The sequence below is a fragment of the Oncorhynchus nerka genome, linkage group LG15 (genome assembly GCF_034236695.1).
Source record: "Oncorhynchus nerka isolate Pitt River linkage group LG15, Oner_Uvic_2.0, whole genome shotgun sequence".
NCBI classification, from domain to species: domain Eukaryota; kingdom Metazoa; phylum Chordata; class Actinopteri; order Salmoniformes; family Salmonidae; genus Oncorhynchus; species Oncorhynchus nerka.
The window spans coordinates 39,360,468-39,492,488 of NC_088410.1; the positions used below are offsets into that span (position 1 = coordinate 39,360,468).

The 132,021-nt window shown below is 43.3% G+C and overlaps 2 protein-coding genes across 4 annotated transcripts; one reads left to right on the top strand and one right to left on the bottom strand.

Annotated features, from left to right (window-relative positions):
• Window positions 1–44,272: 44,272 nt before the first annotated feature.
• On the bottom strand, window positions 44,273–45,631 carry LOC115142635 (microtubule-associated proteins 1A/1B light chain 3C-like). The gene is made up of 4 exons (XM_029682235.2): window positions 45,484–45,631; window positions 45,346–45,401; window positions 45,150–45,256; window positions 44,273–44,889 (listed from the first exon to the last, which is right to left on the bottom strand). The coding sequence occupies exons 1-4, from the start codon at window positions 45,542–45,544 to the stop codon at window positions 44,724–44,726; spliced, it is 390 nt and encodes a 129-aa protein (XP_029538095.2). The 5' UTR covers window positions 45,545–45,631; the 3' UTR covers window positions 44,273–44,723.
• A 775-nt stretch (window positions 45,632–46,406) lies between these two features.
• Window positions 46,407–120,547, top strand: LOC115142634 (striatin-like). Of its 3 annotated transcripts, none has more exons than XM_029682232.2 (18): window positions 46,407–46,737; window positions 83,497–83,600; window positions 89,281–89,369; window positions 92,932–93,013; window positions 101,369–101,539; window positions 101,855–101,990; window positions 104,360–104,519; window positions 107,153–107,263; window positions 109,073–109,216; window positions 109,510–109,646; window positions 112,557–112,732; window positions 113,190–113,237; window positions 113,486–113,607; window positions 113,913–114,080; window positions 115,668–115,808; window positions 116,262–116,363; window positions 116,542–116,628; window positions 116,933–120,547. In XM_029682232.2, the coding sequence occupies exons 1-18, from the start codon at window positions 46,516–46,518 to the stop codon at window positions 117,100–117,102; spliced, it is 2,370 nt and encodes a 789-aa protein (XP_029538092.1). In that variant the 5' UTR covers window positions 46,407–46,515; the 3' UTR covers window positions 117,103–120,547. The 3 variants fall into 3 exon arrangements, with proteins under 3 accessions (XP_029538092.1, XP_029538093.1, XP_029538094.1); XM_029682233.2 differs by having other exon boundaries at window positions 89,281–89,357; XM_029682234.2 differs by lacking the exon at window positions 107,153–107,263.
• The last annotated feature ends 11,474 nt before the right edge of the window (window positions 120,548–132,021 follow it).

Consider the following 132,021-nt stretch of genomic DNA (forward strand, 5'->3'; position numbering starts at 1 on the left):
AGATCCCCTGCCGAGGTAGCCTGGGGGGACGCCCAGTTGCCATGTGTTGCCACGAGGAGGCCCGGCAGGAGTCTCAGTGAAGGAGAGGCTGTGTACTGGCAAGGGAAGGCTTACACGCGTAGCTGCTTTCTGGTTCACCACAAGGGCTAGCCAGCGCCAGCGTGCTGTAAGCGAGAGGTTTGCAAGCAGCTGGGAAGTAGGCATGTTCTACTGCACTAGATGCAACACAGCACCCTGTGTGCTACACACACACACAAACTAGCCACCGATATCGAAACGTAGTCCTTGAGGTGCAAGTGCTTTGGTCGTGGGTGCATCCAGGACGTTTTTTTATTTGTTGTTCATATGGAACATGGTGTTGATGATGTTCAGCACAAAGTCCAATTTGTAAGTCGCTCTGGATAAGAGCGTCTGCTAAATGACTTAAATGTAAATGTAAGTCTCCACTCCATATCTCACAATCTCTCTTGATGTCACACAAAAACAAGATTTTTTACATTTTTGGGTACTTCCAGAAGAAGGTGTAGCCCTTTCCTTCCTTCCTGAGCAACCCTTTACCCAGGAGTGTGGTCTTACTGAGAGCAGCAATGTCGGTGTTATATCGCTTCATCTCTGCCGCAATGAGTGCAGTCCTTCGTTTGGGCACGTCCTTATGTTCAATGTTGCAAGTCATAAGGGGACAAATGTAGTTTTATTTCCTTTTTGATTGATGCATGATATCAGGGATGTCCTCATTACAGATGTCTTAAGAGGAGCGGTGCTGGACAAATCATCGGATGATCTTAACCAAGCTCAGAAAGGTTCGCCCAGCACCTTTTTGTTCTAAGAGTGTACGTCGCTCTCTAGCAGAAAAACCAGAGATTCAAATCAAATAATAATATGGAAACAAATAGTAAAACAAAAAATAAACAATGAGCAATGATAGCTTGGTACAGTGCATTCGGAAAGTATTCAGACCGGTTGACTTTTTCCACATTTTGTTACGTTACAGCCTTATTATAAAATATATTAAATCGTTTTCCCCCTCATAAATCTACACACAATACACCATAATGGCAAAGAAAAAACAGGTTTTTAGAAATGTTTGCAAATGTCTAAAAAAAATAAAAATAAAAAATATCACATTTACCGAAGTATTCAGACCCTTTACTCAGTACTTTGTTGATGCACCTTTGGCAGCGAATACAGTCTCGAGTCTTCTTGGGTATGACGCTACAAGCTTGGCATACCTGTATTTGGGGAGTTTCTCCCATTCTTCTCTGCAGATCCTCTCAAGCTCTGTCAGGTTGGATGGGGAGCGTCGCTGCACAGCTATTTTCAGGTCTCTTCAGAGATGTTCGATCGGGTTCAAGTCCGGCCTCTGCCTGGGCCACTCAAGGACATTCAGAGGCTTGGCCCGAAGCCACTCCTGCGTTGTCTTGGCTGTGTGCCTCAGGTTGTTGTGCTGTTGGAAGGTGAACCTTTGCCCCACTCTGAGGTCATGAGCACTCTGGAGCAGGTTTTCATCAAGGATCTCTCTGTACTTTGCTGTGTTCATCTTTCCCTCGATCCCGACTAGTCTCCAAGTCCCTGCCGCTGAAAAACATCCCCACAGCATGAAGCTGCCAACACCATGCTTCACCTTAGGGATGGTTCCAGGTTTCCCCCATACGTGATTCTTGGCATTCAGGCCAAAGAGTTCCATCTTGACTTGATCAGACCAGAGAATCTTCTTTCTCATGGTCAGAGTCCTTTAGGTGCCTCTTGGCAAACTCCAACTGGGCTGTCATGTGCCTTTTGCTGAGGAGTGGCTTCCGTCTGGCGACTCTACCATAAAGGCCTGATTGCTCGAATGCTGCAGTGAAGTTGTCTTTCTGGAAGGTTCTCCCATCTCCACAGAGATACTCTGGAGCTCTGTCAGAGTGACCATTGGGTTCTTGGTCACCTCCTTGACCAAGGCCCTTCTCCCCCGATTGCTCCGTTTGGCAGAGCGGCCAGCTCTTGGAAGAGTCTTGGTGGTTCTAAACTTCTTCCATTTAAGAATGATTGAGGCCACTTCAATATTGCAGAAATTTGTTGGTACCCTTCTCCAGATCTATGCCTTGACACAATCCTGTCTCGGAGCTCTACGGACAATTCCTTCGACCTCATGGCTTGGTTTTTCCTCTGACATGCACCGTCAACTATGGGACCTTATATACACAGGTCTGTGCCTTTCCAAATCATGTCCAATCAATTGAATTTACCACAGGTGGATTCCACTAAAGCTGTAGAAACATCTCAAGGATGGTCAATGGAAACAGGATGCACCTGAACTCAATTTTGAGTCTCATAGCAAAAGGTCTGAGTACTTATGTAAATATGATATTTAAGTTTGATTTGTTATATAAATTTGCAAAAATTTCTGAAAACGTGTTTTCGACTTTGTCATGATGGGGTATTGAGTGTAAATTTTATAGAAAAAAATATATTTAGTCTATTTTAGAATAAGGCTGTAATGTAACAAATTGTGGAAAAGTAATGGGGTCTGAATACTTTCCGAATGCACTGAATACACAAGGAGCTTTTTGGTCCCTGACTTAGCACTCTGGTACCGTTTCTGTGCAGTAGCAGAGAGGACCGTCTATGACTTGGGTGACTGGAGTCTTTGACAATTTTGGGCTTTTCTCTGATACACGTTCTGGATGGCAGGGAGTTCGGCCCCAGTGATGTACAGGGCTATACTCACTACCCTCTGTAGCGCCTTTCGGTCAGATGCAGAGCAGTTGCCATAACAAGTAGGGATGTAGCCAGTCAAGATATTCTCAATGGTGCAGCTGTAGAACCTTTTGAGGATCTGAGGGCTCATGCCAAATGTTTTCAGCCTCCTGAGGGGAAGAGGCATTGGTGTGTTTGGACCATTATAGATCCTTAGTGATCTGGACACCGAGGACCTTGAAGCTCTTGACTTGCTCCACTATAGCCCCATCAATGTGGATGGGGGCATGTTCGTCCCTCCTTTTCCTGTAGTCCACGATCATCTCCTTTGTCTTGCTCACATTGAAGGAGAGGTTGTTGTCCTGGCATTGAGATTCACCTGATTGACAACAAATGGTCCTCTCTAAGCACATCACTCTATAAGTCAGCAGCCCATGCAATCTGCTACTGAAGAAAGAAACATTAGGACTGGTTCAATGAAAACGCCATGTACATCTCCACCCTACATGACAGCATACACCAGGCACAAAAAGCCCCACTGAACAACCCCACTTCCAGGGCCCTCAAAACGCAATGGCAAGTGCAGCGGGGGGAGGCACAGAGTGCTCTAAGACATCTAAAAAATGAGTGGTGGATCACCAATGTACAAGAAATCCAGTCTTGTGCGGACAGATATGACATTCACAACTTTTATGATTCCCTGAAGACCACGCACAGCCCAAGAAGTTGCTTTCTCTGTCCTCTCAGAAGTGCAGATGAATCCACTCTCATAAAAGACTGAACTAAGATAGTCCAGAGGTGGGGTGAACACTTTGAAGCCCTCTTAAACCAGATGAACCCAGTTGACTTCTCAGTCCCGGATGAGCAGCCAACCCTGCCCACCATCCAGAACCTTGATCTCCCACCTACCTCTCCAGAGGTATGCGCCACCATCAGGTCACTGAAGAACAACAAAACTCTTGGACTGGACTCCATCCTTGCTGAGATCCTAAAACAGGGGGGGGGTATCTCTGTACCAGAGCAGTTCACCTGTTCATCTCTGAGATATGGAGACAAGAGAGCATCCGCCATCAATGGAGAGGTGCAAACGTTGTCACTATATACAATAACCAAGGGAACAAATCCATCTGCGGCAACATATCACTCCAGTTGCTGGCAAAGTCCTGCCGAAGGTCATACTCCGCAGACTCATCGTCACCATCCCTGAAGACCTGCTACCAGAGTCCCATTGTAGCTTCAGAAAGAACAGAAGCAAGGTGTATATGATCTTGTGGGAGTATGGGAGTATCACTTTAAATCGAGATCGCTGTACCTGACCATTCTATGTTGTCTCACATTTCTGGCTGGGGTTCAGTCTTGTTAGAATGTTTGTACTGATATATCTGAAGGCCAGACTGATGTACGTATCAAGCGAAGACCCAGAAACCTACCTGGTAATTTCCTTTCATCCAATATGTGTTGTAATGTTCTGCTGGAGCTTATTGATCAACTTGAAATGCACCAGAAAACTCAAGATGGTGTTTACCCACTTTTGGCCCTTTTTTTTCTGGAAGCATTTACAAATTTAGCCTTGACACAGTCATCCAATTCACTATATAGCACATCACAGAATCTGTCATACCAGGAGTCAATACTTCTGGAATAAGGAACTAGATGTGTTATGTTCAACAGATGAGGTTGTCTGAAAAAAAGGTTTCTAAAAATAGGAAATAGAAAAGTTGTAAGGAAGACCTAAGACATTCATTTAAAGCATATCAACATACATTTTATAAAAGATTACGATGTACCATCCGTAGATTGCATGCATTACAACTGGAGCAGCTACAGACCAACAACCCACAATCGTTTCGGGGTGAGATAAACAAGTTGGGCCCCAAAAAGGTCAAGCAAATTCCCGTGGAAATGGTATTGGAAAATGGAGAACTTCGCTATTAAACTGATATTGTTTTTGGGAAATGGGAAAGAGATTTTGCACTTTTATTTTCAGGCATTGACAGCCCGTCTATGTTTGATGATCATTTTTTAAAGAAACTGTCACGGTTTTCATATGGTGAAGGAGAGTCGGACCAAACTGCAGCGTGTCGATTGTGATCCATGTTTATTTAAACAAACGTAAACACGAACACTACAAAACAATAGACGAAAACCGAAAACAGCCTATACTTGTGTCAACTAACACCAACCAAGGACATCAAGACACTCAGGACAATCACCCACGACAAACTCAAAGAATATGGCTGCCTAAATATGGTTCCCAATCAGAGACAACTATAAGCACCTGCATGTGATTGAAAACCACTCCAGACAACCATAGACCTTGCTAGATAACCCCACTAGCTACAATCCCAAATACATACACACCAAAACCCCAAGACAAAACACACCACAATACAAAAACTCCATGCCACACCCTGGCCTGACCCAATACATGAAGAAAAACACAAAATACTTAGACCAGGGCGTGACAGAAACATGTTCTCGTAAAGATGAGTTGGAGGGGGAAAAGCAACGGAAGTCATACTCCCCTAACCAGTATCTGAATGTCAGTCTTACCCTAGAAGAGGTCAGCAAGGATGCTAAACCAAAGAAATCTACAGGAATTAATGATTTATCTAATGAAGTTTTGAAGCCACTTAAATTGTTCCAAATACTATTTGAACTCTTCCAGGCTTGTTTTGATCATCTGTATGGAACATAACCATAAGCAAGCCTATCCCCAAATCCTCCAAAAACGACCCTAAAATCCTATTGAACTATAGAGGGATAAGTCTCACTAGCAATTGTATTCTTACATTCTAAATAACAGGCTCTCCCACTATCTAGAACTGTCTGGTAAGCTTGCTGATGAACAGAATTTGCTTTAGTAAAAGCCAGAGCGTGTATAGACCATATACACTATATAGACAAAAGTATGTGTACACCCCTTCAAATGAGTGGTTTCGGCTATTTCAGACACATCCGTTGCTGACAGGTGTAAAAAATCAAGCACACAGGCATGCAATCTCCATAGACAAACATTGGCAGTAGAATGGCCTTACTGAAGAGCTCAGGGACTTTCAACTTGGCACCGTCATTGGATGCCACCTGTCCAACAAGTCAGTTCGTAAAATTTCTGCCCTGCTAGAGCTGCCCCGGTCAACTGGTGTTAATGTGAAGTGAAAACCTCTAGGAGCAAAAACAGCTCGGCTGCAAAGCCACACAAGCTCACAGAATGGGACAGCCGAGTGCTGAAACGCGTAGCGTGTAAAAATCATCTGTCCTTGGTTGCAACACTCACTACTGAGTTCCAAACTGCATGTCCGAGCAGCCACACACAAGTGGTGTAAAGACTCTGGAGCAGTGGAAGCGCGCTGAATTACATGGACAAATCTGGATTTGGCGGATGCCAGGAGAACGCTACCTGCCCGAATGCATAGCGGAGGAGGAATAATGGTCTGGGGCTTTTTTTCAGGCCCCTTAGTTACAGTGAAGGGAAATCTTAATGCTACAGCATACAATTACATCCTAGACGATTCTATGCTTCCAACTTTGTGGCAACAGTTTGGGGTACGCCCTCTCCTGTGTCAGCATGACAATGCCCCCGTGAACAAAGCGAGGTCCATGCAGAAATAGCTTGTAGAGATCGGTGTGGAAGAACTTAACCGGGTTGCACAGAGCTCTGATCTCAACACCTTTGGGATGAATTGGAGCGCCGGCTGCGAACCAGGCCTAATTCCCCAACTTCAGTGCCCGGCCACAATAATGCTCTTGGGGCTGAATGGAAGAAAGTCCCCGCAGCCATGTTCCAACATCTAGTGGAAAGCCTTCCCAGAAGAGTGGAGGCTGTTATAGCAGAAAAGGGGGGACCAACTCTATATTAATGCCCATGATTTTTGAACGAGATGTTCAATGAGAAGATGTCCACATACTTTTGGTTATGTAGTGTATCATTACGAAATGGGTGATGGACATCCACAAATGAATACAAACCATACGAAACGTATTTCAGATGTACTTACAGAATTGCACGAAATGCTCTGAGACCAGGTTGGTGTGTCACAACAAGGCTATGGAAACAGAGAGTGGAGTGACCCTGGACTTCCGATTGGACGGGAACTCTTCAACATGAAGAGAATGTCTGCTAACATCCCAAAAACAGAGGCCCCATGTTAGGTGGTCAACTGAAACAGCCGCGTTCTCCATCTCAGAATCATCACTTGCCATTGTACCACACTTTAAATGGCTTGGAAGCATATCCTCTCAGAAGACTGCAACATCGACCAGGATATCCAGAATCGGGTCAAACAGACCTCATCCTCCTTTGGACAGCTGAGGTAGAGGGCTTTTAACAACAGCAACCCTGAAGTTGCTGTCCACCAAGGCAGTGTGTGTATCTACACTGCTTTATGGATCTGAAACATGGACAGTCTACAGCTGACACATTAAACAACTGGAGTCCTTTCACATAAAATACCTCCAACGCATTTTGAAAGGGACCTGGCAGGACCGTGTTCCGCACTCCGATATCCTGCAGACAACCAACAGCATGAGCATTGAGGCGTCCATCGCACGCCAGCTTAGATGGCTCGGCCATGCCATCCGGATGGCAGAGAATCAACTGCCACGGAAGATGCTGTATTGACAACTGGGCCGTCGCTCTGCAGATGGGTAGAACAAGTGGCTTACGGACCAACTGAAGACACCACAAAATAAATGTGGGATGAACCCTGCCTCCTTTGAAACTGTTGCTGCGGACCGTTCCACCTGGTGCGGCCTCTGCATCAAGGAGTGCAAAAAAAGACTCATGAACATGCTGCACTGGCCTCAATGGGACAGGCCTTTGTGTGCTCTGTCCGTGGCAGAAGGTGTGCATCCCGCATCGGATTACGCAGTCATCACCTGGCCGTGCTGCTGCTCCAGTTTCAACTGTTCTGCCTGCGGCTATGGAACCCTGACCTGTTCACCGGACGTGCTACCTGTCCCAGACCTGCTGTTTTCAACTCTATAGAGACAGCAGGAGCGGTAGAGATACTCTGAATGATCGACTATGAAAAGCCAACTGACATTTACTCCTGAGGTGCTGACCTGTTGTACCCTCTACAACCACTGTGATTATTATTATTTGACCCTGCTGGTCATCTATGAACATTTGAACATCTTGGCCATGTTCTGTTTTAATCTCCACCCGGCACAGCCAGGAGAGGACTGGCCACACCTCATAGCCTGGTTCCTCTCTAGGTTTCTTCCTAGGTTCTGGCCTTTCTAGGGAGTTTTTCCTAGCCACCGTGCTTCTACACCTGCATTGCTTGCTATTTGGGGGTTTAGGCTGGGTTTCTGTACAGCACTTTGTGACATTAGCTGATGTAAGGTCCTAATCCAGGCACTTGTCATCTCCCGTCTGGATTACTGCAACTCGCTGTTGGCTGGGCTCCCTGCCTGTGCCATTAAACCCCTACAACTCATCCAGAACGCCGCAGCCCGTCTGGTGTTCAACCTTCCCAAGTTCTCTCACGTCACCCCGCTCCTCCGCTCTCTCCACTGGCTTCCAGTTGAAGCTCGCATCCGCTACAAGACCATGGTGCTTGCCTACGGAGCTGTGAGGGGAACGGCACCTCAGTACCTCCAGGCTCTGATCAGGCCCTACACCCAAACAAGGGCACTGCGTTCATCCACCTCTGGCCTGCTCGCCTCCCTACCACTGAGGAAGTACAGTTCCCGCTCAGCCCAGTCAAAACTGTTCGCTGCTCTGGCCCCCCAATGGTGGAACAAACTCCCTCACGACGCCAGGACAGCGGAGTCAATCACCACCTTCCGGAGACACCTGAAACCCCACCTCTTTAAGGAATACCTAGGATAGGATAAAGTAATCCCTCTCACCCCCCACCCCCCTTAAAAGATTTAGATGCACTACTGTTCCACTGGATGTCATAAGGTGAATGCACCAATTTGTAAGTCGCTCTGGATAAGAGCGTCTGCTAAATGACTTAAATGTAAATGTAAATGTAAAAAGGGCTTTATAAATACGTGATTGATTGATTGATTGATCAGCGAACACGCAAACAGTAGAGGAATTCATCATCGAATACGATGAACTACCTTAAGCAAGGAAGTGTGTGTGTGTGTGTGTGTGTGTGTGTGTGTGTGTGTGTGTGTGTGTGTGTGTGTGTGTGTGTGTGTGTGTGTGTGTGTGTGCGTGTGTGTTGATGGGTGTTTACTTTTCATTTAAACCTTGTGTTTGGTGTCTCGACCGGCTGAATAGAGGCAGATATTTCCTGGTTTCTCACACACACAGACACACAAACACACATTCATACACAGAAGCATGTGCACGCAAACTAACACATGCACACACACACACACACACACACTGCAAAGTCTTTGTGAGGAAACAAGTCAGAATTTCACACCCACGGCTCAGACAGCTCGTCAGCCCAAGAACTGTGTCACAGTTCCTCCTCCAGTCCAGACACAGCTAATGGAGGAAAATATGAGCCTGTAGATCACACACACATACACACTCACACTTGCAATTACATTCCCACATGCACACACAGACACAATCCTTCCCCCTACCCACACACAGTTCTACAGTATATAACATATTAATGTGTAGAGTGTCCATATTTTATGTACTGTATGTGTTGTGTTTGTACAGTGTTAGGTCATGTGCTCAGGGTGCACTGTACTGCAAAGGTGTGTGCGTGCGTGCGTGCGTGCGTGTGTGTGTGTGTGTGTGTGTGCGTGCGTGCGTGTGTGTGTGTGTGTGTGTGTGTGCGTGCGTGTGTGTGTACTGTACTATATGGAGATGGGACTGCTCAGCAGACTGAATTGAAATGTGCCGGAGGGGCCTGCAGTGCTGGAGCAGATGGGCGGGCCAGCGTGGTGCACCCGCACGCCGGTGTGTGTTTGTGCATGCGTGTGTGTGTGTGTGTTTCTGTCCCACCTAGCATGCTATGTAAGGCAGCCTGACATGATGAGGTCTCTCTTGTTATCATGCGACAAGCTAGTGTGTGTGTGCGTACGTGTGTGCGTGTGTCATTCTACCCAACAGAGCATGCTCAGCGAGGCAGCCTGACATCATGGGGTCACCAAAAAGGCCTCTGATTTGCCATGTGACCAGCTAGAATTGTGTGTGTGTGTGTGTGTGTGTGTGTGCGTGTGTGTTTCTGTGAGGAATCGTCAGGGAGGGTGCAGAAGTCCACATTTGTTTTTTCAAAGAACTCAGTCTGGCTTTCAACTTACTCTTGAAAGTTGTAATAGTAGAATGCACAAGGCGCAATTTCGAAGTGAGGTAGTGCATCATCAGTTCCTCTTGTCATGTTAGTCATTGCAAACCTTAGAGAAATATTTACAACGTCTCAGAAATGTCCACATCAACTAGCCCATGTCAGCGAACATGTTTTATTTTGTTTTTTTAGTCCATAGAGATTATTGTAATTTTTTAGTCACTCAAATATCACATGAATACACCTTAAACATGGCATAATGAATAGAATTGCAAGAAAATGTGCTTTAAAACTTGCTAAATGTTCTTAGCACCCATGACAAAATGTGTAGATATACAGGAAATAATCTTTAAACCCACAAAATTCTCTCTACCAACAAGAGTTGTGTGAACAGTTTGTGTCATGAACAGTGGTTGTGCCCATAGAAATAGATGTGGCGTGCACAGGTGGGGCATGGAATGTTCCCTAATGCTGGAAGGGGGGACCCAAGTGAAAAAGTTAGGGAACCCCTGGTCTAACTATTTAATAAGTTCTGGGGGTTCTGGGGGAACTTATTTTAATTATGCAATTATCTAATAATGCTTAAACTCAGATTTTTTTCATATTCACATATGTTGTGTTTGAGACTCTATTTTACGCCATCTGAGGTTTTTATGCACGCCAACGGTTGAATACAAGGTGGGTGTCATGTTTTGGCTGATAAATGTACTAAAACTGGAATAGAATTTAAATATCAACTTTCAAATGGTACCAAAAGATGATTGGAATTCCACACATCAGAGAATGTTGACTTGAATGGGAATATCTGTTGTTTTAAATTATGCTGTCAATCCTTCATAGGAAACCTATTGAAATCATAGAAATACAGTCAATAGAATAGAGATGACCATTCAATTTACATTTCAATGGTGTACCAGCTAAATTGAAGTAGTCTGACGAGTTAGGCCCATTCTATGAGTCTCTCCTTCTATGAATGAAATGACACCCACCCTGTATTCAAGAGCATGTTGTCTCAACCAATGGCAGGCACAATACAACAAACCTCAACACAAAAAGTACCTTTGTTATACACACACTCACACACACACACACTCTCTCACACACATTTACAGTAAAGTACACACACGAACGCACACGCATACAGTACACACACACATACTCACATAGTATTACACAGTGCACACACTCACACATGAATGCACACTCACTACTCACACACACATGTATGGTACACACTCGAGTGCGTGCACATTCGTTTCTCACAGATACAGTGCACAGTTACACTTGAATGCACAGATGAATAGTCATACACTCACACGCAGGCACACACACATAAACACAGCCCCCAGACAGCTGCTGTTGATGCTCGCGTGCTTTTTCCTGTGTCCTCCTAACCTCTTCTTCACCCTGTTACAAACTGGGCTGCAAAATAATCCTCCCTCCCCACTCTCCTTCTCCCGCTCTCCTATGGTCCATGGACGGCAAAATCATCCTCTCTCTCTCTCTCTCTCATATATATCCACACAGTGAGGTGGTGGTGAGAGCTTCAGTATGCATGACTACCTGCTCTCGACACCACCGCCCATTCACTTACATGTGCCTCATGAATATTAAATTGGGGAAAACAGAAGTTCAGTATTGCTGATCGGGCCCTTGTGTCCGTCCATGTCACACCATGGCCCGACATAGTCCTATTTTATGAGATCTTTGGTAGCCTCCCACACAGACACCCACACACACATGCAGGAATGCACGCACACAAGCGCACACATACACACCAACCCTCATAGCTGAAACATGGAAAACCCTTAAATCAAAGCATCAGCATCAGGCCCTCTTTACCAAGATAACCTCTTTCCTGGTTAACCCGACGGGCCCTGGTTGAAAGTAGTGCACTATATAGGGAATAGGGTGCCATTTGGGACACACCCATTGGGGTTCTCTGGTTTTCTACTCTGATATTTATCAGACTTTTAAAAACATGGCCAAGTCTATATTCGGGAATCAGCCACTCTCACACCCTATTGGTTTCTCACATGTTTTCCCATCATACAAAGTCACCACCTGTGGTCTATTGGTTGACACACCCAGAGGCTCCACCCTCCTGTAATAGCCTGGTTTTGGCCTAGTATACCAAGGGGACATAACTTCTGTAGGCCATATATTCAAGAGCCAGCATGTTTATGTGAGAAGCTATAGAGGCTGACTATGTATAAAAGAAAATTACAGTATATTGCGTCGCCGTTTTGAATTAAGTGCACTGAATGCATGGTTTGGGTTGGTGTGTCAAATACAATAAAAAGGAAGTGTCGTTTCAAAAAAAAATCAACATCTCTATTTTGGGCAGAGACTTACGAGTTAGTGTCCGTGTATAGTCTCTCTGTAGAGAACATGATGCATATTTTTACTGCACCAGCTCTTGTCGACTGGTCCAAAGACGGATTCAAACAGTCTGTGCAGTGTGTGTGGGGGTGTGTGTGTGACTGTCTTGCGTTTGTGTGAAGGCCAAATCAAACGAAACGCGAGAAAAGTAGACTTGCTTTGTAATTTGAGGTGCATGACGCTTTTGACGCGGTTGACGCTCACGGCTCGTCTGTTTCCTGTCATTCACTACCGTGCATTCTAATTCCAGCGTGTACACGCTCGTTCGTGTTTCGTTTGATTTGGCCTTGAGGCTACATAAACCTGTCAACACAGAAACCCTACAGCTTGGATGGGCCATCTGGGTTGTCAATAGTACCCTTAGCAACAGACCCCACCACCCCCAAAATCCCTCCATCCCCAACATCAACCCATCTTATCCAGAATCCTTCACTGCAATGCACTGGCTCTCTACGGCTGACACCAGGTGACAGGATTACAGAGATTGGACTCAGCAGGTGAAGGTGTGTGTCTGTGTCTGTGTGTGTGTTTGTGTATGTGTGCTGTCCCATTTCTCCAGGATACACACCATGAATGACGGAGTGGGTAAATTGGCCCTAACCACTGATTCAGGATCAGCCACAGATGATCTGATCCTAGATCTGCTGTTATAAGGGCAATCCCTTTCTCCAGCATGAATAACATAGTCAATCCCTATACCAGTCTGCTGTTCCCACATGCTTCAAGAGGGCCACCATTGTTCCTGTTCCCAAGAAAGCTAAGGTAACTGAGCTAAATGACTACCGCCCCGTAGCACTCACTTCCGTCATCATGAAGTGCTTTGAGAGACTAGTCAAGGACCATATCACCTCCACCCTACCTGACACCCTAGACCCACTCCAATTTGCTTACCGCCCAAATAGGTCCACAGACGATGCAATCTCAACCACACTGCACACTGCCCTAACCCACCTGGACAAGAGGAATACCTATGTGAGAATGCTGTTCATCGACTACAGCTCGGCATTCAACACCATAGTACCCTCCAAGCTCGTCATCAAGCTCGAGACCCTGGGTCTCGACCCCGCCCTGTGCAACTGGGTACTGGACTTCCTGACGGGCCGCCCCCAGGTGGTGAGGGTAGGCAACAACATCTCCTCCCCGCTGATCCTCAACACGGGGGCCCCACAAGGGTGCGTTCTGAGCCCTCTCCTGTACTCCCTGTTCACCCACGACTGCGTGGCCATGCACGCCTCCAACTCAATCATCAAGTTTGCGGACGACACAACAGTGGTAGGCTTGATTACCAACAACGACGAGACGGCCTACAGGGAGGAGGTGAGGGCCCTCGGAGTGTGGTGTCAGGAAAATAACCTCACACTCAACATCAACAAAACTAAGGAGATGATTGTGGACTTCAGGAAACAGCAGAGGGAACACCCCCCTATCCACATCGATGGATCAGTAGTGGAGAGGGTAGCAAGTTTTAAGTTCCTCGGCATACACATCACAGACAAACTGAATTGGTCCACTCACACAGACAGCATCGTGAAGAAGGCGCAGCAGCGCCTCTTCAACCTCAGGAGGCTGAAGAAATTCGGCTTGTCACCAAAAGCACTCACAAACTTCTACAGATGCACAATCGAGAGCATCCTGGCGGGCTGTATCACCGCCTGGTACGGCAACTGCTCCGCCCTCAACCGTAAGGCTCTCCAGAGGGTAGTGAGGTCTGCACAACGCATCACCGGGGGCAAACTACCTGCCCTCCAGGACACCTACACCACCCGATGTTACAGGAAGGCCATAAAGATCATCAAGGACATCAACCACCCGAACCACTGCCTGTTCACCCCGCTATCATCCAGAAGGCGAGGTCAGTACAGGTGCATCAAAGCTGGGACCGAGAGACTGAAAAACAGCTTCTATCTCAAGGCCATCAGACTGTTAAACAGCCACCACTAACATTGAGTGGCTGCTGCCAACACACTGTCATTGACACTGACCCAACTCCAGCCACTTTAATAATGGGAATTGATGGGAAATGATGTAAATATATCACTAGCCACTTTAAACAATGCTACCTTATATAATGTTACTTACCCTACATTATTCATCTCATATGCATATGTATATACTGTACTCTAGATCATCGACTGCATTCTTATGTCACTAGCCACTTTAACTATGCCACTTTGTTTACTTTGTCTACATACTCATCTCATATGTATATACTGTACTCGATACCATCTACTGTATGCTGCTCTGTACCATCACTCATTCATATATCCTTATGTACATATTCCTTATCCCCTTACACTGTGTATAAGACAGTAGTTTTGGAATTGTTAGTTAGATTACTTGTTGGTTATCACTGCATTGTCGGAACTAGAAGCACAAGCATTTCGCTACACTCGCATTAACATCTGCTAACCATGTGTATGTGACAAACAACATTTGATTTGATTTGATTTGATTTGAGGAGGGCATACCAGTCATTCAAAACAGACAGGTGATAGCCCGATAAATGTTTGTGCTGGGAGACAGTAATATCCTCTTTATACCCCCCCCCCTCTCTCTCTCTCTTTCATTCCCTCTGTGAGATCTAATAATATTATCCCCTAATCTCTCTCTCTGTCTCTCTCTCTATAACAATATCCTGTCATTGTCCTTTCTCTTTCTTGCACGCTCTCCAATAATACTTCCTAGACTCTTATCTATCTTTACTGTACTTTCTTTCTCCTAAAATGCATTTTGAGGTTGGATAACTCCATATGGACCGTGGCTCTTTCCTTGTCTCACTCCCTTTCCCCAATCCTATCTCTCTTTCCCTAAGTATGTTTTGATGTTTTCCCCTCTTCACCGCTCTCTCTCTCTCTTCCGGTTCGCCCCCTTTCTTCTGTCAGCCCAATGTTTAGATACCTCAGCCCTGTGGTGAAATGCCTCTTCTCCCGCTCTCTCTCTCTCTTCCGGTTCGCCCCCTTTCTTCTGTCAGCCCAATGTTTAGATACCTCAGCCCTGTGGTGAAATGCCTCTTCTCCCTCTCTCTCTCTCTCTTCCGGTTCACCCCCTTTCTTCTGTCAGCCCAATGTTTAGATACCTCAGCCCTGTGGTGAAATGCCTCTTCTCCCGCTCTCTCTCTCTCTTCCGGTTCTCCCCCTTTCTTCTGTCAGCCCAATGTTTAGATACCTCAGCCCTGTGGTGAAATGCCTCTTCTCCCGCTCTCTCTCTCTCTTCCGGTTCGCCCCCTTTCTTCTGTCAGCCCAATGTTTAGATACCTCAGCCCTGTGGTGAAATGCCTCTTCTCCCGCTCTCTCTCTCTCTTCCGGTTCGCCCCCTTTCTTCTGTCAGCCCAATGTTTAGATACCTCAGCCCTGTGGTGAAATGCCTCTTCTCCCGCTCTCCCTTCCCCTCTCCCCATCACAGGGTGGGGTCCAGTCCAGACACACACTTCCACTAGGCAGAGTCATCCCCCAGAGCGCCATGATCTGTAGTGTTGCGTAATGAGTCATCCCCCCCCAATCAGGCCAAGCTGTCCGTCGAGAGTTTTTCCCTTCTCAACCCTCTGATTTATTTGACTGCAGCATTTTGAGATGGGACCAATGGTAACAACATGTAGATGTTTTTGTGTTCAGAACTACTGTTGTAATGTATGTACTGTACCATACTGTCTATTGGGTTTCTTTGGGGATACGTGTGTGATCACTAAATGAAACTAAACCAAAGTTGTTGTTTCTGACATACAACACATGCTGAGCACTGATAGTCACTGAAAGTAAACCTGAGATTGCCACTAGAATTTATACATGTACAGTTTTCACACTCAGACAAAAAAGGTTGACAATGGTATCGAGACGCTGATTAGCTTTCAATGTACACTAGTCACCCCTTTTAGTGTGTCCACTATATCGGTCCCACCAGAAACGAGCCACGGTGTTTAATCACTTCCACCTCTGTGTTTGGGTTCTAGCTGCGACGAGTGTGTGTGTGTTTGTGTGTGTGTATGTGTGTGTGTGTGTAGGTGTGTTAGACCCCAGCCTTGTGAAAAACGTCAGAGGGGCCCGTGAGGCTACACCCCTCAGTGGTTTCTCTGATGTTACTGATACTCCCACTGTCCTTCATACACCACCCCACCACCACCCACCCTTTGAACTCAGAAAAATAGAGAAATATGCACAGGCACATACAAAGACACACACACACACACAACACACACTATCCTGTGGGAACAGCTGTGACCTATCATCTCAACAGGGCCCGGCCCCTTTCTCCATTTCTCCCCCCCCCCCCCTCCCCCGCTTGGAAAACAATACCTTAATGGATCTACCACTCCAAGGCCTCTCAAGTGTTTGGCTGGACTGGTGAGGGTATTCCTGGATGACTGGAATTCATTGTACCCCCCCAACCCCACACCCCAACCCACCTCCCATACTCCATCCCTAACACTAAGGTCCAAGGGGGGATGTGGGGTGTAATGAGGGCAAGGAGGAGGAGGAGGGTGGTGGCATGGCAGAGCGAGAGAGAGAGAGACTCCTGCAGCATAGCACCCGTTTCAAAATAGCTCACAGCAAATGTACCCTCTTTCCAACCTCTCTCCCCCTTTCCCTCCTTTCTTCCCCAAGCAGTAATGGAAACCACTACTTAACCAGAGCTTGGGACAAACTGGGGCGTTATTGTTGATGAGCGGAGCGACTGAACGGAAAAAAAGGACACAAGAGGGGGCCTGTATCATGTCTGCATTTTGAAGGGGGGATGGAGGGAGGGAGGAGGAGGGTGGAGGAGGAGGGTGGAGCGCAGCCAGGACTAGAGGAACGCTAATGATGAAAAGTCCATATGTTCACTGCCCATTGCGGCGCTGGTGAACTGTTGACTCTGTCGGAAAACCAAATAGCAACGCCGGAGAGAAGGTTTCTTTAAGGGAACCTGAGGCATGTGTTGGAGAACTGTGCACCGATTCTTTTTCTACCACTCAAAACCTCAACTTTGATTTAGTGCAGTTTGTTTACTGCTTGTTTACTTGGTAACAAGCACTATCTATTATCGTCACCCAGTATCATCCATCAAAAATGCAAGAAAGAGCATGAAAAGATAAAAACTTAGCGCAATTCAAGAATATTGACAGTAGTTCATCAAACAACAAAAACAGATGGGGAAAACAGAGGGAGAAACCGTGAACGCAAAAAAAGGCAGAAACAGAAATAGACAGAGGAGGAAAAGCTAAGGAGGGAGAGGAGAGCGAAAGAAAAACAAGGGGGTCTCCTGCTCTGCTCCCGGAAAACATGCCACTGTTGATGAGCGGAAAGTAGATGAAAGAGAGAGGGAGAAAGAGAGAGAGAAAGAGAGACAGTATTGTTGACAAGCAGGAGGACGTCTTCCCGAGAAACAACGGCACGTAACTATGTCTGCAAAAGAAAAGAAAACAGCTAGAGACTGACAGACTGAGAGAGAGAAAGAGAGAGTGGGAGGATAGAGATAGAGATAGAGAGTGAGAGAGAGAGTTTTTTTCCCTCCAAAAAGTCCCCAAGCCCCTTGATATCCAAAGAGAGAGAAAGAGAAAAAGAAAGAGGTGGGAGAGAAAGAGAGAGAGAGAGTACTTTCCCTCCAAATAGACCCCAGGCCCTTTGACATCAAGGCCCCAACTCACAACGCTTGCATCGTAAGCGGGGTGGAACGAGAGAAGAGATGAGAAGAGGAGAAGAACAGAGAAGAAGAGAGAATGTAAGCCAGGCCAGAGAACTCCCAGGAGCAGAGAGAGGAAAGAGACATTGGGAGGGGTTCAACAACTCAATGAATTAGCATGTCATCCGCTTTCACTGGGAAAAAGACAGATCAGTGTTTCTAGTGTGCCAGAGTTGACAAGGGAGGAAGGAAAAGAGCTCAGACGAATTGTTTGGACCTGGGTTCAAACACTATTTTCAAATAATTTATTGGTGCTTGATTGGGCTTGACTGGCATATAATGGACCACTAGAATAGCCACAAAACTGCAACCCTCTCTCATCTGGCACTCCAGGCAGGCTAGAGCAAACGCTCAAAGTATTTGAAAGATTCCAAATAGTATTTAAACCCAGGACTGGAAGTGTTACTGCATTCTTGTGTGATGACTACAAAACAAAGTGAGTGAGTGAATAGAAGCGGAGGCCACTCTCCACACCCTATCATGGGCAAAGAATGTCTCGCACCAAGGGACAGTTTCCCTGTTTGAACAAAGCGTTTTATTTGACTGCTGCGATTTGTCAAGTTCAGTTGAATTTGCCGAGCCCTATCTAACAAACTTAAACCCTTATCTGGGTGCGAGCGCGTCAATGTTTGCATTGTTACTGCAAACTCCTCAACAGGTCTTCCCTGAAAAAAAGAGAAAGAAGACAGAATCGTGTAAGGATAAACAAAACCGACGACCTGACGAGCTGTCGACAAGCCTCGAGTATATAAACAGAAACCGTTACATCATCATACTCAGACAAACGTTTTTCAAGGCCTCACGTATTATCAGAGAGCATGAGAACAACTTGTAGCGGAGAGATATTTTTGACACAGCTAGCTCCCAGGGGCCCGGGAGCTGAGGGGGTGAGGGGGGATTGGGCTTTTCTATCTAAATGCACGAGGTGTAGCGTGAGATACGCGCTCGCATTCCAATCAGAACGAGGTCTTGCAAGCCAAGTAGTTGTCCTATCCAGCCGTCCGATTTTAATCTCCACGTCCTTGGCATATTGGCAGCCCACACTACGGGTGAGCGCAGGGTCACACGGCCCGGAACGTCACTCATTTCAAAGGCCATCATCAAGGGGCCCTCCCTCTCCAGCCATCCTCCTCCAACAAGGCCCCCTATTCATCGTCTATGGGCCTGGAGGTGATATGTGCCTTGAATTTCATTGGCAGGGCATTGGTTGTTAAGGCATACTAAGCAACACAGCGATGACATTTATGTTTGTGTTTTCGCACCTGCGGGCTAGTAGAGTTGAGTTGTTATGGAGTGTAAATGTATGTTACAGGTGTAGAAAATATATTGATGTGTATGTCGGATTTGACAGGTGTCAGTTTCCAGAGCGCAGATATACAAACTGAATGCTTATGTGTATGTGTGTGTGTGTGCATTTGAGGGCATAACACATTTCTACCTCCTACAGTGCTTGGCCCGATGCCAGGAGTTCCACTGTTTTTATGGCCATCTGCCAATGTTATCCACTATTATTTTTCACTCACACCTCTAGCGCTCACACCCACATAGTATGCCGTTCAGACACACACGTGCACGCACACACACACACACACACACACACACACACACACACACACACACACACACACACACACACACACACACACACACACACACACACACACACACACACACACACACACACAGGGTGCAGTTAAAGGTCACCATCTGATCCAACAAAGAAAGAAAAGTATGTTGGGAGGAAAAATCGCAATCAGTGTTTCATAACTTTATCAACAAAACCTGGCAATGGTCTAAAGAGTGAAAAAACAAGGTCAGACAAAATAAAACAGAAAGAGGGGGCAAAAAAAAAACGCTGACAGCATAATTGGTGGCCTGAGCTTGGATAATTAAACATGTGAGAACCTCATTGGTCAGAGGACAATTTCTGAGAAAAGGGGGTGGAGCCGGTTATGAGTAACAGGGAGAAGGTCATGTAGCTGAGGCTGGTTGTGTGTGTGTGTGTGTTGAGACAGTTGGTCAGCTGATAAAGCCATGCAGTTAGCAGTAGTTAGCTTTGCTGCACCGTTTTAATTGATTGGATGTGGGGCAATGGCCCTCCTAGCGCTTCTGTTTGCGTCATAGGGCTCAAAGGCCAGGGAAAGTTCCGGAAATCCCACTTGGGTGATGTGGTATGTGTGTGTATTGTGTATTTTGTGTGTGTCTAGTAGCCCGGGTCAGGATGGATCCATTATGGATACTAAGGTTCAGTGACACCAAGGCCGGGTCAAAGGTATTCCCTCCCTTCCGTTGTCACTGCCTCCCTTCCGTTGTCACTGCCTCCGTTCCGTCATCACTGCCTCCCTTCCATCATCACTGCCTCCGTTCCGCTGTCACTGCCTCCCTTCCGCCGTCACTGCCTCCCTTCCGTCGTCACTGCCTCCCTTCCGTTGTCACTGCCTCCCTTCCGTCATCACTGCCTCCCTTCCGTCGTCACTGCCTCTGTTCCGTCGTCACTGCCTCCCTTCCGTTGTCACTGCCTCCCTTCCGCTGTCACTGCCTCCCTTCCGCTGTCACTGCCTCCATTCCGTTGTCACTGCCTCCCTTCCGTTGTCACTGCCTCCGTTCCGTTGTCACTGCCTCCCTTCCGCTGTCACTGCCTCCCTTCCGCTGTCACTGCCTCCCTTCCGCTGTCACTGCCTCCCTTCCGCTGTCACTGCCTCCCTTCCGCTGTCACTGCCTCCCTTCCGCTGTCACTGCCTCCCTTCCGTTGTCACTGCCTCCCTTCCGTTGTCACTGCCTCCCTTCCGCTGTCAGTGCCTCCCTTCCGCTGTCACTGCCTCCCTTCCGCTGTCACTACCTCCCTTCCGCTGTCACTGCCTCCCTTCCGTCGTCACTGCCTCCCTTCCGCTGTCACTGCCTCCCTTCCATCGTCACTGCCTCCCTTCCGCTGTCACTGCCTCCCTTCCGTCGTCACTGCCTTCCTTCCACTGTCACTGCCTCCCTTCCGCTGTCACTGCCTCCCTTCCGCTGTCACTGCCTCCCTTCCGTTGTCACTGCCTCCCTTCCGTTGTCACTGCCTCCCTTCCGTTGTCACTGCCTCCCTTCCGTCGTCTCTGCCCTTCATCTTTCCTGAACTTTATGTGATGTAAACCAAATACCAATGTAAAAAACACTGTCTTTTTACCAAAGCTTTATAGATAGACTAATATGCATTTAAACTTTCAGTTTAGCAAACCAATGGCAGAGGCTGAATTCCACAAATGTTATCAATGTGTTTCTAGTCTTCATGCCCGACTCTCATGTACAGTGGGGCAAAAAAGTATTTAGTCAGCCACCAATTGTGCAAGTTCTCCCACTTAAAAAGATGAGAGAGGTCTGTAATTTTCATCATAGGTACACTTCAACTATGACAGACAAAATGAGAGAAAAAATCCAGAAAATCACATTGTAGGATTTTTTAATGAATTTATTTGCAAATTATGGTGGAAAATAAGTATTTGGTTACCTACAAACAAGCAAGATTTCTGGCTCTCACAGACCTGTAACTTTTAAGAGCCTCTTTAAGAGGCTCCTCTGTCCTCCACTCGTTACCTGTATTAATGGCACCTGTTTGAACTTGTTATCAGTATAAAAGACACCTGCCCACAACCTCAAACAGTCACACTCCAAGCTCAAAGGACACCAGAAACAAAATTGTAGACCTGCACCAGGCTGGGAAGACTGAATCTGCAATAGGTAAGCAGCTTGGTTTGAAGAAATCAACTGTGGGAGCAATTATTAGGAAATGGAAGACATACAAGAACCCTGATAATCTCCCTCGATCTGGGGCTCCACGCAAGATCTCACCCCGTGGGGTCAAAATGATCACAAGAACGGTGAGCAAAAATTCCAGAACCACACGGGGGGATATAGTGAATGACCTGCAGAGAGCTGGGACCAAAGTAACAAAGCCTACCATCAGTAACACACTACGCCACCAGGGACTCAAATCCTGCAGTGCCAGACGTGTCCCCCTGCTTAAGCCAGTACATGTCCAGGCCCGTCTGAAGTCTGCTAGAGAGCATTTGGATGATCCAGAAGACGATTGGGAGAATGTCATATGGTCAGATGAAACCAAAATCTAACTTTTTGGTAAAAACTCAACTCGTCGTGTTTGGAGGACAAAAAATGCTGAGTTGCATCCAAAGAACACCATATCTACTGTGAAGCATGGGGGTGGAAACATCATGCTTTGGGGCTATTCTTCTGCAAAGGGACCAGGACGACTGATCCATGTAAAGGAAAGAATGAATGGGGCCATGTATCGTGAGATTTTTAGTGAAAACCTCCTTCCATCAGCAAGGGCATTGAAGATGAAATGTGGCTGGGTCTTTCAGCATGACAATGATCCCAAACACACCGCCCGAGAAAAAAAATACCAGCAACAGTGTGTGAAAACCTTGTGAAGACTTACAGAAAACGTTTGACCTCTGTCATTGCCAACAAAGGGTATATAACAAAGTATTGAGATAAACCTTTGTTATTGACCAAATACTTATTTTCCACCATAATTTGCAAATAAATTAATTAAAAATCCTACAATGTGATTTTCTGGATTTCTTTTCTAATTTTGTCTGTCATAGTTAAAGTGTACCTATGATGAAAATTACAGGCTTCTTCCATCTTTTTAAGTGGGAGAACTTGCACAATTGGTGGCTGACTAAATGCTTTTTTGCCCCACTGTATGTAGGAAAGGGTTACATTTTTGGCCAAGTCAGTAAGCATGCTTTGCTTCTAAACTATGGTGTAGAGGGGACGATGACAAAGCATTTTCTGGAACCTTCTGGAATTGCAACATCAGGTTGAGTAACTTCTTCTTTTGATTCCTAACAGCGAAATGCAATTGAGTCAGTGTCTCAGGCCTCTAGCAGTTTCACTTGAATTACATCCATGTACACACAACTGTCTACTTGTCACAGAGACTGTGGGCCTATATCAACACAGACACATGGTAGCATTTTAAAAGTTGCAGGCTAATCCGTCAAAAGTCATTGTCATAATTTTTCTAGACAGACGTAACATTCCGTGCACAGTTACAGAAAACCATGTATTCACGAGTGGAGCCTCCTCAGAGAAGGAAGGGGAGGACCATCCTCCTCAGTGAATTTAATAAAAATACAAATTGTGAAACATTAAAAAAGTTTTCCTTTTTAGATAAAAACTTACTAAACATATTCACGTCACCAAAAAATTGATTAAAACACACTGTTTTGCAATGAAGGTCTGCAGTAGCCTCAGCAGCACTCTGTATGGTAGCACCATGGTGTAGTCGGAGGACAGCTAACTTCCGCCCTCCTCTTGGTACATTGACTTCAATACAAAACCTAGGAGGCTCATGGTTGTCACCCCCTTACATAGACTTACACAGTAATTATGACAATTTACGGATGACATCCTCCAACCTATCAGAGCTCTTGCAGCATTAACTGACATGTTGTCCACCCTAGTATCAGATTATTAATCTAGTACTGAACACATAAACTATAGCTAGCTAGCGCTGCAATGGAGGAGAGAGATAGAGAGAGAGAGAGCCCCAGGACATCAGCACAATTAGACCCAACCAAATCATGAGAAAACAAAAAGATAATTACTTGACACATTGGAAAGAATTAACAAAAAAACAGAGCAAACTATAATGCTGTTTGGCCCTACACAGAGAGTACACAGCGGCAGAATACCTGACCACTGTGACTGACCCAAAATTAAGGAAAGCTTTGACTATGTACAGACTCAGTGAGCATAGCCTTGCTATTGAGAAAGGCCGCCGTAGGCAGACATGGCTCTCAAGAGAAGACAGGCTATGTGCTCACTGCCGACAAAATGAGGTGGAAACTGAGCTGCACTTCCTAACCTCCCGCCCAATGTATGACCATATTAGAGAGACATATTTCCCTCAGATTACACAGATCCACAAAGAATTCGAAAACAAATCCAATTTTGATAAACTCCCATATCTACTGGGTGAAATTCCACAGTGTGCCATCACAGCAGCAAGATTTGTGACCTGTTGCCACGAGAAAAGGGCAACCAGTGAAGAACAAACACCATTGTAAATACAACCCATATTTATGCTAATTTATTTTCCCTTGTATACCTTAACCATTTGTACATTGTTAAAACACTGTATTGATATAATATGGCATTTGTAATATCTTTATTGTTTTGAAACTTCTGTATGTGTAATGTTTACTGTTAATTTTGATTGTTTATTCACTTTATATATTATCTACCTCACTTTCTTTGGCAATGTTAACACATGTTTCCCATGCCAATAAAGCCCTTGAATTGAATTGAATTGAATTGAGAGAGAGAGATAGAGAGATAGAGATAGATGGAGCTAGCTGGTTTAGCCTACTCAAACACTCAGATCAAACAGAGAGGGATGCTATGTTAGCTAGCTGGCTATGGCTATCCAACACTGGAACTCTTCCAAGTCAAGTTAAGCTTTTGGTTTTATTAATTTATTGCCACCGGGAACTGCCGGTGTAACTGCTAAACTGCTTGCAGACTGTACACTGTACTGCATGATTGTAGTGGGTTTACTAACATGTTTGTTCTAGTAGCTATGTTGACGATGACGTTGCTAACTTCGATAGCTAATTTGGTGACAACAATGTAGGCTGTGTGTCGTGGTTAGCCGTTATGATATGAAGGTTCAGCTTGGAACGTTTTTTTTTTGCCTGGTCACAGAAAACTGATGTGTTGTGCACTGAAGTCCACAAGCGAAGGGAAAAGGTGAGAGGAGGAGAGCAAGCAAATTCAAGAAGGAACTATACAATAAGCAAAATGTTCATGCTGTTTGTATGTGGCTGCTATATAAGTGAATCAGGGGTGTATTCATTCTGCCGATTCTGTTGAAAAACATTTCTTAAATGGAAGCAAACAGAACGAAACAGGGATAAACATACCTGAATTTGTCCAATAGAAACTCTTGTTTGCAACTGTTGGACTAATGATTACACCCTACATCAGCTAGATGCAGGCAAGAGTGTGCAAGGCGATATTGAATGTGTCACTGTCTGTCACCTTGATTACTTACATTTTTCTCTCGACCTGTGCACCTACGTTGTAAACTTTCATTCATAGGCTAGTTTTAGCAACCTCATGATGAGTATAGGGAAAAAGTGAGTATCATGTAGTAGCATAAACCTATCGATGTTATATTGAGCTGGGTGAAAGGAATATTAATGACAGTCATCCAATATGCTATAATAGAAATAAGGCCATGCTCATAAAAACAATTATTGTCCTCCCTCATCTTAAATGTCACCTACCAGGCTCTGTCACAGCCGGCCGCGACTGGGAGACCCATGGGGCGGCGCACAATTGGCCCAGCATTGTGCAGGTTAGGGGAGGGTTTGGCCGGCAGGGATGTTCTTCTCCCATCGCGCACTAGTGACTCCTGTGGCGGGCCAGGTGCAATGCACGCTGACACGGTTGCCAGGTGTACGGTGTTTCCTTCGACACATTGGTGCGGCTGGCTTCCGGGTTAAGCGGGCATTGTGTCATGAAGCAGTGTGGCTTGGTTGGGTTGTGTTTCAGAGGATGCATGGCTCTCGACCTTCGCCTCTCCCGAGTCCGTAGGGGAGTTGCAGCGATGGGACAAGACTGTAACTACCAATTGGATTCCACGAAAAAGGGGTCAAATATATATCTTTTAAACATATTCAAATATGGCCTATTACGAAATGTTGTCTCAGCAAGAAAAACTCAATGTCCAAATGGATTTGCCTACCTGAAAGAATTTGACCTACAGGTGTGTCTGTGTTGGTTAATATGGTAACACAGCCAAGTGTAATACTTGACAGCGCTAACATTTTGCTCATTGGCTTCAGGGCATGTTAGAGCATGTTAGCTGTTTCAATTTTTTAGGTATAGTTTCACAAGCAGTTCATTTCTCATTTCATCAAAGCAAGGCATCTACTCAAAATAGTAGCCTTTCGGAAAGGCACAAAAAAGATTGTTAGCCAAGGCTACTTTTGCTACAGTTGGTCACTTAGCTAGCTCCAGCATTAGCTTAGCTTGCTCAAGCTCAGCTAGCTCAATCTAGGTTACCTAGATGTAGTGCATTAGCATATGAGAAGCACATGTTCTCGTCGATTCACTAAGCATGGGGACACAAGTGTCTGTTCATACCAGGAAATGTAGGCTAGGCTACACAAGAAAGAAGACAGAGACAAAAAAAAGGGTTTGATCAGTGCCTGTTGTCTGGTAACTCTGGGAGCGATTTCACTCACTCCAAACCCCCGCCTGTCCTTTTGGTGTACTAGCATGTGAATCCTCCTACGCCCTACTCCCCACCCAACGACCTTCATGCACCCACGCACATAACCCAGCCGTTACCTGGCAACCCAGCTCCTGCATGGAACACCTCGTTGCCATGTCAACAGAACGCAATTCACGTGCAAGTGGGGTGTTTTCTGCTCACAGTTATTGTCAAGGGGCGGGAAACAAACCTCCAACTGCAGTTTGATCTCTAGACGTTCTTTCGAGGCTGATGAGGGTCACATGGGGATGTTGTCGACACACCGCCACACCAGAAAATCCCCCAGATGACTCATATTTCCTAGGTCTCAGTGGAACAATCAGGGTTGACAACTAACAATTTGTCTAAGTCCATTTCTGACATTCATTGTCAAGACATTTTGAATTCTTGGTGTCTTACACATTTTGAGGAATAAAAATAACCTCTGCTTCCCTGTAGACATGAACTTGTGTCTCATCTAGTTACCCTTTCACTTCTACCTATATGAAAGGCACTTGTTTCTCAATCCCTGCTGGGAAGAATTTCACTACACTAAAATATGCGCACAGAGCCTCTCGTTCAACGGTTCTCAAAGGGTTGGCGGCTCTCTAACGGTTGTCCTGGCAACCACCCTCCATTGACTCTGTATTGGCATTACTTCCAGGGCACGCCTCAGAACTCTTTCCTACATGCCATATCAGGGGGTAACCTAGCACTCTCACGGTCAAGCTATCAATGTTTATCCCTTCGCTAACTTCCAACAATAGTGTGATGGATGTGCAGGTAAACAAAGTATGCTATACTCCAAAAGTGTGGATTTGAAATCAAACACTGACTAAGAGGGTAGAGTGCAGACGGTCAGCTTTAATGTGATGGTATTTTCATCCATGTCAGGTGAACCGTAAATTACAGCCCTTTTTGTATATAGTATTGAGACAAATTCACTTAGTGCATTTGGAAAGTATTCAGACCCTTGACTTTTTCCACATTTCATTACGTTACAGCCCTATTCTAAAATGTATTAAATAGTTTTTTCCCCTCAAATCTACAAACAATTCTCCATAATGACAAAATAAAATGTTTGAAAACGTATTAAAATTAAAAAACTGAAATATCACATTTACATAAGTATTTGGACCCTTTACTCAGTACTTTGTTGAAGCACCTTTGGCAGCGATGACAGCATTGAGTCTTTTTGGGTATGACACTACAAGCTTTGCACATCTGTATTTGGGGAGTTTCTCCCATTCTTCTCTGCAGATCCTCTCAAGCTATGTCATGTTGGATGGGGAGCTTTGCTGCACATCTATTTTCAGGTCTCTCCAGAGATGTTAGATCGGGTTCAAGTCCAGGCTCTGGCTGGACATTCAGAGACTTGGCCCGAAGCCACTCCTGCATTGTCTTGGCTGTGTGCTTAGGGCTGTTGTGCTGTTGGAAGGTGAACCTTCGCCCCACTCTCTGAGCACTCTGGAGCAAGTTTTCATCAAGGATCTCTCTGAACTTTTCTCCGTTAGTTTTTGCCTCGATCCTGACTAGTCTCCCAGTCCCTGCCGCTGAAAAACATCCTAACAGCATGATGCTGCCACCACCATGCTTCACTGTGGGGATGGTGCCAGGTTTCCTCCAGACGTGACGCTTGGCATTCAGGCCAAAGAGTTCAATCTTGGTTTCATCAGACCAGAGAATATTGTTTCTCATGGTCTAAGAGTCTTTAGGTGTCTTTTGGCAAATTCCAAGTGAGCTGTCATGTGCCTTTTACTGAAGAGTGGTTTCCGTTTGGCCACTCTACCATAAAGGCCTGATTGATAGATTGCTGCGGAGGTGGTTGTCCTCCTGGAAGGTTCTCCTATCTCCACAGAGGAACTCTGGTGCTCTGTCAGAGAGATAATCAGGTTCTTGTTCACCTCCCTAACATAGGCCCTTCTCTTTAAAATGTTTTTAAAAAACTATTTTCGCATTGTCGTTATGGAGTATTGTGTTTAGATTGCTGAGGATTTGTATTTATTTCACACATTTTAGAATAAGGCTGTAACATAACAGAATGTGGAAAAAGTCAAGGGGTCTGAATACTTTCCAATGCACTGTATATGTGTATTACAGTAATAAAAAGTTAAGTATTTGGTCCCATATTTATAGCACGCAATGACTACATCAATCTTGTGACACATTTGTTGGATGCATTTGCTTTTTGTTTTGGCTGTGTTTCAGATGATTTTGTGCCCAATAGTACATTATTTACCATTCATTTCTATGTCATTTTGGAATCACTTCTATTCTAAATAAGAATAGAATATGTTTATAAACACTTCTACGTGAATCTAGATGCTACTATGATTACGGGTAAGCCTGAATGAATAGGGAATAATGACAAAGTTACAGATGCACAAATATCACACCCTCCCCCCTCCAAAAAAAATAGCTAACCACTGTTATTATAATGGTGAGAGCATTCTTGGGAGTATCATATTTGTGTGTCTGTAACTTTCTCACTCATCATTATTCAACGATTCATTCAGGAATTGGTTGTGATGTTCTACGAAATGTCCCAAAGATGAGTCTGTCTTTAATGCCCAAGTGACATTAAAGTGTGTGAGAGCCTACCCAATCTCCACATCCAAAGTCAAGTCACAGAGTTTAACTGGGGATTAACCTTATAACGCTGAGGGATAACGCCATGGGGAAAAAACCCTAAGGAGGTAGCAGCTCGCTGGCGCATACTTTCTTTCCAAAGCTTGTGTTTACACAATCCCGTACCGAACAGGGAGGTACTCACTGACAACTGATATATGACAGCTAGGTTATAAAACAGGCCGAAATGGGGAGGTACTCTCTGAAGTTGTCTGTTCATTTTTGTTTTCTGTTGCTCAACATTTTGAAACATTTTTTTCTGCCCTAATTAATATGAGCCCTTTGCAGTAATCACTTCATCTTTGTACTGAATGTGTTGGACAGCAGTTGTATAACAGCCCACACAAACACAACTATCTGTCTGTTTATGTAGCTTGTAAATCAATGGGGTATGCTATGTAACAATGCTGTAGCCACCCCATGGCAACATCAGCTTGGGACGACCTCACCATGCAACAGACAAACGAGAGAGAGAGAGAGAGAGAGAGACTGAGAGAGAGAGAGACACAGAGAGAGAGAGAGAGAGAGAGAGAGAGAGAGAGACAGAGAGAGAGAGAGAGAGGGGGCAGAAAGGGAAGCTCAAATAAGTCATTACCGAGACCAAAGTGTTGTTAAATTATTGATGTCATTCCGTGATCCTCTTGCCACTAGTCATCTCTCTGGGGTGTTATATCACCCACTACGCTAGGCCGGGGGGTCAAACATCGACGTCAGGCCCGGGATCGGAAAAACAACACATTAATTGATTTGTTAATCAGCTTTGTGTCAATTTAATTCAGGAGGGCTGCGAATTAGCGAAGACAGATTAGCTACGAGGAAGAGAGTGAGGGATGATGCACGGAGGAAAAGAGGGAAAGAGCGTGTCTTGCTTTGAATATTTCGCCCACTCGCGATTTGCTTCTGATCCCCACTTTCCTCGTCCCCTACCCTCCCTCTAATCTCCCCCGCCTCTCCCCCAACCATCACATTGGCAAAACAAACACGGTTACAGTCGGAAGCTTCAAAGCTCTCGCGCCTCAGATAAAGGCATCAAAAGAGAGTTATTTTCTTTTCAGATGTAAATTGGGTTTTCAGGCGGCGGACAGAGGCGCCGCTTCTTTGCGCTTGTGTGCAAAAATAAACATGTTTCCACGGTGTCACAATTATTCATTGGCACACACACTCTCTCTCTACACCAGCTGAAGAGAGGATGTGAGGGGCTTTTTGTTTCCTTATTTGGGGATGGGGTGAGGGGGTGGGGGGTAACTTGACGGACGGGGGTGGATTAGTCAAGCTTTCACAATGGGCTGATAGGATTATGGGGGGTGCGGGGGAAAACAACACTTGTTTGCTGAAGGGGCAGTATCTAGTTCAGCTCATTTGTAATGGGAGTCAGGGGTGTGTGTGTGTGTGTGTGTGTGTGTGTGTGTGTGTGTGTGTGTGTGTGTGTGTGTGTGTGTGTGTGTGTGTGTGTGTGTGTGTGTGTGTGTGCAAATGCAAATGTAAAACCCACGTGCCCCAAAGAAGGTAGCGAGGGTGCAGCCTGTAACCAAAAGACATCCAAAACCATTGATAAAGGCCCTATTTTAGGAACCATCATTGCTAGCATAGCATAGCTGCTTTAAGTCCAGGGTAACCTAGCTTACGCTATTCATTTGTGTGCAAAATAACTCCATTGGATGCTCATGCTAATTGATACAACGATACAACGTCACGTAGTCATGGAGGCTCACAATATATGATAATCAGGATAGTCACACAGAATAGCAATACAGGATAATCTTAGAGAATTGTCAGAATAGTCGCATTGGCTCGTCCTATAGAATAGTCAAAGTAGCCACAAATGTTAGTCAGACATAATAGCGTATAGTCGTGTTGGCTTGCCGCCTGTAATAGTCAGACGGACTCAGGCCACAGCATCTGTCACTGCTCTCCTGTAACATGCTCTCCGCGGCCCTCTCCGATGACAACGTGGCGAGCGCCCGGCAGGGCATGCTCCGATCCGTGTAACCCTGGCCATGTGGAAAGGGATATCGACTCAGTTGCCCTTTCCTTGTCAGGGGTGAGGGAGTTGTCCCCCCAGTCCCTCTTCCAGTTCATTCACCCTCATTGGCAACAGAAACCCTGAAGAGGGTGGACTATTTGACTATTTTTACATTGGGCTCATCTTTTCTTTTGATGGGCAGCTTGGAGCCATTTTCAAAGGGCTGTTTGACAAACAGCAGCAGTGGACTGTGGGATCTAATACCAAGTCATGGAGGCCAGGAACATGGAGCCAGTGAGAAGACACAGCTGTGAGATACTCCATCAAAGGACTACTGTATAGTGTTACTGTTGATGCTCCACCAGTCCAATATCAAAATATGCCAATTCCTCGGTTTCTCAGTATCACGCACGCATACTGGCATGAAAATACACACATACGGTCTACCTCTAGATCGGCTACACCATCTGTGTTTGTGACACAACGAACCAGGCCTCAAATTAGCTTAATCTCACCATGGAGATCAGGATATGGGTTAGTCTCAGGCTAACGCTAATTGTGGTTCGCTACGCAGCTGCGTATACCCCATTCTGGGAGAATAGCCAAGACTGACTGGGACTCTAAGCACAGAAAACAATGAAAGAATGTCACATTTAGCTGAATATGAACGTTTGACTTTTTGACTAAAGCGAGTAAGGCTGAATACCACGGATCAAAATGTGGAGTCAGCGTTCTCAAAGAAGTATGTGGAAATACAGCATCAGGGATATAGCTAAGTTGTTTTGAAAAGGAAAATAATGTTGCCACAAATGTTCACTCAGGAGAATAAAGTTCAAATGCAGCAGTTGTACTGACTCACTCTTGGTCTTTTAGAGGAAGAAACTGCCTAGCAACAATCAATTTTAGTTGTATTTCTCAAAATGATTGCTCTGAATGTAGATAAATTGGTCAAAGTCAAATAGCCTAACTGGTTGAATACAAGGCAAGAATAATTAATGTTTTAAGAATGTTGACCGAATGTTCAAAGAACATTGACCTTTGACCTCTTCTCACTACCTTACTTCTTTGTCCTGTTAGAATGTATTCAATTCAATGCATTGGAACAAAAATGCAACCTATAGCATCGACACCAAATCCACCACTACACCACGCAATTAAAATCCCCATTTGGGTATTGTTGTAATACACAAGTGGACCTTCTTGCTCAATCTTCCATCCTTTTTGGGAGAGAGGTGTGTGTGTGGGTGCTCGTGCATGTGTGTGGGTTTGAAGGGGGTGCAGTAGAGATGAACTCCGTAGAGATGAACTCCCGCAGATGTTTGAGCTCATTCAAGTCAGAGAGAGAGAGAGTGGGTGGTGCCTACACATGCCGAGACCTCAGTCAGCCGAGTCACACAACAAAGACAGGAGAGGAAGAAAAGAGGAAGAAGGAAAAACAGATTTTTTTTCCCCCCCTCACTTCTCTCGCTCTCTCTCTATTGGTGCTGTCGACATCAGACTAGGGAAGGAGGGAGGGAAGGGAGAAGAGGGCAGCGAGTGCAGATTGCATCATAAGAGGGCTCGTCTCTTTCATTTGGAGGTTGCCGGCCCCCAGCCATGTAAACAGGAAACAAAAAAAGGGCTGATGATGAATCTGAGAGGGAGGGAGGGAGGGAGGGAGGGAGGGAGGGAGGGCGGGAGGGAGGGGAGGGAGGGAGGGAGGGAGGGAGGAGGGAGGGAGGGAGGGAGGGAGGTGAAAAAAAGGCGAGTGCCTTTCATCATCTCAGAACTTGGGAGGGAGGGATAGAGGGAAGTGAGGAGAAGGGAGAGACAAAGTAGGTGCGGTTCAGAATGTTTCCAATATCTTCCGTTTCCGAACATGCCCAGAAAACATTGCCTCGGGGCCCCCTTACGAAGTATCCCTGTCCTCCGTAACATGCAACAAAGACTTCAAAGCCTCTGAACATGATATCTACTTTACGAGCTCTGTGTATTTTTAACACGATACTTCTGTATATTTCTTATATACTGCATACATAATGTATCAGAAAGGAGTTTCACCCACCACACAAGTCCTGGGCTTTTTCTGCAACACCTCAAGGCTATGAAATAAGAGATTTGAGATATGAGATAGTAATGAATGTGTTTCGATTTTCAATTTTCCTCAATAGGGGTTTGGTTACATGAGGAAGTAAAGTGCGGTTAACATAGCAACAAGCCCTTAGCTTTGCCTTTCCCCTCCTCAAGGTTGTCTGTAGCGCTCGCATGGGTCTGGAGGATGAAAGCCAGATGGGTTGCATGGCAAGACAGCACAAACAGATTTCCAACCAGGCTAGTTTACATATGGACGTGGACGCCAACACGACTGAACAATGCACTTGATGGTGCTGTAGAGACTACAGGGGTTGCTTAAATAACATCAACATTTGTAGGAAAAATAATCATTTCGGGGCAACTTGTTTTTCCACCTCAGCTTCAGTTGTGAGAGTCTAGTGAAATCGGATATTGTGGAGGTTAACTGTTGTTACAGAGGAAGTGAAATGCTGGAGGAAACTTCTGATTTCCAGAGTGCACTTTTCAGCCTGGAGCAACAGTGCCCCCTGGGGCTGGTGTACAGTACTACCGTCTGACCTGCAAGGGCCTCAAATGAGGTTTGTAAGCAGAAATAATGAATGATACGATGTTGCACCCGAAGAGGAGTATACTTTCGGGAACAATGGCATGTTTGTATAAATGTTTTGCATGTGTATCTGTGTGTGAGCATGAATGCAGAATTGGTGTGTGTGTGTGTGTGTGTGTGTGTGTGTGTGTGTGTGTGTGTGTGTGTGTGTGTGTGTGTGTGTGTGTGTGTGTGTGTGTGTGTGTGTGTGTGTGTGTGTGTGTGTGTGTGTGTGTGTGTGTGTGTGTGTGTGTGCGCGTCAGCCAAGGTTGTATTCATTAGGACACACAATGCAAAAATAATTAACACGAAAAACAAAAATGAGCATTTCTTATTGGACCAATCCAGAAAGTCCCTCCCTGCTTCAGTCAGTTTTCTTCTGACTGGCCCAGGTCTGCTATCAGATATTCTCCTCAAATGACAAGATTGGAATCCTATGAAGGGCACAGCTGTACAGTTTAGCACGCATAGGCATTCTCCACCCATATCATTAATTTATGGTGTCCATACTAAGACAGCCTCAGACTGACTCATGTACTGTTGAGACTGAGACTGACCTTATATGGACACTGTATTCGTGCAAAGAAAATATGAGTGAAGGATGTTGGTAAATGCGATTTTATGTAATTATTAACCCATAATTCCTTGTACTCCTGTATTTAACTCTTGTATTGTTCATGTTTTGTTTTAATTGCGTTGCTGTGTTTTTGCCCCTTGGCTAGGCCGTTATTGTAAATCAGAACTGGTTCTAGGTTTACTGGCCTGTTTAAGGAATGAAAATGCATAGATTAACCCTAAAAAAATCCAATGTGACATACTGTCTATGTAACATTTCATAACATTTTATTAGGAGGGGAGAAAAAATCTGCTTAATTTTCATGGTTTCTAGAGGTTAAAGTATAAATATTTTACCAGGTAAGATGCTAATTATGTTATATATTGACCAGCCTTGGACTAATCCTTCACTGCCACGACAGTCGTCACGGTTACCATGATTTCAGGAGTACCTTGCATAAGATCTGGCTAATTGCACTATTTGCATTTGAGGCACGACTGACATTATCAGTCGAAGACCTCCTTAAAGGAACACGAGCACCATCTACGTGAGGTGTATCTTCATTTACAGTGCCTTCGGAAAGTATTCATACCCCTTGAATTATTCCACATTTTGTTGTATTACAGCCTGAATTCTAAATGTATTAAATTTGTTGTTTTTTCCTCTCACCCATCTACACACAATAAATACCCCAAAATGACAAATTGAAAACATGTTTTTACAAGTTTTTTTGCTGATTTATTGAGAACGAAATACATAAATATCTAATTTACATAAGTATTCACACCCCTGAGTCAATACATGCTAGAATCACCTTTGGCAGTGTTAAATAAGTGAGTCTTTCTGGGTAAGTCTCTAAGAGTTTAGCACGCCTGGATTGTGCAAACAGATTTAAACAGATTTTCCCCCCCTCCTAATAACATGTTATGAAATGTTACATAGACAGTATGTCACATTGGATTTTTTAGGGTTAATCTATGCATTTTCATTCCTTAAACAGGCCAGTAAACCTAGAACCAGTTCTGATTTACAATATCGGCCTAGCCAAGGGGCAAAAACACAGCAACGCAATTAAAACAAAACATGGACAACACAAGAGTTAAATACAGGAGTACAAGGAATTATGGGTTAAGTCAAAACTGCAATTCGGCCACTCAGTGTAGATTTGGCCTTGTGTTTTAGGTTATTGTCCTGCTGAAAGGTGAGTTAATCTCCCAGTGTCTGGTGGAATGCAGACTGAACCAAGTTTTCCTCTTGTATTTTGCCTGTGCTTAGCTCCATTACGTTTATTTTTTTAACCTGAAAAACTCCCCAGCCTTTAACGATTACAAGCATACCCATAACATGTTGCAGTCACCACCACGCTTGAAAATATGGAGAGTGGTACTCATTAATGTGTTGTATTGGATTTGCCCAAAACATAACACTTTGTATTCAGGCCATTTTTTTGCAGTATTACTTTAGTGCCTTGTTGCAAACAGGATGCATGTTTTGGAATACATATACAGTATATATTTTTTTATATATTTTTTATTTTATTTAACCAGGTAGGCTAGTTGAGAACAAGTTCTCATTTGCAACTGCGACCTGGCCGAGATAAAGCAAAGCAGTTCGACACATACAACAACATAGAGTTACACATGGAATAAACAAACATACAGTCAATAATACAGTAGAAAAATCTATATACAGCATGTGCAAATGAGGTAGGATAAAGAGAGGTAAAGGCAATAAATAGGCCATGGTGGCGAAGTAATTACAACATAGCAATTAAACACTGGGGTGGTAGAATGTGCAGAAGATGAATGTGCAAGTAGAGATACTGGGATGCAAAGGAGCAAGATAAATAAATACATACAGTATGGGGATGAGGTAGATTGGATGGGCTATTTACAGTTGAGCTATGTACAGGTGCAGTGATCTGTGAGCTGCTCTGACAGCTGGTGCTTAAAGCTAGGGAGGGAGGTAAGAGTCTCCAGCTTTAGTGATTTTTGCAGTTCGTTCCAGCAGCAGAGAACTGGAAGGAAAGGCGGCCAAAGGAAGAATTGGCTTTGGCGGTGACCAGTGAGATATACCTGCTGGAGAGCATGCTACCGGTGGGTGCTGCTATGGTGACCAGTGAGCTGAGATAAGGCGGGGCAGAGACTTGTAGATGACCTGGAGCCAGTGGGATATTCAATGTCTGCTTTTTTCCCCTCTGTTTTTCCCCATCTACCAATAGGTGCCCTTCTTTGAAAGGCATTGGAAAACCTCCCTGGTCTTTCTGGTTGAATCTGTTTTATATTCACTGCTCAAATGAGGGACCTTACAGATTGTATGTGTGGGGTACAGAGATCATTCAAAAGTGAGTCCATGCAACTTATTATGTGACTTGTTCAGCAGATTCTTACTCCTGAACATATTTAGGCTTGCCATGACAAATGGGTTGAATATTTATTGACCCAAGACATTTCAGCTTTTAATACATTTTTGTAAACATTTAGAAAAACATAATTCTATTTTGACATGAAGGGATATTTTATGTAGGCCAGTGACCCCCAAAAAATCTCTATTTAATCCATTTTAAATTCAAACTGTAACACAACAAAATGTGGAAAAAGTCCAGCGGTGTGAGTACTTTCTGAAGGCTCTGTACTTCCCTCTCCTCTGACACAAACATTGATATACTGTGTGTAAACACTCATGCACACACATGTGCAGGTACACACACACCCCACTTTAACATAGAGTTTACAACCCAGGGGACACACCTGTCACTTCTTTGGTTACAGTACACATCTTTTCATTACTTATCTTTCTTATGTTGATCTTTTGGGATCCACAATTTTTTATTTTTTATTGAACCTTTATTTAACTAGGCAAGTCAGTTAAGATTAAGAACAAATTCTTATTTACAATGACGGCCTAGGAACAGTGGGTTAACTGCATTGTTCAGGGGCAGAACGACAGATGCCTCGCTTTACCGTATTGCTATTCACCAAACATTTAGCCATCCGTCGATGAACCATTTATGGACATATAACGTCTTGTTTAACCTGAGCTCTTATTAAATTTCCATGTATTCCTTTTACGCCTCTCTGGGAATATATGGGCTGTGTCCCAAATCGGCACCCACACAAAAGTAATAGTGCACTATATAGGGAATAGGGTGTGGTTTGGCACACAGGGACAGTTATGAAATATTTATCATGCTCTGAGAAAGATTCACACACAAAAATAGAACAAAAAAATGTAGATCTCCCTCTCTCACTGCCCTTGTCACTTTCCCTTGCTACATTGCTCTCACTCTTTTTTCTCTCCCTCATTCACGATATCTACTTTCCTTTCTCTCTTGCTCTCTCCTCCCATCTCCCGTTTCTCTATCTCTCCCCTTTCTCATTCTCTCCCTCTTTCCTGAAGCCACAGCCACCTCTGATGGGGCCAATAGCATTCTGGGAGAAGTGATGTCACAGCTAGCTGTCTTTAAAAGAGAGAGAGGTTGAAAAATGTATCACTCCAGAACACACCTCCACGTAAGCTTCCAGGCCTTCAGGGTCCTCATCCTTTTTTAAAAGATGGCCGCCCACACACTGGGGATCATTAGGAGTCAAGGGTCAGGTGGTCAGGTTGAGATCACATGGCAGTGTCTGTGGTTGATATGGAAGTCACATATGGATAAAGAGTTTAGTAAAGAATAGCCAAACTGATGCATTTGCATGCAGTGTCTGATGTTTTGGATATAAGAGATAGGTATGGTTAAGAGTAGCTGGATATCTCCAATGAGTTTGGAGAAGAAGACACAAGACAAACTGATACATTACTATGGTATGTTGTGTTTGTTTACTCAGATAATAAGACATGTTACAAGTATGGAGGCAATATTGAAATATTCTGGATTATCGACTCTACAGTATGTAGCTATATGGGACAGACAATGCTTATAGCACAATATACTGTATAGTTTGCTTCCCAAATGGCACCCTATTATCTTTATAGTGCACTACTATTGACCAGAGCTGGTCTAGAGTTGTGCACTATACAGGGGATAGGGTGCCATTTGGGACACACCTATAGCCCAACTGACCTGACCTGTATGATGTCATTGTGCAGTAGTAATTCATTGCTTCCTGGCCAGAGGGCAGATTTGCTTGGTTATGTTGTCATGATCGATCATACTTGGGACTGAAAATCAGAGCCAAGCAAGGAGTCTAGACTCCAGACTGACATCACATGAAGTAATAATGTATGCCTTGAATGCAGCAGAGTCTAGAGTTTCATCTCAAATGGCACCCATTTCCTGATAGAGTGCAATACTTTTGACTAGGGCTCTGGCCAAACGTAGTGCACTGTGTAAGGAACAGAGTACCATTTGAGATGCAGACTAGCAGTCTACTCAGTAGACTGTCTGTGGGAATGTCTGGACTAAAATGGATGTCTACATAGCTTGCCTTTGGCAGGAGCTACAACATAATATTATAGAGAGACACTTATGATGAATGCATTCACTTTAGGACACCCCCCGTGCGTACATTTATGGATAGACCCACAATCTCACGTACACACAATGTATAAATGTCAACAACTACAGGTTAGGAATTCCACTGTGTACCACTGAGAATGACAACCTGCACCTGTTGACATTCAAGTAGAGCAAATCTTCTGATGCAAAAAAAAAACGAAGCGCTTCCAGAAAACATTCTCAAACAAAAAGAAATCATTCCACTGTGTTCAGTTCAAATGTTCACTGTTAGAAAAAGCGGAACATTAATAGTCCTAATAAGTTAATTTAGCGTCATTTAATCTGAATTAGTCTCGGCAAACAAATGTATTAACTAATATATATTTTTCTGGGGTTTGGACAGGTAATTTACACTTCTAGAAAAAGGGTAATAAATATTAACCTCACATTGATTTTGGAACTTTTACTTGGTGTTTTAGTATTAGTGCTCATACTTCATCATTGCCATATGACCCTGTAGTCACTGAGTCAGTCTAGATTAGGCCCCTTTCCCCACTTTGACTATAACAACCACGAAAACTCAATTACGATGATGCATATTCTATTTGGTCTTTGGCTTGATTACATTCATGAAGTGAAGTCAAGGCATTTCATGTTCCTGCCAAAAAGTGGTCTGTTAAGATCATACCTGGACGACACGTCAGGTTTTCCTGAAGCCAGATTATGATCGTAACAGTGTAGTAATTATTGAAGCACTTTGAGACCTTGTGAAACACTTTTTCGTGCATGTCATTATGGCTAATTAAACTAGTATATTAATTAGCTTTGATTATATTCTGTTTGCGGTTTATTAAAAAGTGCCAGGTGAACTGTACATGAGTGATGCTTATTTTTATTTATTATAAAATGACATTGGGGAAATACAAAGAAATGTTCCTGGAGTCCTCTCCCCATGACCACAAATAACTGAAAAAACGGAATAGATTTCACTAGAGCATTCAGTATATGGATCTGGGTATAACCATATTTTTTACACCTACTGTTTCAAGGCTATTTAGATCAGTGGTCAGACAGAAAAGGAGACAAGGAAAACAGGGACTGTTTTGCTACCCCCTATAATCTATAGATGTATGATCTTAATATGAGCCAGTTTGCTACAGCGGGAAGATAATCCCGCAGCAACAGAAAATGTGAATTATTATGTGGATTATAATTAATGGACATTTTTTGTAGGGGTTGATGAATTGTTTATTTTTCAGCAGATCAAGTCTGAAATGTTAAAGTGGAAATAACAAACTAATACACTACAAGTTTGCATTTCCTGCTGTGCAGGAACATTCTGAGCAACAAAAGAGTGATCAAATGAAGATCCTACATATGTAAGTCACATGACACATCACAAATAGAGTTTTCACAACAACAGCCTAAAGAGGGGGAGGCAAAGCCCTGATCACAAAGTTAGCAAAGTGTTTGGATGACTTTTCCGACCTTGAGAAGCAACCCTTTTCTCTCCTCCAGATGCTGCTTCGCCTACTTTCTCCCCACACAGCAGGCTCCCTTTGGCCTGCTGAAGGGTTGCTATTACTGCTATGGCAGCTTGCTAATTACACTGTGTGTGTGTGTGTGTGTGTGTGTGTGTGTGTGTGTGTGTGTGTGTGTGTGTGTGTGTGTGTGTGTGTGTGTGTGTGTGTGTGTGTGTGTGTGTGTGTGTGTGTGTGTGTGTGTGTGTGTGTGTGTGTGTGTGTGTGTACACCTCCTGGGCTACCGAGAATTTTAGGACAATTAAAAACACACACACACCAGCAGGATGCCTGTCACCTGTCACAGTTCTCTCCATGACCTGTCTGCTGTGCTAGGTCATAACCAAACAGCAGTATAAAGAGTCTGAAGGACATGGGGTAACTGAGCCCAATATCCTGAAATCCTGTTTCTAGAAGACTAGAATGTTGTACTGACATATAGCCCTCTAACAACTCAATGATGAGGACAGACAGTAGGACAGTCAGACTTGATGCGTGTACGTGCATATGGGCGCTCGTGCAGGTGGCAATGTATGTAACGATCCTTTGACTGCTCTTAGCGAAGCACACTGCTTTTTATATGATGACCAATATAACCGGGAACACTTACATTAAAACATTTGCCAAAACAAAGGGTCTGGCAAATCCGACAAATGAGACTTTGTAAAGTTTTAGCGTGGAACATTAAAGCTCTTCAGTTGAACAACAGGCCCCATTAACTTTCAGTATTGGCGCTCCAAAAGGTATGTTTGCTTGCTGATTGCGGTGGCACATTAAGCAGGGATCTTTATGCCATTAAACAAATAGGTCTGAATGTCTCCCTCGCCCCCTCCTTTAAAGCGGAAAAGGATGTACTCGCTTCCCCAGTCACCGATAAAAAGGCACCGGCTTCCCCAGTCACTGGTAAAAGGCACCGGCTTCCCCAGTCACCGGTAAAAAGTCACCGCTTCCCAGTCAAAAGTCACCGGCTTCCCAGTCACCGGTAAAAAGGCACCGGCTTCCCCAGTCACCGGTAAAAAGGCACCGGCTTCCCCAGTCACCGGTAAAAAGGCACCGGCTTCCCCAGTCACCGGTAAAAAGGCACCGGCTTCCCCAGTCACCGGTAAAAAGGCACCGGCTTCCCCAGTCACCGGTAAAAAGTCACCGGCTTCCCCAGTCACCGGTAAAAAGTCACCGGTAAAAAGGCACCGGCTTCCCCAGTCACCGGTAAAAAGGCAGGAATTGGAAAAAGGGGGTTTGTGATGAACAGTGTGTGCGTGAGTGTGTTCTTTGTCCCCTAATGAATCAATGTAATTTGGTAATGCACAAAAGCACCACTTGAATCAAAAATGACAACTATAATATAGTGTGGTCCTGATTGCAGAGAATCAAGTGGTCCTCTCACTTTCTCTCTCGATGGCCCCTCCCACTCTCCTTCTCTACTTCCGTCCACCAGGGTTCTCTCATTCGCTCTCTCAAACATCCGTCCACCAGGGTTCTCTCATTCGCTCTCTCAAACATCCATCCACCAGGGTTCTCTCTCTCTCCCTCTCAAATGTCTTACCCCTTTTCCTCTCTCTTCGACCTCCTTCTCAACACGCATTGGAGGAGAAGGTCAGAGGGAACGAACCTTGGATCCTCTCCTCCAATGCGTTTTGAGAGGAAGGCCAAGAGAGAGGACACGATGAAAGACAATTGTACCTCTTCTGTCTCTCCAATTACTGTATTTGTTGAATGTTCCTCTGAGTACTTTCGGATTATATTCCACAGAGCTTTGTCTCAATTTTTTTAAACCACCGTCAACAGTTGGTAGCATCCATGGCTAAATGTCACAACGAGATTTTTTAATGTTGCAAAGAAAAGCCATTCAATACAGTCATGGGCATGACTAAGGGAAATAAATATGTCCTGCTCCTCAGTCAGAATGAGATGGTCGATATCGTTGGGACGTAATACACTTGGCATTACGGTTAATGGACAATAAAACTTTATGCTGCCTATCCAATGTCCTGGACTTCGACAATGCAGCACTGGGAGGAGTGTTCTCTACAAAGTCTTCAAAGATGAAAGCAATAATGTAATGTAGTCTGATTCACGTGTGAAATCCAATATGGCTGTACATTTAGAAAAATAAGAAACCATTCTTTCCGCATTTTGGGACTAAATATCAGGTGCACTGCAGTGCTGACTGATATTGAACTTCTTTAACCGTCACAGCAGCTCAACATATTCTATGGATCTTGGGCTCCCCCTTGTGGTCAGTGATATAGTCACTTAAATGTCTCCATGCAGAAAGAAGCACATCCGTTTCTGTATTGTAGGGCAGCCCTTGAAGTGACTCTTTTTATCAACTGTATGCAAGAATTTCCTCTGTGTCGTCATAGGAATTCAGCATTCTCTGTGTTGATGTCTCCGACCCCCATTGTCCAGAAGTTACATCATGTAGGTCTGATATCGGATCGGAGGTTAACTTTAGAGTAATACTATTGGTCAACAACTCAGATTTTTGGATCCAAACAACTCAGATGCTTAGAAAAGGGTCTTAGATTCATTGCTCTCTCTCTCTCTCTTTTGTTCCTGATCTGCTGCGGTGAGATACTATTTCTTTCTCTGGACACCCAATGGACTTTTGGGGCATGGTTTTTCAGGCTGATTTATTGCTCTCTCTCTCTCTGACCATGTTTAGGATAATGCCTTGTAATAATTTGTAACTTAAGCTTTGTGCCTTGTACGTGAATCCATTCACATACAATGCTTGAAATCAATATTCACTAATATCCAGAAAGTAATACAAATGTACCTGAAATACGCAGCTGGGGGGGGAGGAACACCTTTATTCTACAAGGAAAATGAACTTGTTCATGTCACTATGACCCCTCGAGGACCATTTTGGAAATGTGTTTCAAGTGATTAGGCCTATACCCTGGTATCAAATTGATGTATTATTTAACCCAAAATAAAACGCAACTCAATCCTCTTAGATCTGGAGTGACTTAGAAATAGGGGCTAGCGGTTGATTTGGAATTCAGAAAGTGAGTCACATCTCTGGGTTAACCCAGCTCCCTGCCCTGTCAAGGAACATGTCCAGTCAAGTTGCAACAATTAGGCTGAGATTACACAGGCAGCCCAACTGATCTTTTCCCACAAATTGGTCTTTTGACCAATCATTAGTTATTTTGCCAATAGGACAAAATACCAGAATTTGGATGCCTAAGTAAATGCAGCCTTAGGCACTGCATACAGACTTGTGCATAATCTGGGATTCCTCGTTTTATTCCACATGATAGAAAGTAGATTGACAATTTTAATATCCTATGCATTCTACACATCTCAATAGGACCTCAATGATATTAAACTCACATTTTGAAACGTTGTGCTTCAGTAGTATTGCTCATACTTCATTGCCATATGGCCCCATTGTCACTGAGTCAGTCTACATTGGGCAACTTTCATCCTATTTGTAGCCCCAAGACTAGAAGCACAAAAATTAAATTAGGATGCATGGTCTAATTGCTATTTGGCTTGATTACATCCAGGAAGTGACATCAAGGCATTTCAGGTTCCTGACAAAGTGGTCCCCTAAGATCAATAGGACCTCAGTAAGTCAGTGAAGGCGCTACAGGGTCCACGCCACAACATGAACACCAAGTCTTCCTGTTTGACATCAGTCCAGTCAAATGCTAGGTTAAGATACACTACCAAAATTGTTTTCTACAAGTTGGAATGGTTATTTTACCAGTACGTTATGCAGCCTATTAAACACAAGAACTTCAGCCTTAAAAGATCCCAAGTCAAACCATACAGATTTAAGATAGTGAAACAATAGACAATTTCAGGAGGCTTGTTCCTAGTTGGGAAGTTCCCCTTTGAATGCAGTCCTGACACTTCAATCTTCAGACCTTGGTTCAAATAATGTGTCTGGATTGGCAGGTAGAATAGCCCCAAACCCTCGATTGGTTCATTAAGCAAAGCAAGTTTAGTCAAGCACAGATTTCAAATAGTACTATAGAGGTCTGATCCCCATATGGCAAAAAGGGACCCGTACTGGATTGAATATGAATCGTTCTGCGTTAACACTGGCAACACAATTCTGATCTTTCGACCAATCAGATATGTACAAGTACATTGAGGTAGTATAGGGATCGATTTGTGCAATCTGACAACAGGTCCTTCCTTTATAACTGATGCCTCAGAGTTCCTATTGAAGGCAATGTCCAAGTTTACACATTTCAGAGAAATTAAATTAAAAATGAGCATTTGAGTGGCAATATTTATTGTTGCCGAAATAGCTGCGCACCGTGGTTTGCTGAAGTGCTAAGTTTTAGTTTGTGACCAAATAGAGAATAATTCAATGTACCATCTAACCCGCTGTGAACTCACTTTTAATAACCAAACATTTAACTTCAGCTGTTTGAAGCTGGCTTACAAACAAAACAGTTGAAAAAAACAATAGCACACAGAACAGATCTACCGCTTATTAGACATGCCTTGAACGAGAATGACAAACCTACAACTATTTCTTTGCAAATTTGATTGATCGCCCAAAAAGTTACACATTTCCGCTTAAATTAATCTGGCCAAAGTCATGTAAATCAGAGCATGATCCTCAATAAAGTTTGAAACATTTATTACCTTAAAAACAATACAAAAACATTTCCTGAGTATTATTAAATATCCTTATATATAAATTGCATTTCATATCTATACACGAAGTTCAGTTATTGGGCCTGCCAAAAGCTGAGGCCTCACATTATCCAATCCTGCAATTTAGATCTTCTCAAACATTCCCAGCAATTGGCACTGACTCTTCATGGATTTCAACAATTACCAAACATTTCTTGAGAAGCGTATGTCATGTAGAGAAATCCATCGTCATCTTTGTGGTCCTTGTAGACTTGCGCCATGGTAAGAGACATGCTGGCCAGGCCGCTATTATTGATGAGCAGGTAGAACGCTTGACTCTGCATCAGAGACATACGATTTCTGAAACGAGAACGTGCAGCAAGTATTGACAAGTCTAATCAAATGTAGAAATTCTCATGCAAACGCAAGTCATTATGAGTCATTTAAGAAAAGTGACAGTCGCGCGGCACTCGTGGCTGATTCAGATCAGGTGATTACCAAATTTGAAATTACGCACGAGTTCTCCCAACCAAAAACATGATGATTTAGGTCAATTTCAGTCATGATAATCCACGCTTAACAAGTTAAACATTCACAGCAAAACACATCAAGAGACACACCTTATAATGGGAACAAACTGAGTCATGGAAAGTTCTTGTGGGACCAGGAATTTCGTTTTATCAAGAGGGGGCAAGTACTTCTCCCGTTGATACCGTTCAATTATAACCTGTGTATGGTTGGAAAGGTCACTGTTAGAAGGTGCAAATTCAATGGAACTTCAGGGTAGAATAACGTTTTAGAAATAAGCGAATTTACCGGGATTTTAGTTGGAAACTTCGTTCGGATCCCCGCGACCTCCTGTTGTCTCGTGGCTGTTTGGGATGGAAAACGTGGTTGAGATTATAAAGCACCGCATAGCCGAACACATGCAAATCATTACATAAAATTAATCACCAAAACTTTTTCTCTGCTTGAAGGATTTGGGGTGCTGTGGTTTCTCAACTGGCGGCATCATGTGGGCAAGTGACTCCTCTCTTCAATTCCTGCTGTCTGATCTAGGCTATAAGATATGACCACGCTGATCAACTAACAGAAATTAAATAGTAGGGTTGCAGTGACGTATCACATGATTACCATGGGGTTGTGTCAGCACGCATCACATGGCTAATACATTGACCGTTCATTAATGAGTCGGGAAGTGTGTAAAACCAATCCAAATGCTTAAGATCTAATGAAATACCTGAATGTAATGTTTCATTGTAATACATGTTTGAAAAAAAACAATACATTTTGAAATACTAAACATTATATAGAGGTAATTTGGTAATTAAAATATCTTACACACAAATTATACATAGAGGCCTTATAATATTCTCACACTAAAGTACGCCCTATCATGTGTAGGCAACATTTAGTTTCATGTATTTTATTGGATTTCAAAGGGCATGAACTTCAGTCAGGGGGTCGTGGGTGATAGGCATGTGTGTGTGTGCTATGTAAACAACTGGATGAATGGCTCTATGGAATGCATCGATAAATGAATGGAATGTGCTATAATATATGGAATATGGCTACCACTTCTGTAGCATACATTATGACATTTCCAATTTCAGATACAAACAACTAAAGGAAAAGACAGCAAAAGAGAACAGGCGCATTTTAGTGTGAAAAATGCAGCTCTAATCTTCTTTGAACTTCAAATTCCATCATGCGTAGGATACGGCAGTTGTCAACACCACGCGCATTTATTTCCGATTGGCTTATTCCAGTGTGAATCGTTGAAATCGACCAATGGGTAAAGAAAACTCTGGATGTGGGTGGGAGCTCAGTGTGAACGTCACCAATTGGCAGCTCGCTGCTCAGACGTGAGTGTGCCTGCCCAGTAGAGAGAGCTTTCATATCACAGGGGCGGCTAAAGGAAAACCCATTCGTCTGAGCACGGTTGTGCCAGTTTGCGCGAACCGAATCCACACACCTGGCCTGGGCATGGACGAACAGGCAGGGCCCGGCGTGTTCTTTAACAACAACAACAACAACTCTGGTTTGCCAGGCGCTAGCAAAGGACCGCATCAGCCTGGCGACGTCGGTGGCGGAGAGGCGGCCAGGGCTCATTACAACATTCCGGGGATATTGCACTTTCTGCAACACGAATGGGCCCGCTTCGAGGTGGATAGAGCGCAATGGGAGGTGGAGCGAGCCGAATTGCAGGTAAACCACGTCAAAATGTCCCGCTTATTTTTGGTGGGGGTTTACGGTGCTGAGTCCGCTCTAGGAAGAAGATTGACATTTGTGTCAGGAAGCCTACTCGCGCGCTACGGTCTTTTGTGGCGTGAACTGCTCGAGCTACGTAGCTACTAGAGTAGTCACTATAGCACAGGGTTTCCCAAACTCGGCCCAGGGCCCCCCCGTGTGCACGTTTTGGTTTCTACCACACCACAACACAGCTTATTCAAATAACCAACACATCAAGCTTTGATTAAATGTAATCAGTTGTGTAGTACTAGGGCAAAACACAAAACGGGGGACCTTGCTATTGCAGAGCACTGCCTGTATTGTACTGTACACAACTTTTAATTTCCAAGTGTAGCCTTCTGTGTGCAAATTATTCACTACCATTGTTTTTAAATGATAGAAGGCTATCCAAATGTGGTCAGGCAGACCCAAGGACCTGTCTGTCCTCGATGAATACCTACGTCTTGGAATGCAAAGAAACATTGCATGATGCAGTCCAAAGATCTACATCCCATTCTCAATAATATTGGTTGTCGAAATGTCAAGCACAAGTGTATTGAACAAGCAACTCATTAGGCCTACACACACTTCATGTTATTGAAAGCTGAGTTCACCTGTGAAGTGCAATGGCATGTCCAGTTTAAGTCTGTTGAATAATTGACAGTTATCCTTATGAACAGCACAGTTGACTCATGCACTCAGTAGGCAGTGACATTAGTTTTTGTGCCTTACGACTTGTCTTACATCTATCAGAGGTAAGGCTATTAGCATATTGTGTAGGCCTTGAGTGAGTTGTAGCTTGAGTGAGCTACAACTTACTCAAGGTCTACACAATGTAAGTAATCCAGTCAATTGAAATAAATCTATGGATTTCACAAGACCGGGAATACACATACCTTTAAAAAAAGTAGGGGTGTCAGTAACTGGTGTGACCGCCACTTGCAGCGCAATAGATCTACTTGCATGGAGTTGATCAGGCTGTTGATTGTGGCCAGTGGAATGTTGTCCCACTCCTCTTCAGTGGCTGTGCGAAGTTTATGAATATTGGCGGGAACTGAACCACGCTGTTGTACATGTCGATCCAGAGCATCCCAAACATGCTCAAAATGGGTGACATGGTGAGTGTGCAGGCTATGGAAGAACTGGGACATTTTCAGATTCAATGAATTGTATACAGATCCTTGCGAAATGGGGCAGTGCATTATCATGCTAAAACACAAGGTGTTGGCGACGGATGAATGGCACAATAATGGGCCTCGTCACACCATTGATAAAATGCAATTGTGTTTGTTGTCTGTCGTTTATGCCTGCTAATACCATAACCCCACCGCCACCATGGGGCATCTGTTGTGGTCTGCGGTTGTGAGACCTGTCGGACGTACTGCCAAATTCTCTTATACAACATGGGTAGAGAAATGAATGTTCAATTCTCTGGCAACAGCTCTGGTGGACATTTCCTGCAGCCAGCATGCCAATTGCATACTCCCTCAACTTGAGACATCTGTGGCATTGTGTTGTGACAAAACTTCACATTTTTTAGACTGGCCTTTCATTGTCCCCAGCACAAGGTGCACCTGTTTAATGATCACGTTGTTTAATCAGCTTCTTGATATGCCACACTTTTCTATCTTAGCAAAGGAGAAATGCTCACTAACAGGGATGTAAAAACAAAAAATGGTTCTCAACATTTTAGAGAAATAAGCTTTTAGTGCATATGGAACATATCTGGGATCTTGTTTTTCAGCTCATGAAACAGGGGACCAACACTTCACGTTTTTATATTTTTGTTCAGTGTGCATGAGTGCCTCCGAACATTGCTAACCAAGGCCAGTGCCAAGTGCTAGGCTAGGCAACCGATAGTGCATGGGCGCTACGTTAGATCTGCACAATCATCAAGGCTTGATGTGCATTCCCGTTAATACAAACGTGTCCCCGTAGACCGGCTCGTACATGAAGCATCCTCTATTCAGGCCGCAAAGACATCATTTTCCTACTTAACTAGCTTTAATGGAGAGAAGGTGGAGAAAAATAAAAAAATATGCATACTTTCTTCATGAAACACAATTTTCCACAAACCATTTTGGATGTTCAGACAATTTAGGATGTACACCGTGTTCAGCCAAGGGTGTGCAACATCCAGAATTGTCTGAAAATGGTGGTGTAAAATTGTTTCATAAAGAAAGTACGCTTATTTTCCCCCTAAAATTCTGCCTTCTAGCCATTTAAAGCTAGACAAAATAGGCATTTTTTAAATGGCAATGCTTGATCAGATTCTAAATTAACTATGTGTAACTGGACGTGGCATTTGTGCATCATTTACTTTGAAAATGTCCTGCCTCAATCAAAGCAGACTTTCATTTCTTATTATGCCTGGACGAAGGAGAGCGAATGATGCACTAGATGACGAAGTTACCCTCCTGATTCCGGAGAAGGTTTTGTTTTTAAAATTTTCCTCCCCATTTACTTCTAGTGCTTATCAGTAGTAGAGGGAGCTCATTGGCAAGTGACAAATGAGTGTCAGAATCGCTCCACTGGCAATGAGCAGAAAGCAATTTAATATCTTAATGCATTTGTTCTGCTGCCGTGCCACTATATAGTGTAGTAGCGACCCTGCATTCCGTTAAAGTCTTAGCTGAGCGAATGTAAAAATGGAATTGACCGGATATACAGTGCCTTCAGACAGTATCCACACCCCTTGACCTTTCCCACATGTTGTTGTTACAGCCTGAATTTAAAATGGAATGAATTGAGATTGTGTGCCACTGATCTACACACAACCCCACAATGTCAAAGTGGAATTTTGTTTTCAAAATAAGTAATACAAAATTAAAAGCTGAAATGTCTTGAGTCAATAAGTATTATGGCAAGCCTAAATATGTTCAGGACAAAACATGTGCTTAACAAGTATGTACCATAATAAGTTGCATGGACTCTTTGTGCAATAATATACTGAACAACATGTAAATGCAATATGCAGCAATTTCAAAGATTTTGCTGAGTTACAGTTTAATATAAGGAAATCAGTCATTTGGGAGAAAAATTTCAACCACAGATTCAACCACAAAGACCAGGGAGCTTTTCTAATACCTCACAAAGAAGAACACCTATTGGTAGATGGGTAAATAAAAAAGCAGACACTAAATATCTCTTTCAGCAAGGGGAAGATATTAATTACACTGTGAATAGTGTATCAATACACCCAGTCACTACAAAGATACAGGTGTACTTCCTAACTCCGTTGCTGGAGAGGAAGGAAACCGCCTAGGGATTTCACCATGAGGCCAATGGTGATTTTAAAACTGTTACAGTTGAATGGTTGTGATAGGAGAAAACTGAGGATGGATCAACAACATTGTAGTTACTGCACAATACTAACCTAAATGACAAAGTAAAAGAAGGAAGTCAGTGCAGAATAAAACATATTCCACAACATGCGTCCTGTTTGCAATAATAAAGCACTAAAGTAATACTGCAAACAAGACATTAACTTTATGTTTGGGGCAAACACAACACTGAGTACCACTCGTCATATTTTCAAGCATGGTGTTGGCTGCATCATGTTATGGGTATGCTCATCATTTAAAAAAATAAATAAATAAACAATCGAGCTAAGCACAAAATCCTAGAGGAAAACCTGTTTGTCTGCTTTCCAACAGACACCGAAAGAGACATTTATCTTTCAGGTGGACAATAACCTAAAACACAATGCCAAATGTACACTGAATGTTCCTGAGTGGCCTAGATACAGTTTTGACTTAAATCAGCTTGAAAATCTATGGCAAGACTTGATCAACAACCATTAATCAGCAACCAACTTGACAGTGCAAGAGTTAAAAAATAATAATGGGAAAATATTGTAAAATCAAAGGTGTGCAAAGCTCTTAGAATACTTCAATCAAGATATATTAGTGTTTTATTTTTCATCTTTTAAATCATCTTTTTTAAATGTTCTTTCCCATTGACTATACAGTATTTTGTGCAGACTGTTAAAAACAAAAAACAATGAAATTAGTCCCAATTTGTAACACTGCTAAATGTGGGAAAAGTCAAGGGGTGTGACTGTAGGGTTTCACTCTGCAACAAAAGCTTTTCCCTTCTGGAAACTACTGGAGAAAAATTGAATTGAGCAGATGGAGATGTTTCTGAACCTTCGTTAATGCCCTACTCAACAAGCTGACCTGGAGGTGCCTGCGTTAAAACAACATGTTGGTGGGGAATGGTCCCACAGAGTGCTCAACATTGACGGCACAGAGCTTTTAAAAAATGTTTTTTTTAACGTACGTTAGTCGCTAGTATGTGAACACCGGTGGTCACCCCACTCCCTGTTTCCATATCCTTGTGCAGGAGTGTTGTGACACACCAACCTGGTCTCAGAGCATTTCGTATTATTCTGTAAGTAATCCTCGACACTATATTTAGTATGATATGTTACGTTTTGTATGGTTTGTATTAATTTGTGGATGTCCAACACCTATTTTGTATAAAACACTACATGACCAAAAGAGCATTCGTGAGGTCGGGCACTGATGTTAGGCGATTAGGCCTGACTTGCAGTCGGCGTTCCAATTCATCCAAAAGGTGTTCGATGGGGTTGAGGTCAGGGCTCTGTGCAGGCCAGTCAAGTTCTTGCAGACCGATCTCGACAACCCATTTCTGTATGGACCTCACTTTGGGCATGCGGACATTGTCATACTGAAACAGGAAAATGCTTTCCTCAAACTGTTGCCACAAAATTGGACCTCACTTTGGAACTAAGAGTCCTAGCCCGAACCATGAAAAACATCCCCAGACCATTATTCCTCATCCACCAAACTTTACAGTTGACACTATGCATTGGGGCAGGTAGCATTCTCCTGGTGTCCACCAAACCTAGATTTGTCCGTCAGACTGCCAGATGGTGAAGCGTGATTCTTCACTCCAGAGAACATGTTTACACTGCTCCAGAGTCCAATGGCGGCGAGCTTCACACCACTCCAGTCAACGCTTGGTATTGTGCATGGTATTCTCAGGCTTGTGTGTGGCTGCTCGGCCATGGAAACGAAAAGTTATTGTGCTGGCGTTGCTCCCAGAGGCCATTTGGAACTCTGTAGTGAGTGTTGCAACCGAGAACAGACCATTTTTACGCGCTTCAGCAATCGGCGGTCCCCTTCTGTGAGCTCGTGTGGCCTGCCACTTCGCGGCTGAGCCATTGTTGTTCCTAGATGTTTCCACTTCACAATAGCAACACTTACAGGGGCAGCTCTATCAGGGCAGAAATATGACAACCTTACTTGTTGGAAAGGTGCCATCCTATGACCGTGCCATGTTGAAAGTCACTGAGCTCTTCAGTAAGGCCATTCTACTGCCAATGTTTGTCTATGGCGATTGCATGGCTGTGTGTTCAATTTTATACACCTGTCAGCAACGGGTGTAGCTGAAATAGCCAAAGCCGCTAATTTGAAGGGGTGTCCACATACACTAGAGATATGAAAGTATCTCTGGGCTGGGTACTTTTCGAAATGGGCGCCTTCGTGACCATTGCTGTCGGAGTTGGACGATCACTGACAGGCACTGGCCTAGCATTTTGACCCAGAAGTACTGCTGTTGCACAACACTGGGAATCCATGACATCACATTGAGTGTGAGTGTGTTAAAGAATCACTGTGAGCCTCTCTCTGCCTCTGCTCCTCCTTTGCCCAAGAGGATGTCTGGCATCATCACCACTTTTCCTTCCCTCCTTCCCCGCACTATAAATACATTGCAGAGTAGGCGAAGACGGGAGTGGGTGCAGGAAGAAACAACCAATGGGAGAAAGAACCAACCAATGCTCACCAGCATGTTGGGAGATCTGTTTTTTTTTCTCGCGCTTTTTTTTCTGCATAACCCACACTTAATGTAAGTGCTGGGTCTCTGAGGAAACAGTACATGGGCCTGTTCAGCCTATTTCTTTGCCTTGGCTTGCACTAGGGAGCCCCCCATCTGAGCTGCTTGTCAGTGTTTTGTATTCAACTCCCTCCGACATTTGAATAATAGTCGGGTTTTTTTCCCTTGTTCAGAGACGTTTGTCGTCAAGAGGGCGGCCCAGAGGCGGCCCGCGTCGTTGGGATCTTTCGGATCTCACGGCTTGTCGGCTTCCGCGTGTTCTCCAATGACCCATAACAACCAGTATGAATTTTGGTTTCAAGTGAGTCATGCCACAGAGCTGACACCGCGGGTGTCGTGGCTCCCTGCCCCGTCGTTAAAACGGAGCCCGATGTTTTTCACAGAAGCAAGCTCCAGGCTGAATCTCAGGTAGCTAGTAACCAGTGCTGGTGAGGTGTGGGAGGGCTTTTTTTTGTGTACATATTCCGCCACACTGACTAGTATACTAGTCGACGTGTTACGCATACTCAAGATACTACTACTTCCTTGGCCTTTTCTGGGTCATCACATTTTGTCATTTCCCCACAAGTGTTTATTCCAATGACTCCCTTTGACTGCCCTGGAACAGTATGTCCATTTTGAGAATGTGGGAGTGTGAGAAAGTCCTCTCTGAAGGAGAGAGTATGTGTGTCTCCAATGGCACTCCATTCCCTATTTCGTGCACTACTTTTGACCAGATAGCCTCTAAAAAGAATAGGGTGCCATTTGGAAGGTAGCCAGAGAGCGTTCTCTCAGGCAGTTGGGTTTACAGTAGCCCGGCACCTCCAGTCTATGAGTAACCATGTCTGGTATTCTAACAAGAGGCCCACCTGCTAGCCCTATGAACACCATCACTGTGTTTTACAGGTGTTTACACCGGAAGGGACTGTCTGGCACTGTGGACAACACTGCAGTATTCATACTTGTTTTACTGTGTTATTTCTTTGCATTTTATACCACAAAGCCTTTAGATGATTTAGAGTTGTTTCACGACATGAATAACTTTTTACTTCAGTTTCAGACCTCCCTCTGTGCGTGGATACTCAGTAAGATGGAGCTGTTTATTCAAAACGGTAAGAGGTCACGGGCCAATAGTTAGAAAAGGTGACATCAAACCAACTCTGCAATCTCAATTATAACTCTGCATAATGTAAATGTTTTACTGAATAACACCTTTTTATACTTTAATGATTTGCATACCACCATGCTTTCAGTGTGTGTGCCATCATATCATGACACTTAAATTATGCAAAGTTATGTAAATGATGATAGGCTATGGGGGGAATAAGGCCTGCAGGCTACTATTTAAAGTATTACTGCTTTGGTGTGTAATTCCAATGCCCTTTATCTTTTTAAGTAGTCTTTTTTAGACCTATTTTCATCTCACTAATTAAATGACATCGTCAAGAAACCGATGTGCAATAGCCGTTGCTGTGGGTAGACAGTATGCCTGGGATTATGCATAACTGACTGCTTGCCAAGGCAAAATCTGGACCTTGCTGTCATTGCAGCGCATACGTCAAATTCCAGATCGCTGTTTTTATGGCTTCCCGTCATTATCCCATGTAATGAGGTAGATTATCATAAGACCAGACTATTATCGTTCTGCTGTCTGAGGTATGTTTATTTGCTCAGAATTTGCACGTCCACCATGTTTTGATGACATGACACAAATCGGTTTACTCGCCATATGTTCAGGAGATCAATTGACACCCAGGCAGCAATTTCCCCACTCTGGGGAGAAGGCGTGGAGTCCATCAGACTGGGGATAGTGCGTCTATAAGCAGTCTCTCTGACCTCTGGATCGATGGCGGAGGGGGAGAATTGAGACCGAGCGCCCCCAGAGGCTGACGGTCTACTCCATTGGAACTCGTCTAGCAGCTCCAGAAACACTTGGCCCTGCCACAACATTTGGCAGGTATAAATAAATCTTATAAACCAATTTTAAAATTGGAAATATATTCTCCTGCAATTTGTATCCTAAAAGTGTGACAGTACGAATGGTACCTCACCTCCAAAGCATGACAGAATAGAAATAATCCAAATTAGCTAGGTTTCCATTCAATTGGCGACAGACTTTCCATGTGAATATTCTAAGATCTGCATTTTCCCAGCAGAGGTGGTTTTCCATCAAACTGACTTGTTGTGGATAGAAGGCTGCGAGTTATGTAGTGCACATAAAAAGCTTTTTCTACGCTTTACGTTTTCATGTACAGATTATTATTTGTATTTTTTTTTACTTTGCCAATGCTTTTGTTACAAAAACTTATTTGATAAATAGCTAACTTTCCCAAGCTGTTTTTGGTGCGTGCTCTCTAGACCAGTGGTTGCCAACCTGTACTGCAGGTGGTATGCAAATTATTATTATTGTTTTTTTCAAAAGTTAATTAATACTCCCAACAGTTGGGAGTATTAATGGTATTATAAGCAATTTATAAGCAATTTTACATTACTTTTCACAATGCTAATTGTTTATAATAAATAATAGTCCTTTAATTTGTTACATTCACTGCTATAATTGACTAAGTTCGACCAGCAAGATATTTTGTTTTAAAATGTGACTCTGCAAATGGTGGTCCTCGAGCTTTCAACAGTGATTTGGTGGTCCCCGGAACGGTAAAAGTTTGGGGACCACTGCTCTAGACAACAGTTCGCTGGTAAAGTGGACAGGGTATGTTGTATGATGAGACAAAGATAAGATCATTGATTTTATTTTATAATAGTCAGCCAAGCACCGATCATCATGTCTTCAGCCTACAAATAATAACCTGGATCTATTTGAAATTTGTATTAATTTCATCACCGTGCACTAAACCACCATTGTGAAGTTCATCATGACTCCTATTTCGTCTGTGCGTAGTAACTTTACATGTACATATTACCTCGACTAACCTATGCCCCTGCACATTGACGGTGTATCGATGCTCCCTGTATATAGCCTCGCTACTGTTAATGTTGCTCTTTAATTATTTGTTATTTTCCTCTTTTTTTTTTAAAAATATGTTTTTTTACTTCAGTTCATTTTGGTAAATACTTTCTTAACATGTATTTTTCTTATCTTCATTGTTGGTTAAGGGCTGGTAAGTAAGAATTTCAGTGTAAGGTCTACCTACACCTGTTGTATTCGGTGCATGTAACAAGTTCGATTTGATCTTCCTAATAAACTATTCATGCTTTTCCACGTCATGGTGGGAGGACAACACAACTTGTCCTCTCAATGGCTCCAAGTTCACCTCGACATGATGGTTATTATCTCAATATTCACTCATAAAACGCTTCCAATGCAATTGTAGCGTAATCTATTTCACCGGCCAAAAAAGTATCATGTGACTTGGGATGGTTGACAACCAGGCGGGCTGCATTGTTCTGGAGTTGAGTTATGCGTCAGCTAATTCATCCAAGTTAATATGGTTGGATGGAAACCTGGTTATTGTCTAACGTTTATTGGTGGATAGGTTTCTAGCACGCACAGGAGGCTTTTGAGATTAGTGTGTATTTTTTTTAAACCAGTAAAAAAAATCCCTTTTGCTATTCTGGGAGAGTGCTATAGGTGGCTATTGTTTTTAACCCTTTCTTTGAAGATATGCCAACACCAAAAAGGCTTTTCAGAATTGTACAGGAGCGCCTTGGAATTTGTTTAGCTTTTCTTGGTCCACTTGCTGTTCTAATGGAGTATCTGTGGCCTAATGTCTCACGTCACCTTGGCGTCTTCGCTGTAGCGGTGGAGCTGAAGTGCTGACAATGTCAGGTATAATATTACTGCAGCAGTGTGATCGCGGAAGAGCCCTGCCAGCAGTTAGTGTCACATTCTCCATAGATTTGTCTCCTGACATTGGAGATGGAGGGAGTGCGGGCTTCCTCACGTGTCTGGACAGGTGAGCGAACGTCGCGGTGAATGCACACTGCTCTTGTCATGTGGAAATCACAGCAGACTCCCACGCGTCATTTCACAATTGCCATTAGCAATACCACCCAGTCTGTGGCAGTAATGCTGCTGACTGGGGTTTTCAGGTTTATACCCCATGATGCGTTGTCTAAATAATGTAACTTATATTTGAGTAATTTAGCAGAGTGAGTGAGTGCATACTTTTTCGTACTGGTCCCCCGTGGGAATCGAACCCACAACCCCCGACGTTGCAAGCGCCCCACCATCTGAGCCACACAGGACCACTTGTTGGGGGTATTCTTGGGTGGATGCGTGGGATTGAGACAACACATGCTTCTTAAGCAATGATGCATCACACGAGCACTCTCTCGCTTCTGCAACACAGGCCAAAGCAAAGCCCAGGTTTATACTTCTTCCCTTTGACGTCATTCAGAGGCTCCCTTGTAAGGAATGGTATGCACACCTGCTTGTTTTGCCATGTAATGCAAACAGCGTAGCCAAATGCACCACACCCTGGGTCACGCCTAAGCACCATAAGCACTTTACTATTATCGTCAACAACAGGAGGTGCCTGGCAGACAACGCTCTGGAGAGTGGCACTGAGGCGTCCATCTTACAATGTGTTCCGGGCCCGTGAGTGCGTAAGAGTGACTTTGGGTTTGTGCAAGACAGATGTGAGTTCTGGCATCCCTGTGCATTGTAAACCTGATGTATGCCTAATGAATGTATAGAGATGCAGTATTTATCTTACTATACTCTTTTTTTTAAAATATTTTTTTATATGAATCACATATGAATTACAGGTCATCAGTCCAACTGATTTACCATGTAAGTATAGTACTGTTTTTGACCACTATAATCCGTTGATTCTTATAACCTGGATCATGTGACAATGGCAGCAGCAATGACACATTAGTGATGGATGAGATTGGACTGGTGACCTGATTTCAAGATTCAGTTAGTTAGCCCTCCGAGAACTAACTGGTTGCTCCACTTAGCCAAGTGCTCCAGCTCAGTAGCCGTGTTGGACACACAATCATGCATACAGGTCCTAGATCTTTCTGGGGGACTTGCTGTTGCTTTAAGAAAGGGCTTTGGGAAAGGTGGGAGACCCTGCCACCCCTGCAGTACATAGCAAGGACAACTGACGTGGTAGAAGAAAAGGATGTGGAAGTAAGAGAGCGACTAAAAGAGACTTCACTTCACGTGGAGTCGTCAGTTCTCACTAGTCGGCACGGTTAACTTCTTTCTGGCCCTTGTGATATTATCCATGGGTTACAACTCATATGGCAGTTGTCATCTGGTCCTCAAGCGTGTGGACCAGATGACAACAGGCTGAGAGCGAGGCATAGAGAGAGAACATGAGAGGAGGGTGAGAAGTCGTCAGGCTCACACCACAGAGCGAGATGGAAGAGAGGGCCCTGTGGCGTTCTCCAGACAGAAAGTACTTCCTTCCTACTCCCTTCTTCGTGCCCCTCAGGGGAAACCGAAAACCAAAAGGGGATTATGATTCCTGTAATTTCCATTTTGATGTAAACAAGAGGACTAAAAACAAAACACCCGCGGCTTTCCTAGTCTCCCAAAAAATCTCCTCATTTTGTCAAAGCCCCTGGTTGGTCCTTCTCCTTAGGAATTGTTTTGATACATTTTTGTTTCTGATGTTTTAAAGTGTATACTGGTTTTATAAAGAAAATATTGACATCATTTCTAGAGACTGTCGAGCAATATACAATGGATCTGGGTGTATTGAATTAACCATACCATTAAACACAAATGTTTCCTTTTGAGTTAAGTAATCACACAGGCGTATGCGTGCTCTATCCTCCAGATGCTCTTCAATGTCGGTTGCCAGATTAAAAGGAATCTGAGCAGAAAACGTGTGTGTGCCTCGGGGACACCACCTACTCTTGTGGTCCGCAGTCTCCACACACAGCGTTGGTGTGTGTGTGCGTGCGCCTCGGGCACACCACCTACTCTTGTGGTCTGCAGTCTCCACACACAGCGTTGGTGTTTACTCTCTGTGTGTGCGTGCGTGCGCGCGCGCCTCGGGGACACCACCTACTCTTGTGGTCCGCAGTCTCCACACACAGCGTTGGTGTTTACACTCTGTGTGTGTCCTCAGTTCAGACAGAGCGTACCAGGGGACTGCTCCAGCCGTTTCGGTATTCATCTGAATTAAGGTTCAGCACTGGAGAGAGACCGTGCCGACGTTAATAACACTTTGGCAAAGTCTGCTGTTAGCTGTCATGTTTCTTGTTTTGTATTGGGAAAGTCGGTGCTCTCTCAAGACCTTATCTAGCAGGCTACCTATAGAGGGATTTTCACACTACTGAGTCAAACTGCTCAGAGCTGACCTGGTTATGTATCCAGCGTTGTTGCTGTAACCGTGCTTAAGAGGACAATGTGAAAATAAAATACCCGAGCCGGCACGGTTGGCTTTGGATCGTCACGATGGTGTGAAAAGGGTATAGCAGGCATCAAGGGACAGGGGATACATAAACTAAGAACGCTGATTAGCTCTTCATCTTGGCACTCCTTTCTAAATAAAACAACTGCATTGTCATTAAAAGACTGACTATTCAAATCCAATGTACCTGTAATCACTTTGGAGATGTTTTGACAGTAACTACAAGCCCTAGAGTTACATACAGTAGGAGTTTGGGATCGAGTCTTTGTCTTGCAGACCGACCGATCTACAGATCACACGGAGTCGTCATTTAGGATGCCGAGTGATTTGTAGGTCAGTCAGGCTGCAGTTGCCAAATGCACTTGAACTTCTCCCTGAGAGTGCACTGTAAACTCCGCAAGAATCCTTGGCCGTTACTCCTTTCCCTGTTGGCCTTGTCGGCTCCAATTGCTGCCGCGTGGCACAGAAATGGCCCGCGGGATGCTCTTATCCAGGTTATTAAACAAAATGAATTGAGACACTTTTGCGCTGTGGCTTGTCAATGAGCGTCCGCTTCGTTAAGCTGTGCTGAAGGACCGACCAGAGAGGAGAATTCAGGATCTCCTTGTGCCAGGGAGGTGAAATACAGTAATAGTAAAAACTTGTTCAGGTCCTGTATGTATCAAGCGTCTCAGAGGTAGAAGTGCTGATTTAGAATCAGTTTTGCCTTATTAGACCACAATGAATAAGGTTGCATGGATGGGGGCAGCTGATCCTAGATCAGCACTCTCATGCTGAGGTGCTTGATACATACGGCCCCTGGTATCTTAAAGCTGTTGGGTTTTGTTTGTTAGTCATCTAAATACAGCCACTCGTGAGTGACCACTTTGCGTTTGCCTTACAGCACCTCTTATCTGTCAAAGCTGTGTGTGTGTGTGTGTGTGCACCACACACTCTCTTCTAATCCCTAACCCTGGTGCTCCCCACTACTCTATTGTGACATGGAGGGCAATACTGATTTGGCCGTGCCCTCTATGTATATTCTCCCACAGGCCCGCATCCTGTCAGTCATATTGTCACATTCAGTATTCCACAAAGACCTTTAGGTCGTTGAAATGGAGCATGGTTTTGAATTGAGCTATAGCTTGACAACTCCATAGTCATTATGTAGTATTCTATTACTTCCAGATGAGTTTAGTCTCTTACTAAGCCATGAAACTAAGTGTTACATTATACTAATGATATATCAGTCAACATAATGGCGGCGGCGTTGCTTGAACTAAGCAGCTCTGAAACTTTTAAAGGATGAAATACATTTTGTGGCTTGTGTACTGGAATCGTGGACTGTCTATGGACCGTGTGCATAAATGTGGCACAATAAGTTAAATGCAACAGTTTTGTTGGCTTCTGCTGTGTGAAGCTTTTTGGACTCTGCAATGCCTCGCCATTGATTGGCTGATGTTTTTGGCGGGATAATCAGGCTGCTTCCGTAGACACGACTGCTTTGTTTTATTTCAACACAACCTGTGCAAGACTTCACTGTAGAGCTAACCCCGACTGGCTGGCTGTGATCAGCTAACCGCTCTAACCACAACTTTCATCTTCTCGTTCTTACTCACTTAACCACCTCGTAATGGCCGCCGGGTAGCTCAATGCCCCGTAATCCTTAGGAGTTGACTCTTGTACCTTTGATTCGCAGCGGCTGACAACGGGCGCTTTGTGCCTATGTGAGCCACTGTAACGCTGGTTAAGCTCGCCCGCATACCGTCGCCCACAGCCACTTCCTGTGTTAGCATAGTGAGCTAGCACTGCAATGTTGCGTTCAATCTGTGAGTCCTGGCTGCTCTCTCAGGCAGAAAGACCTGTATTTGGTGCCTCACTCCATCTGGGTGTATAAGCAGTGTATCATCTCAATTTGGGCCATATAGCCTAGTGTATGAATGCTTTATGGAGTCTGTTAGAACCAGAATGTACTAATTGCTCTGATTCTTCTGCCATGAGCTGCCGAGGTTACTGAACATAGAGGAAAATGAAGTCCCGCTCTACAAGGCAGTCCTTCAACAGTTAATTTTGGGTGTTGTCGTTTAGTGTAATGGATTAATAATTGTCTGACAGTTAGTGTGTTGGATTTCCTCCTCCCTACTACTGCACCATATGTTGTAACACCTTACACTCTTTGTAGGAGCCTAAATCATATTTCCTCATAAACTTTGTCCACTCTCTTGTATTGTAGGTAATGAATGTCCTTAACATTGACTTGTTTTGGAAATGCCAAAGACAACAATACAAAGGCATAGCTTTTAAAAGCCTTACAGGATAGGCTATATCAGCTACCTATACTAGTAGTAGTGTGTGTGTTTTGTTTTGTGTTTTCATGCATTTCAGGCATACACTCCACTGAGCTTGTTGGGCATCAAGGAAAAAAACAGAATGTACTGTTTTAACAAGCATTCAGTTCCTTATGTCAGCATAGCTGCTCCTTTTCCCAAGGGCCTTGCTGTTTTCGCACATCAAAGGGAGGTATTTGAGTACATGTGTTTACAAGTGCGGCCGGGCCCAATTTAATGCTAATATGACGGTGCCCGCAAAGCTGTGCGAACTGGCCAGGGAGCGGGGGCTTTAGTCCCGTAAACATCATGGTCCCACTGAGCCAGACCTTACGTCATGTCTCAGGCTTTTCTAACCCTTCCCCCTTTCATTCCTCCCCGCCTCAAAACTCTTTCGCCGGCAGCTTAGTGGGACAGAGAGGATCGGCAATGAAAGACCCTGACTTATATGTGATTGGGGCGACACACAAACCCCACCCCACTCTACCCAAGCCCAACTCCACCCCCTGTGACATTGCCTCCATGCTCCAGCCACAGCTTAGTGGAGCAGCGACTGTGTACAATTTACAGACCTTCCCTGCTGTCTAAATTCTCTAGTAACTGTATACTTGTGGACTTCTCCCCATGCATTTGAAAGCATTCCACTGTATTTATTCTACCTTTTTAAATCCATGAAGGGAAGTAAGCAAATGCGCACTTGGGCAGAAGTGTAGAGGATTGGGACGCAACCGACTTGCATGTAATGGGGTTACACATTTTCTCTACTGTCATGATGATTGGTTCCCACTCGTCAGTTGGTCCTTCTGTTCTGTGCAATGCTGTACTGCACATCACAGGACTATATTGCAGGGTTTTTCTCAAGCCTCTCTCGTGTGTAAGGCATAGGGAACAAGCGACACGTGAGCTTAAAAGGTCAGAACATCAGTGGGCGCAGACTGTCTGGCATCATAGTGTAGTCAATTCACTCCTTCCTTTCACTTATCTACTTGCCTCCAACTCAGAAAGTCCACTCAATAAAACTCTACAGCCAAAGAACGTCAGCAAACGAAAAGCTGCCTGGATTTACTTAGTTTGTTCAGTGAGCGGCTTGTAAGTTGTGCATATTTACATGTAGGCCTAGTCTTTGCTCTATATACTCTTTCTGAACCTAAACACACACAATCTGCAAGGGCTCCCCCTCCCCTCTTCTCCCTGCTCCCAGAGTTTCGCTGTTCTAATTAAAGAGCTGTTGCCCTCAGAAGTGTTCTCATGTCAGCACTCACCCCAGGGCTGCTGCGTCACGCCGTTGTTCCTACCATTCCAGAAGCCCAGCTCTTACCCTCTATCCGAGCTGAACGCAAAAGGCCTTGTTGAATTTACTCTCCACTCCTCCCTTCCTCCTCCTATCTATTAGTAGCGGTTACTGTGGCGCTGGGGAATTTGGGTTCATCACTATGCCAGTGCTGTGGGTATCCAACGGAATGTGGTGTGTGTGTGTTTGTGAGAGAGTAAGCAAGCAAGTAAGAGAGTGAAAGATTATTTGTTAGAGCCAGGAGATTTATTCTACCCCTGGGGGGGAGGGTTTCTCCCTGTTTCCTCTGACGCTCCAACATTTTAGCATAGAAATACTTTGCATCACTCCGGTGGTGTAGCCACGGCTGGTTTACGGGAATGCAGACCATCCACACTGTCTAGAGCAGAGATCAGGATCTAGGACAATGGATCTAATCAGGCAGATCTCGCAAAACACATCTGTTATTACAAAACAAACCTGTAGAGGAAATACTGAAGACGTGCATTCCCTCCCTAGTATGAACGAATGAAATAGTCGCTGTGTTCTTTGTACATTTTGAGTTACCAGAGTTGATAGCGTTTGGTGTTGGTGTTTTCAGGTTTCTACGGTTACCTAGATTTAGCATTTCTATCAAAGGACTCATAAGTACAAGCATGAAGGTCATAGGAGCATATTGAATTGGGTGTCAAACGAAAGCTAAGAGTCTCAATATTTTTTGCGAAAATAAAGCCATAGATAAAAATGTATCTTAAAAAGGCATAAGTAAAGGATTTGATTTCTGGGTAAACGGATGGAAAAGGGGGTATTAGAAAACATCTACCAGGAAAAAGTATCAGAAATACATCAAAACACAATATTGATGCGAAGATCTCTGCCAACTAATAACAACACTTATTAATTTGTTTTGGAGAAATTGTTTACCTTCTGTAAGTTTAAGAAATATTGCCCAGTGTCTTGTCATTCTGTTACCAAAACCCCACATATCTTTAAGATATTTTCTCATTTCTCTCCCTCATCTCCCTCTGTCACAGACAGACAACATGAGAAAAGAAAATCCAGAATATCACATTGTAGGATTTTTAATGAATTTATTTGCAAATTATGGTGGAAAAATAAGTATTTGGTCACCTACAAACAAGCAAGATTTCTGTCTCTCACAGACCTGTAACTTCTTCTTTAAGAGGCTCCTCTGTCCTCCACTCGTTACCTGTATTAACTTGTTGCTCCTACCCTCTACTTTTTTGAACATTTTGTTAAAAATCGCGCAACATTTCAGCGCCCTGCTACTCATGCCAGGAATATAGTACGTTCATATGGTTAGAATGTGTGGATAGGAAACACTCGGACGTTTTTAAAACTGGTTAAATCACGACTGTGGCTATAACATAACGTGCGTTACATCGGAAAGCGCAGGAAAACCTGATCACAGAAAATGGAAATAAATATCCTTGCGCCACTTCCAGCAATTGTTCACAGTGAGCCGAATTAGATAAGACCGAGGATTCAACTCCCACAGCATCCCCATGTTGTCTAGAGTCTTGTGAATTGAATCATCTTTGATTCTTGGTTGAACCGAATCAGGGGAACCACTTACCTCCAGTCTCCGCCCAGATCATTTGGAAGAGCTCTCTCGTGAAATTTTTTCCAAGACGACAGCTAATGATTTTTACATCGCCTGATGATTTTTATCGCTTATTAGCGTTTACTAATACCTAAAGTAGCATTACAAACGTATTTCGAAGTGTTTTGTGAAAGTTTATCGTCTACTTTTTGAATTTTAAAAAATGACGTTACGTTGTGAAATCGCTGTTTTTTTCGTTTATCACACAGTCTACATATAACGATATCTTGGCTTTATATGGCCCGATTTAATCGAAATAAAGACCCAATAGTGTGTATGGGACATCTAGGAGTGCCAACAAAGAAGATGGTGAAAGGTAATGACTGTTTTCTATTTTATTGTGCGGTTTGTGTAACGCTGAAATGATAATTATTTTGTTTACGTCCCCTGCTGTGCTTTTGTGTTGTAGTGTATTGGTGCATGCTATCAGATAATAGCTTCTCATGCTGTCGCCGAAAAGCATTTTAAAAATCTGACTTGTTGCCTGGATTCACAACGAGTGTAGCTTTAATTCGATACCCTGCATGTGTATTTTAATGAACGTTTGAGTTTTAACTAATACTATTAGCATTTAGCGTAGCACATTTGCATTTCCAGAGCTCTAGTTGGGACGCAAGCGTCCCGAGTAGAGGGAAGAGGTTAATGGCACCTGTTTGAACTTGTTATCAGTATAAAAGACACCTGTCCACAACCTCAGACAGTCACACTCCAAACTCCACTATGGCCAAGACCAAAGAGCTGTCAAAGGACACCAGAAACAAAATTGTAGACCTGCACCAGGCTGGGAAGACTGAATCTGCAATAGGTAAGCAGCTTGGTTTGAAGAAATCAACTATGGGAGCAATTATTAGGAAATGGAAGACATACAAGACTACTGATAATCTCCCTCGATCTGGGGCCCACGCAAGATCTCACCCCGTGGGGTCAAAATAATCACAAGAACTAGTGAATGACCTGCAGAGAGCTGGGACCAAAGTAACAAAGCCTACCATCAGTAACACACTACGCCGCCAGGGACTCAAATCCTGCAGTGCCAGACGTGTCCCCCTGCTTAAGCCAGTACATGTCCAGGCCCGTCTGAAGTTTGCTAGAGAGGATTTGGATGATCCAGAAGAAGATTGGGAGAATGTCATATGGTCAGATGAAACCAAAATATAACTTTTTGGTCAACTCGTCGTGTTTGGAGGTCAAAGAATGCTGAGTTGCATCCAAAGAACACCATACCTACTGTGAAGCATGGGGGTGGAAACATCATGCTTTGGGGCTGTTTTTCTACAAAGGGACCAGGACGACTGATCCGTGTAAAGGAAAGAATGAATGGGGCCATGTATCATGAGATTTTGAGTGAAAACCTCCTTCCATCAGCAAGGGCATTGAAGATGAAATGTGGCTTGGCTTCAGCATGACAATGATCCCAAACACACCGCACGGGCAACGAAGGAGTGGCTTCCTAAGAAGCATTTCAAGGTCCTGGAGTGGCCTAGCCAGTCTCCAGATCTCAACCCCATAGAAAATCTTTGGAGGGAGTTGAAAGTCCGTGTTGCCCATCAACAGCCCAAAAACATCACTGCTCTAGAGGAGATCTGCATGGAGGAATGGGCCAAAATACCAGCAACAGTGTGTAAAAACCTTGTGAAGACTTACAGAAAACGTTTGACCTCTGTCATTGCCAACAAAGGGTAAAAAAGTATTGAGAAACTTTTGTTATTGACCAAATACTTATTTTCCACCATAATTTTCAAATAAATTCATAAAAAAGTCCAATGTGATTTTCTGGATTTTATTCCCCTAATTGTGTCTGTCATAGATGAAGTGTACCTATGATGAAAATTACAGGCCTCTCTCATCTTTTTAAGTGGGAGAACTTGCACAATTGGTGGCTGACTAAATACTTTTTTGCCCCACTGTCCTTTCAAACTCCGTGCCTCTTTGCTTGACATCATGGGAAAATCAAAAGGAAATCAGACAGGACCTCCGAAAATAAAATGTAGACCTCTAAAATTCTGGTTCATCATTGGGAGCAATTTCCAAACGCCTGAAGGTACCACGTTCATCTGTACAAACGATAGTATGCAAGTATAAACACCATGGGACCACACAGCCGTTGTACCGCTCAGGTTGGAGACACGTTCTGTCTCCTGGAGATGAACGTACTTTGGTGCGAGAAGTGCAAATCAATCCCAGAACAACAGCAAAGGACCTTGTGAAGAGGCTGGAGGAAACTGGTACAAAGTATCTGTATCCACAGTAAAACGAGTCCTCTATCGTCATAACCTGAAAGGCCGCTCATCAAGGAAGAAGCCACTGCTCCAAAACCACCATAAAAAGCCAGACTACGGTTTGCAACTGCACAGGGGGACGAAGGATGTACTTTTTGGAGACATGTCCTCTGGTCTGATGAAACAAAAATGGAACTGTTTGGCCATCGTTATGTTTGGAGGAAAAAGGGGAAGGCTTGCAAGCCGAAGAACACCAGCCCAACCATGAAGCACAGGGGTGGCAGCATCATGTTGTGGGGGTGCTTTGCTGCAGGAGGGACTGGTGCACTTCACAAAATAGATGGAATCATGAGGGATGGAAAATTATGTGGCTATATTGAAGCAACATCTCAAGACATCAGTCAGGAAGTTAAAGCTTGGTCGCAAATGGGTCTTCCAAATGTACAATGACCCCAAGCATACTTCCAAAGTTGTGGCAAAATGGCTTAAGGACAACAAAGTTGAGGTATTGGAGGGCCATCACAAAGCCCTGACCTCAATCCTATAGAAGATTTGTGGCCAGGACTGAAAAAGCGTGTGCAAGCAAGGAGGCCTACAAACCTGACTCCGTTACACCAGCTCTGTCAGGAGTAATAGGCCAGAATTCACTCGACGTATTGTGGGAAGCTTATGTAAGGCTACAAGAAACATTTGACCCAAGTTAAACAATTTAAAGGCAATGTTACCAAATACTAATTGAGTGTATGTAAACTTCTGACCCACTGGGAATGTGATGAAAGAAATAAAAGCTGAAATTAATCATTCTCTTTACTATTATTCTGACATTTCACATTCTTAAAATAATGTGTTGATCCTAACTGACCTAATACAAGGATTTATTTTACTAGGATTAAATGTCAGGAATTGTGAAACTGAGTTTAAATGTATTTGGCTAAGGTGTATGTAAACTTCCGACTTCAACTGTTTGTATTGTGATTCTCACTATTCTTTGTGTATTGCGATTCGTTTCAACCATATTGCTTACCATTGTCTGCTGCAGAGGGACAAGAGGGAGCCATGAGAATCAGTTTTAATCAGTCATGGAAGTAAGTGCTGAAAAGAAATTGGCCCCCTATTTAAAAAGTTGGGGAACAAGCAATAAAGGAAAAAGCGTTTGTGCAGATACATCCAAGTAGCGCAAAAAAAAAAGTGCAATGTTGTCAAATGGATACAATATCATCAAATAATATCCAGATATGTAACTAACCATATTTTTTTTTTACTATTATACTGAACTCTACTCTGCTGTGCTGCTCTGTGATGTCCAAACTTGTGAAGCATGAGAATGACATTCATATACATAATGCATTTCTGTGTAGTACAGTTCAGGGACCCATGATGTAATTTTGTTACCGTGTATTCGGAGCAGATATTTAAGTTTTTGGAAAACGTGGTCGAATACAAAACTGAGGGAGTTTTGACCCTAATTCCATTAACAAAGTTTGCGTCTGCACAGTTCTTCCACTAAATTCGTTTTTGTAAATTCTTCAGTTTAAATTGTTAAAAGTAGTCATTTTGTATAGCGTTGTATGATTGGTTAACCTTTTGAAATCAATGTTTTTGTTTGTCATACATTTGAAAGATAAAAAACTGAGTCAAAGCGTATTTCCCTTACCATGGAATGTCCCTAAGGTTACTGGTCCTCAGCTCACTGCCAAATGGTTTAACTTAAATTCTAGTTTGGACTGAACACATGTAGGCCTATAGATATGACTTTGTATACAGACTGTACGAATTCAGCCATGGTCCTTTTGGCATACGCTTTTTGCACCTCCTGCAATACTTAAACTGAATGTGATGGCTTTGCCTCCGAGTTAGAGCTGGTGCTCTGAGTAAGCTACTGTTTGTCATGCACCGTTCCCTCTCTTGCTCAGCACATCCTTTCGTTCCCCTCTAGTTCTCTTTTTTTCCTCCCTCCTTCCCCACTCTCTTGATGAATCATCCCTGTGCTGCTCCAGATTTTGACGAGGAGACATTCCCCCTCAAGGAATCTGTTGCTGCTCTCTTTATATCCCAAAATTCCATGACTTTCTTGGATAGAAATGTGGCAGAGGGGTTACTCATTGCCACCAGTTTGAAGTTTGGTTGCAGAATAATTGAGGTTTGGATGACTTATGTGGCGTTAGGCAAACTGGATTATTGGGCTGCCTTGTACTGCCTTGGCACCTGATTCAACCTGAAGGGGCTCGTCTTGCACTCCACACACAGGAGGTGGGGCTGACATGCTGGTTATAACAGGTTACGACAGGTGTTCAGCTGGAAATTACCCCGGGGATATTTCGTAACCCATACGACAGCAGAAATGTCATGATTCTCCTGGGATTCACTCTGCATGTCTGGTGATATTCATAAGAGGGACACTAGTCGGTGCCCATTTACTCTGTGTCCTCCGTCATCAACTATGCATCCAGCCCCAATCCAAGATCTTCTATGCTTTTGGCTATTTTCCAAGGCATGTAGGTCAGCTTTTAGACACCATACACATGTTCACACATTTCCTTACGAGGAATAACGCAGAAAGAAACACGTCAAGTAGAAACTGTAACACTGCTCTGCGGTGTCGGAACAGTCTCTGTCTTTTCATTTAAATGTAATGTTGTCAGAAGGCACAAAGACTCTGTTGGAAGGATATGAATCAGAGACTGTCAGTCAAATTTTTGCAACTTCCGTCCCTTCATGTAGAGCAGCAACTCCTAAAGACTAGACAAAGGGAATGTTTAACAAGTGGGTTACCCAGTTTTCCTGCATGTAGCTGACGGCACCTCCACATGAAGGCCCCACTGCCAACATACAATATTTTTTTTTAGGAGAGAGAGATTTTTTCTGGAATACATTTTCCTACTTTAAGAGCATAGCTATATGCTTTTACTCATGGGTGTGGGGAGATGTGGTACTTTCTGGACTATATATCTCCATTTAGGGGACCCTCTTGGTAGACCACCCCCAGAGGCAAAAGTTTAATATAGCAGTAAACTAGGTTTCTTAATTTAAGTCCAATGTAGAGGTCGGCCGATTAATTGGAATGGCCGATTTAATTAGGGCCGATTTCGGGTTTTCATAACAATCGGAAAATTGGTATTTTTGGGCGCCGATTTCCGATTGATATATAATAATAAAAAATGTTTTAGACCTTTTTATTTAACTAGGCAAGTCAGTTAAGAACACATTCTTATTTTCAATGACTGCCTAGGAACTGTGGGTTAACTGCCTTGTTCAGGGGCAGAACGACAGATTTTCACCTTGTCAGCTCAGGGGTTCCAATCTTGCAACCGCACAGTTAACTAGTCCAACGCTCTAACCATTGCACTCCACGAGTAGCCTGCCTGTTACGCAAATGCAATAGAAGCCAAGGTAAATTGCTAGCTAGCATTAAACTTATCTTATAAAAAACAATCAATCATAATCACAAATTATAACTACTAATCCAGTTTAGCAGGCAATATTAACCAGGGGAAATTGTGTCATTTCTCTTGCGTTCATTGCACGCAGAGTCAGGGTATATGCAACAGTTTGAGCTGCCTGGCTAATTGCGAACTAATTTGCCAGAATTTTACGTAATTTCAACAAACATTGAAGGTTGTGCAATGTAACAAGAATATTTAGACTTAGGGATGCCACCCGTTAGATAAAATACCGAACGGTTCCGTATTTCACTGAAATAATAAACGTTTTGTTTTCTAAATGATAGTTTCCAGATTCGATCATATTAATGATCAAAGGCTCGTATTTCTGTGTGTTATTATGTTATAATTGATCTGATTTGATAGAGCAGTCTGCAGCAGGCCCGTAATCATTCATTCAAACAGCACTTTTGTGCGTTTTGCCAGCAGCTCTTCGCAAGCACAGCGCAGACTTCAAGCCTATCAGCCTAATGGCTGGTGAACCAATGTGAAATGGCTAGCTAGTTAGCTGGGTGTGCGCTAATACTGTTTCAAACGTCACTCGCTTTTAGATTTGGAGTAGTTATTCCCCTTGCGCTGCAAGTGTTGCTGCTTTTGTGGAGCGATGGGTAACGATGCTTCGAGTGTGGCTGTTGTCGATGTGTTCCTGGTTCGAGCCCAGGTAGGGGGCGAGGAGGGGGACGGAAGCTATACTGTAACACTGGCAATACTATAGTGCCTATAAGAACATCCAATAGTCAAAGGTATATGAAATACAAATGGTATAGAGAGAAATAGTCCTATAAATACTATATTAACTACAACCTAAAACCTCTTACATTGGAATATTGAAGTCTCATGTTAAAAGGAACCACCAACTTTCATATGTTCTCATGTTCTGAGCAAGGAACTTAAACGTTAGCTTTTTTACATGGCACATATTTTACATGGCACATATTACTTTCTTCTCCAACACTTTGTTTTTGCATTATTTAAACCAAATTGAACATGTTTCATTATTTATTTGAGGCTACATTGATTTTATTGATGTTTTATATTAAGTTAAAATAAGTGTTAATTCAGTATTGTTGTAATTGTCATTATCACAACTAAAAAAATCGTCTGATTAATCGGTATCGGCTTTTTTGGTCCTCCAATAATCAGTATCAGTATCGGCGTCGGAAAAAAAATCATAATCGGTCGACCTCTAGTCTAATGTATTAATCAAGAAGAAGAAGGCCTTAGGATGGCTTTTTCTCTAGTCACTTGAAAATAACTAGAATACTAAGGTCTCAACAAATGGGCTTCCTGAATCCATACAGAGCAGAAGCATGTGCCCAAGGATTTAATGTTCTGTGTTACTGTTTTCTAGCAAAGTCGTCTAACTAGATCAGTGACTCAACTATGACATAATGAGATATTTTTGAATCTGTTTCTGTATCGAGTTGTTCCTAGTGCAGGGGTGATGGAGAGACGGTGGCTCATCATTGGAAGACCTGCTCTCTGCCCGTCTGCCTTGTGCCTCTGCCTCGACCAGAAAACCTTGTCAGTTGCCTTGGTAACCTTGCACATTAGACTGCCAGAGAGGCAGGCTTAGCGTCATCATGTGGGTGAAGTTGAAATTTGGGCCCTTTTTCTATTAGTGGATGAAGCATCATACACTGAGAACGTTTTGAACACCTGCTCTTTCCATGACAGACTGACCAAGTGAACGCTATGATCCCTTATTGATGTTAAATCCACTTCAATTAGTGGAGATGAAGGGAAGGAGACCGGTTAATGAAGGATTTTTAAGCCTTGAGGCAAATGAGACATGGACTGTGTATGTGTGCCATTCAGAGGGTGAATGGGCAAGACAAAAGATGTGCCTTTGAACGGGGCATGGTAGTTGCTGCCAGGCGCATCGGTTTGAGTGTGTCAAGAACTGCAACGCTGATGGGTTTTTCACTCAACAGTTTCCCCGTGTGTATCAAGAATGGTCTACCACCCAAAGGAAATCCAGCCATCTTGACACTGTGGGAAGCATTGGCATCAACATGGGTCAGCATCCCTGTGGAACGCTTTTGACATCTTGTAGACTCCATGCCCTGACTCATTGAGGCTGTTCTGAGGGCAAAAGGGGGTGCAACTCAATATTAGGAAGGTGTTCCTAATGTTTTGTACACTATATAAACATTGTATAAGAACATTTCTATAAACTGGGGGATGATCAGAATTATTAGCTGTGCAATGTTTCTGAGCAGCCATGGTTACTGGCAAGAAGCTGTAACATCAAGACTCACTAACTGCATAATGGCTATAGGATATGGTTTTATTTCTCACAATAGTTGCTCAATACAATGTTGAAAGAACTCACTTTTCCTGAAAGTAATGTGCCAATCATTACTGTCTTTTTCTACATCATTTGGAATTCTCTATGCCTAGATAGCCTTTGGGTGACTAGTACAGTTTGCCCCCCGAAAAATCATTCACTTAGCATTTTTCAGGCGAAGCACGTAATCGCCTGGAAATGCACTTTGACAACAGATCAGTGTGCTCAAAGGCACAGCAGATTCCCTCTAGTTAAATCACTGCTTGGATAATCAGGGCCCGAGCTTAGAATTTAAGAAAAAGTCTGAGCAAACGCACACATTTGCACTAGCACACACAAACATGTATGCATGCACACACACACGCGCAGGATTGCTTTCTCTCACTCACATAGTCAAAACACGTCAGTTGGCCATGTCATTTTCCCGTACACAAACAAATTTGAGAAGCCAAGTATAAGAAAAAGTGGGGGAAGATTATGACAAAATTAGACTTAGGATAAGTCCTACTGTGACATCACTCCAGGGGCCTCTGCTGGGGTCAGCATCCTACCTAACTGCGCTAACCGCTGTGGCCCATGCAGGCTTTCACTGAGCTGTTGGCCCTCGCTGTACAGCATCAAACCATGCTGGGGTGAACAAAACGTGAAAGCTCCCGTCTTGAGCGATGATGGTCCGGGAAGAATGATGGTCCGGGAATAATGATGCACTGTCGTTAAGAGGTGATGACAGTAACTCCTCCTACTGACTTCAACTGGGTTCCTAACTACATAATAATTCATTAGAATTGATTGGATTTATATAGTGCTTCTCCAGAGCTGAAAGCACTTTACATAGTGAGGGTGGGGAAACTCTCATCATCCACCACACAGAAAATCAATGAGTTTAGTTGAAACGGTGACTTGAAATGAGTGCGGGTAATGCAGCTACGTTAGCGGTTACGTGGAGTGGCTAACGCTCCGTCTTGAGGAGTTGTTTAACCTCTTACCTCTACCTGGGACGCTTGCGTCCCAACTAGAGCTCTGGAAATGCAAATGTGCTACGCTAAATGCTAATAGTATTAGTTAAAACTCAAAAGTTCATTAAAATACACATGCAGGGTATCAAATTAAAGCTACACTCGTTGTGAATCCAGGCAACAAGTCAGATTTTTAAAATGCTTTTCGGCGACAGCATGAGAAGCTATTATCTGATAGCATGCACCAATACACTACAACAGAAAAGCACAGCAGGGGACGTAAACAAAATAATTAGCATTTCGGCGTTACACAAACCGCACAATAAAATAGAAAACAGTCATTACCTTTCACCATCTTCTTTGTTGGCACTCCTAGATGTCCCATAAACACTATTGGGTCTTTATTTCGATTAAATCGGGCCATATAAAGCCAAGATATCGTTATATGTAGACTGTGTGATAAACGAAAAAAACAGCGATTTCACAACGTAACGTCATTTTTTAAAATTCAAAAAGTAGATGATAAACTTTCACAAAACACTTTGAAATACGTTTGTAATGCTACTTTAGGTATTAGTAAACGTTAATAAGCGATAAAATTCATCCGTAGGCGATGTACTTATCATTAGCTGTCGTCTTGGAAAAAATTTCAGGAGAGAGCTCTTCCGGAATGATCTGGGCGGAGACCGGAGGTAAGCGGTGCCCCTCTTTCGGTTCAACCAAGAATCAAAGAGGATTAAATTCACAAGATACTCGACTACATGGGGATGCTGTGGGAGTTGAATGCTCGGTCTTATCTAATTCGGCTCACTGTTAACAATTGCTGGAAGTGGCGCAAGGATATTTATTTCCATTTTCTGTGATCAGGTTTTCCTGCGCTTTCCGATGTAACGCACGTTATGTAATAGCCACAGTCGTGATTTAACCAGTTTTAAAAACGTCCGAGGGTTTCCTATACACACATTCTAACCATATGAACGTACTATATTCCTGGCATGAGTAGCAGGGCGCTGAAATGTTGCGCGATTTTTAACAAAATGTTCAAAAAAGTAGAGGGTAGGAGCAACTAGTTAACAAGGGAAATATTTACAGTGACTGCTTGGAGAAAGGAAAAGCAGGGAATTGTTGCATTCTGGGCCGTGTCCATGGGGCTAAGGAGGGTGGGTGGTGGGTAGGGGTGGCATTCCCCGCTGCGGTTTGTGTTTGGATGCGAGTGAGCTGGCCACATCATACCGCTCCATTTGGAAACTGTGGGTGTCTCGCAAACAAAAACTGGCAGCAAGAGAGAGGAGCTTCAGGCAATGGAAGATGAGTGTACTCTTAAGCGTAGAGGATACTGGAGAAGAGAAGCGTAGGAGCAGATATTGGGGAAAGGGAGCAAAGCATACGGGGAAAATGTTGTTTAAACAAAAGCTGAATCGCAATGCCTATGGCAGGTACAGTACTTTTACCCACCGGTACACCTCAGTATGTCATGTTGACGCAACACCGTCACTTTTATAATGTGTTATTGGCCCATATGCTCCAACCAATCCAGCCTCTCCTTACTATCTGGTCCTGTGTAGTTGGTAGAGCTTGGCGCTTGCAATGCCATGATTATGGGTTAGATTCCCGGGGCCACCAATATGTCTATTGTATGCACACATGATTTAGTTGCTTTGGATGAAAGCGTCTGCTAAATGGCATTTTACTAGAATGTGTTCGCTGGCGCAGAATTGCATCGGCGCTTAAGTCCATTTTTAGCCGCTATATTAAGATCATTCATTCGGTTTTTTTCTTTCTTCCCACAGCTAAGCTAGTGTCGTATGTCACATCAGTCAGTGAACACCATTTTGACATGTCACTTTTGAAGTTAAATTGGATCAACAGATTGAGAATTTGAAGCTGTCTCTCATTAACGAGTCACGAGTGCACAGTCAGTCAGCGCACGTCCTCGACGAGTGGAGCCAGCCCGGGTTTTGATATGTGGAATCCCCCCTCCCCTCCTCCTTTTCCCAGGTGGCTTGTGCTATCTGGGATGCCTAGAATCAGGCCAGAAGTCTTAAAGCAAGAGATGGAGAGGCTGAGAGACTGCAAAAGATCAAGAGAAAGAGATCGAGGGAGAGAGTTGGGGAAAGAGACAGAGAGGGCTGACTTGAGATACGCGGAGATGGGGAGAGACCGAGTGAGCCAGGCGGATAGAGAAAGATAGAAACGGAATGGCTAAAGAGTGAGACAGAGAGGGAAAGCGAGTGGGAGAGGGCGGGATCCAGAGACACACTGGGAGACCGAGAGAGCGCTATTGGGAAAGAGTGGTAGCGAGAAAGAGGAAGGCTCAGTCTGGCTTGACACTGACCAGGGCAGACATTTATCACCTAATTAACAAGAGTCTCGTCTGCATTCTCACCACCATGCCAGCAAAGATGGGGGTATGTGGGGACTCAGCCGCGCAGGCTAAATATACACTAGCCTCAGTGCTTTAGAGGCATGACCCTGGCACAAATATAGCCTGGTCCCAAATCAGTTTGTTCCAAGTTGGCCAGACAACACAAACAAATATCTGGGATCAGGCTAGTGTGAACAGGGCTCTGCTCAGGATATGATTCATGGCATGTTGCATCATAACATTGAGTTCAAGGTATAATGAAGTTAGATTAAATAAAATAAAAGTGTGTTTGTCACATGCGCCGAATACAACAGGTAGACCTTACTGTAAAATGCTTACTTTACAAGCCTATTTCTGGAACTGCATTGTTGGTTAAGAAAATATTTAAATAAACTAAAGTAAAAAAAATAAAAAATAAAATGAAGTAACACAAGAAAATTACATAATGGGGCTCTGTACAAGGGGTACCGGTACCGAGTCAATGTGCGGGGGTACAGGTTATTCGAGGTAATTTGTAGCTGTAGGTAGGGATAAAGCGATTATGGATAGATCATAAACAGCGGGAAGCAGCAGTGTCAATGTAAATAGTCCGGGTGGCCGTTTTTGATGAATTGTTCAGCTGTCTTATGGCTTGGGGGTAGAAGCTGTGTCGTGGAAATTCTAATTATCCTCTAGGTGATTTGTTGAGAGTTCAATGAGCGGATTTGAGCCAGAGCATTTTATAGCAAAGTACATCCTCCTGAATGTTCATGACAAACATATGTATGGAATGGGTCACAAGGTTAGGACTCGTATGAAAGATACTAATAATTCACAGCAGACCGTATCTGCTGTAAAGACGGTAGAAACCAGGATCTGGCCCCCAAAACAAAGTTCCTCTCATAATTATCCATACTGGAGCCCTCTCCACCCGGGTACCTCAGTACAGAAACACCAACTCATGCTATGGACTGTGGTCTTGTTAGGTTTATCACCCAAGGCAGTGCAAATCTTCTGTCAGCATTAAGCCCCCAGAGACCCATTCTCAGAACACACACAGATTAGTGTTCTAAGAACCCCCTATTCTATTGCATGGAACAACCATTTGATGCAATTTCAGTATTATAACAATCTTGCAATTTTGCTCTCACAGTTGTTAAGGAGCGTTTTGGTCCTAGACTTGGTGCTACAGTACCGCCTTGCCGTGCAGTAGCAGAAAAAACAGTCTATGGCTTGGGTGACTGGAGTCTTTGGCAATTTTTTGGGGGCCTTCCTCTGACACCGCCTAGTATATAGGTCCTGGCAGGAAGCTTGGCCCCAGTGATGTACTGGGCTAACTGCACTACCCTCTGTAGCGCCTTACCGAGTAGTTGCAATTCCAGGCGTGGTGTTGGAGTCGTGCTTGGCCACCCTGTCGTGGGTGAACAGGGAGTGGAGTTCTAAGCACGCACCCCAGTGGGGCCCCCGTATTGAGGATCATGGCCAGCCTTTCAAAGCACTTCATGGCTACAGACATGAGTGCTACTGAGCGGTAGTCATTTATACAGGTTACCTTGGCTTTCATGGGCACAGGGACAATGGTGGTCTGCTTGAAACATGTAGGTATTAGAATTGGTCAGGGAGAGGTTAAAAATGTCAGTGAAGACACTTGCCATTTGGTCCATGCATGCTCTGAGTACGAGTCCTGGTAATCCGTCTGCGGCCTTGTGAATGTTGACCTGTTTAAAGGTCTTCCTCACATTGGCTACGGAGAGCGTGATCACACAGTCGTCCGGAACATTTGGTGCTCTCATGCATGCTTCAGTGTTACTTGCATTTAGTTCGTCTTGTAGGCTAGTGTGACTGTGCAGCTCGCGGCTGGGTTTCCCTTAGTAGTACGCAATAGTTTGCATGCCCTGCCACATCTGACAAGCATCAGAGCCAATATAGTTGGATTCAATCTTAGTCCTCTATTGACGGTTTGATGGTTCATCTGTGGGCATAGGGGAATGTCTTATAAACATCTGAATTAGTGTCCCGCTCATTGAAAGCGGCAGCATTAGCCTTTAACTCGGTGCGGATGTTGCCTGTAATCCATAGCTTCTGGTTGGGATCCAAACGTATGGTCACTGTTGGGACGACGTTGGCTATGCACTTATCGATGACGCCGTTAACTGAGGTAGTATACTCCTCAATGCCATTGGATGAATCCCGGAACATATTCCAGTCTTTGCTAGCAAAATAGTCCTGTAGTATAGCATCTGCGTCATCTGACCTCTTCTGTATTGAGTGAGTCACTGGTATTTAGGTCTTGATTACTAAATATCGGTTTGTTGTGTGCACACCCACACACAGGCTATATTTGCCCTGTTAACTGAAGGTGTACCCGGCCACCCGAGCCACGACCAACTAGAAGGCGGAGACAGCACTGGTGCATCAAAGCTGGGACCGAGAGACTGGGAAACGTCTTCTATCTCCAGGCCATCAGACTGTTAAACAGTCACCACTAGCCGACCTCCGCCCAGTACTCTGCCCTGAACATTAGTCATTGTTTCTAGCCGGCTACCGCCCGGTTACTCTACCCTGCACCTTAGAGACGGCTGCCCTATGTACATAGTCATTGAAGACTGGTCACTTGCATAATGTTTACACACTGTTTTACCCACATTGCATTTGGAAGTTTTCAGACCCCTGGATTTTTTCCACTGACGTATTCTAAAATGTATTAAAAAAAAATATCCTCATCAATCTACACACAATACCCCGTAATGACGAAGCAAAAATAGGTTTTTAGACATTTTTGCAAATTTCTTACAAGTAAACATAACTTTACATAAGTATTCAGACCCTTTGCTATTAGACTTGAAATTGAGCTCCGGTGCATCCTGTGTCTATTGATCATCCTTGATGTTTCTACAACTTGGAGTCCACCTGTGGTAAATTCAATTGATTGGACATGATTTGGAAAGGCACACACCTGTCTTTATAAGGTCCCACAGTTGACGGTGCGTGTCAGAGAAAAAAACCATGCCATGAGGTTGAAGGAACTGTTCGTCGTAGAGCTCCGAGACAGGATTGTGTCGAGGCACAGAGCTGGGGACGGGTTTGAAGGTTCAGCGTTGAAGGTTTCCAAGAACACAGTGGCCTCCATCATTCTTAAATGGAATACGTTTGGAACCACCAAGACTTCCTAGAGCTGGCTTCCCGGCCAAACTGAGAAATCGGGGGAGAAGGGCCTTGGTCAAGGAGGTTACCAATCACCCAATGGTCACTCTGACAGAGCTCCAGAGTTCCTCTGTGGAGATGGGAGAACCTTCCAGAAGGACAACCATCTCTGCAGCACTCCACCAATCAGGCCTTTATGGTAGAGTCGCCAGACGGAAGCAACTCCTCAGTAAAAGGCACATGACCGCCTGCTTGGAGTTTGCCTAAAGGCACCTAAAGACTCAGACCGTGAGAAACAAGATTCTCTGGTCTGATGAAACTAAGATTGAACTCTTTGGCCTGAATGCCAAGCGTCAAGTCTGGAGGAAACCTGGCACCATCCCTACGGTGTAGCATGGGGGTGGTAGCATCCATGGTGTGGGGATGTTTTTCAGGGACTAGGATACTTGTCAGGATCGAGGGAAAGACGAATGAAGCAAAGTGCAGAGATCCTTGATGAAAACCTGCAGAGTGCTCAGGACCTCAGATTGGGGTGAAGGTTCACTTTCCAACAGGACAACAACCCTAAGCACACAGCAAAGATAATGCAGGAGTGGCTTTGGGCCAAGTCTCTGAATGTCCTCGAGTGGCCCAGCCAGAGCCCGGACTTGCACCCGATCTAACATTTCTGGAGAGACCTGAAAATAGTCAGTGTTCAGTGTTTTTATTTGTATTAAATTTGCAAATATTTCAACGGTTTAGATTGAAGGGGAAAAAACAATTTAAATTTTTTTTAGAATAAGGGTGTAACTTTAAAAAAAAGTTGAAACTTTCCGAATGCACTATATATACCGTATTCTAGTCATGACTCATCCTGTATAACTGCTGCTGGTCACACCTTTTTCTATCCATGTCCTTACACACCATTACATGTACAGCATATACAGTACCAGTCACACACCTAGTCATTCCACGGTTTTTCTTTTCTTTTTACTATTTTCTACATTGTAGAATAATAGTGGACACATGAAAACTATGAAATAACACATATGGAATCATATAGTAGCCAAAAAGTTGTTAAACAAATCAAAATACATTTTATATTTGAGATTCTTCAAAGTAGCCACCCTTAACTTCTTATGGCTGCAGGGGCAGTATTGAGTAGCTTGGATGAAAGATGCCCATTTGTGCTTTTTGTGACTCCTCTCTTTGGCTGGAAAAATGGCTGTGTTTTTCTGTGAGTTGGTGGTGACCTAACATAATCGTTTGTGGTGCTTTCGCTGTAAAGCCTATTTGAAATCGGACACTGTGGTGGGATTAACAACAAGATTACCTTTTAAAACGGTATAAGATACATGTATGTTTGAGGAATTTTAATTATGAGATTTCTGTTGTTTTGAATTTGGCGCCCTGCACTTTCACACAAACCTCAGATTTCTCACTTCCTGGTTGAATTTTTTTCTCAGGTTTTTGCCTGCCATATGAGTTCTGTTATACTCACAGACATCATTCAAACAGTTTTAGAAACTTCAGTGTTTTCTATCCAATTCTACTAATTATATGCATATTCTAGCTTTTAGGCCTGAATAGCAGGCAGTTTACTCTGGGCACCTTTTTATCCAAGTTACTCGATACTGCCCCCCAGTCCCAAAGAAGTTAAGACATGAATGTCAGTCAATCCGGAAATATTTCAAGAACTTTGAAAGTTTCTCCCAGTGCAGTCGCAAAAACCATCTAGCGCTATGATAAAACTGGCTCTCATGAGGACCACCACAAGACCCAGAGTTAACTCTGTTGCAGAGGATAAGTTCATCAGTGTTAACAGAAATTGCAGCCCAAATAAGTACTTCACAGAGTTCAAGTGACAGACACATCTCAACATCAACTCTTCAGAGGAGACTACGTGAATCAGGCATTCATGGTCGAATTGCTGCAAAGAAACTACTACTAAAGGACACCAATAAGAAGAAGATACTTGCTTGGGCCATGAAACACGAGCAATGGACATTAGACCAGTCTGTTGAGTCCAGATGTTTGGTTCCAACCTCCGTGTCTTTGAAACGCAGAGGTGGTGAACGAATGATCTCCGCATGTGTGGTTCCCACCATGAAGAATGGAGGAGGTGTGATGGTGTGCTTTGCTGGTGATACTCAGTGATTTGTTTGGAATTCAAGGCACACCTAACTAGCATGGCTACCACAGCTTTCTGCAGAGATACGCCATCCCATCTGGGTTGTGCTTAGTTGGACTATGATTTATTTTTCAGCAGGACAATGACTCAACACACCTGTGTAAGGGCTATTTGACCAAGAATGGGAGTGATGGAGTGCTGCATCAGATTACCTGGCCTCCACAATCAGCTGACCTCAACCCAATTGGGATGAGTTGCACTGCAGAGTGTAGCAGCCAACAAGTGCTCAACATATGTGGGAACTCCTTCAAGGCTGCTGGAAAAGCATTCCAGGTGAAGCTGGTTGAGAGAATGCCAAGAGTGTGCAAAGCTGTCATCAAAGCAAAGGGTGGCTACTTTGAAAAATCTCAAATATATTTTGTTATATATATTATTTGTTTAACACTTTTTTGGTTTCTACATGATTCTATATGTGTTATTTCATATCAATTGATGTCTTCACTATTATTCTACAGTGTATAAAATAGTAAAATAAAGAAAAACCCTTGAATGAGTAGCTGTTCTAAAACGTTTGACCAGTAGTGTATGTTTTGGAAAATCTCTTATAAAATAGGTTAAAGTTATGTATAGTAACCCTAGGTAAAATAGTAAAAAATGGCAACTTCGCAGAAAGTGTTAAACTGTCAAGAGGAGTAAAACAAGTGTCCAAACTTTTGACTGGTACTGTACATAAACAAAACTGACAATACCCAATCCCTAAAAATAAAGAAATTAAGAAATATATCAGAACAAGCAATGTCAGATGGGAATCTAAACAAACAAACATCTGCAAATCTGTGTTTTTTACCAATAAATGTCTGATTTGAATGTACAGCGTAAAATATTTGAGTTAGGCTAACTCATTAGTTAAGCTAAAATCAGGCTAGTTCATTGATCTGAGCATATGTTTTAGTACACAAGTTCGCTAAATGTGTTCTATTAGCCGAATGTGATTCTTGGTACAGATTTGTAGCATGTTAACTCATGTTGAGTACGTTTTTAAATCAAATCGGGCCATTGATAGGCTAGGTAGGCTAATATTTAGACTTCGCTAGTTAATGTTTGTAGCTAGTGTTCAGATAATTTACTCTAATAGTCCAGCCTGAGAATAAAGTTGCAAAACTCAACCCCACAAAGGCCTAATTTAAAGTTTAGTTGAAATGTTTTTGCTGTTACTCAAAATACATCAATTATGAGCTCTACAAAGTCTAAATGGCTTAGAAGGACGCATAGTCTTGACCTGGTTTGAGTTTTTGGACCAAAGGCTGCTGGTTTTGGCCGAAGTGCTTGGTATGTCAGGGCATTCCGGTGTTCATGGGTTACGTGGGGGTTACACCCTGCGGTTCTCTACAAACCAACAAGAATGCGTGGAGAAACAAGTAGATGGCCATTTTGGAGATGAATAGCACAGATACCATGGTCAACCCTTGCCATCAGCAACTGGGTAACTGGAGTTCACTGTAGATGTTGGGGAGTGTAAAGGTCATTCTGATTTTGGTTTGGAGTGAGGTTTTTACGAGACAGGGTTTGATCAGTGTGTGTAGTATACTGTGTGTGTGTAGTATACTGTGTGTGTGTAGTATACTGTGTGTGTGTGTGTCTGTGTGTGTGTGTGTGTATTATACTGTGTGTGTGTGTGGTATGCTGTGTGTATGTGTGTGTGTGTAGTATACTGTGTGTGTAGTATACTGTGTGTGTGTGTGCAGTATACTGTGTGTTTTGTAGCCTATTATATACAGTCTCACTTCAACTGAAGTGTTAAATAGGCCTATTATTCTAATTAGACACATTTTCTACTAATTCAAAGTTAAACTTTCATTTTGTTGTACAATATACAGAGAAGAAAATAGGCTGTTTTGGGGGGGGGGGGTGCGAGCGTGGGTGGAGGTATCTTATTTTGCTCAGTATCGCGATACGGCCCGATGCTAGTCCTAGAAGACAGTGTGTGTGTTATTGGGGAGAAAACGATTTCTTTTTGTGTTTATCCTTAATCGTATTAGTTGCAATTTAGAGTTCTGTCCCTGTGTGGCCTGGCACAATTAGCCCGTTCACCCCAGTGACGGATCAGTTCTGCCTATCCTAACCTTAACTATTACAAGGGGATAAACAAGACTGGTCCGGATCTGTCCTATTTAAATGCAACTTTCACAAACACCCATTCAGTGAGTCCATCAGTCAACCATATGTCACGAATCAGCTGACCAGCTACGATGCCTGGAAGCAGTTAAAATAATCCAGATCAAAACAAACAGGAAATGTATCACAGTTGAGTAGCCTATGACTTGTGTTCGTCCCAAATGGCACCCTATTCCGTATATAGTGCATTTAAGCCCTACGGGTCTTGGTCAAAAGTAGTCCACTATAAGGAATAGGGTGCCATTTGTGTCAGACTGTTGAGATTGTGGACGTTGTCAGCTTTAAAGCCACAATCAGCACAACTAAATGAGCACCTAGCTAAATAATGTGCAGGTATGTCTCTTCTTTTGCTGGTATTTGTTTCACCCTGCTCCTATGGACTTGTTTGATGTGTGTCCACTTTGTTTGTACTGATGGCTTTACGTACCTTCTTTTGTCTCTCCTGGTCTAATGTTCACCTTGAGTTAAACACCTACAGTCACTGCTGCTACTACTGCTGCTACTGCTACTGCACTACTACTGGTACTACTGTATTACAACTACTCTACTGCTACTGTACTAATCCTCTACTACTGTACTACTAACATTACCATTGCAATCACTACTACAAACACTGCCATAAAAAGATGCAAACACACACATTTTTCTTCAGGAAATTGACCTTTTCGCTCTTCTTTCCTCCAGGCCCAGATAGCCTTCCTGCAGGGCGAGAGAAAGGGCCAGGAGAACCTGAAGAAGGACCTGGTCAGGAGGATCAAGATGCTGGAGTACGCCCTCAAACAGGAGAGGTGAGGACCACATTACACTAAACTACACCACACCTTCATTCTTTACGCTAGGGATGGGCAACTCGCGGGGCTTTTGTTCTAGGGGGGCTGAGTCAGTGTCTGCTGGTTGATTTTTGTCTTTTGCCCACACTTGTATCCTTTTCACACTATCATGCTGAACCGTACTATGCTGGCTTGAGTATTTCCCTTAGACATTGTCCTGTGCAGCACTGTTCCAGAACTGCGGTGGATACGTAACCAGGCCAGCGCAGTACAGGTCAACTTGGCTCAATTCAGCTCATTAGTGTGAAGGGAGTGCCAGTTTCCCAGGTCGAAATCAGATGAAAACCAGCAGACACTCAGAATGCCTCCAAAACTGGAGTCACCCATCCCTGCTACATGCTGTCCTGAATATGTCAACATAGCTATACGTCACAAACTGCATGCCAAACAAAAGTGCGTTGTAGGTGCGTTGTAATTTTCTAAGCATGTAGCAGCGGTACGCTAGCTATGATCCAATACATTTTTATAGACCTAAAATCTCAAGGGGTGGCCTCCCGGGTGGCGCAGTGGTCTAGGGCACTGTGCCACCAGAGACTCTGGTTTCGCACCCAGGCTCTGTCGCAGCCGGCCGCGACCGGGAGGTCCGTGGGGCGACGCACAATTGGCCTAGCGTCATCCGGGTTAGGGAGGGTTTGGCCGGTAGGGATATCCTTGTCTTATCGCGCACCAGCGACTCCTGTGGCGTGCCGGGCGCTAACCAGGTCGCCAGGTGCACGGTGTTTCCTCCGACACGTTGGTGCGGCTGGCTTCCGGATTGGATGCGCGCTGTGTTAAGAAGCAGTGCGGCATGGTTGTGTTTCAGAGGACGCATGGCTTTCGACCTTTGTCTCTCCCGAGCCCGTACGGGAGTTGTAGCGATGAGACAAGATCGTAACTATTAACAATTGGATACCACGAAAAGGGGGTAAAATACAACAACAACAAAATAATCTCAAGGGGGACTCATCTCTCACTCAATATTTTTCTCCACAACAAAAGGCTGCTATACTGTAAATTGATGTCTTACTGGAGGGAAATCCAACACGGTGGTTTCTCAGGACCAGAATAGAGACACTGCCCAGTAGCGCGCACACACTGTGGAAATATTAGCATTGAGACATTACTATTTTATCCCATCACATACTGTGCCTTCAGAACGTATTCAAACCCCTTGACTTTTTCAACATGTTGTTGTGTTAAAATTGATTAAATTGAGACTGGGAACAATGAATGGAGCCAAATACAGGGAAATCATTGAGAACCTGCTTCAGAGTGCAAATGACCTTAGACTGGGGTGAAGATTTACTTTCCAACCCGACAATGACCCCAAACATACAGCCAAAGCAACGCTGGAATGTCTTCAGAACCAAGAATGTGAAAGTCCTTGAGTGTTTCAGTCATTGCCCTGACTTTAATCCCATTTGAAAAACTGTGGAAAGACTTGAAGATTGCTGTTCACCACTGCTCCCCATCTAATCTAACAGATCTTTACAAAATCTGCGAGGAAGAATAGGAGAAAATCCTCAAATCCAGATCAGCTTTGCACATACAGACTCAAGACTACTCAAAGTTGCTGCCAAAGGTGTTTCTACAAATGATTGACTCTGGTGTGAATACTTATTTAAATGAGATATTTCTTTATTTTATTTTCAATACATTTCTAAAAGCATCTTTTCATTTATCATTTTGGGCTATTGATGGGGGTGAGAAATTATATTTAATCCATTTTGAATTCAGGCTGTAACTAACTCAACAAATTATGGAATAAGTCAAAGGGTATGAATACTTTATGAAGGCACTGTACCATACAAACAGGATAACCTGCTGCTCATGCACACTTACACATGTACACACACACACACTTAAACACACACTCACGCCCTGTGGTGCCATATCGTGACCCCTTGTCCCCTACACAGGATTATGTCCCATGTTAAATACGCACACATACATTGTGGGAAAACGCAGCACCGAGGCGGCGCCCTGTCCCCTATAACAACATTCCCACTGTCATGTGCTGCTCACACCTTATCATGGGTAATGCAGCATGTCGTCACACCCCTATTCCACCATATAATTGCATGTAGCACATTTAGAATAATTTAATAGGATCTTTCTCTGCTACACACTACTAGGCGACCTGCGGATTAGACTAGACTGACTACATGGGAGACTCTGACTGGTCATGTGGTTTGGATGGCTAAAACCTAGCCTGGAATCCAAAGTCTCATGCTCTGTTTCATTTTGAATTCCAGGCTAGGAAGGAATCACTGGTGAAACAGAATATGCCAGTTTGGAGTCCAGGCTAGCTAGAGCCTCACTCTGAGTCTTAAACCTACAGAGTCTGGTAGGGTGGATGAAGGAATGAAGATAACCTGAATGACATGGTCTTTCTGAGAACCTCCGCCACTCGCCGCCATGTGATTATAGCCTCGGAACAAAATGTTCCCGGCAACTCCACGTCACTCAGCTACCCTTTTCTTGCTCACGTTCACGGTCTCATTCCCTCTTTCCCTCTTGTTCTCATTCTGTTTCTCTTTCTGTCCTTATCACTCGCTCTCTCTCTTCTTGTCCATCCTTTCCCCTCTCTGACCTTGCCCGTCTCCCGTCTGTTTCACTTTCTCTGCCCTCTTTTCCTCGCTTTTCTGTTCTCCATCTCTTCCCTTTTGCACACTTTCCTTTTCTCTCCCTCGCTTCCACTCTCTCTCTATCTCTCCCTCACTCCCACTCTCTCTCCCTCTTTTTCTCTCGCTCGCTCCCACTCAATTGAGCATGAGTCATTCTGCATCGTTCTGCGTTCCGACTGGTATTATATGTTTCTGTTTTTGCCTTTCCATGTAGGAGAAACCTTGAGCATCCAACCTTCAGTCTATTTCAAATCAAACGGTCTGTCCGTTGATATTGGAATGCTAACATTTCATTGTGCATCTGTATCAGTTTGCACCTACTGTGCGTAGGAAAGCTAACATTGCTTTTTGTATCTTTATCAGTTTGCACCTACTGTGCGTAGTGTTGGCATTTATTGATTTATGCCGAAATACTCCTTCAGTTGTGTCATTTCCTTCATCTGCATTCGACACTAAAATGAAAGAACTAGAGTTTAAAAAATAATGACTAGTTTGAGAGAAGCATCCACCATATTACATTCACCCGTGTAGAAATCAGTGCAGATGAAGGAGAGGAGATGAGTCGAGGAAACTACATTAGACTACTAAGATCCACTCCTGTAGCCTGGTCCAAGATCTGTTTGTGTTGTCTTGCCAACTCCTATGGTCACTGTCATGTCAAATCATGGGAGTTGGCAAGACTGCACAAACAGATCTGGGACTGGGCTATAACTCCTGGACTGTGGCAAAGTCAAGGACTGCGTCCCAAATGGCACCCTATTCCTTACATTGTGCATAACGTTTGACCAGAATCCTAAGGGCCCTGGTCAAAAGTAGTACACTAGGGATTAGGGTGCCATTTGGGATGCAGGCAAGGTCACCCCCATGGTTTGCAAGAAGGGTTTATTTTTAGTTGTCCCCCACAATGAAATCGGGGAGGGGACTGTGGATGTGTGTCCATCCGTTAGTCACATGCGATATCTCAGACAGCACTAGCCCGATTTTGTGAAAAACACTTAACGCTGCTCTTCTGGCACCGAATGACCGATCTGTAGGAAACTTGATATGTGGCATCTATGGACAAAGGCATAGAATATATTTTTTGTTAGGTTGTTATGAGTGTACTGATAAGTCGATAACTGTGAGAGAAAAAAACTTGATCGGAGTTGTGCTTGTTGTTCACGCGCGTATCTGCCCTGTCATTGGCTAGAATGGTCCCACCTGATCTTGCCTCTTCCTGACTGCCTTTTAGTCTGAGTACCATTCTCTTTAGCTAACATTCCACTTCATGCCACTCCTTGTCATTGCTAAAGAGACTGCCCTTTCGGCGATCTCTATGTTTAATATGCGCTGGATTTACGACGGAGTAGCTCATTGGTTGTTGTTCACTCCACATGTTTCCATGACAACACGTGGAGCCTCAAATAGTCAAAAACAAACATTTAGCCGTTAGCTGGGCAAGTTGTTGTATAAGACGTTTTGTGGTTGGAATTGCACTCTTTGGCACATGACATGGGGTACAGGGAGTGGATTAGCTCAAGAGACTGGAACACCGGCTAACTGCCTTCCATTTTTTTTCAATACATTTATTTTCATTGTTAGAGCAGCCACTTTTAAGTATCTGGTCGATATAATGGATAATCTGTGGTCACACAACATAAAAATAAAAAAAATGAAATGCAACATCGCGAGACCTCCGGGGAAGGCTTGCGAACCAGACTAGGTATAGACCAGGTCGGGGTTTGGGAAGTCAATGAGAGAAGTGACATATATATATATATATTTTTTTTTAAATCTAAAGGCACAACCTAGATTTAAGCCAATGTCTTAACTATTTGAACATGTTATTATACTAACGTTGTGAAAGTGACAAACTGACACGTTTTTATTTTGGTCAAAAACGACTTTCTATGGAAGGAGTGCGTTTGATTTGACGGCGTGCACTTGCGCAGTTCGGCGCGAGATGACTGTTAGACCCGGTGACGTGTTTCTGCGTCTGAGCTTAGCTATCCAACTTCGCCATGACATCGTCTACTAGTGTGATCGGGGATTTCTATACAGTATTTGACAACTTTTTGGGGAGTGCTCTTGTTTTGGATGACATCTGGTGCTCTCCGGGGTGAAGTTTCTCCTAGGTAAAGATCTAGGCTAATCTTCCCCTCCCCCAATCCTTACCTTAACCATTAGTGGGGGAAGTGCAAATGTGACCCAAGATCAGCATCTTGTTTTGAATGACCTCTCCTGGTAGTACTTTTACTGACCTTTTAGTTTTTGGGGCTGACAATTAGTGATGATGATAAGAATCACTGGAAATGAGCATAAGCTAGGGTGTGAGGCACTTGACTGTTTTACATTCAATGTGTCAATTATTTAATTATAAATCCCTATGTAAACGATTTGAAAAACAAATGAGTTAAATTACGATGATGATATTGATGAGGATGATGATGGTGGTGAAGTGATCCATCATCCCCTCGGTGTCTTATCTATCCTCTTATAGAATTACAAGCACTCCACTCACCTAATCCTCTCTCCTCATGGCCTTTGTTTGTAGTGATTTAGATGTTTGAGTGACGTCAAGTCGCAGTCTAGCTAAGCAAGTTTAAGTTTACATTTAAGTGCATCTTCCTTCACAAGAGGGCACCCATCCAGGGCCTGAATTCATGAAGCCCATCATAGTAGGAGTGCTGATCTGGGATCAGTTTTGTGTTTTGTGAAAAAAACTCAAATGGTTTAATATCCACCATTAAGTTTAGATTTAATATCAACCCAGTGAATTAACAAATGCATTTCTTACCCCAGCCCTTGCGTAGCATCCCTCCCACCTGTTCTTAATATAATATATGCCATTTACAAGACACTTCTTCAAATGTATGTGTGAAGCCAGTTAATTTACAGATACAGATACAATCAACAGTGAGATGGTTATCTTCTGTTAGATCATTAATGAGCTGTTAAATCACTGTGGCTGCCTTGTCATTAAAGCTTTTTATTCATCTCTTTCTCCTCTCTCTCTTTATCCCTCTATTTTTCTCTTTTTCTTTCACCCTCAGGTCAAAATACCACAAGCTCAAATATGGAACAGAGTTGAACCAAGGAGACATGAAACCTCCCAGCTACGATGATTCTGGTAAATCTAAATGTATGGATTATGTGAAGGAAATGCTATAACCACTCCACAGCCACATCTAGCTAAGTGGATGGGCCACTGTTGTCTTGACAAGTACACATATTCATGAAATACAATAGATGGCTGTAATCGCCCCCAGACACACCTGGCTGACTTGATGGGTCATGTAATCAGCTGGCGACGTGGAGTCTTTTTGTTTCGACGTGTAGGTAGCTAGCTAAACAATGAACCGGAATAATCTCAACTCCTACTACTACCAATACAAACATTGTCATAGCTGTAGTATGAATCTGCAGGTAGCTAAAGAGCTAACCAGCTAGGTTCAATGTTAGCTAGCTAACATTAGGGTATAACTAGCAATGCAAATGGATTTCTGATTCGAGTAATATTACTACACTAATCATGTACGTAACGTTAGCCAGCAAGCTAACGTTCGCTAGCTAGCAAACAGTACTCTTTAACTTGCAATGAAAATGACTTTCTGACAAAATTAGAAACATAATATCTGAAAATGTAGCTAGACTCTTACCTGTATACATGGATGAACTCTTCACGACAAACTGGAACCATTTAACTGTGTTTTGTTTGTAGCTACATTTTGTTTGGCCAGCGTTGTCGAGTCACTCTGGTTCACACTGACCGTGGCATGTGCAGAAAGTAGCCCATCACTTTTTCCAACTGATCTGTCGATAGCGCCTGTTAAATTCAGGGCATCAATGTTGTTGAGAAAAGTAGCAAAACTTTTGTAGTTCTCAATGGCTAACGTTATATCTTTCAAAAATGGCGCAGTAGAAATGATTATCAACATATACTGAGCAGTTCATGTAATAGACAGAACCATGCTACATGGCAGACCAATCCAAACTCATCTCCCGGCATGTCCAGCACATGCATAATCTCAGCCAATCATGGCTAGCGGGAAGGTTACTGTCATTTTCCGTGGCCAAACCAACTAGGCTCGTAATTTTAACAATTTTATGTTTAGGGCCCTATGAAATCAGTTTTTTATTTTTTCCCAAATTCATTTTTTTTCCGTTTGAATGTTTCTGAATTCTGTGTTTTACGATTTACACTAATTTCATCATCAGAAATAATAATAATAATAATAATAATTTGAAATTAATAAAACGTTAACAATTTAATAAGATATAACAGTAAATTTGTAATGATGCAACACAACATTGCACTGGTTTTTTATCAAGGCAAGCGCTTCAATACAGAGTTCTACTAAGTGTTTCATTATAAATGAATAAAAGTAATGCCAGAATCTAGGCAACAAGCAATAGGCAAAACCTAGAGTTATACTTATGTAAAAATAAATTGTGCTTCACATAATTGTTTCATTATAAATAGTAAAACAGTATATATTCATGCAATAATGCAGCAATAGGCAAAACCTATGGAACTACCTTATGAGCTCCTATGTCTGTCCATTGTATGTTTTCAATCTATCACGGACCTCTCCATTGAAGTACATGATTGTCAGCCTCTTTGTGTTGAGCTCGGTGAGTGCCTCGCGCTTGTTTGTGAGTAGAGTGTTGCATTTGCTGAAACTCCTCTCACAGTCGACTGAGCTGACTGGGAAGTAATGTAGGGCACAGCCACTTCTGCAACTCTTGGGAATCTCTCACTCAGGCCCCTCCAGTAATCAGCAAGCTCCAAAGCAGGTGAGGGCTCACTGGACACACAGTGCTGATGGGCAATCCATTATTCACTGAGCTCTGTTGATGGGCTTGCCATGGGTTTCAGTTGTGTAGGCTTCAATCTTCTTTTCCATTGCTGGAGCCTACCTCGGATCAAACACCCTAGCCAGCCTGTAGACCTCTCTGGCTGGATGTGTGTTCCAGTGCTTTGAGAACTTTGTGAAGGCCAAGTGGATGCATCATGGAGTTGGTCAAGCACCTCCCTCCTCTCTCCAATCCCCATCTTTCTCAGTAGCTCGTCTGTTTTGGCACCATACCCACATGTTTTTGCCGTTCCATTCACTCGGCAAGATCCTCCAATCCTCCAATTGTATGCAGACACTGCTGTGGGACGGTGGGTTCCTTCCAGGATTGACAGAGCTGTCATCAGTTTGGAGCAGCCCTCAGAGATGAAGGTTAGCTTAACAGTGAAGGCCTGCACAATCTAGATACAGCGATAGTTAGCTAGATGGAGAGGCAGACAGCTATTGACATTATGCATCGTTATATTTCACCACGGTAGCTCATCATTTGGAATATCACAATTTGCATGCGGACAATTCATATTGCAGAATGTAAATGTAGGCTATTGCAACAGTATATTAATAGGCTGTTAAATTAATTCACCAATGATGAATGCTGCAATCCCTTGCATCTGTTGTCTCGTCAACAACCACCGCAAACTTCTTCCCACGGATCTTCTGTAGAACGGCAGGGACAGGTGAATTTGACAGGCTGCTCGCATTTTCAGGCAACGCTCCTCCCTTATTTGCAATTCTTCACAAGAAATGGCCGTAGCTTTCTTCGCTTTTCTAAGGGGATGTTGGACTCGGCCACAAAGTCCTGAATAAATTCTCGTCTTGAATCTACTGATGCGCTTGCACTAGTAAAGAAGAGTCATTGAAGAGTCATGCTCTGGCTAACACGGAGCTTTTCCCTGTTCTTCACATGGGCTTTGGACCTTAAGTGGTGATCATACGTATTTTTACAGGTCCAATTTTTATTTTATTTTACCTTTATTTAACTAGGCAAGTCAGTTAAGAACAAATTCTTATTTTCAATGACGGCCTAGGAACAGTCAATAGTATGTTCACAGAATTTGCAAAACAGCTTGACTCATAATAGTCCTTTGGGTATTGCTCAGCTTTGAATTTAGGGGTTAGCATCACATTTTCGTTTTTTTGACGACATTGACATGTTTCTCAAAATGACAGCCAAGTTGTGAGGTAAGGGTCTCACGCACGACCCCCCCCCCCCCCCGGAATTATTTCCCTAGGCCTAATCGTCTGTAATTTTACAATTATGAAATCATATAGGTTACTACAATAATTAGGCCTACTTTGGATTTGTTTTAAGCAATTTCAGCCAAATTATGGAAAATTCTGCAATATTCCATATTTACAGTTGATTCCATTTTTATTACCAAATTCCGCGATTCCATCCGTTTTCCACATCGCGGAAAACATAGGGCCCTCTATTTGTATTTACGGATGGAATACAAGTTTGTTATTAAATTGCATGAAAAAAAATCCCACATTTTCATAAAAAAATTCATGTTTATGTTCAAATGGCTCTCCTGTGAAGTAGTGACGTGCGACATATTCCTAGTTTCCTGAAACGAGTCACATTTGTGCTTGTCAAATGTCATAATACTGACATGTTTTGTTCCGATGTATTTTATGCATTCTGATAGGTCAGGACACATGGTGCAATCCAGGTTAGACTATGTTTCAATTGGAATTTTGGAATGAAATTGAATGCAGCACAAATACTGTATGTCAGTCCATGCTTCAAGACTGTGAGTGGAGCCTTAATAACATGGTGCATCTCTCTCTGTGTCTGTCTGTCTCTGTCTGTGTGTCTCATTCTTGTTTCCCCTCTCTCTCCATCAGATGAAGGGAATGAAAACGAGGTCCCGAGCCCCCCCAACAGTAGTCAGCTGGGTTGGAAACAGGGACGGCAGCTACTCAGACAGTGAGTGCAACACGCGGACCTTTTTTGTCTTAATTGTGCCCTATGGCTGTACACTTTTAACTTTGAGACCTGGTGGCCTTCTGATCAGCAGGTTTACATGGTCGGGGGTTTCGGCTTAACCACGGTGACATCACCATGTGGAATATTGGCTAATAGACCAATAATAAAGAGCATTCCAAACCTCTCTGCCAATAAAAGCCCGTTTTCAGTTTTCCCCTCCCCACTCAGACCACTCCCAGACAGTCCTAGCAAAGTTCTTGCTGGAGAAATAGTTTTTTGCCGAATAGCTATTTTTGTCAAATTTAATGGAAATCCACTACATTAGGTACTTACACTGAACAAAAATATAAACCCAACTTGTAAGGTTTTGGTCCCATGTTTCATGAGCTGAAATAAAAGATCCCTCTACATTTTCCATACACAGAAAAGGCGTACAAATGTATTTACATCCCTGTTTGTGACCATTTCTCCTTTGCCGAGATAATCAAATCAAATGTATTTATATAGCCCTTCGTACATCAGCTGATATCTCAAAAGTGCTGTACAGAAACCCAGCCTAAAACCCCAAACAGCAAGCAATGCGGGTGTTGAAGCACGGTGGCTAGGAAAAACTCCCTAGAAAGGCCAAAACCTAGGAAGAAACCTAGAGAGGAACAAGGCTATGAGGGGTGGCCAGTCCTCTTCTGGCTGTGCCGGGTGGAGATTATAACAGAACATGGCCAAGATGTTCAAATGTTCATAAATGACTAGCATGGTCAAATAATAGGTCTGGGACAGGTAGCACGTCCGGTGAACAGGTCAGGATTCCATAGCCGCAGGCAGAACAGTTGAAACTGGAGCAGCAGCACGGCCAGGTGGACTGGGGACAGCAAGGAGTCATCGTGCCAGGTAGTCCTGAGGCATGGTCCTACGGCTCAGGTCCTCCGAGAGAGAGAGAGAGAGAAAGAAAGAGAGAATTAGAGAGAGCATACTTAAATTCACACAGGACCGGATAAGACAGGAGAAGTACTCCAGATATAACAAACTGACCCTAGCCCCCAGACACACAAACTACTGCAGCATAAATACTGGAGGCAGGAGGGGTCAGGAGACACCGTGGCCCCATCCGATGATACCCCTGGACAGGGCCAAACAGGAAGGATATAACCCCACCCACTTTGCCAAAGCACAGCCCCCACACCACACCGGTGTGGCATATAAAGAAGCTGATTAAACAGCATGATCATTATACAGGTGCACCTTGAGCTGGGGACAATAAAACTTTAAAATTTGTAGTTTTGTCACATCACAATGCCTCAGATGTCTCAAGTTTTGAGGGAGTATGCAATTGTCATGCTGACTGCAGGACTGTCCACCAGAGCTGTTGCCAGATGATTGAATGTTAATTTCTATCCGTTGTTTTAAAGAATATGGCAGTACATCCAACCAGCCTCACAACTGCAGACCACGTGTATGGCATCGTGTGGGTGAGCGGTTTGCTGATGTCAATGTTGTGAACAGAGTGCCCCATGGTGGGGTTATGTATGGGCAGGCATAAGCTACAGACAACCAACACAATTGCATTTTATCATTGGCAATTTGAATGCAGAAATACCGTGACGAGATCCTGAGTCCTATTGTCGTGCCATTCATCCGCCGCCATCAACTTATGTTTCAGCATGATAATGCACAACGGCCCCATGTTGCAAGGATCTGTACACAATTTCTAGAAGCTGAAAATGTCCCAGTTCTTCCCTGGTCTGCATATTCACCAGACATGTCACCCGTTGAGCATGTTTGGGATGCTCTGGATCGACGTGTTTGACAGCGTGTTCCAGCCAATATCCAGCAACGTCGCACAGCCATTGAAGAGGAGTGGGACAACATTCCACAGGCCACAATCAACAGCCTGATCAACTCTATGCGAAGGAGATGTCACACTGCATGAGGCAAATGGTTGTCACGTTGTTGCATGGTGCATTTGTTTTTGTTCAGTATAATTGTTACCCAGAAACAATTTGATATTGATATAGAAATGGTTGCATTGGGCCTTTTTAAATGCAATCATTTATAATCTTTTTAGCAGTGTGTTTTTATGTCTGTGCAGCTTTGTGAAACTCTCCAGCATGTCATTTCTAGCTGGGAGATGTGTGTATCCTGCATCTGGGCTGTCACAACAACCACTGACTCAGTAGGGAAGGCCTCTGGGAGTGGTTTACTGTATGCCACCGGACTGTCTGTGTGTGCTTGTGTTTCTATTGACCATCTGTGTGTGTGTGGCTGTAGTCATAGGGCACCACCATCGGCTGCAAGTGTCTGTCTTAAGACAAAAAGCCATCAAAGGGAGAAAAATCTTCTGAATGGAGATTAAGAGCCTCTGTATGAATAGAATAAGGGAGTAATCCCACTGAGACTGGTGGGACGTGTGGATCATTAGACACGCATGCACGCACGCACACACAGAGACCTATAGAGTAACACACACACAGTAAAATACGCGCACACACTTAGACACATGCTCACACCCACAGTCTGAGACACATACATACACAAAGACTGACTGACACACACACACACACACACTCACATACTGTGTGTTACTCCTATCATGTGAATGGAAAGGGGTGTGAAAGCTGTTAAAGGTTTGTGCTTTGGTGCCCTCTGGGTGTCAGGATGTAGAATGAGCGAAAGGGGGATACAGAGAGAGTGTGCATGCTTGTGTGTGCGCGGGCCTGTGTGCGTGTGCGTGGGCTTGTCTGTGTGCGTGCTTGTGTCTAGGCTTGCTTGCGTGCGAGTTTGTGCATGCACAAGTGTGCGTGGGCGTTGTCGTGGAAATTCAGTACTGAGTAATTTGGTCATTTCTTCAAACAATCATCTTTATTTAATATTGATTAATTATTGCAATAGGGAGGCTGGACCGAGTAACCTAACCTTTACACAAATGCAGAGTTCTATATATAACTGACACTAACAATGCTCAGTCATGTTTGGTTCAAACCCCCTCATGCAGATTGGGGCATCATATGCCACTCTGGGTTCATCCTGTTGTTATCTGCACATGGGTTGTTGTCTAATCCCCACTCTGGCTTAGTTTCCCAGATGCAAGGATGATTTTGAGACAATGAGGGATTGTTCTACTCCTAAGATATCTCTAGTAAAACACATTCTTGTCTATGTAATGCAGTCTTTGACTTATTTGTCAGCTCCAGCCATCTCCAGTGACCATACGCCCAGATGAGCTGCAGGAAACTAGTGGAAACCATCTCTTTACAGAAACACAGAATTAAACAGAACAGAAATGTCCTATTTGTTAAGTATTAATTGCTAACTATTAATATCAAACAAACCAGGTAAATATGTAATGTTTCTGTCACAGTGCGGGTGTGTGCGTGTGTGTGTGTGCGTGCATGCATAGGAGTGAGACATATAGAGAAAAAGGAATAAACAGACAATACTGTGATGGAGCAATGAGAGAAGTGTGTGTGTCTTTGCTCATCCATTGCAGAATCATCCACTTGTATTATCCCAGCCATCCACACACAGTACAATCTATGGAAGTACAGACTAGGGTTAGCACTGCAACTCCTAACACAGTGACTACACACACACAATCCTCTCTCTCGCTCTCTCTGCTATGCCTTTTCATGATTCACACAACTCGTAGAGCACACCAACAGCAGCAGTACACATGGCGTGGCCACATCTCGGTTCCACAGAGTGGTCATTGATTTCACATGTCGGAGCACTGTTACACACAGACACTCACATACAGCACAGCAGATAGTCCACGCAGCCCCCAACCCTAATCTCATCTCGCCAGCCCACGCTATGTAACAGGGTTCTTCTTGTCGATATTACTCCGGTCTCACTGACATGGGCTGCAGAACAAACCATGTACAGTCGTGGCCAGAAGTTTTGAGAATGACACAAATATTAATTTCCACAAAGTTTGCTGCTAGATATTTTTGTCAGATGTTACTATGGAACACTGAAGTATAATTACAAGCATTTCATAAGTGTCAAATGCTTTTTTATTGACAATTACATGAAGTTGATGCAAAGAGTCAATATTTGCAGTATTGACCCTTCTTTTTCAAGACCTCTGCAATCTGCCCTGGCATGCTGTCAATTAACTTCTGGACCACATCCTGACTGTTGGCAGCCCATTCTTGCATGATCAATGCTTGGAGTTTGTCAGAATTTGTGGGATTTTGTTTGTCCACCCTCCTCTTGAGGCTTAACCACAAGTTCTCAAAGTCTGGGGAGTTTCCTGGCCATGGACCCAAAATATCGATGTTTTGTTCCCCGAGCCACTTAGTTATCACTTTTGCCTTATGGCAAGGTGCTCCATCATGCTGGAAAAGGCATTGTTCGTCACCAAACTGTTCCTGGATGGTTGGGAGAAGTTGCTCTCGGAGGATGTGGTGGTACCATTATTTATTCATGGCTGTGTTCTTAGGCAAAATTGTGAGTGAGAAGCTGGCTGAGAAGCAACCCCACACATGAATGGTCTCAGGATGCTTTACTGTTGGCATGACACAGGACTTATGATAGCGCTCACCTTGTCTTCTCCGGACAAACTTTTTTCCGGATGCCACAAACAATCGGAAAGGGGATTCCTCAGAGAAAATTACTTTACACCAGTCCTCAGCAGTCCAATCCCTGTACCTTTTGCAGAATATCAGTCTGTCCCTGATGTTTTTCCAGGAGAGAAGTGGCTTCTTTGCTACCCTTCTTGACACCAGGCCATCCTCCAAAAGTCTTTGCCTCACTGTGCGTGCAGATGCACTTACACCTGCCTGCTGCCAATTCCCGAGCAAGCTCTGTACTGGTGGTGCTCCAATCCCGCAGCTGAATCAACTTTAGGAGACAGTCCTGGCGCTTGCTGGACTTTATTGGGTGCCCTGAAGCCTTTATCACAACAATTGAACCGCTCTCCTTGAAGTTCTTGATGATCCGTTAAAACTTTTGATTTAGGTGCAATCTTACTGGCAGCAATATCCTTGCATGTGAAGCCCTTTTTGTGCAAAGCAATGATGACATCACGTGTTTCCTTGCAGGTAACCATGATTGACAGAGGAAGAACAATGATTCCAAGCACCACCCTCCTTTTGTAGCTTCCAGTCTGTTATTCGAACTCAATCAGCATGACAGAGTGATCTCCAGCCTTGTCCTCGTCAACACTCACACCTGTGTTAATGAGAGAATCACTGACATGATGTGAGCTGGTCCTTTTGTGGCAGGGCTGAAATGCAGTGGAAATGTTTTTGGGGATTCAGATAATTTGCATGGCAAAGAGGGACTTTGCAATTAATTGCAATTCATCTGATCACTCTTCATAACATTCTGGAGTATAATTGCCATCACACAAACTGAGGCAGCAGACTTTGAAAATTATTATTTGTGTCATTCTCAAAACTTTTGGCCACGACTGTGTGTGTGTGTGTGTGTACAGTGGGGCAAAAAAGTATTTAGTCAGCCACCAATTGTGCAAGTTCTCCCACTTAAAAAGATGAGAGGCCTGTAATTTTCATCATAGGTGCACTTCAACTATGACAGACAAAATGAGAAAAAAAATCCAGAAAATCACATTGTAGGATTTTTTATGAATTTATTTGCAAATTATGGTGGAAAATAAGTATTTGGTCAATAACAAAGGTTTATCTCAATACTTTGTTATATACCCTTTGTTGGCAATGACAGAGGTCAAACGTTTTCTGTAAGTCTTCACAAGGTTTTCACACACTGTTGCTGGTATTTTGGCCCATTCCTCCATGCAGATCTCCTTTAGAGCAGTGATGTTTTTGGGCTGTTGCTGGGCAACACGGACTTTCAACTCCCTCCAAAAGATTTTCTATGGGGTTGAGATCTGGAGACTGGCTAGGCCACTCCAGGACCTTGAAATGCTTCTTATGAAGCCACTCCTTCGTTTCCCGGGCAGTGTGTTTGGGATCAATGTCATGCTGAAAGACCCAGCCACGTTTCATCTTCAATGCCCTTGCTGATGGAAGGAGGTTTTCACTCAAAATCTCATGATACATGGCCCCAAAAAAGTGATATATTGGTTTCATCTGACCATATGACATTCTCCCAATCTTCTTCTGGATCATCCAAATGCTCTCTAGCAAACTTCAGACGGGCCTGGACATGTACTGGCTTAAGCAGGGGGACACGTCTGGCACTGCAGGATTTGAGTCCCTGGCGGCGTAGTGTGTTACTGATGGTAGGCTTTGTTACTTTGGTCCCAGCTCTCTGCAGGTCATTCACTAGGTCCCCCCGTGTGGTTCTGGGATTTTTGCTCAACGTTCTTGTGATCATTTTGGCCCCACGAGGTGAGATCTTACGTGGAGCCCCAGATCAAGGGAGATTATCAGTGGTCTTATATGTCTTCCATTTCCTAATAATTGCTCCCACAGTTGATTTCGTCAAACCAAGCTACTTACCTATTGCAGGTTCAGTCTTCCCAGCCTGGTGCAGGTCTACAATTTAGTTTCTGGTGTCCTTTGAGAGCTCTTTGGTCTTGGCCATAGTGGAGTTTGGAGTGTGACTGTTTGAGGTTGTCTTTTATACTGATAACAAGTTCAAACAGGTGCCATTAATACAGGTAACGAGTGGAGGACAGAGGAGTGGCAACCAAGCCCTCAAATGAGATAAGAGAGAGGATGAGTGTGTGTATATATCTTTGTGTGTATGTTGTATCTGTCTGCTTGTGTGTGTTGCAAACAGTGACATGAGCGACAGCTACAGGCAGGCACTGAACCACTCAAGGGACAGGGTCCCTCACTCCCCCCATCAGAACCATGAACTCACTGAACCTTACCTGACAGAGAGAAGAGAGAAAGAATAGGGGGGGAAATAGAGAAGAGCGATGGGAAGAGGGCAGAGCAGAGAATCATGGAGTGCAGCTAGTCTAAAGACAGTTAAAATAATGAAATAGACTAAAGTTCAGGCACTTGATCAGAGTCCAGCATTTATTGTTACACGTATTCTTGACTTCTGTCACTAAAATATTTGACGTTTTCTCAACAATTGAACTTAAACTTGTTTTAATATTAAATACGAGGTATTGGCTCATTTGCGTTCCTCTGTGCATGTTATGAGCCGTTTTGTACATAGCTCCAATACCTACAGCATTTAAGGCCTTATGTTAGCAAGAATATGTGCTTATTGCCAAAATAGATCAAGCAATAAATCTGGGCACTAAATTGTATTATCCTTGGATGACGTGCTTGGATGAAGGAATGTGAATGCAGCGTCTCATTGAGAGGAAGTGTGTGTGTTGTGTGTGTATTGTCTCTGGTGTGTGTCTGTGTAACGAAGCACAGTGTCCGGGACAGAGATGGTGTTAGCCCATGAATGGAGGATTGTGTCGGGGCATTCAGGGCTCCTGCAACTGAAGAGGCTGGTACAGCAAGAGACGGAGAGGAACTTTTTTTCTCCTCTCCCCCCCCTTCCCTCGTTCTGTTAAAGCTTGCACAAGACACTGTTTTATCAAAACCTCCGACCTTGGAGCATCAGCATCAAAACTTAAGCGCGTCTTGAAGGAATCAGGATAAAAGGGTGTCATCTTGATTTTGGTTTTACCTACCAAGTGAGGTATGTTGTGGTTTTGGAGAGCTTTAATGACATTTTGCATTTGATCTTATTAAGTTGTTGTTTGTAAGTTGGCTTAAGATTCTATTCATGTGTGGTTTTAATTGGTTCCATTATCCAATACTGTTTCATTCCCTTGTTGTGCAGTGACTGAAAACTGATTTTTTTTTCCTGCTCGGGGGGGAATAGTTTTTCAGTCAATTGCTTTCTTTGGACACTATGCTATATAAAGGAACATGTTTGTTTTCTTCAGAAATGGTATCCAATAAAGTAGGCCATATTGATTAGTTATAGCTTGTTTGCCTTTAACAGAACTTTTTGTTCACCAGGATTTTGTCTTTGTTGTCTAATCCAGTACATCTTGCTCCTGAAATGGTCAATGTCCTGCTCTATTCCGTCTGACTAACACACCAGGAACTCCACTTTAAATACAGTTAACTCCAAATAACTCTACTTAAATGTAGTTTTAGAAACACTTTCGATTGTAATTTTATCCCTTTAATCTTGACTCTCATCGTCTGTTTTGAAACCTAATTCACAGTGATTAGCGTGACACACCATATATCATAAGCAGTTGTAAAAATATGACTAATATATAATATAGTCATGTCGCTTCTGCAATGTTATGTGAAAACTAGAGTAGATGGAAGTTGCACTTAGGGTTTAGAGCTGGTCCTAGATCAGTGCTTAAAGACAGTTATCGCTCTACGCACAAAATCTCCAAATTATTAGCCAATCTCTCCCGTAACATTCAGTCGGGCCTTACTTTCTCCACTCCTCCAGGTACCTTCAGGAGGTGGGCTACACGGACACCATCTTGGATGTGAAGTCCCAGAGGGTCAGAGCACTGCTGGGCCTGGCTGGAGACTCCGGAGAGAGGCCGTCGGACAGGAAACCGGAACCCATGGTGAACGGCACTGAGCCATCTTTGCTGAAGGACAGCGGCATGATCAGGTGAGCAACTGCTAATGACTATTGCTGTTGTTATTGCTAAATGCTGTTGTTGTAGTTGGCCTAAATGTATTGCTATCACTAATGCTAATGCTATTGTTATATCTATTGCTAATGCTGTTGTTGTAGTTATTACTGATGTAGCTAATTCTATTGTTGTAGCTAATGCAATTGACGTAGCCATTGCTAATGCTATCACTAATGGATAACTAGCATTCTTCAAGGAAATCCAGTAAGAAACTGCAAGTGTAGAAGTCCTGCATTGTTTTTGTGTTCTCACTAACATCTGTCTCACTTTCTCTCTGTTCTCTCCATCAGTAAACCTGACATGTCTGACTCGGCCACAGTCCTTGAGGCCTTCAAGTTCATAGAAAGCGCCGCCGCCGAGTTTAGCGACGAGGAGGACGATGAAGACAGCGAAGGGAGGGACAAGACCATTATGAACTTGGCCACTGTAAGCAAGGACACACAAACACTCTTATACACACACACACACACACATTCATGATGTGACTTGGGCTTCTTCGTGGGGCAATTCTAATTAGCCATTAGCGATATCATTAGCAATGGCTACAACAATAGAGTAGCAGCTGGAACCCTATTGAATTAGCGACAGGCAGCAATAACAGTCAATGAGAACCAGTAGCAGTCACAAGCCATGTTGGCTCATTCCTTGTACTCCATTCTAGAGTGGTGATGAAATTAAGTATTACAATTTCACTTATGTTGCAAAATACATTTTACCAAGACAAATATGATTCATGTTCTGAATCATTCAGTGGGTCTTCCTCTAACATATTAACATTCTATTCAAAAAGTTAGAGTTCGTATCCGAATACATCCGATAATAAGCACCAATCAGTGTTGACATAGTGGTTTCTCTTAACTTTTGAGGATTTTACATTTTGTGGTCGTCATCTCCTAAGTTCTTTCTGTGGGTTACAAAAGGCGAAGTTAGCATGACACGAGCTGAATTAAATGTAAAAGGCTTTTAAAAGAAAAGGCTTGGTATAAGCTCCATTGACATTTCAGAGAAGCTAGTTTTTGTGAGAAATCTTTAAACAGGAACAGGAATTTTAAATGAATACGAAAGCGTATATTACAATATGAAAATACTACATGTCATGTCTCAAAATCGATATACATCTTACCTACAGTTGAAGTCGGAAGTTTAAATACACTTAGTTTGGAGTCATTAACACTAGATTTTCAACCACACAACACATTTCTTGTTAACAAACTATAATTGTGGTAAGTCAGTTAGAACATCTACTTTGTGCATGACACAAGTAATTTTTCATGGCTTTAGATGCTTCTGATAGGCTAATTTACATAATTTGAGTCAACTGGAGGTACCTGTGGATGTATTTCAAGGCCTACCTTCAAACTCAGTGCATCTTTGCTTGACATCAAAAGAAATCAGCTAAGACCTCCACAAGTCTGGTTTATCCTTGGGAGCAATTTCCAAACGCCTGAAGGTACCATGTTCATCTGCACAAACAATAGTATGCAAGTATAAACACCATGGGACCACGCAGCCGTCACACCGCTCAGGAAGGAGACACGTTCTGTCTCCTAGAGATGAACATACTTTGGTGCGAAAAGTGCAAATCAATCCCAGAACAACAGCAAAGGACCTTGTGAAGATGCTGGAGGAAACGGGTACAAAAGTATCTATATCCACAGTAAAACAAGTCTTATATCGCCATAACCCGAAAGGCTGCCCAGCAAGGAAGAAGCCACTGCTCCAAAACAGCCATAAAAAAGCCAGACTACGGTTTGCAACTGCACATGGGGACATTTTGTAGAAATGTCCTCTGGTCTGATGAAACAAAAATAGAACTGTTTGGTCATAATGACCATCATTATGTTTGGAGGAAAAAGGGGATGCTTGCAAGCTGAAGAACACCATCCCAACCGTGAAGCACGGGTGTGGTAGCATCATGTTGTGGGGGTGCTTTGCTGCAGGTGGGACTGGTGCACTTCACAAAATGGATGGCATCATGAGGATGGAAAATTATGTGGATATATTGAAGCAACATCTCAAGACATGAGTCAGGAAGTTAAAGCTTGGTCGCAAATGGGTCTTCCAAATGGACAAGCATACTTCCAAAGTTGTGGCAAAATGGCAACAAAAGGACAAAAAAGTAAAGGTATTGGAGTGGCCATCACAAAGCCCTGACCTCAATCCCATAGAAAATTTGTGGGCAGATCTGAAAAAGCGTGTGCGAGCAAGGAGGCATACAAACCTGACTCAGTTACACCAGCTCTGTCAGGAGGAATGGGCCATAATTCACCGAATTTATTGTGGGAAGTTTGTGGAAGGATACCCAAAACATTTGACCCAAGTTAAACAATTTAAAGGCAATGCTAACAAATACTAATTGAGTGTATGTAAACTTCTGACTCACTGGGAATGTGATGAAAGAAATAAAAGCTGAAATAAATCATTATCTCTACTATTATTCTGACATTTCACATTCTTAAAATAAAGTCAGGGAATTTTTACTAGGATTTAATGTCATTAATTGTGAAACAGTGTTTAAATGTATTTGGCTAAGGTGTATGTAAACTTCCGACTTCAACTGTATATATTGTTTTTTGTCCTGCGGATTGAAGAAATATGATGACAAGTTCAATGGGAAAGTGAGCTTGTTAGGTAGCCTGTAGCCTTAATTCTTGCTCAGAATCCAGCCTACTTTATGCAATGCATTGACCCGTTTTTGATTGGACACCCTACTCATTCAGACCTACACTTTCACTCAACTCATTCAGTCACTCAGACCCCCTCTCCGTCTCTTCAACCCTCTCTGTCTTCCACAGATGGTGAGGAAGAAGACGTCTTCGTCCCCCTCCTCATCCTCGGACATGAGTGACGACCAGGACACGGAGGAGGCCCTGAAGGGCTTTGACTTCCTGGCCAGCCCAGATGAGATGGACGGCTCGCCCGATGTCCGGAGTGCCGAAGACAGAGGAGACTGGGGTGAGGGGGGCTTGGTTGGTTGTTTGATGAACACTCAAACTAGAATGGTAACGTTTACATGTGGGCCAAAGTAACTTATTGGGGGCAGTGGGTCTATTAGTAGGCCTAGTCAACAGTGAAGGGGAAATGTTGGCCATAGTAGGACTATAGTGTGCAAGTAAGTGGGGACTGGCATTTATTCTCAGGACACGAGAGCACAAAAGGGACAGGAGGGCCATGGAAAGAGGACAGTAGACCAAAGGGAGGACGAGTGGGCCATAGCAGGGACAGTTGGGTCAAGAAAACATTGAGTGTAACTCGGTTTCCTGCTCTAGCTCCACAGAACAGTCCCCACTGAGGGGACCTACCCATCTCTCAATCGCCCACTCACACAGAACCCTGTATTCTCTGTCCTAGTCTTCACACAAAGACACAGCTGGCCACCTGGCTACTGTGGCTCCATTATCCCCTTTAGCTAACAGGGAGCTCCTTCACTCCCATCACCTAGCAATGCCTTGTGTTTATCTCCACTCAATGACCAAGGGCATTCCCACGCAATCAGTGAGTCCGCTTGTCACAGGTCAGGCAGCAGTCAGTTGAGTTGCACAGCCAAAGAGGAACAGATGATGTGGCGTCGCTGGTTGTGTGACAGAGGAAGCCAGAGGGATCCAGTTGAAGGCATAGGCGATCTTCCAATATGCATACTATGGTCATAGTAATTACTAAGTAATATGCTAGTGTAGACATTAGAACACAGCCACAACAAATGACCAATTGTCTGTGATGCATTGACCCACTGACTAGATGTTGACAATCCAGTTATTTTTATAAATACTATAATTCAATAGTAGTTCATGTAAATAATGGTGACAAAATCTTTTTTTGAAAGACTATTCTTGTGTTATTGGGATAATTAGGTCAGCTTGCATGCGAAACTGAGTCGTTTGCATTTCCTCTGTTAACCATAATTGAAGCCATAAGCTGAACACACAGCAAAGGACAGCTAGATGGATGGATGGTAATTAAAAGGTCAAGCGGCAGCGAGGCGCTTCGCTGATCAGTTATGAAACAGAGTTGTCATCAGCAGCTCTGTGCTCTCAAGTGTTCATCTCCTCCGCTTGATCCCACACACTGCCACTACAGATATATATATATATATTTTTCACCTTTATTTAACCAGTTGAGAACAAGTTCTCATTTACAACTGCGACCTGGCCAAAAAGCAAAGCAGTGCGACAAACAACAACACCGAGTTACACAGAAACAAACGTACAGTCAATAACACAACAGAAAATACAATTAGAAAGATCTATTACAGTGTGTGCAAATGTAGAGTAGGGAGGTAGGCAATACATAGGCCATAGAGGTGAAAATAATTACAATTTAGCATTACTACTGGAGTGATAGTTATGCAGATGATGATTTGCAAGTAGAGATACTGGGGTGCAAAAGAAGAAGAGGGTATGTCCTAATGGCACCCTATTCTCTATATGGTGCACTATTTTTGATCTGAGCCCTATGGACCATGTATGATCATGCCTGCATCTGAAATTAGGAATAGTGATATGCTTATAGGTATAGATACAGGTCCCCCACATAATTTGACATTTTTGGTTGAAATACATGATATGTTGTGTTTTTAGTTCTTTAGCCAGCTCACATTATAAAACCTACATGGTTGCTGCTTTTGATATATAGAACATTTCAAAACATGATGGAGTATTGTTGAATGGAGTTGCATATTTTTTTGGGGGGGGTGTATTGAATGTTATTTGCATTGTCTTAACATTAGCATGTAATGCTGTTGTTGACGGTGCGGCACAAAGGACAAAGCCTTGCAGAGACTGAGCGAGGCATGACGGCTGTTCACCATATGCTTTGTTGTCACCTTATTTGGCTGGACACCGCTTTCTTTGACATGAATATTTTTGAATACATTAACGCAAAAAAAATCAGGATTGCTGCCGGCTATCAAATTCAGCATTTGATGTCAGCTGTATTTTCTTTTTGTCGGAAGCCAATCTGGCTCTTTACTACACCCCTCCCCCCCGAATCCTTTGTTTAATGGCAGTTTTGTGCATTTGTGTTTCCATATCGAGTGGCGCAGCGATGGTAACCGTCAGGCATGACTCTATTCTCCTGTTCCATCCCTGCCTGTTGTCATATGAGGAGAATTTTACCGATTCTCTTCCTGACTGACCCCTATGTGTTGACATCACCACCCCCTATATGTGCTTTGAGAGAGGCCCGAAGGCCTGTAGAAAACATAAACTTGGGGCTCTCGGTGGTGGGGTGGGGTGGGGGAGTATTACAGGAAGAATTTCCATCACACACTTTTTTACATACTGCAGAAAACGGCAATAATGCAATAATACATTGCCGGTCTCAAACCCAGATCTCCCTTTCCGTAGGCAAACTCGCTAACCACTGCTCCAATAGGGTTAATACACTAGGCAAGTGTCTCTGCAATACATTTTACAGGCTATATATACATATATTAGGATTAAAGAGGCCATCTTCACTTGAACCACCTTTTAATTTCATAACACTTTGGATTTGAGTTTCGTTTGGTCTGGTTCAGTAGAAAGTTCTGGACACTGACCGGCTTCTCGGTTTCTGCCCCCCCTTCCCCCTACCCCTTCCTTCGGGTGTAGAGAAGGAAGAGCAGTGCCCCATGCCCGAGGCCTGGGACGTGGACCAGGGCCTCATAGCCCAACTCAAGGAGCAGTACAGGAAGGAGCGCAAGGGCAAAAAGGGGGTGAAGAGTAAGTCTGTCAGGCCTCCCCTTTCTTTCTCGCCATTGCTTTCTTTCTCCTTGTCCTGGTGATAAGAGCTTCTCTCTGTCTCTCTCTCTCTCTCTCTCTCTCTCTCTCTCTCTCTCTCTCTCTCTCTCTCTCTCTCTCTCTCTCTCTCTCTCTCTGAGGTCAACTATAACATGCAAAAATTATATTTAACAGACACGTTAAGCACGTTAGATACACTATTCCTCCCATCGCTTCGTTTTGGCGCTCTATTTCGGCCATCTAGTACCATCTTCTCCATGTTTGTGTCTGTGCCTCTGTGTGTGGTTCCGCGCATACATGTTTGTATGTTAACATTTTAATGGGATTGCAATCACTGCCTCTCCTCACAGTGCTCAGAACCGCGCAGGACAATTTGATCACTCTTGTAAGTGATCAATCACTATAACCACATTCACTAAAAGAAAAGTGCACTGTGCTGCATTCCTAACCCTCTCGCTGTATCGACCTTACTCATTGCTGTTTTAAGTTGCGTCCATAGAAATATAATTACTAAAAAGGGCATAGCCCATCAGACCACAGCAATTTGACTGCACCCTCGCGGGTACACTCAGTATGAGTGAAATGGCTTACCCATTATGGCCTCATTGTCTTGAATGGGCGTGCCCCTTCTAGTAATTCTATGTATTTGGTTGCACCATCCTACGCTTGAGACATTCCATCCCGCTTCGTCGTGTTTGTACCTGTCTTTATTACGCCATAGGTTATCAGCTACACCTGTGTCTTTGTATGTGTGCTGGTATTTTTCAAACATTCCAACTTCTTATTTTCTCTGAACGTATGCCGGTGTCAGTGACTTAACGCTCTCCTTTCCTCCCAACTTAAGCTTTTGTTGTTCTATGAGTTATTTCTATGTTCAAGCTACGAAGTCGTCTTTCGCCAAGCATCAGCCATGGATCTGCTCTTCAATCTGCTTATTTGTGGCTTCAATCCTATAAAGTTTCTGAGTATTTAAATAAATACAAATACATTTTTTAAAGTCCCTTTATTTAACTAGGCAAGTCAGTTAAGAACAAATTCTTATTTTCAATGACGGCTTAGGAACAGTGGAGTAACTGCCTTGTTCAGGGGCAGAACAACAGATTTTTACCTTGTCAGCACGGGGATTCGATCTAGCAACATTTCAGTTACTGGCCCAACATTCTAGCCACTAGGCTATCTGCCGCCCCTGAGTAGCAGCGCTGAGCTAGGATCAGGTTCCCCCTGTCCATAAAATCATATAAATGATTATCTAAAAAGCTAAACTGATCCTTAATCAGCACTGCTACTTTGTGATGCTTTATGCATACGGGCCCTGTTATCTTGTCCATTCTCTGCATCACTTTTTGATTTTTGATTTTTTTCAATCAGCCTTCCAGCATGGGTCTCCAACTCCGAGCTACTTGGAGTGCAGTCTTTTGTTCCAGACCAGCACTAATGCACCTGATTCAACTTAATTATGGTTCAGACTGAAAAATGTGGATTATTTGAAACTGATTAGTAGTGCTGGGCTGGTACAAAACCCTGTGCACCCAGTAACTCCAACGAGCCAGTGACCCCTGCCCAACGGTATTTAAGATGAGGATTGCGTGCCCTTCTACTCTAAGAAGATGACCTTCCATTCTCCTCTTCTCGTCTTCCTTATCCCTCTCCTTTCTTTCTTTGACTCTTTTCCTTCCTGATCCTCTCTGTATACTGCTACTTCTCCTCTTCCTCCTCCTTCCTCCCTCTCCTTTCCTTCTCTGTCTATACTCCTTCTCCATGATCCTCTTCTCATCTTCCTCCTCCTCCTAGGGCCTAACCGGTCCAAACTGCAGGATATGCTGGCCAACCTGCGAGACGCCGAGGACCTCCCCTCCATGCAGCCCCCCGTGACACCGCCGTCCCGGCCCAGCGTCCCCAGGCTCAACGAGCACGAAGTGGGCCACCCCGAGGAAGGTAAGACGAGAGCTTAATTGTCCCCAAAGGGTTTGAATTTACAGAGTGCACAATTTCCAAATATACACAATTGACTGTAAATAATTTAATTTACAAATTGACAATTTTACACAACAATATCTAATAGGCCCAAATACCAGTAGCAGTCGTTTAGTGTTTTTGACTTCTGTTTGTCCGTCTGTTAATTTTTCCCTACTTTTCTGGTATCTGTCTAATTTGTTTGTCTGGCTCTGTCCATCTGCCTATTTTGTCTGGTCTGTCCATCTTTCTCACTGTCCGTCCATCCATCCCAGTGGAGGCCATGACGTTTCCGCCCACGTCAGGGAAGTCGTTCATTATGGGGCCGGACGAGGCGGCGGAGAGCGAGCTGGGCCTGGGCGAGCTGGCGGGCCTCACTGTGGCCAATGAGGCAGACAGCCTGGCCTACGACGTGAGTACCTACATCTGCAAGGAAGGAAGAGAGGGTGAGGGGGAGTAAGGGGGGCGTGGCCAAGAAAGCCGACAGCCTGGTCTACAATTTGAGTTGCGTTAGTCCTTCCTTACACTGGGCACCAACCACTGCCAGATGCAATGGCAAGGCAGCTAGCAGTGAATGAATAAATTAATGAAAACCTTTATTATGACATAAACAACACTTTATTGTCCCAAAGGGAATTTTATTTACATATCAAATTTTATTTGTCACATGCGCCAAATACTTACAACAATGCCGTTTTTAGAAAATACCTTTAAAAAAAATAGGAAATAAAAGTAACAAATAATTAAAGAGCAGCAGTAAAATAACAATAGCGAGGTTATATACAGGGGTTACCGGTACAAAGACAATGTGCAGGGGCACTGGTTAGTCGAGGTAATTCAGGTAAAATGTACATGTAGGTAGAGTTATTAAAGTGACTATGCATAGATAATAAACAGAGAGTAGCAGCAGAGTAAAAGTGGGGGTGGGGGGGGGGCAATGCAAATAGTCTGGGTAGCTATTTGATTTGATGTTCAGGAGTCTTATGGCTTGGGGGTAGAAGCTGTTTAGAAGCCTCTTGGACCTAGACTTGGTGCTTGTGTACCGCTTGCCGTGCAGTAGCAGAGAGAACAGTCTATTACTAGCGTGGCTGGAGTCTTTGACAATTTTAGGGCCTTCTTCTGACGCCGCCTGGTATAGAGGTCCTGGATGGCAGGAAGCTTGGTGACATACTGGGCCGTACGCACTCCCCTTTGTAGTGCCTTGCGGTCGGAGGCCGAGCAGTTGCCATACCAAGCAGTGATGCAACCAGTGCTTTCGATGGTGCAGCTGTTGAACCTTTTGAGCATCTGAGGACCCATGCCAAATATTTTCAGTCTCTTGTGGGGGAATAGGTTTTGTCATTCTCTCAAGCTCTCAATCTGTTCCACTACAGCCCCGTAGATGAGAATGGTGGCGTGCTCGGTCCTCCTTTTCCTGTAGACCACAATCATCGCCTTTATCTTGATCACGTTGAGGGAGAGGTTGTGATGACCACCGCAATCATAACAAAATGAAGGAAAACAGGCGGCACGGACTTGGCAATCTTTTGACAGACAGTACAACATTCAGCTAATCAGATCAAAGGGCACCACCACCAAACAGCGGGCAGCAGCATTCACAAATGACATTTTCTGCTGTATATATAAATATGGCGTGTTCGCACCCAGGTAAATTAGCTATTTATCTACATGACCTAAAGCCTGTGGAGCCCCATGGACAACTCTTTCAGCACTTAGGTCCCTCGGGGCAGCAAATATCTACTGCTTCACATTTCCATGTAGAAAAAGATAAATTGATTGGCTAGATTTAGAGACTTTGAGCTTCTAAACTAGAACACTAAGTAGAAAGGCATATACAGTGCCTTCGGAAAGTATTCAGACCCCTTGACCTTTTCCACATTTTGTTACGTTATTCTAAAATCGATTAAATAAATAAAAAATCCCAATCTACACACACTACCCCATAATGACAAAGCGAAAACAGGTTTTTAGACATTTTTGCATCATGCAGCAGGGACTGGGAGACTAGTCAACATCGAGGGAAAGTACAGAGAGATACTTGATAACCTACTCCAGAGCGCTCAGGTTCACCTTCCAACAGGACACTGAGCCTAAACACGCAGCCAAGACAACACAGGAGTGGCTTCGAGACGAGTCTCAATGTCCTTGAGTGGCCCAGCCAGAGCCCGGACTTGAACCTGATCAAACATCTCTGGAGAGACCTGAAAATAGCTGTGCAGCGATGCTCCCCATCCAACCTGACAGTGTGCCAAGCTTGTAGCGTCGTACCCAAGAAGACTCAAGGCTGTAATCGCTGACAAAGATGCTTCAACAAAGTACTGAGTAAAGGGTCTGAATACTTATGTGAATGTGATATTTCATATATTTTTGTGGAAAAAGTCAGGGGATCTGAATACTTTCTGAATGAACTGTATTTATCTAAAGGTCCAAACTATTTTTCAAAGCTTTCAAAATGTCAATATTTAAACAGGCTAGTCTGATTAGCATGGGCTTTGACTTTCACTTTTATTGACACACACACACTCACACTCAGGCACACAGAGACACAGGCACATACGTGCACATACACACTCCAGATCAATTGAATGTGAAGTGAACTGCGGTTGTATTGCTGTGGAGAGCTAGCATGCAGATTGAGGTTGTGGTTGAAGAGACTGAGTGTCATATTGCTCAGTTGGACCCAGTGTGGGAGGACACCTTAGTGTTAGAATTATATTTATATGATGGACACACTCATCTCAAAATAGGAATGGATTTGTGTGCGTTAGATAACATTAACGTTTGTATGGTAACTTTCATACTAAGATGTTGCAGCTCTAACAAGCAGGAAATTAAAAGGATAAGCAGTGACCGGGGTCAAGCACAAGAGGCACATTGCAGACATATTTAGCAGACTCGGTGAAGAGCATAGCGCCACTGAACTTGCATTGCAAACAGGAACAACCCTTTTTATTTTTTGTCTGGCGTGACCACGTAAGTTACTTTTTGTAAATTGAAATAAATAAGTCAAAACTAGTGACTCCCTAGCTTGCTATACCTTCTGAAACATGATTGTACAGCACTTAGGCTTGAATCCTAATAATAAGTGCTTGCTTGAAAAAGCTAAACAAAAAACAAGCAAATAACAGCTGTAAGACAGTAGGTCTGGACTGCGATTTTCAGCCGGAGTTGTTGCCTCAAACAGATGGAGAGACAATCAAGAGGGAACCACATGGCTTGAGCAAAGGGAGGAGGTGGTCAGAAGGGGGACATCTGTGGGCATAACTTGTATTTTGTTACATATCTCCAATTGATATCGAAACTCTTTTTCATTTTAACTCAGGTGACCAACAGTCAGGATGCGCTGCGGAAGACATGGAGCCCCAAGTTCACGCTGCGGAGCCACTTTGACTCCATCCGGGGCCTGGCCTTCCATCCCGTGGAGCCCGTCCTGGTCACTGCCTCCGAGGACCACACCCTCAAACTGTGGAACCTCCAGAAGACCGCCCCCGCCAAGAAGTAAGAGCTCACATAGGCCTACACTGTTGTCAGTCAAACACCTGGGTTGTATTTACTAGACTCAAAACAATTCAAATGTTTGCCTTTATTTAACCAGGTAAGTAATTGAGAACACATTCTCTTTACAATGACGACCTGACCAAGATAAGAGCGATACACAGTAGTAAAGAAACTCTCAGTGTGCACTAATGAATAAGACCCAGCTGCCAGTCAAAGACAATGATGCTTTTAAGCAGGTACCTAAGTAGTGAACGTGGGTAACTTGGTCACTTTCAATGGGGTAAGAGTCATTTGGAATTGTTAAGAGCACTATTGCGAAAAGACAATCGATAGCTAAAGCATGCCTTTTTCTGCTTATGCATTTCTGATGGCTGTAATGGGCCATTTTGTTCTACTTAGCGTATGTTCGTTGAATATGTACATCAAAGGTAGTTATATCCCCTGTCTGTCTTCCTAGGTGTGCTGCCCTAGATGTGGAGCCCATCTATACATTCCGGGCCCATCGGTGAGTAACCTTCCTTATCCACTATAACCCAACCTTTTTATAAATGGACAGCTGGACCGATACTCTTGTATACATGAATCATTTGTTCAAGCAAATTAACTTTTATCTTTGCATAAGTGAAAGAAAAATGGTTGAATTTTATAATGACAGGTATTGCCACTTTCTCCTGTAGGAGTGAGATGTTGTGTTTTGTCTTCGCCAAAACAAGTTATAGTTAATAATGAGATGAGTTTTCCTGTGTTCTGTAGGGGTGCGGTGTTGTGTGTGACCATGAGCTCTACAGGGGAGCAGTGCTTCAGTGGGGGGGTGGATGGAACCATTCAGAGCTGGAACACCCCCAACCCCAATATCGACCCCTATGACTCATATGGTACACCCCCAAGATGCCTTAGCTACACCTCTGATTATTAGCACATTTCTCTTGTTTCATATTCTCTTCATCTCTTCACTGATCGCTTGACTCTTTCCACCTGACACTCCTTTCATCCTCTTTCACGCTTCTCTCTTTATCCAACTCTTTTTTTTTTTTCCTGTCTCCACATGATCTTTCGTTCTCTATCATTTCCCTCTCTCCTTTTCCCCTCCCTCTGAACTCTCCCCATCTCTTAAATCTGCATCTCTCCCTCATCTCTTTCCCTCTCCCTCCTAACTCTCCCTCTCTCTTTCCTGCCATAGAGCCCTCGGTGCTGCGGGGGGCACTGCTTGGTCACACTGACTCAGTGTGGGGAGTGGTTTACAGCTCGGCCCACCAGCGCCTGCTCTCCTGCTCCGGGGACGGCACTGTGCGCCTGTGGAACGCTGCCAACACCTCCCCCGCACTCGCTGTCTTCAACGAGAAAGGAGGTGAATAGCTGAACGCAGATCAGATCGACGAAATGATCCCCCAATAGACTTACTTTGGCTGCCCCATACAAACACTGCCCTAGGATCAGTTCATAAAACAGATGCCTTACACATTTTCACCTAATGTTCCACAGTGCCTGCTCTAGAATCAGCTTACAAAGCACCTAATTGACCCTCTTACACAGACTGTCCCACATAACCACTGCTCTGGGATCAGCTTATAAAATATATTTGTAATTGTACACAATGACCTTGAATCCGCTCGATAAAGAGTTACTCCGGGGTTTCCCAAACTAGGGGTCGCGACACCATGCCCGATTTAAAAAAAAACTAAATGGGTTCGCGAGTGAAAATTGAACCGTGGTTCATAGAAGGTAGCCGATAGATGCGGTTGTAAGAATCAGAGGGGTTTCTGTTTTCTTCCTACAAATGTGTCCTTCTTTTGAATGGTTTATGCTACTACTATGCACACAAGCCATTAGAACAGAATTGACAAGACCAGGCACTAAATCAGACTGGGGGGGGGAAATAACATCATCAATTATGTTCTTTTCTACACAGAAAGTCATACAATATTATCGCCTGCTGATCTTCTGAACTTCCCAATGCCTGTCTGATGCATTTCAGTCACTTCAAACCATACTGTCTTCAGATTGAAAAACTGTCAAAAATAATATGACTGGGCCTCCCGGGTGGCGCAGTGGTTAAGGGCGCTGTACTGCAGCGCTAGCTGTGCCACCAGAGACCCTGGGTTCGCGCCCAGGCTCTGTCGTAACCGGCCGCGACTGGGAGGTCCGTGGGGCGACGCACAATTGGCCTAGCGTCGTCCGGGTTAGGAAGGGCTTGGCCGGTAGGGATGTCCTTGTCTCATCGCACACCAGTGACTCCTGTGGCGGGCCGGGCGCAGTGCGCGCTAAAACCAAGGTTGCCAGGTGCACTGTGTTTCCTCCGACACATTGGTGCGGCTGGCTTCCGGGTTGGATGCGCGCTGTGTTAAGAAGCAGTGCGGCTTGGTTGGGTTATGTATCGGAGGACGCATGACTTTCAACCTTCGTCTCTCCCGAGCCCGTACGGGAGTTGTAGCAATGAGACAAGATAGTAGCTACTAAAACAATTGGATACCACGAAATTGGGGAGAAAAAGGGGTAAAATTCAAAATAATAATAATATATATTTATTTTAATTATATGACTGATTTTGTAATAGACTCATAGTCCCAATGTTGATTACATAACTTTTTTTACATGGTGGGGTCGCGGGTCAAAAAAGTTTGGGAACCTCTGAGTCAATTCAGAACTCTACGTGCCCCAAAAAGAGGTCTGACCTTGGACTAGCCAGGTCCCCACAGCCAAACACTAACCTCTCTACCTCTGTCTGATTCAGAGCGAAACTGATCTAGAATTAGCTCAATTCAGGACACTATCAGCCCCATAAAAAAGGTCTGACCTAGGACCAGGTCACCACCATAGAAATAGATGTATAGAATGGCATTCTATTTCTATGGTCACCACACTCAAATCCTGCCCCCTTCAACATAACTCCTGCTCTAAGATTAGCTCATAACCTTTCCAACTCTGTCGGTTTCAGAACTGGGCGTCCCCACGTCAGTGGACCTGGTGTGCAGTGAGCCGGCCCACATGGTGACGTCGTTCAGCACGGGGGAGATCGGACTCTTCAACATGGAGACGCGGCAGCTGATCCTCAAGCTGGACCAGACCGGAGAGCCCGGTAAGCTCCGCTGCAATTTCTACACAGTGACTGTATAGATTTGTAACTCAAAAGAGACTAATTGAGTGCACTATGCGCTCACTGCCTATTCTTGCGCTCTCTCCGTCAACGCCCTTTACCCCTCTTGTCACAACATAAATGTTTGTTTGTGCATTAAAAGTCATACTTTTATTTTGTTGGTGTACTCTCTTCAGAAAGCTTCCCTAGCTATTTCTTTGTTTTATTAGCAATAGGCTATAGCAGCTGGTATATCAGTACAGTCTGCAATATAACCCTAGTGCCCACCAAGTATGTTATAGCTCTGTGGCTTTTCCTTTCAACTCCCTACTTTAGAATCAGTTTGTCTCGAGTTATAACTCCCATTTACCCTGTTGTTCTGACAAATGACTAAATGTAAATGAGAAAGGTTAATCGGGCAATGTTCAATTGAGTTCCATGTCTTGTCACACACAGAAGCCCCATGCAAGATCAACAAGGTGCTGAGTCACCCCACTCTGCCCATCACCATCACGGCCCAGGAGGACCGACACATCCAGTTCTTCGACAACAACACGGGTGAGCTAGAAGGCTGTCATTTTGAACCGGCATTCCAGCTGGAATTCAAATTTAAATCAAATGTATACATAGTAAGACAAACACATGTTGTCACAATATAAAGTGTACTTATAACAGTTGGTATAAATACAACATTGAGGACAGTGATTTTTGTACTCATCCCGGGTTCCTATTACAGGGAAATGTATTCACTCCATGGTAGCCCACCTGGACGCAGTCACCAGTTTAGCTGTGGATCCCAACGGCTTGTACCTGATGTCTGGCAGTAAGTATTTATCTGGAAACGGGGAAGTACTAGTGTTTATGTTGGTTAGCGTTTCATGTAATTACAGCAATATTGTTCCTTGCATAACTGGAGATACAAACTGACAGTGTGGCAAATATCTGAGCACAGAAACGGAAGCCCCCTTCGATCTTTCTTGTGGTAACTTTCACTAAAAGGCATTTTTAGAATTGTAACGTTTCCCTCTAGCTCTCTTTCGTCCTCTCTCACTCTAACTCCCTATTTCTTTATATTTTTGTTCCTGTTTCTTTATATTTTTGTTCTCATCCATCCTCCGCCCTGTTAGGCCACGACTGCTCCATCCGCCTGTGGAATATGGAGAGCAAGACGTGCATCCAGGAATTCACAGCGCACCGCAAGAAGTCGGACGAGGCCATCCACGACGTGGCGTTCCACCCCACCAAGTGCTACATCGGCAGCGCCGGGGCCGACGCGCTCGCCAAGGTCTTCGTATGACCGCAAATCCCAATGGCTAACAGCTGCGTCCGGCTCGAAGGACCATCAAAAAGGGGCGGAGTTGTGTTGTAACTGAAGGGAGAGATGGGAGTTGGAGCCCAACTCAAAGGCAGTGTGGAAGGAAATGTAGTGAGGTGGATGGGTAACTAGCCACTGGTGTCTGAGTCTTGACCAGTGGCAGTCGAGAGGGATGGTTAGACACCTGATGGTTTGAAGGCTGAAAGGGGTGAACGTTAGAGTTTTGAGAGAAAGAGGGCTACTCTACTATCCTTCCACCCGGGCGGGCCTGGGTGCTACAGCCAAACCAGAAGGAGATGTGGTCAAACATCACAAAGACCAAGCAGATATCCAGGAAATTCTCAAGACCTGTACTCTCGTTTAGAAACATTGCGTTCGTTTCCTAACTAACAGAAACACAATACTCGTATTCTGCCCCCCTCCCTCCCCGGGCACCCCTAAGACTGCCTGTGTCTTCAATGTCATCGTTTTCAAAGATTTCATGAAAATGTGCCTTTTTCGTCAGTCTTGCAGACAACGTTATTTTACAGTTTGTGTGCAAAGTAGGAGTGGACAGGGTGTTCAACAACAAGTTATAATTTATTGTCCAACATAGTACTGGACATTGTCTATTCCATTTGATCCATAAAACTGAGTTTAAAAATAATTATATTTGCATCAGATGTACACAGCATATATACGGCTAGTGGTCAATAGTCACAGTACTGTTTAAATTATTGAACGAGTGAGTTGAGATCCACAATGCCCTCCAATCCACTGAAATATACAGTAGCGTGCAGAACTCGAGTCCCCCTGAATAAGCAAAATGGTAAATAAGTTTAAAGAAACCTGAAAGTCAGTTTGAAGTTGAAGTAAAGGCCATGAGCCTGCATTTCCTTGGTGTGTGATTTATTATAGCCTTTTGTATATGTCCATGTGGTTTTGTATGTAATCACAACGAATTGGAAATGACTCCATTAATTCATCTCTAAAACAAGTAAAAATTTAGCTTTTTAAGTAGTGCCTATTGTCCATACTCTTGCTTTGCACCTTCTTGAAAAGCCAACCCCATGAAAATAATTGAGTTGTGTGATGAAACTTTGCTAACAAAATTCCTACATATTAGCTCATATGAATCTGTCACCTAAGTGAGTAAGCCATCCTTGTATTCCAGCTTGCTTTGCTTCGGTGTTGAATCAGTGTTGAAATCCAAATTGCCTGTACAGCCAAAACACTGACTTAAACAGGCCACATCCTTCAACTTCATTTAGTTTCCAATTCAATTGTAAATGCTTTTATGCTCCAGCTTCAGCTCGCCTAGGTACAAGGAGTGCCTCTTTTGTTGTTTGGATGTTCCATTCTTTACATAAATAGGACAACAACATTGTAATATACTGTACCAACATAAGTAGAAGCGTTAACTCTTAACAAGATCTGTCCTTTGACACTTTGCTAGCGGTAGATGAATTACTCAAACTTTGTTTCACAATTTAATGGAATTGATTGATCAATGTTGTGGTTTGACCCCATTTGAATACATGCTGCTTTATCGTGTATTTATAGTTGAGCAACCTGACAAACTGCACTGAAAAATGGTTTGCAGTGAAACAATTTATTCATTTGATTAGTTTTTTATTTTATTTGAGCTGTGTATTTATTTATGCCTCCGTGTCATTTAAGCCAAAAGAATCAACCAAGTATTGTCTTACAACGACAAGATGCTTCACACAGAGCCTGCACATGTAAAGTTTCCTGTGACCGTTAAGTTGGCTCTTTCAGCTTATAATGCTAAGTTAGATATTTTGCTAATGCTAAGTTGGCTATGACTGCTAAGATAGTTTCTTCATAGATATCCTGCTTGCCCTTGTGCTGAGTTAGCCCCTTGACTCCCATTTTTGACCGCAGAACTGAGGTCTCTCAGTACTCAACTGCACACAAGCTACGCTCCTGTGTTTAGGTGATATGACCAGCTCTGGTCAGAAAGCAGGGTAAATGCTTTAGGTAATAACTGTTTGAAAATAGAATTTTGTCAAATTATTTTGAGCAATTACTAGTTTTTTATTTACTATACATGGTTGGTGAAAAAGGTCAATCCTTGTTAAATACAGGTAAATATTTTTTTAAAGAATATTTTCTGTTTTACTTGAACATTTAGCAGTTATTCCTTGGGATTTGTGTACTTTGTTTCTTTTGTAGTGGAATGGTTGGAGATTTGCCGGTCTTATCACAAGTTGTATGCCTTTGGTTGTGAGCACTACAAAACAAGAAAGATTTTGTCATTTATTCTCAAAATTGTCTCATCTGCAGTTGAACATGTGAGAGATTAGAATTTCACTATCTACCAAATGCTTTGGTCTCTAAAATAAGGACTGCTGAATGACGAGGATGGATCAAAATCTGTGGGGAATTTGGTGTGGTGCGTTGTACAAAGATATTTTTTTCCTTTTTATTTTTCTTTGGTGTCAGGTAATCTTAGACAATGTAAGGGAGCGGACAGAAAACATGTACAGTTTTAAAGTATATATAAAAAAAAAAGATATTTATTAACACAGTATATTGAGTGGCTAAACATGGTGATGTGAAATGGAGTCAGTATGTATGGGTGCGCTTGTCGTGGTAAACGTACAGTAGTCTCATCACAACACTGAGTAGTTGAACAAAAGAGGAGTTAGTATATGGCCCCCTGCTGCTCACAATGTGGAAGAAGCATATTTCACCAGGTTGGCTCACATTTCATGTCTTTTAATGGGCTTTATGTCCATTTGAATGACAGAATAGTGAGGGCTTGACCATAAGCTAGTGTTTCTTTTTGTGTGTGTTTTGGGTCATGGAGAACCACTTTAGATACTAGTTTTCTCCAAACCAGTTTGATTGAGCTGTCGTTTTTGAGACCTGTTAGTTCGCTGTTTGTCCATCAAGACTGCATACGGTCCTCAATTGGAATAATAATAACCAAGCAAACAGTGGTCCTCCAGAACCAGGAGTCGGACAAGAACTAGGATTTGAACAAAGAATTATCGTGTTGTTATAGGCAGTATAAAAGCAGAATGCTCTAGTCTAAATGGTGACTCATAGATATGCGTCTAAAATTCACTTGTCCGTTCTGAGCAGCAGGGGGTGTTGCTTACAAGCACTACAAAGTGTATGAAAAGAGATCACACAAAACAAAGAACCTATTAATAACCAATGAAAAAACAAAACACAAAGCATTGGGCGGAGCCAAGTTTGCCTGTTGTAAATCAAAGTAATTCCCCTTTTAACCTCCAGTTGTATAGAGAATTATTTTAAGATGTGAATTTGATAAATATGCTAATTGGACTGTACATACAGTACATATAATTATTGTTATTATAGTTTATTCTTTTTTTTTCATGATGTATTGTATTTTTTCTCAGATGGGAGTGACAGATTTATCAATAACAACAATAAAGGAATATGTTGTATATCATACTGGTAATGTAGTATTTGTTTCCCACCTTTAGAATAATGCCTTTCATTGCTTCAACATTCACACATTTTCCATTTCAAGTGTATACCTACCTATAGGAAAATATATTTGTATTTGATTAATACTTTAAGTAACCCCATATTAATTGTAATCCAATAGCAATGTTTATACCATTCAAAAGTCCTAACAATAATACTTTTCAAAACATGTTTTATGTTAACTTGTAAATTATTTAAATACATATAGAACTGGTATGTACGTAAGTACCATTTGTTGACAATGTAGTACTTCTCCCAGTGTGTAAGAGACCACACACACCAGAACGGTGGTCAGCCGATCGAAGTAGTAGGCCGTTCCATCAATTACTTCCGCCGTGGGGTCATAGGGAGCAGTGCCTGTTTTCTTTTCCAATTTAACATGTAGGATCGTTGGAAAATGACCAGAAAATGCGACCTGATATTCTGGTCAGAGGCACTCTGTTGTACGCTCAGCTGACCGTCGTTTTGGTGTGTTCTACTTAAGGGTTCCGTTTTGGGGCTGTGAGTTGAACTCTTGACAGATGTTGTGTACGATAGTGGGCACCAGCTTATGGAGGTCATCAAAGTCCTCCATGAAGAATGAGTGCTCCTTGACTGGCTCACTGGCTATGTCTTCTAGCTGCTCCTGGGAAATCTAAGCAATACCAATGGCGTAGGCACTTATACCTGTTTACACAGACACACAATACACACACCATATATCAGTTCCTTGCTCCATTCAAATACTTAAATTCAAATGAACCCTTTCTCCATCAAGGTTGTCTCTGGTGTGATTAAATGGATGAAAGCAATACTGTGAAAAGTGAAACCTTGCTTTCATTCACTCAAGTCACCCAAACGGTACCTTAAAAATGAATGAGAGGTGTATTTTCAGTCTTCAAATGTGGCATCTGCCCTGCTACAATTCTTTTCCACCCCCCATTGTTCCCTCTTAGCCACTCAGCTCTTGACCCTCCCTCCCCACCTTACTTACCTAACTGTTGAGTGGCCAGAGCAGGGGACCTGATGTCGTCATATGAACGCCGTCAGTGATAACTACTATGACCTGCTTACTCCTGTTAGGTTGGCTGGAAACTTCCCGGGTGGTGAACGCAATGGCCACCCTTGTGCTGGTCCCCCCGCTCCAGTAGCTTATCCCCAAAATGGCATCCAACAGCTCCTTCTTTCCACCATATTCCCCAAGGCATATCTCCAACCTCTGCTCATTTGTGTACTGCACTAGCGCCACGTGTGTCTATGGTGGAGATGTCGAACGTCGACGTAACATTGGCGACAAACTTGAGTAGGGTGGCGAAGTGGGCAGTGCCCATACTGCAGGAGCCATCCATTAGGAAGATGAGGTCATAGGCATTTGAGGCAGGTGCGGCTACACACCAGGTGGGGCATGGATCACGCGTTCCATCAGGGGCCGTATGGGGGAGAGTAAGGAGAGCCAACTGGCAAAGGGCAGGGAGAAGAAGACGCCGGCCCGACACCACCTGAGGAAGGGAGAAGAGATGATGGAGGTTGTCAGTTAAAGTGTGTTTAACTGATGTTTCAAATCATGAACTGAAAGATTCCTCATCAAAAAGATTGGAAAATTGTCCAATACACATTGACGACACAACAGTGGTCGGCCTGATCACCGACAACGATGAGACCAGCCTATAGAGACAAGGTCAGAGACAACTCTCCCTCAACGTGTGCGAGACGAAGGAGCTGATCGTGGACTACAGGAAAAGGAGGGCAGAGCACGTCCCCATTCACATCGACGGGGCTGTAGTGGAGCAGGTCGAGAGTTTCAAGGTCCTTGGTGTCCACATCACCAAGAAACTATCATGGTTCAAACACACCAAGAAAGTTGTGAAGAGGGCACGACAACACCTTTTCCCCCGCAGGAGATTTGGCATGGGTCCCCAGGTCCTCAAATGTCTACAGCTGCACCATTGAGAGCATCATGACCGGTTGCATCACGGCCTGGTATGGCAACTGCTCGGCATCCGACCGTAAGGGTAGTACGTACAGCCCAGTACATCTCTGGGCCAAGCTTCCTGCCATCTGGGACCTATATACTAGGCATGTCAGAGGAAGGCCCAAACAATTGTCAAAGACTCCAGTCACCTTAGTCATAGACTGTTCTCTCTGCTACCGCACGGCAAGCACTACCAGAGAGCCAAGTCTTTTCCCTCCCTTTTCTCTGTTTAATGCGGCTGCATATCCTGGAGGGAATCTTATTTCAGTCATTAACTAAAACAGCAGGGAGTGTTGGAGAGGCAACAAAAAAATGTAAACACAGTACTGTGAAGGGATGAGCTTGAAGACAATTCAACTCCCCCGGCTCCCGGCTGGGATGAGCTTGAAGACTATTCAACTCCCCCGGCTCCCGGCTGGGATGAGCTTGAAGACTATTCAATTCCCCCGGCTCCCGGCTGGGATGAGCTTGAAGACTATTCAACTCCCCCGGCTCCCGGCTGGGATGAGCTTGAAGACTATTCAACGCTCCCGGCTTGGTGTCACTCATGGATTTTAATGAGTATATGTGTACTATATGAATTTTAAGTAGATCTACAATACAATTTTATGTAAATTTTCTTTTGTTGTTTTTCAAGCGATTTCGATGGAGATTCTCATGTGTTTTTTAAATAGATGCAGACGATGGAAGCCTCTTTGTTTAGATTAAGCCTGCTATTTAATCAAAGGTTTCTCGGGGAGGTCAATCATCTTTGTTTCACAAAGTAAACCAAGTCTGTAGGATTACACAAATCTTAAAAGTCATTCTTGCAAGAGACGTATTGTGTCTAATCCCTGGAAACCCATCCCACCCAAACCATACTATTCATGTTGTTTTTCTAAGTTGCAATGAGTGTCAACCTTGCCTGCCTGCCATCCTGTTGCACACAATGGAAATAAGCTTTAAGGCTTTATCAAGTTTATATTTTTATGTGTGTTTTGTTCCTCTGGCTGGAGTAGCTTTATATATGTTTTTAATTGTCAAATAAGTCATTTAAAATCCTGTGTGTGGCAACTCACCCACATTGGAATGACCCCCTTTTTGGATGATACGCTCTACACAGGTCCTTATATTTATATTTCTTTATTTAATTAGGCAAGTCTGTTTAGAACTTGACGGCCTACACTGGCCAAACCCGGACGACGCTGGGCCAATTGTGCACCGCCCTATGGGACTCCAAATCACGTCCGGTTGTGATGCATCCTGGATTCGAACCAGGGTGTCCGTAGTGACACCTCAAGCACTGAAATGCAGTGCCTGGCAAAAGTAAACCACTCGGGAGCCAGATTTTAAGATCCATGGGAAAAACACAAGAACACACCTGTACTGTATTTGAACCGAGTTAATAATGCCTAGCTATTGTAATGAATCAATTCAAATATCTCTTACATTGCAAGATGGCTGAGTGTGTTAGACCATGGTGCTGGCAACACCAGGGTGTTATTGAAGTAATGGGTCACTGTCAGTGTTAATAGATACATTTAATTAATTTAGCACACCCCCTTATCCAGAACGACTTCCAGTAGTGATTACGTACATTTTTCATACTGGTCCCCCGTGGGAATCAAACCCACAACCCTGGCATTGCAAGCGCCATGCTCTACCAACTGAGCAACATGGGACCAAAGTTCTGTGAGTTGCTTTGTTTGCATGAACGCATGTCCTAATGACCATAACAAATATCTTGTTCTGACATTTCTCTTCTCCTCTTCTAGTTGAGGGGGGAAAAGGGAGGCAGCGCAGTTAAGTCTGACAACATCATGTATTATCTCTCCCCCTCTCCCCTCTCTCTCTCTCCATCAATATCCATCACTCCCATCTGTCAAAAATGTCTCTCTTAGGATGTTCATTAAGCATGATGGTGAAGGAGGAGGCCTGGGCTATGTTCCAAATGGCACACTAATCCCTATGTAGTGCTCTACTATTGACCAGGACCCATAGGGCTCTGTTGTAAGTCTGTTTGACAGCCCTAAGGGGAGTAGTGCTGTACAGATGACGAGTGGTTTGTCGACTACATGGCAGCACCTCACCTTAGTCCACTTTCAGTTAGCTTTGACATGTTGACACCCAATCAAAGCCTAGGAGATGGATGAGTGGCCTGGTGTGCTTCCCAAAAGGCACCCTATTCACTACATGGTGCACATTTGACCAGAGCACATGGTCAAAAGCAGTGCACTAAGGTTATGTAAGGAATAGGGTGCCATTTGGGATGCATTAGTAGTGCCCATCTGCCAACTAGCACTACCTCTTTCAATCTTTCTTCTGCTCCATCTTATTCTGTTCTTTTCCTGTCCTCCTTTCTCCAACCAGTATAGCAACCGCCCGTTCTGTCCTCTATCCCAGTATTTTGTTTACCTTTCTGCCTATCGGACTCCGCTTCTCTTTCTTATACCTCATAAAGGTAATATGTTTAAACTGTACTTATAACAGTAGCTAGTTATACAGTGCCTTGCGAAAGTATTCGGCCCCCTTGAACTTTGCGACCTTTTGCCACATTTCAGGCTTTGTGTTTTTTTGTGAAGAATCAACAACAAGTGGGACACAATCATGAAGTGGAACGACATTTATTGGATATTTCAAACTTTTTCAACAAATCAAAAACTGAAAAATTGGGCTTGCAAAATTATTCAGCCCCTTTTACTTTCAGTGCAGCAAACTCTCTCCAGAAGTTCAGTGAGGATCTCTGAATGATCCAATGTTGACCTAAATGACTAATGATGATAAATACAATCCACCTGTGTGTAATCAAGTCTCCGTATAAATGCACCTGCACTGTGATAGTCTCAGAGGTCCGTTAAAAGCGCAGAGAGCATCATGAAGAACAAGGAACACACCAGGCAGGTCCGAGATACTGTTGTGAAGAAGTTTAAAGCCGGATTTGGATACAAAAAGATTTCCCAAGCTTTAAACATCCCAAGGAGCACTGTGCAAGCGATAATATTGAAATGGAAGGAGTATCAGACCACTGCAAATCTACCAAGACCTGGCCGTCCCTCTAAACTTTCAGCTCATACAAGGAGATGACTGATCAGAGATGCAGCCAAGAGGCCCATGATCACTCTGGATGAACTGCAGAGATCTACAGCTGAGGTGGGAGACTCTGTCCATAGGACAACAATCAGTCGTATATTGCACAAATCTGGCCTTTATGGAAGAGTGGCAAGAAGAAAGCCATTTCTTAAAGATATCCATAAAAAGTGTTGTTTAAAGTTTGCCACAAGCCACCTGGGAGACACACCAAACATGTGGAAGAAGGTGCTCTGGTCAGATGAAACCAAAATTGAACTTTTTGGCAACAATGCAAAACGTTATGTTTGGCGTAAAAGCAACACAGCTCATCACCCTGAACACACCATCCCCACTGTCAAACATGGTGGTGGCAGCATCATGGTTTGGGCCTGCTTTTCTTCAGCAGGGACAGGGAAGATGGTTCAAATTGATGGGAAGATGGATGGAGCCAAATACAGGACCATTCTGGAAGAAAACCTGATGGAGTCTGCAAAAGACCTGAGACTGGGACGGAGATTTGTCTTCCAACAAGACAATGATCCAAAATATAAAGCAAAATCTACAATGGAATGGTTCAAAAATAAACATATCCAGGTGTTAGAATGGCCAAGTCAAAGTCCAGACCTGAATCCAATCAAGAATCTGTGGAAAGAACTGAAAACTGCTGTTCACAAATGCTCTCCATCCAACCTCACTGAGCTCGAGCTGTTTTGCAAGGAGGAATGGGAAAAGATTTCAGTCTCTCGATGTGAAAAACTGATAGAGACATACCCCAAGCGACTTACAGCTGTAATCGCAGCAAAAGGTGGCACTACAAAGTATTAACTTAAGGGGGCTGAATAATTTTGCACGCCCCATTTTTTCAGTTTTTGATTTGTTAAAAAAGTTTGAAATATCCAATAAATGTCGTTCCACTTCATGATTGTGTCCCACTTGTTGTTGATTCTTCACAAAAAAATACAGTTTTATATCTTTATGTTTGAAGCCTGAAATGTGGCAAAAGGTCGCAAAGTTCAAGGGGGCCGAATACTTTCGCAAGGCACTGTATATATCCATTTAAAGTCCAAAATACTGTTTGTAATCAGCACAGTGGGAGGGGGGGACCAAAATTTTTTTTTGAGAGCCTTAACATTTCTCTCTCTATTTTCCTCTATAGATGCCACTATGACTTATACCTGCAGCCTAATACTGTAGTAATTATGGTGATTGCAGCACTGTAATCAAGTTCAGTTGTGCGAAGCTGGGTATTTCAGGTACTCATTTCTAAAACAAAGCAATTTCGGTCAAAAGAGACCATATTAACAAAGGAAATGGAAGGACAAACAGAACAGAGCAATAAAAACTACCCTACTCAGAATGATTTAGATGAAGAAGAAAAAAAGAAATTGAGGGACCTATTCAAGAAAGATCAAGTGTAATCTATTATAAACAATAATACGAACTGGATGGAAATGGGGAAAAATGCGCCAAATATATATGTTTTTCTTCAACATAGAAATGCAACCAAAGATAATTTACCGAAATTTGATGGAACTGATGGAGTCATCCATGATTCACCAAACAATGTTTTGAAAGAGGAGGCAAAGTACTTTAAGCATATGTTTTTGTTTGTCTCCTCCATCTCCACTAACTGAAGTTAATTGTATGGATAAAAAAATAAGAAGAAGAATGTAAAATTACCAGCTGTACAGAAAGACTCATGTGAAGGCTAAATTACAGAGGAGGAACTTCCTTATGCAATTAAAGCATTTAAGTCTGGGAAAACTCCAGGGCTGGATGGCATACCGGTGGAGGTATACTAAACCTTTTTGATATACTCAGAGGACCGTTATTGGTATGTTTTAACCACTCCTATTAAAATGGTAGATTATCAGATACTCAACCAGGTCTGATTTCCTTATTACTGAAACAGGATCCAAGTGGTAAATATAAAGATCCAGTCCATTTCAAAAACTGGAGGCCCCTTATACTGGAGTGTTGTAATGCAATGTTATTTATTTTTTAAATGCAAAGCGCAAAGAATTTAAAATATATTGTCGGATATTATTCATCCTAATCAGAAAGTTTTTTTACATGGACAATACAGTGGAGATAATATAAGACAAGTACTGAACACAATGAAAGATCTGGGAAACCAGGGCTGGTACTCACAGCTGACTTTGAAAAGGCGTTTGATTAAGTACGACTGGAATTTATATACACTACCGGTCAAAAGTTTTAGAACATCTACTCATTCAAGGGTTTTTCTTAATTTTTTTTTACATTGCAGAATTATAGTGAAGACTTAAACTATGAAACAACACATATGGAGTCATTTAGTAACCAAAAAATTGTTAAACACATCTAAATATATTTTATATTTGAGATTCTTCAAATAGCCACCCTTTGCCTTGATAACAGCTTTGCTCACTCTTGGCATTCTCTCAACCAGATTCACCTAGAATGCTTTTCCAACAGTCTTGAAGGAGGTCCCACATATGCTGAGCACTTGTTGGCTGCTTTTCCTTCACTTTTCATTCACTCATCCCAAACCATCTCAATCTGGTTGAGGTTGGGGGATTATGGAGGCCAGGTCATCTGATGCGGCACTCCATCACTCTCATTCTTGGTCAAATATCCCTTACACAGCCTGGAGGTGTGTTGGGTCATTGTCCTGTTGAAAAACAAATGATAGTCCCACTAAGCCCAAACCAGATGGGATGGTGTATCGTTGCGGCATGCTGTGGTAGTCATGCTGGTTAAGTGTGCCTTGAATACTAAATAAATCACAGACAGTGTCACCAGCAAAGCACCCCCACACCCTAACACCACCACCTCCATGCTTTATGGTGGGAAATATAAATGCGGAGATCCGTTCACCCACCCCGCTTCTCACAAAGACACGGCGGTTGGAACCAAAAATCTCCAATTTGGACTCCAGACCAAAAGACTAATTTGAAGCAATTCGACCATGAAGGCCTGATTCACATGGTCTCCTCTGAACAGTTGATGTTGAGACGAGTCTGTTACTTGAACTCTGTGAAGCATTTATTTTTGCTGCAATTTCTGAGGCTGGTACCTCTAATGAACTTATCCTCTGCAGCAGAGATAATTCTGAGTCTGCCATTCCTGTGTAGGTCCTCATGAGTGCCAGTTTCATCATAACGCTTGATTGTTTTTACGACTGCACTTGAAGAAACTTTCAAAGTTCCTTCAATTTTCCGTATTGACTGACCTTCATCTCTTAAAGTGACGATGGACTGTCATTTCTCTTTGCTTATTTGAGCTGTTCTTGCCATAATATGGACTTAGCCCTATTTGGTAAAATACCATCTTCTGTATAACCTCCTACCTTGTCACAACACAACTGATTGGCTCTAACACATTAAGAAAGAAATTCCATAAATTAACTTTTAACAATGCACATCTGTTAATTGAAATGTATTCCAGGTGACTACCTCATGAAGCTGGTTGAGAGAATGCCAAGAGTGTGCAAAGCTGTCATCAAGGCAAAGGGTTGCTATTTGAAGAATCTCAAATATATTTTCCTTTGTTTTCCACTTTTTTGGTTACTACATGATTCGATATGTGTTATTTCATAGATTTGATGTCTTCACTGTTATTCTACAGTGTAGAAAATAGTAAAATAAAGAAAAACCCTTGAATGAGTAGCTGTTCTAAAACTTTTGACTGGTACTGTACATTCTGGAAAATCTTTTATAAAATAGGTTAAAGTTATGTACAGTAACCCTAGGTAGTAAAATACAAAAAATGGTCTACTTCTCAGAAAGTGTTAAACTGTCAAGAGGAGTAGAACAAGGTTGCCCACTATCGGCATCTAGATTCAACAATAATATCAAGGGGTTAGAAACCCAGGGCTTAAAAACAAAGGTGACATTGTATGCTGATGATTCTTGTTTTCTTTTAAATCCACAATTTGGATCCCTCCACAGGTTTATAGAATAGCTAGATACTTTTTCTATCTCTGCATTACATCCAAATTATGGTACTATATTACTTATTGGATCTAAAATAAAAAATACAACTTTAACATTACCGAGTAGTTTACCAATAAAATGGTATGACAGTGATGTGGACATACTCTGTAGAGGTGTGGACTCGAGTTACATGACTTGGACTCGAGTCACAAATATGATGACTTGCAACTCGACTTTGACTTTAACACCAATGACTCGTGACTTAACTTGGACTTGAGCCTTATGACCCCAAGCCCAAATATAAAAAATGATGCTATTAAAAAAAGTGTGCAGCGGCATCAACTCTTCATTTAACGGATTACAGTTTGAATCGGACAGCAGCCATTCAAATTGTGCCAGCTGAGAAAAAGTTGTGCATAGCAGTGCAGAGGAATTTCAGCAGGTGAATTCAGATGGAGCCCTTGGAAAGATGAAACCCCAAATTATTACTTTCGGATGTAAAGACGATGCTGTATCAACAAAAACAGATTGCAACTCGCAAAACATGCTGGAAGGAAATTACAGATAGATGCACAACAATTTCCAACTTTGTTCGACATTTGAAGCTGCAAAAAGTAAGTTGTGGCTAATATAGCTGACAGCTATATATTTTATTACTTTACTAGTGTATCATGTAGGCTAACGTAATGTTAAATCAATGAGCCTCCACACAGTCAGTGCGGGAACGTGATCATTGCACCCAAGATTGAGCTACAACTGGCTAGGCAGTTGGTAGCCTAAATCCTGCCTGCTGTTACTTAAACCATTGACATATGTTAGCCTACTGCAACCACAGACCGAGAGAGAGAGTATGTGTGTGTGTACAAGACTACATCGCCCGATTGCACCCCATAGTGATCCTCGATAGTCGATCACTATTGGGGGGGGGGGTCTTTCTCATGGCTACCCATGTATTTCCATGGAAATATAAAGTTCATTTGAAAGTAATAAATATATAGATATTTTTAAAAGTATGAATGATTTGCGTAAATGTAATATACTAACTATTACTCTTGTTAAAAATATGAAATGGTATTACATTTGGTAAAGAGCACATTATGACTTGTTTAGGACTCGAAACTCAAAGTTTAGGATTTGAGACTTGACTTGGTACTTGACGCTCTTGACTTGAGACTTGACTCGGACTTACCTGTCTTGACTTGGGACTTGAGTGCTAAGACTTACTTGTAAAACAATGAATTGGTCCCACCTCTGATACTCAGTATACATATCCTGAAAGAAAGCAATGATCTCACTACAATACATTTTAATATAAAGTCAGCAAAAATAGATAAGATCTTGCTACCATGGAAAGGAAAATGCCTGTCTATTTGTGGAAACAACACCATGAATAACCAGTTGACCTATTTGCTAATGGTCTAATGGCCTACACGTAGCGACCTGCTTTTTAAATTATATGAGCAAAAAATATGTCATTTTATTTGGAACGGCAAGCCAGACAAAATTAAACGGGCCAATTAAAATAATGAATGTGAATTTGGAGGGCTGAAATTATTAAATATTAAAGCATTATACCGCTCACTAAAGGCGTCAGTCATGCAAATGTTATACTTAAATCCAAACTTGTTGTCTAGCAGATTAGTAAGAATGTCTCACCCTATGTTCCAGAATGGCTTTTTCCCTTTATTCAGATTACAACCTCTCACTTTCAGTTCTTTGAAAATGAAATAATTACCAAAATATTGCTTTTTTTTTAAAACAAGCCATAGAGAGTTGGATGCAATTTCAGTTTAATCCACCAATGTCAATGGAATATTTGAATATTTGTTATGCACGTGGAGGTTTTAGGGCCATAATGAACATGTACAATGACTATTTACATGTGTTGGAAATAAATCAAATGTACACATTTTTAAGTTTTAAGGCAAATTCCATTATAATCATATGCTGTGTGTGAAATATGTTGATTTATAGCCAAGGTGGCAGAGGCGCTTCACCTAAAATGCTAAGTAACAGCTGGTTACTGTACAACCCTTCAATATAAGCCCTATTTTTCTTCTCTCTAATAGAAGTTAAACAGGTTGATCCCCTGCCTCAACTCCCACTGAACCCCCAACAGATCAGGCTCAATTCAACCGGGCCGCATTCGGTTCAAAGCTTTCTGTGTGTGGTCCTGTAATCTGTAATGAATGGTGATGGTGGAGATTAAAAGGGTAATGTGATTTCTTGAAGGACACCTACAGACACAAACAGAGCTGAGGACTGTCCTGTACATCACCACTGCAGAGTTGAAACCGGTCCAAAGCTGTTTGGAACCTCTTCAGTTGAATCTACGTGGGCACAGTTGGAGAAAGAACATGTCACGACGACTCACGACGCCAGTGATGTAATATCCCCCAAAAAACAATCTTAATTTAACCTTGGTCTAGACTAGTAAACTGTTTGTTGCAGACACTACAGCATGCTCCATTATCAGGATAAAGAATCCCTGAAGACCTGAGGACGCCTGAAGTCTGCTTT

What these genes read in the sequence shown, in the direction of transcription:
- LOC115142635 (XM_029682235.2), bottom strand. Translation starts at nt 45,544, where the DNA reads ATGATGCCGCCAGTTGAGAAACCACAGCACCCCAAATCCTTCAAGCAG. An exon ending in CAAGCAGAGAAAAAGTTTTG is followed by an intron (nt 45,402 to 45,483) that starts GTGATTAATTTT and finishes CATCCCAAACAG; the next exon opens with CCACGAGACAACAGGAGGTC. An exon ending in CAGTTTGTTCCCATTATAAG is followed by an intron (nt 44,890 to 45,149) that starts GTGTGTCTCTTG and finishes TTCTCGTTTCAG; the next exon opens with AAATCGTATGTCTCTGATGC.
- LOC115142634 (XM_029682232.2), top strand. Translation starts at nt 46,516, where the DNA reads ATGGACGAACAGGCAGGGCCCGGCGTGTTCTTTAACAACAACAACAAC. An exon ending in GGACGGCAGCTACTCAGACA is followed by an intron (nt 93,014 to 101,368) that starts GTGAGTGCAACA and finishes CCACTCCTCCAG; the next exon opens with GTACCTTCAGGAGGTGGGCT. An exon ending in CTTGTACCTGATGTCTGGCA is followed by an intron (nt 116,629 to 116,932) that starts GTAAGTATTTAT and finishes CCGCCCTGTTAG; the next exon opens with GCCACGACTGCTCCATCCGC.